This window comes from Saccoglossus kowalevskii, chromosome 17 (assembly GCF_978046115.1).
Source record: "Saccoglossus kowalevskii chromosome 17, keSacKowa6.1, whole genome shotgun sequence".
NCBI lineage: Eukaryota > Metazoa > Hemichordata > Enteropneusta > Harrimaniidae > Saccoglossus > Saccoglossus kowalevskii.
In genome coordinates this window covers 16,087,070-16,190,358 of record NC_140657.1, presented here as the reverse complement: position 1 = coordinate 16,190,358, position 103,289 = coordinate 16,087,070, and the positions used below count along the sequence as shown (strand labels likewise).

The window sequence follows — 103,289 nt, the reverse complement described above, 5'->3', positions numbered from 1 at the left end:
TGTATACAGAATATTGGTGTGGTATTTTGGTTGGCATTCTGTATACAGAATATTGGTGTGGTATTTTGGTTTGCATTCTGTATACAGAATATTGGTGTGGTATTTTGGTTTGCATTCTGTATACAGAATATTGGTGTGGTATTTTGGTTGGCATTCTGTATACAGAATATTGGTGTGGTATTTTGGTTGGCATTCTGTATACAGAATATTGGTGTGGTATTTTGGTTGGCATTCTGTATACAGAATATTGGTGTGTTATTTTGGTTGGCATTCTGTATACAGAATATTGGTGTGGTATTTTGGTTGGCATTCTGTATACAGAATATTGGTGTGGTATTTTGGTTGGCATTCTGTATACAGAATATTGGTGTGGTATTTTGGTTGACATTCTGTATACAGAATATTGGTGTGGTATTTTGGTTTGCATTCTGTATACAGAATATTGGTGTGGTATTTTGGTTGGCATTCTGTATACAGAATATTGGTGTGGTATTTTGGTTGGCATTCTGTATACAGAATATTGGTGTGGTATTTTGGTTGGCATTCTGTATACAGAATATTGGTGCGGTATGTTGGTTTGCATTCTGTATACAGAATATTGGTGTGGTATTTTGGTTGGCATTCTGTATACAGAATATTGGTGTGGTATTTTGGTTTGCATTCTGTATACAGAATATTGGTGTGGTATTTTGGTTGGCATTCTGTATACAGAATATTGGTGTGGTATTTTGGTTGGCATTCTGTATACAGAATATTGGTGTGGTATTTTGGTTTGCATTCTGCATACAGAATATTGGTGTGGTATTTTGGTTGGCATTCTGTATACAGAATATTGGTGTGGTATTTTGGTTGGCATTCTGTATACAGAATATTGGTGTAGTATTTTGGGTGGCATTCTGTATACAGAATATTGGTGTGGTATTTTGGTTGGCATTCTGTATACAGAATATTGGTGTGGTATTTTGGTTGGCATTCTGTATACAGAATATTGGTGTGGTATTTTGGTTGGCATTCTGTATACAGAATATTGGTGTGGTATTTTGGTTTGCATTCTGTATACAGAATATTGGTGCGGTATTTTGGTTTGCATTCTGTGTACAGAATATTGGTGCGGTATTTTGGTTTACATTCTGTATACAGAATATTGGTGTGGTATTTTGGTTGGCATTCTGTATACAGAATATTGGTGTGGTATTTTGGTTGGCATTCTTTATACAGAATATTGGTGTGGTATTTTGGTTGGCATTCTGTATACAGAATATTGGTGTGGTATTTTGGTTGGCATTCTGTATACAGAATATTAGTGTGGTATTTTGGTTTGCATTCTGTATACAGAATATTGGTGCGGTATTTTGGTTTGCATTCTGTATACAGAATATTGGTGTGGTATTTTGGTTGGCATTCTGTATACAGAATATTGGTGTGGTATTTTGGTTGGCATTCTGTATACAGAATATTGGTGTGGTATTTTGGTTGGCATTCTGTATACAGAATATTGGTGTGGTATTTTGGTTGGCATTCTGTATACAGAATATTAGTGTGGTATTTTGGTTGGCATTCTGTATACAGAATATTGGTGTGGTATTTTGGTTGGCATTCTGTATACAGAATATTGGTGTGGTATTTTGGTTGGCATTCTGTATACAGAATATTGGTGTGGTATTTTGGTTGGCATTCTTTATACAGAATATTGGTGTGGTATTTTGGTTGGCATTCTGTATACAGAATATTAGTGTGGTATTTTGGTTGGCATTCTGTATACAGAATATTGGTGTGGTATTTTGGTTGGCATTCTGTATACAGAATATTGGTGTGTTATTTTGGTTTGCATTCTGTATACAGAATATTAGTGTGGTATTTTGGTTGGCATTCTGTATACAGAATATTGGTGTGGTATTTTGGTTGGCATTCTGTGTACAGAATATTGGTGTGGTGTTTTGGTTTGACTCCAATTTGAAGACTGACAAGGTTTCTCTTGCTAATTTTAGTTCAACGTCCTCCAGCCAGTGTGATTTCGATCTCTTGCACTGCTGAATCCAATCTTAGCAGTAGTAAGATTGCCCTCTAGGGTCTGTAGGCAAAAATACTTTTGTTTTTGTGATTCAGTTTTTACTCTATGCATCTCCCAATTGAGGACAAACATAGCACTTGTTTTTTTTTGACTACATTCAATATTTGTTTATAATTGGACTGATGAATTTTTTTATAATTAATTGATTTGTATTTGATTGTCCATACCATAAGAACTTGAAAACTTGCACTCAGTTTTAAATAATTAATTTCAAAAAATGTTCAAGTTTTCAAAATACAAAAATACAGTTGAATTTTCAGGGTAAAAAAATATGTGATAATACAATGTTGGGGGAAATAAATGGTAAATTACTTGTTATTAAACAAACAAAATTTTCATCAAAACACTAATACATCCCCCTCCCTTTGAAAATACAAATTAAGAAGAAACATGATTAATTGTGTGAGTAGGTGAAATACATTATCATCATCATGAAAACCGCTAAATACTCATTTATTTTCAATACTCAATTTTCCAGTTCAAAAATGCTATTGGCTTTTCGTAGTTTAACTGAGACTTCCATACTGATTTCACTTTAACAATGCATATGTTAATATTTGGAACATGTCGGAAATTGATGGCAGTACCACTTCATAATCTTGACCTATCATGTCTAAGAATACAGTTGTATTGTCAATTCATACCAAAGAAAACATGGCGGATCTAAGCCTGATACAGAATCGATGGAGTGTTCAAAAAACCTTCATCTATGATATAAATTTGACTTTTATATATATTTAATAGCAATCCAATGAAATTATATTTTTTGACTGGAACCATAACCATAACTGAATAATAAATATTGCTGGTAGAACTTTCCAAAGAAAATTATTGTGTGTACGTCTTGGTCCAGATGATGATTGATGAGTTACGTTTTAATTCTTCCACCAACGCATAGCATCCCTCAAAGATGTTTGTTCTCATTAGTTGAAGCCTGAATTAGTGTTGAAACAAAGGTTCACAAACGAAAATCTAAGATGTCCAATATTTGGAGAAAACCAAGAAATGCACAATTCTGTGATTGGTTAAAATTTGACATGACAACAAATTACGGAAATTCCTCATACAGAGGTTGATTTTTACAGAGGGAGCAAAACTTTGGAGTTATTATGTTAAACCAGCAATATTGGGTCAACGGTTATATCTAATCATCATCTCCATCTTTATCTTCATCAATGTCGTTAGTATCATCTCCCAGTGCATTGTTGCCTACAGAGCCTGCCGTCTGTTGTTGTTGTTGTTGTGCTGCCTGAGCAGCCTGTAATTGGAGCCATTCCTGTTGTTCTATTTCTGCTTGTTCCTGTCTTGCCTTAAAAACAATCAAAATATACAATAATATCAAGTGTTTATAAGAAGAGTACAAACAAGATCTTGGGAGAATCTTGTTGAAAGATGATCATTAAAACGCAGAAAAAACCTATATTTGTTTAAACGCAAATTTGTGAGTCAGTGAAATTATTGATTTGTGATTTTTGATCGTTTTATTCGCAAAGCGTGATATTTGTGAGTTTTTGAATCCAGCAATAAACTCCATTTTTTCTGTTATGCAATCAAACCTTTTCAAGTGTTCACTGAATTCTGTGCGACTAAATACGTTCAATTGACACGTACAAAATAGGATCGCTGTCAAACGCAATAGTTCACTTCCCATGAGATCTTAATTGCATATCACTGCCCAGGTTATTGAATTTGCATACCATTATTTTATACAACTCATAATATTGAGATAAGTAAAAAGAAACACACTGTTTGAAAATTAGTGAAATAATGAATGGTCAATCAATATACAACTTATGTTATGCAACGTGCTGTCTTATGTAATAATAAAATTGGCCACCGTATGGTAAGTTGCCACCCTCAATAAGTCACCGTTTTTGCTTGGATCCCGACACCCATGACTTAGCGAGACGCCACTGTACTTTATTTGAAATCCTGCAAAAATTACATATATTTGTTCATTTGTTGATATGCATGAGACAGTGGCTGTGTGTGTCACAATCTTTGAATAAGTCTTAAATTTGCTGATGTACACAAGACACCCACATATGGTAAGTTCTCTACACGATAAGCTTGGCAAAATGTCTCCTCAATGATTGAAAACGAATGTTTTTGAAAGATGAATAGCTATTCATGTTAATTATTACCAGTGTCATCTTATTTTCGGACAGTGGAATCTTTTTTAAACTAGACCAAATCAACAATAAACGGTGTTTTTCTGTCAACTCTAACTCATCTCAGAGAATAGAGTTGTTAGCTTTAGAGATTATATTATGTATAACTGTAGACTTTATAATGAGAATAAGGTATAACTAATTCCAGGGGCAGAAATAAGATGCAGAACTTGAGACAAGACAAATAGAAAATGTGGGAGAAGTCAAAACAACAATGTTGATAGATGTAAGATGCAGAATGAGTGAGAGAGTAAACCCGAGATGGATAGCAGGTAGTGTGTTGTGATGACACTGTTGAAAACAATGGAAAATAATGCTGTGAGTCAAAACATAGTATGAAAATAAGCATTCAGAAACAAACTTATGTCTGGTTCACGGAGAAAGGTGTCTGATTCACTGGGAAAGGTGTTTTGTTCACTGGGAAAGGTGTTTGATTCAGTGAGTAAGGTGTTTGGTTCACTAGGAAAGGTGTTTGATTCACAGAGAAAGGTGTTTGATTCACAGAGAAAGGTGTTTGATTCACTGAGTAAGGTGTTTTGTTCACTGGGAAAGATGTTTGGTTCACTGGGAAAGGTGTTTGATTCACTGGGAAAGGTGTTTGTTTCACTGGGAAAGGTGTTTGGTTCACTGGGAAAGGTGTTTTGTTCACTGGGAAAGGTGTTTGGTTTGCTGGGAAAGGTGTCTGGTTCACTGGAAAGGTGTTTGATTCACTGGGAAAGATGTTTGTTTCATTTGGAAAGGTGTTTGATTCACTGGGAAAAGTGTTTGGTTCACTGGGAAAGATGTTTGGTTCACTGGGAAAGATGTTTTGTTCACTGGGAAAGGTGTTTGGTTTGCTGGGAAAGGTGTCTGGTTCACTGAAAAGGTGTTTGATTCACTGGGAAAGGTGTTTGTTTCATTTGGAAAGGTGTTTGATTCACTGGGAAAAGTGTTTGATTCACTGAGTAAGGTGTTTGGTTCACTGGGAAAGGTGTTTGATTCACTGAGAAAGGTGTTTGATTCACTGAGAAAGGTGTTTGGTTCACTGGAAAGGTGTTTGGGTCACTGGGAAAGATGTTTTGCTCACTGGAAAGGTGTTTGATTCACTGAGTAAGGTGTTTTGTTCACTGGGAAAAGTGTTTTGTTCACTAGGAAAGGTGTTTTGCTCACTGGGAAAGGTGTTTTGCTCACTGGGAAAGGTGTTTTGTTCACCGGGAAAGGTGTTTTGTTCACTGGAAAAGGTGTCTGGTTCACTGGGAAATTTGTTTGGTTCACTGGGAAAGATGTTTGGTTCACTGGGAAAGATGTTTTGTTCACTGGGAAAGGTGTTTGGTTTGCTGGGAAAGGTGTCTGGTTTACTGGAAAGGTGTTTTGTTCACTGGAAAAGGTGTCTGGTTCACTGGAAAAGGTGTCTGGTTCACTGGGAAAGGTGTTTGTTTCATTTGGAAAGGTGTTTGATTCACTGGGAAAAGTGTTTGTTTCACTGGGAAAGGTGTTTGGTTCACTGGGAAAGGTGTTTGGTTTGCTGGGAAAGGTGTCTGGTTCACTGGAAAGGTGTTTTGTTCACTGGAAAAGGTGTCTGGTTCACTGGAAAAGGTGTCTGGTTCACTGGGAAAGGTGTTTGTTTCATTTGGAAAGGTGTTTTGCTCACTGGGAAAGGTGTTTTGCTCACTGGGAAAGGTGTTTTGTTCACCGGGAAAGGTGTTTTGTTCACTGGGAAAGGTGTTTGATTCACTGAGAAAGGTGTTTGATTCACTGAGAAAGGTGTTTGGTTCACTGGAAAGGTGTTTGGGTCACTGGGAAAGATGTTTTGCTCACTGGAAAGGTGTTTGATTCACTGAGTAAGGTGTTTTGTTCACTGGGAAAAGTGTTTTGTTCACTAGGAAAGGTGTTTTGCTCACTGGGAAAGGTGTTTTGCTCACTGGGAAAGGTGTTTTGTTCACCGGGAAAGGTGTTTTGTTCACTGGAAAAGGTGTCTGGTTCACTGGGAAATTTGTTTGGTTCACTGGGAAAGATGTTTGGTTCACTGGGAAAGATGTTTTGTTCACTGGGAAAGGTGTTTGGTTTGTTGGGAAAGGTGTCTGGTTCACTGGAAAGGTGTTTTGTTCACTGGAAAAGGTGTCTGGTTCACTGGAAAAGGTGTCTGGTTCACTGGGAAAGGTGTTTGTTTCATTTGGAAAGGTGTTTGATTCACTGGGAAAAGTGTTTGTTTCACTGGGAAAGGTGTTTGGTTCACTGGGAAAGGTGTTTGGTTCACTGGGAAAGGTGTTTGGTTTGCTAGGAAAGGTGTCTGGTTCACTGGAAAGGTGTTTTATTCACTGGGAAAGATGTTTGTTTCATTTGGAAATGTGTTTGATTCACTGGAAAAAGTGTTTGGTTCACTGGGAAAGATGTTTGGTTCACTGGGAAAGATGTTTTGTTCACTGGGAAAGGTGTTTGGTTTGCTGGGAAAGGTGTCTGGTTCACTGGAAAGGTGTTTGATTCACTGGGAAAGGTGTTTGTTTCATTTGGAAAGGTGTTTGATTCACTGGGAAAAGTGTTTGATTCACTGAGTAAGGTGTTTGGTTCACTGGGAAAGGTGTTTGATTCACTGAGAAAGGTGTTTGATTCACTGAGAAAGGTGTTTGATTCACTGAGAAAGGTGTTTGGTTCACTGGAAAGGTGTTTGGTTCACTGGAAAGGTGTTTGGGTCACTGGGAAAGATGTTTTGCTCACTGGAAAGGTGTTTGATTCACTGAGTAAGGTGTTTTGTTCACTGGAAAAGTGTTTTGTTCACTAGGAAAGGTGTTTTGCTCACTGGGAAAGGTGTTTTGCTCACTGGGAAAGGTGTTTTGTTCACTGGGAAAGGTGTTTTGTTCACTGGAAAAGGTGTCTGGTTCACTGCGAAATTTGTTTGGTTCACTGGGAAAGGTGTTTGGTTTGCTGGGAAAGGTGTCTGGTTCACTGGAAAGGTGTTTTGTTCACTGGAAAAGGTGTCTGGTTCACTGGAAAAGGTGTCTGGTTCACTGGAAAAGGTGTCTGGTTCACTGGGAAAGGTGTCTGGTTCACTGGGAAAGGTGTTTGTTTCATTTGGAAAGGTGTTTGATTCACTGGGAAAAGTGTTTGTTTCCCTGGGAAAGGTGTTTGGTTCACTGGGAAAGGTGTTTGGTTTGCTGGGAAAGGTGTCTGGTTCACTGGAAATGTGTTTGATTCACTGGGAAAGATGTTTGTTTCATTTGGAAACGTGTTTGATTCACTGGGAAAAGTGTTTGGTTCACTAGGAAAGATGTTTGGTTCACTGGGAAAGGTGTTTGGTTTGCTGGGAAAGGTGTCTGGTTCACTGAAAAGGTGTTTGATTCACTGGGAAAGGTGTTTGTTTCATTTGGAAAGGTGTTTGATTCACTGGGAAAAGTGTTTGTTTCACTGGGAAAGGTGTTTGGTTCACTGGGAAAGGTGTTTGGTTCACTGGGAAAGGTGTTTGGTTTGCTAGGAAAGGTGTCTGGTTCACTGGAAAGGTGTTTTATTCACTGGGAAAGATGTTTGTTTCATTTGGAAATGTGTTTGATTCACTGGGAAAAGTGTTTGGTTCACTGGGAAAGATGTTTGGTTCACTGGGAAAGATGTTTTGTTCACTGAGAAAGGTGTTTGGTTTGCTGGGAAAGGTGTCTGGTTCACTGAAAAGGTGTTTGATTCACTGGGAAAGGTGTTTGTTTCATTTGGAAAGGTGTTTGATTCACTGGGAAAAGTGTTTGATTCACTGAGTAAGGTGTTTGGTTCACTGGGAAAGGTGTTTGGTTCACTGGGAAAGATGTTTTGTTCACTTGGAAAATTGTTTTGTTCACTAAGAAAGGTGTTTTGCTCACTGGGAAAGGTGTTTTGTTCACTGGGAAAGATATTTGGTTCACTGGGAAAGATGTTTGGTTCACTGGGAAAGATGTTTTGTTCACTGGGAAAGGTGTTTGGTTTGCTGGGACAGGTGTCTGGTTCACTGGAAAGGTGTTTGATTCACTGGGAAAGGTGTTTGTTTCATTTGGAAAGGTGTTTGGTTCACTAAGAAAAGTTTTTGTTTCACTGGGAATGCAAGTTTTACTTTTTACCTTTGCAAACAATTCTTGTTGTTGTCTAAGTAGTTCTTCTTCAGGAATTCCTAAATTTTCTAATCTGGTGCTTCCTTTTCTTTTCTTTGCAGCAACTGTTTTACACTCTTCAAGTACTGACTTCACTTCATCCAGATATGAGCCATACCCAAGACTTTCTAAAGCTGCAAATGTTGGAATAAATGACAATTATTTCAGTGTTTGAGCACCGACTTCTCTTCATCTAGATACGAGCCATACCCAAGACTAAAAAGTCTGCAATTTTTGGAATAAATGACAATGATTACAATAAAGACCACAAACCCATATATTATATTATTATTATTATTATTAATTATTAATAAACCATCCAAGGCCGTCCCCATGTACCCATGCGTAATTGTGCCAGGAAAAGCTGTATTTTACCTCAGTTAAGGTGGCACTGCATTATGATTTATAGGAATTGTAAACAATGAATTACACTACTAACAAATGTTAATTTTGTCATGTTATATATCATATGAAAGCTTATTTTGCCAGCTTTTCAACATTATGATGCATTTTTTTGTGGTTGCTAACGGTATGGAAAATGGGTTGAAATGTCTGTTTTTGGTTAAATTGTGTTTAAAACTACTGTATTTAACTTTCGAACGCATAAGTTTATCGAATGTCAGTTTTCACTCAAGAACAAGGGCGTTTTCTGAAATTCCACTCTAAATGCATTTTTCCTTGCAACGCCACCTTAAATTGACTGATTAGATTGGGTGGAGCGCCAAGAAACTTGATCCATCAATCAAAATTACTGTAACAACAACTCAAATCTATTTTAAATTTAAACCAATAGATTCTGTTGTCTTATATACCATAACATCATAGCTTAAATGATAAAAACATTTTGTTTCATATACTATGAAAACGCATCACTGTTTTGTTTTGTTTTGTTTTGTTTTGTTTTGTTTTGACATTGAATACTGGTTTATTCTAGGAAATCTGCCAAGGTATAATGTTGAGGTGTCAACTGAGTAAATAAACCCTGGTTGGCGAAGACGATAAAAAAGGATAGTCACTAACCCTCTGAATGCCACATATTTTTCCCTTCAAAAATTTAGTACAAATATTCTCACATTTCGTAATATTTTTACTAAATTTCATTATTATTTTGGCCCAAATAAGGCAAGTTCAGACATTGCTTTTAGATTTTCATCAAATATTTTTATCAACAGTCCACGTGGAGAAGCAGACTATATAAAATATTTTTTTAGATGTTGCCAAAAACTTGACAATTGTGCTCAACGTGCTAATATTGTAATGCCCTCAGTGAACATAAGAAAAAACATTCAGGCCAAGCATATGTGTTTAGGGGTATATATTGCATTGTTACAATACTGTAGAATACTTTATTTTCGCTATTTTCGCTGAAGGGATGATTCCATGAAAATAAAATCCAGCAAATATACTTTTTTTTTACTATATTTCACATTCAACTCATCAAAAATCAGTGAAAATAAATTCCATGAAGAACGCCCAAAAAGCCTTTTCAGCGAAATTTAATTCCAGCGAAAATTAAGTGTTCCACAGTAACTGTTGCAGTTATGTCAGTCATAATTTTGTGCTCTATACTATCTCATCCCATCCAGCAAATCAAATGATCCACATGTTCTAGTATGTGTTTACGATTCAGGGGTTTTCCTAGAAAAAAAAATGCAAGAGGGAGCACTGCAATTCAGCGACGCCACCAAGTTGTGGAAATAGGGTTTTCCCTACCTGAGTGTGAAGTTTTTTAATTAAGTCCGACAGGTCACAGTTGAAGACTGTTGCCACATGTGATCCCTGGTCAATCAGAATTTTATGGTTGCCAGAGGATCTGCTCCCCAGGCTAAGGGGGTGCATGGCCATGGCATGAGGGCGCTGTGCCTCTTTTCCCTTGTTTGAATTTTCGGTTTATCTCGGTTTATTTTTATTTATTTCAAGGTGTGAAAAGTAGGCTGGGATGGTTTCATGTCAAAATGTATGAATGCATCAAGGTGTCATCTTACCAAGACCTTATAGAAATAGACCTTAGAAATACACAAATTAAAAATATAGTACTGTGGAATACTTTATTTTCGCTGGAATTAATTTTCGCTGAAAAGGCTTTTTGGGCGTTTTGTATGGAACTTATTTTCACTAATTTTTGATGAATTTAATGTGAAATATAGGAAAAAAAGTATATTCCCTGGATTTTATTTTCACGGAATCATCCATTCAGCAAAAATAGCGAAAATAAATTCCAAGCGAAAATAAAGTATTCTACAGTATTTCTAATTCTATAAGCATGAGAGTGTTTTGACCCTTTTCCTGTTACAATGTTTGAATAAACCTTGACTTATGGACTGATAATGTTTGCAATTTGGGGTTTGTTTTTTTACACATACATTTGTAAAGTACTGTACGTATACAGCTCAGACTACTATAGACAGACTAGCAATGCTTGATGTTGTAGGTGTGAATAGGGGTCTGTGCCCGTAGGATGTGTGCCTCGAAAGACCTTGCTGGTAGTTTATTGACACACGTTAACCCGATAATTCTTGAACGCACTTGCATTCACCTGCTTCATGTGTTTTCGTAATGTCATTCTAGTGCCAAACGCACAGGTACATACTTTTTGATCTAACCGGAAATGATATCTGTGTGTTTTAACCTTTCGATCGACGTTAGTCTGTTCAAATCGGCCATTTTTGGGTAGAGTTACAGCATTTTTTTAATATCGCATACTTTCGTCTACGACATTTATGAATATATAATGAGCAACTTTATAGTAGTATTTCTCATTATTTTGAATTTTCCCAGAATATGTGAACAATTTTCTATGAAGGTCAAATGATGGTGTTGGTGTCGGTAGTGTTCCTTTGTGTGGACGCTTTGTAATTTTTGTGGATAATGCACTTGAAAATTGACGCAACTAAGTGTTTGAAGTCATTGAAAATTCAGTAGGAAGCTGCCATTTTATGGAGCATCTATTTTAGTTATCTCTATTTTTGTTTGATTCATAATTACAGAAATATGGAGAATAAACACAGATATAACTTGCATATATTTTTGTCACATTTGTGGAGATTATTTAACCAAGAAAAAAGAAAAAGAACTACGACCCAACTAATACTACTTCCTGTGTACATCTCGCACTATCTCAAGTTATTTGATAAAATAATAAAGGACATCTTGTTACTACATTATAGTCGCTTTAGATCCAAATCAAAACGTGGCACGCATCTGACAAAAGGAAAAGTCACCTTGCTAGTCTGTCTAGTCTGAGTACTGCAACATACTTTATTTTGTATGGAATTTATTTTCACTGATTTTTGACAAGTTGAATGTTAAATATATAAAAAAAAAAGGTATATTCCCTGGATTTTTATTTTATTTTCGCTGAATCATTCCTTCAATAAAAATAGCGAAAATTAATTCTAAGCGAAAATTTTACAGTTTACACATATCTCTTGTCATAGAAATACTGAGAGGTCATTGACCTTTGAACGGACTATTCCAATGACAACAAATCATGCCATTTGAAGCGTCTATATTACCTGCTAAGATGTGTTCGGGTGATATGGTTTTCTTCATCTGATTGTTACATATCTCATTTGCTTCTGATGATATCAGATGGATAAACTCGGTGCAGCAGTTCAATACCAGTTCCCTGGCATCGTTCGCAACACGGGTATTTGGCAACAATTCCTTGATCAGCTTATTCACAGCGGCCCGGGGAATGGTTGGTTCGTCGTCTGCGTCGGCCATGATCCCGTGTCACAATTGTCTACTTTTGAGCAGGGAATCGACGGAAAACAATGATTTGCTGGCGCTATCAGCTATCGACTTTGATAATTCTTAGCTCACAACAACAGAACCGGAAGTTGTTAGTTGATCTAGAGGAACAAGTCTGCAGCTTCCTCTGTGTCTGGCCCCGGATTTGGATAATTCTGGAAGTATCTTCAACAGCAGCAGAAGACAAAAAACAAGAATATGGCTTGTAATTTCTTTGAAAAAAAAACGTACAGGCAAAAAACAGAGGCACGCTCAGCTTCAAACGTAAAGGCACGCATGCGCAATGACATAAGCAATTCTGACCTTTTGACTCGCATACAGCTGTTGGGGAGGGGGGGGGGTGGTAACATTATTTTGGCACTTTTAATCGGCTTGCAAATTTCTGATTCTAATAATTATCACTATAAAAGCACTTTTACATGTAAATCGTTCCCTAGCATGATGGTTATTCATTATTGACGGCCCATAAAGCATCACTGAAGAGAAAATTAAATTTTAAATTAATTCCAACTGAGAGAAATCTATCTACAATATTTGATTTGTCAGCACTTTCCACTATTATATTTGTCAGAGCTGAAAAAAATTCAAGTGGTTAGTTGATTTGCAAAGTGATAAATATCTACCTTTCCATCATTACTAAATTTTCATACCCCGTCACCCTTATAGTTTTCCTATCCTGTTTAATATCTTTTTGACTTAAAGAGTAGGAAGATGTCATTATGACCATGGGATCTTTCTATAAGTAGAGATTCGGCAAGGGGTATTTTCGTAAGCTGTGATCAATTGTTTTTATTTTCGGAATAATGTAATTTAAATAAATAAAAAACGTAAATTCGTAGACATGGGCAAGGTGTAAAATGTAATCAGCTATTTTATTTGTCCGTAAGTTCAGGTGTACAAAGATATTGTAAGCGTATCTTCGGGGGGGGGGCGGACATCCGGGCATTTTCTACCGCCTGGCAACCCTCGCGGTGAAAACAAAGACCAAAAACTCTCAGAAAACGGTACTTTGCGAAGGTTGTTGAGTGTCCCCTGAACAGTGTAACAAGATTAGCCCTACGTGTGTAACATATATGAATTTGGTTGTTCAGGATTACTTCAAAGTTGAGTTTGTGTTGTTTTCTCGAATTTTCACCGGCTCCACCGGCGTTCCACAGCAGCGCGCACAAAGCCCATAGAAATACGTGGTACAGTGATGCGCGTCTTAGCAACGTAGAACGTCTGTGACGTAGCTCCGCCCCCGAGAATAAAACATTTTATCAAATTATCAAAAGTATTATTAAAATGTAATTAGGAATTTGCCTCATCTGTAAAGTGTAAAAACCTATTTTTTTTTACTGTAAATGGAACTAAATTTTATTTCCTGTAAAAACGTAAAATGCCGTTTTAGTTCCTGTAATCCGTAACATCTACACCCTTGCTCCCCCTCCTAAGTAGTGCCGGCTCTCTAGACTCGGAAAAGAAGCACTTCTATGACGAACGTATATCTTGTAAAACCTGTGACACGGAAGGCCATGTGCGTCTACGAGAATTGGTACAATTATTACCAAACGCTTCAGCGTGGTATTAAGAGTTTGTTTTCAGGGGTGGGTGATACCAAGGTAGGAAATGGGTGCACATAAGGGGTTAATTCCTTGAATTGCAATATAGAGGGTTCAGGCCGAAATACAATATATAGTGTTTTCATGTTTCGTCTGATATTTCTGTGGTATTCTGCTGCTGTAAGTAATGCACGATTTGTTCCGAAATTCAGTATTTTGTGTGCATTCCAGGGTTATTCGTTTTTTGCTGAAAACACCCCTATTTTTTAATGGCAGAGTCGAATAGTTTCACTCCCACTGGGAAATCTGCATTGTTGCTTGAATGAGAGCTAATTAAACACATTTCCCAGACCGGCGAAAGAGTATGCAACAGCCAATTTTAACAGCCTGTCACATGATTTTAGTCTGAATGTCAACATGAAAAGAGGCTCACCATTTTACGCAGGAGTAATTGGGAGTAGAACATGTGAGGGATAGTATTAACAGAGATGTGTATACTGGAAAGTAATAACTATCATACTTTTGCACTCTGAGCATTCCTGTTTTAGTATATTGGTTTGAAAATGTTGAACTTGCATGATTTGCAATGTGTTTTTTTATACTGAAACTCCCCTATTGATCGAATTCCGGGTTTGAACGAGAACGACACACCACGTGATTCATTTGAATACAATGCTGAAGGCAAGCATGCCGTGCTACTGTGGTACTCCACTGACGGGATGACTTACTAGTACTGCATGCTACAACTTCGCTTCTGATGTTGCTTGCTAGCCGTGGATTGAATGAATCTTGATTACCGGTTAAAATGTTGCTCATTTGGCGTTGGTAATCTTTATTTGGAACTGGGTAACGCCGCAACGTCGCCAGCAGAAACCTCCTGGTACTTCGTACTATGATAAAACTCAGTCAACATACACCAAGTTCTGTCAATCGTAGTATTCCATGTGATGTACACCTAATATGCAAAAAATGTTGCGAAACTGGATAAAAATAGCAGACGAACATTTATTTACAAAATAAAAATACTTCGGTTGCCAATGAAAACAAGCCGGTAAAAAACAAGCAATATGTTTTCGGCTGTTACCATGGTAGGACATGAACGTGAAGCTAACGTCGGTTTATAACTAAAACCAGGCACCTTTATACGAGGTTCGCAAAATAACATTCAGTCTTTAGAAGTCCCTTTATTTTATTGCTAGGACGTCTTCAGCCGTTAAATGTATTATTTCTAACCGTTTTGCGATAGTATTTTCTAGATTGGAGGCAGCATTTAGATTTTATTCAAAGTTCAATTGGGATTACGTTGACAGTGTAACAATGTCGGCGCCAGTGATCTCTTACCAGTGCGCAACGTAACCAGAATAAAAGGCATGATCATTTGGCCACTGCTATTACAAGACTGGTAGGAGGTAATAAATTCGGGGCGAAAGTATTCAAAAAACAGATTTTGGCTGTTGCCATGGTAGCGGTGGGTCAGGATTGTTTTTCCAATTAGTGATGGTACGATCTGCCTATCAAGTTTGAACAAAATCAGCCAAGCCCAAAAAAATCACAGAAGAGTTAAAAAGCCATTCCTGGTGAACAGTTACTCTAACTTTGGGGTCAAATTTCTCATTAATGAAAAAAGATATAAAAAATTCAAATAGTAACTTTGTACCCACACTCAAACCGAGTACAATGAGCTATGTCTGAGGTGTTGTATCACAGGGAATTGGACAAACTTATGTATTTTAATAAATTATTGAATAATAAAATGTTATATAACTTTTCTTTTACCCCCTCCCCTTCCTGGTATCTATTTTTAAAATCAAGTAATCACTATTTTTATTTTGTAAACACATTTCCGTCTGCTATTTTTGTCAGGTTCAAATCGTTCACCAATCGTTCATTTTTGGCATGTTAGATGTACATCACATAGAATACTAGGATTGGGAAAACTTAATGTATGTTGACCACCTGGAAACTGAGTTTTATCAATCTTGAAGGGCTCTCTGAACATCCACCCGCAGCCTGGACCCGCAGTAAAATCAGCCTTTTCACTTTGGCGCGTAGATGTTTTGACTTGACAAGTTGTTTGACAGCTAGCAAAAAGATTGTGCGACGCGCATCGTCGGCGGCGTCTTTTTTATGACGTTTTGAACACTTAGTCAATTTGAGCAGTATTTATTCGGACAATGACTCAAGTTTAGACGTCTGATTATTTTATTTTCACACGTACAGTGACACGCGTTCTACACTGACACGCGTTGCTAGGTCGCAGCACTGTCTTGGAGCATATTAATGGGCAATTGGGTTCCCCGACCTAAATTTCTATCCCGATTTGTTGCACGTTCTTTCTTTAATATGAAATAATCAAATATGGGACATATGTAATAATAACAGAACCCCATACCCTCCCAGTGGTTTCGCTCGTGAAAGTACGGCAGCAGGATACACCGCATCACTCGTGAAAATAACTTCCATACGCAATGAAAGCCACGGGGAGGGTATGGGGTTCTGTCATAATACTTCATTATCACTGAAAACATTTTCCCCCTGAAATAAATTCCAGTGAAAATGCCATTTCCCTCACACTCTATTGAGACACAGCACAGTGAAAATTGGATTCACATGTAATGCTTGAAAACATGTCAGCAAAAATAAATTAAGTGAAATTCTACGTTTACTTCATAAGAGTTGGAAATGAACAAATTACACCCGATCCTACCACTCCATACACAATGTAAACTACACCCCAAAACATCCTTTCGCCCATGGGTACTATCGTGTTTCACCAGTGTATTGAAATAAACAAATTAATTATAATTTCAGCCTCTAGTTGAGCACTACCTCGTCTTTATGTCAACTTTAAGTTATTCATTGCCTACATCAGTGACTTCAAAATATATGTTTCAATCCCAAGAATTTAACTCGCTGTTAATTGCATGGGAGTGCCAGTCTTTCATGAATTACTGGGATTACTGGGAACATGAAGCTGTAACTAAATCCTGGTATAAGCACCGGTTAGGCAGGCTTGAACTATGCATGTGAAGCCACCTGAGAGGTATATTCAATCCAATAGATTTCTCATTGTTTGGTAACTATTTGCTGCAAATGCAGCAAAAATCAATATAAAAATATTACCCACACAGCATTCTACAGGTTACTTGTCATACTAGTATTTGTTATATTGGCATCATACATCGGGGAGATTTCATTCTGTAAGTAGGGGAAGAAGGTTACCAACAACTTAAAATGTACATTATTCGGAGGGGCTGAAGTAATTGTTTAACTGATACGCGCACATATTTACAACGGTTCTGGGAAATATTCGGATAGTCAGAAGGTGTCTGGCAAACTCCACTCTAGACTTTACAGCGCCGTTTGACTAACAGCATGATATATGTGATTCACTATTTCATTGGAGCGGTCAAACATGATGACTTGAAAATCTATATATTTGTCTATGACACATTACAGGGTAAGCTATTTACATATTGTTTATGATAACTATGAAAGTACACTAGAAGTCTGAGTGTAATCTACCACGGGTCCAAAGTAATAAACAAAGTGTATACAATTACTATTCATAAGATTATTACTAGAGTAAATAAAAAATACTCTTACGCCGTCGTATCAAAAATAAAACACTAGAAATGATTATGGATTATGGAACCCAAATGGATATAAATACATGTATTCAAGTTGACAGCTTTAAATTTAGAGAATCGTAAATCCATAATTTATTCCACACAAGCAGTATATTGTCAATAAATTACGAAAGGTGCAGAGCATTCGCTTGAGAATGGTTGAAGAGATTTCTCCTGCTTGTAAATTGCAAGATAGTTGACTCACTGCAGACATGTGTGAATTTATCACACACTGGATAGATCTTATCAAAATCAGTTTGAACTTGTAGATAAAAGTAGGCGGGTATTAATTCTGCTGCAGCCAAAAAAAGAAGCGTCGTATAACTTTCGCGTCGCTAAATATTGGAACGCCCTCCGGTCTTGAATATATTAATGGAGACGGCCACAGTGGCGGATCTAGAGGGGGGTTCTTGGGGTCTGAACCCCCCCCCCCCCGTTGAAAAAATTATTCAACTTGTTTTTGTATAATGTCATGAATTTGTTTTCGCGTATCTGTTGACCGACTTTATTAGCTGATTATTAGCGAATTGCTGTGTTATGTCTGTCATCGTTTAGGTCTATTTGAAGTTTTGGACGGAACTTGGCTCAGTGATTTGGAACTAATTACCAGATAACCGCTGCTTTTTAGACTATCGATTCTGACAGTTTACATCTATAGTTATTAATGTAGTGAACGATTAATCAAAAGATATGACGTATTCAGTACTTAGTGTGATTGGCTTTATGATTGAAGGTTACGCCCTAGAGTCTTTTTACTGCTTTGTAATTGGTTAGAGTTGTGAAAATGAATAAAGAGAGTTTGAGTTGGTCTTGGCGAATACTCCACGACAGACGCAGTCGAGAGTCCAGTCTTGGGCGAGTCTTGGTTCAGCCTTGCGAGAGTCTTGGGGATTTTTTCCCCAGGGCGCTGTGTCTTATAGAGTGCTCGATTGACCGACTAAGACGAGAGCTGAAACGTATTTCGTTGTGTGTGTCTTATTTGACTGTGAAGTTAAAGTGACTTTCCCGATCCCGTACCTCAAGGGGACGAGATATAGAGACGAGACGAGATCCCCCTGACACGTGTGGAGAACCCCAGAGAGAGAAGATTTTCCCCCTGATAATAATATAAAAAAATCATTAACTTTGTCTGGCGATTTTAAAGTTTGGACAAAACTCATGTATCCGCCCCTGGACCAACACCTGGCCGAAATACGGAGTTCTAATACCGATTCCCACAAATGAAAATTTTGCTTCCGTTTACGCGTTTGTCGGTGTACTTTACAGGGTGAGAAACGCTGTTTTGTTTTTACCATGGATATCACCGTTTTACGGTAACAAAAATAAAAAGCCTGCGCGTCTTGATTATAAAATTGGGCCTACATTATGTTGCAATTTTCTGGCGTGAATCGCACATCCACATGACGATGACCGACAGGTACGTTGTTGGAATATATCCAATGTATATGGACAACTTACTATGCTAGACTTTTTCTTGGAATTGGTGCAATGGGTTACCGTGATATTTCATCGCACTTAGACCAACATATGATACGATCACCATCCCGAATTTGTCCAGCCATGTAGAAAGACAGACAGAAACTGCTCGAATAAAAAAAAATACATGAGTTGATTATAACTGACAATATTGCAAAACGGAGAAATCGCAAGCGGAGTCATCAGGGTAAAAAAGAAAGTTATGTATATTGTTAACACATCGCCTGCTGGCGCTGTTTTCCCCATTTCATTTCGGATATCCCAGGGATTTTCAGTATATGATGTGTTATAATTTATTATTTGCCGGAAACTAGTGGCAGACATCATCATCCTCTGTCATTAGCGATTGCTATTCTCTCCGAATGTTACTGACTTTAATTTGGTTTTAGTTCAAAACTAATTCATTTAAGGTAGGAGCCTACACATAATTTTTTGAGAAAATTGGTCCACACTGGCATGACAAAATGGCCATTATCAACTAAAATACAACAATCATTTTCTCGAAAATTTGGCTGGCGACCCCCGAATTTTTATGTCAATATTGCTTGGAAGTAAAATTGATTGGAAATGAATAAATTCTGAATATTTGGATTCATAAGTAGAGTAATATGCTAAGGGGTTCGTTTTCAAAACAGAAATTATTTTTTTAGTAGTGAAATTTATCATCAAAATCAATGAACTGTATACGTCATCTAGTTTGTTAGAAACAAATCCTTCAGTTGTAAACTCCTAAATAGTAAACCCCCCTATATTTATAATGAACTACTAGTATTCTGTAAATTGTATTGGACTCCATGGATAGTAATACTCGTCACCCAATCAGAGCTGACTACTGGTATACATTATTTTCTGTGTTATTTCAACATTTCTTGGAAATAAATGCAGACAATGCTCGCTCAGTCTCCCGGGTACTCGGCCGAATATAGACGTATAAATTTAACATAAAATAAGACACGGATAGTATTTCTCGGCCGAATAAACTGGGAATGAATATTTTCTAGCATTTTTAATATGTGATTTTCCCATGAAAACCTTAGTGCAGAATCAGTATCAGTTTGTGTCCTCCTTTAAAATGTACAAGTTTTACAATAAACAACTTGAACCGATTCTTTGGATATACTAATGATATAAAATGAATAATAAAAGAATATTAATGTTATCATTTTAACACGCATGCTTTCAATTTCTTATATGTTTGTTTGTTTATTGGTGAATCACATTCTTTTGAATAAATTAGATGACGTATTTTTCCGATATTGAAAATCTACAGTGATTGGCCGTGTGATATGGGATTTATTTCATGTGTATGTCAAAGTCTCGGAACAGATGACACTTGCTACACTCTTTCAATAAAACGAGTTGAAATCCGAGACGGTCAGATGGTCATGAATTGGAGATTATTTATTTCTTGTAATCCTTTTTTCATCCCTTTGTCGTTAACTAAAATCATAGACTCTGTGTTCCATATCTCATTCCATTCCCGTACAGGAATGCCATTTCTTGAATACAGTTAGCGATAATTACCTATCGCCAAACGATTTCGAGGAAAATATATACACGTTTCAGGGACATATTTGTAAAATCTTCACTAACTTTGGACATAATTCTAATAATACCAATTTATCGCATATTTTATGTGAATTTGGCGATCGATACATCGGAGGAACAAATCCCTTGCGCTACCGACTCGGTTAGGGTTAGGGTCGAAAACGTTTTAAATTACTGATATACAGGGATACATTTAATGGTTACTATGTTCAGTTAAAAACATTATAAGTCGCCAAAAATGAGTCATGTTTTGGCATCTTACAAGTTGGAGATGACGCAGAGGCGGCGGCACGAATTTTGATGAGGGGCGAGCTCTTGAATTTTGAAATCTAGACCCTCTGAAATGCTATTTCCTGCATTTTGAGGGGCAAATTTTGCTGATACGACGTCACCCCGTAGTAACCTTTTTTCGATGGGACACCCACCCCTCTGCCCCACTGTGGCGTTTTACTTTCGATTTGCGTGCATCGACTAATGAGATCACCGATAGCCCATTTTGGGTATCGGGGTATCAAACATATCCGTCGTATGGAAGGTACATGTTACACGAGATAAATTCGTGATATTTTTTACTAAAACAGGCTCTGACTCCAAAATTAACATATTTGTGTTTGCGTTTCTTTGATATACAAGTATGTTCATATAGTACGTGCGTTTATGAACAGTTTGCCGCCAAAATTATAAACAAAAACAAAACTTATTTGAATAAATTAGTTTTAAACCACTAAAAAACGAACTATTTAGCTCCAAAAATCTACTGTAAAAGTTTGTTTTGGCAAACTAATTCTAAATCAGTGTTTTCGTGTTATTGATTTATGTATTCTGGTGGACATTTTCTTTCAAATTTTATTTAAATAGACCTATATTTCGGAGAGTTGTGTCTTTTTTGAAATAGTATTCGCTACCTTCACCAGTCAACGATAAAACTAGCTAATTAAGTTGACGTTGGCTATTTCACTGTAGCTGCGAGTCCAAAGCTATTCCTGTGTCGGTCCTCTAGTTTTTGCAATTGAGGGACTGTGGTCTTTGTGATGGTAAAATTTAGTAATTTATGATATATTTGGTGTCTTTAAATTTTTCAAAATTTCCGCGAGACGATGTCACCAGCAAACCGCAATCGATGACCCTTGACCCCGTCATTATCCGTCATAATGTATGAAAACATTAGAAAAAAAATACTACCCTCATGGTCATATACTTATCCAACATTAGAAAAAAATTATTCCATTATGTCAAATAAATCTGACCAAATAATTACAAAACTAGCAATGTTTGTACATAAAGCACAAATTCCTTAGACTTGCGTAACACAAACATGCAAATGAAAGTTGACAAAAGTAGAATAGTTTCTCGCATCAAACCATCGAAACTATCGCAAACCGATAATATATTTATTAAACTTTTACCAAAGCGAAAAACGCGACAAAAACGATTAGGTAGATGTTTGTTCCCCGGGATTTGGGGGCAGCCACTTTCTTCAATATAGAATGTAGGGAAAATATATAACAACAGTAAAGACCAAGAGATCCATACCAAACTACTGACAGCAGCAGACAACCATTCCCTGACGTTTTAGCGGTTCCACTTTGCCTGGGAAGTTCTACTCCAGTGATGTCATTTAGCCCTGAGTAATTTTGTCATCGTTCGACCTCAAAAAAATTGTTGTCTCCAGAGTTACATACGGTTTCGTGATCTGAATCCCTGGAAAACAGAAAATTTTATCATGATTTTCGCGCTGACGAGTGTTTTAATTAATAAACATGCTATCGATTGGTGATAGTTTAAATTGCGTGATATTAAGAAATGGTGTACTTTTATCGACTTGTATTTGCAATAACATTTGGTGTCGCACGTCTGTGTTACACAAGTCTATGGGGGGAACCATAGCTCTTCAGTGACGTTCAGTATAAAAACTAACAACTTTAAGGGCACCAAATGTACCAGAAAGACCGACAAAGAAAAAAGTTGTGACCCCACGGCTAGTTTCACTCAAGTCACCCAGGGTTGCTTCATCAATGCGTCATATTTACGTTTGCTCGATGTATTTAATAATGACGTTGATTTGATTTTCTCTTGATTTCTCTGTTTTCTCAGTTTCACATTTTTTGCAATTCAAGTCGCGCTTTTTTATAATTAGCCAAATACACAAACGCAAATACACGCTGCAAAATAGGTTGCAAAAGATTATTCAAGCGTTGAAATATCTCGTTCTACACGCAGAGTAAATCAGATATCGAACTGGTTTGGCTTTGCAAGCTTCTTTTGTGACGCAGATATTACGAAACTCGTTCATTATCTATTACGTAACAACACGCCCACATATCCAGTTCTACAATCAAAGGACAATTTACAAACCCAAGAACACAAAACAAATGACTGGCGGCAATCAACAAGAATATCGGTAAGTAGAAAATATATGGACGACGTAGTATACTGTAAAACATGTCTTTTTAGCTAGCACGTTATTTTAGCCAATTTAGCTAATCCGCAATTTCGCTAAATTAGAATGTCGCTAATTAGAATAGAGTATATTCTTACAGTAAGATTATTGGCAATTTAGCTAAATTAAGATTCAGTTAATTCATGCATTGAATCAAATTCGCTAAAATGATATGTAGCTATTTCAATGTGTTTTTTTGAAAACAGCGAGTATTCTATCTTCTATTACAAAAGTATCTACGTACATTTCACTGTTTTGTTACCATGGTAATGAATCGGTTTTACAATATAAACAACATTGTGTTAATTATTGTGTGTCACGTGATTTGACTGGACAGTCATTTATAGGAAAATACCTAGTCGATGCCATTCTGTAATGGATGTGGCAGGTGGCTTTAATGTGCGCAGTTTGAATATCAATTGGCAAGAAAATTATACATTAATATTCAAAGCTGTTATTATTATTATTTTAATTAGTCAATTGTCGGTTGTTGTTTTGTCGTTTACAAAAAGTATCACGTTTCATGGTATTTCACTTTTTTTTTACATTTAATCCATGTGTGATAATGACGCCGGGGAGAATGGGCGAAATTTCATGCAATAGCATAAATGTACTGTCAATAACTCATTGTGCCAGAAAGACACTAAATAAAAAATGAAATGAATGGGAAGGGGAAATTAATGAGATATACGACAGCCTGTAGTGGCCGTTGTTATCATTGAATTGCCATGGGACTAGCAACTCTGTATAAAAACATTATATTAATCAGTAAAACTAGTATATTCAAATTGACAAGATACAGCACATTACATCCAATTAATTGTCGCTTCACGTAAAATAAACTTCAGTGTCGTCGAGCATGGTCCGCTTATCGTCAGTGTCTAATTACTAAGTATTTCGGCGGTCGTATCAGAGGCGGGCACACCCAGTGAAAGTTACACGCGTAAGGGACCGTGGCGTGAGAAAAAAAGGTGTCCAAGACGCATTGTAAAGACAACGTTCCTACAATTTATGGTTCATCATTAATTTAATTGTTTATTGTGCATCGTCGGTTTATTTAGAGGCGATCTCCAGCTCACGCCCTATCAACATCGGCTATGGTAGATGTGACAGCGAATCCACTGTGGACCTCTTCGTGAAATTGTATAATTCAATTTAATGTAACGCGTACAAGGGGAACTATACACTGGGTGTGTTTGTTTTCGAGAGCGTAACCCGCGTTTTATGGGTTTTCGGTGTTGGGATTTCGATGTCATATATGCAAATAAGTGCCCTCGTCTAGGCTGCTGACTGGCCGCCCACCAATCAATTGTAATCTACAGGTACGTGGTCTTTATATTTAGTTACCATACTGTTATTCAAATGAGGTAGTTTGTGCGTGTTTTATGTTTGAGTGTGTGTGTGCTAACACCAGAAAGGAACTCCAGTTATGTCTACTTTCATTTATACGGGTCTGCATTCACCCATGTAGTTTACTGACATCCAAGTTATCACCACACCCCGGCTCTTGCTTAACACACGATGGGTAAGTAGGATTTTGTTTTACTTGTTGTCGTGACTTGTTCTCCCCGAATACCTGTAAAACAGTGACCGTAGATGTCATCGACAGTGACCGCAGCTATACAAACGAACTTGATCATATATGGAGTACGGTCGATTCACAGAAAATGTCCGTTCGACCGGGTGTCGGTCGTTCTCGCTTCTAGGGGCCAGTACCAGCATATCTCCTCTCGTCATAAGTTCTCGTGAACTAACTAGGTAGTAGCGATTGTCACATACCATGTTTGTTTGATAAATACAATTCAGTACAGCTATAGTAGCTATACAGAGAGACAATGAATAACATAAAACTGAAGTTACCACTCATTCGATGTGCTTTTTTTCCCGCGGGGCGAGACACGGTCACTGGCACGACGACACAAATAGCAGTGATGAAACGTACAGCGGAAGTATTTCCAACACCCCTATGCACCATTTCACAGTATTCTATTTTAATAGCCCATGTCCGTCAGTGCATGGCTTGTAGTTCCGTTCCATGGTCAGTGCGAAAATAACAATGCAAACGGTGTTCGGACAACTGCGTTGTTATGGAGCTCAGATTAAAAAAAAGCAAATAAAAAAAAAATTATGAAATATAGCGACTAGTTTGACGTCACTTCTGTCCCTGTGACATCACGATCGTGGTCGCTCAAGTTGTGAATGCCGACGGTATGAGTATCAATTGTTGAGACCGTCAACAAGAGGTATTGTATTCGTGCATTTGTAAACAACGTGGCCTTTCCCATGCAGCCGATGTCGTGGTAGCCTCAATAGCACGATGGTTTCCAGTGTTTTATAACAGCTGTTGCACAACCGTTTCACTAATTTTGGCCATGACAGTGTTACGTAATACCTATGTTATCTCTCTTTCAGTATGCGATAGTGTACACTTACCCACATGCCTAGAAAATTTACAAAGTAAATTAAGGAAATTTTCTATTGTTTGCTGCATGGTTATTACAAAAGTTCGTCATGTGGGATGGCGGCCTATATTCCAATTTAAAACGTGATAATGACCCCGGTAAACCACCGATATTACGTAATTGTGACGTCATTTGTAGAGATTACATTAGAAGAATGTCGATTGTTTCTGTGATCAGAATTGGCCCTTGCTACTTAGCCTGGCACTTACATCATCATTGACAAACATATATCACGTCATCATACGTATACGTTTCATATGATTTTTAAGTTGTACATGACTGACCTTTTTGTGCTCAATATTTTCTATAATATTACATTGACCATTATACACGTATAACTCAGATATGTCGTTTCTCAATTAGCATATCATAATTAACATAATTCCGATAACTGACCAATCATCGAGAGGTTATATTTGAAAAGACAACTGACGAGTCAAACGTTCTTACAGCCCATGTGTAACAAAGTTCAGCATAGTCCATTCAGTATAGTTATATTCTTACGATGGAAGCGTCATTCTGCTACCAGTATACTGCCTCGGTGACCTGTTTGCCTACATACAGTATGCCGCGTGCTGATCCCGTGGTTTTAGGTCATTGTTGACCCCAATAGGCATTATGCGTGACTCAAAAAGGCCACACATCTTGGTACTTTGTGGGCGTAAACATCACTATGAATTGAAAAATTCTTAAAGAAATGAAGCATTTGTTAATTGAAGTAAAACAGTTTAACAAAGCAAAAATTGAAAATAATAGAAATGTTTGTTGTTGGTATATAATATAAGTACATACCCAGAATGTATGATTTTCCGAAGTCATGTATAACTTGAAGATAGTTTGCTATCATTGAAAAAAAAAATATATTAAGAAATCCCTGAAATCCAGCAAAAGGGTTGGGGTACTGTATTGTTCACAATCCTGAAATAAAAATATAACCGAACTAAGTTTTCCATAAAACGACCTCGGAAATTGATCAAAAATGCGTTTTTTTGAACAGTTTACAATTGGTTCCTACGGTAGAAACATTCCATCATATTTCAAAATATTGTTAAGTGACATATGTTAAAAAAACGATATACGAAAATTTTTTGAATATTAGTATAAGTTATCCCTGGAAAATGTGTTTGCGTATGTTGTCTTGGAAACGCATCATTCTTTCTTTGTAAAAACGTTAAATATGAATGACTTGCATGTATGTGAATCATCATACAACAGTTTTTGAATGATTTACTGTGATCAATTTTGTTTATGTGTTAATGGTAGCGATTTGCCTTAATGATTAGACATACTGTGGAGTGGAAGATATTAAGCGGGTGTAATTTGCTGCTTACAGGGACATTTAATAGGTTTTAAAATCACTAATTTGTGAAGAAAACAATACATTATCATGTTACATTTAAATATTAACTGGGTTTTAATTTAACACAATAAGCCATCAGTGAAATAAGCTAAAATAAAACCCAGTCATTTATTTAGTTATATACACTACTCAACCTCAGACCATGTATGCATCAAACAGTAATAATGTTGGCGAGTTCAGTTTGCATAGTGGTTATAATCCCTATTATATGACGTTTACATCAGAATTATTACAATGTAAATATTATGCAAGTATTTATGTAAATACTATTGGGCGCTGGGCGTTCATCAATAAACATAGAATTGGTGGTTATATATGTACAAGTATACAGCAATCACCGGCACGGGATAATTTCCGGATTAGCCGACGTAGATTATAAGTGTTTACCATGCAATTATAATATCGTAAATGTTAACGTAAATTTGCGAATTGCTGCATTAATTATGATATTTATCCTACATACCCGGTTATTTACATAAATAAATGTATGTCCATCAACGTTTTTAAGTGTACATTAATAGCTATGCGGGAAAATATATACAGGTTGTTTTTGCATGTGCAGAACATTGCGCAGATCACGCGATAATACTCCCCATTAATTTACGCTAAATGTAGGTATATTATATTTTGTGTGTATTTTTTGCTGATATGGGATGTTGATGAGCCTCGTAATTAATAAAAAACCGTTTCCCGTCTTCGCCGTTATCACGTGTATTCCTGAAACACATTAAACTTGATGTTGATATTGACAGAAAAGAGGCAGATATAAATGAGTCTCAATTTTTCCGGGTTTGGTCATAATTGTTTTCATACCTGTCGACCGCGATGACATAATCATCTCATATTTACGTCACTCGCGTTAAGCGTAATAATAAGCGCATGGAGATAAAGTGAGTGTGGTTTTATCTGGTAGATACCAAAATTAATTAATTTAATGGGATTGGAGGAGTAAATTAATCACGTGTGGATTACGTAGTAGCTGTTGAAAGCCACTAATATGCACACGTTAGGGACCGTGTATTACGCGTACTTCCTTTTCATTTAGAATTGATATGAACACGTAACAGTGTATCTGTCACGTGACTCATGTAACCCGGTTCACTCCAGGTTTCAAGAGCGTGAGGGTACTTATTTACGATGACGTCATCAACTTTCGGACTTCGCGTGTCATTACCAGACCAATGTCTTCTCTGCCAGTGGGTGGACATCTGGTCATTTTCACCTTCTGGCAACCAGTGGAAACAGAGGCCGACAACTCTCAGAAAACGATACTTTGGGAACAGTGTAACAAGATTGCCCCCCCCCCCCCAGGCCTGCGTGTGAAACCTAAACATAATATACATATGGTTTCTCGGGATTACTTTCAAAGTTGCGTTTGTGCCGTTTCCTCGACTTTAGCTGTTTTCTCTGGCCCTTCGTCTGGCCTCAGACTAGTAATAAAAGTTGCTCATTATATATTCAAAAACTATTTGAGGTAAACACTAACACATTCAGTTACTTGTAACTCCCCTGATTCTTGGTCGATTCTTAAAATTCTTACACAGCTGCAAAGGTCAAAATGTCAAGAACGCATCTCCCGTTTTTTAAAAAATATCCGGATCCGTTTTACAAAGAAATACGCAATTTCCGAAGAAGCGCGAAGTGTGCAGAATATCCAGTGTTCGGTAAACTTCGATGGTGTCTATGCCAATGCTACAGAGCGTGGCACGCATAGCATATACAATTAAGCCGATTAACACCTTAAACAATAGCCGTTGCGAGTCTGTTGTATTACTAGTCTGAGGTCTGGCTTTCCACAGCACCCCGCACAGTACCCATAGAAGTACATAGAACGTTCTGTGACGTAGTTCCGCCCCGTAGCCGCCGCCCTTGTTTACGTTTTTGCGCGCGTACTTGTGCGCAGTGACTTGTTGGCAGGGACCGGTCGTTCTCAACCGGGGATAAAATAACTGCGCCGTGCATTGCTGTTGTTATTAAATATACATGTTCGCGTTGCTGTTAATAAAACAACTTATGGGTAATGTTGTCGCAGCAGGTCGTGTGCTAGGACATATCAGTGAGAGACATTTATCATCAGACATTCACATACTGGTTGCCAAAATTGGAAACATGTGACGTCACACAGTATAACAAATAAGCGTGCCGACTATAATTTTTCGCGTTTGAAGATATTGCAGTCTAAATCGAACATTTGATTTCACGAATTTGGTGTTTTAAACTTATTAGATTTAATATTCAAATTGATTTGTCATTTCGTCATTTTGTTTTTCGTCAGGTGTAAAAAGAATCTTATCTTATCTTTTGTCATTGTATTACCTGCTAACTTGCTACAAGATTTGATGACGTCACTACGTCATATATCACAGAAAGCTTAATCAATGCACTCCCGATAAGTACGTATATATGGAATATATTAGTATAGTGCCTCCCATTACCCACACACTTAGTCAATCCACGTTTAAAACTGTTGTAAATTGTATACCAGTTTTGTCTAAAAATATTCTGTGAAGGTCCACAGGGAATCGAAAAAATGAACAACAAAAATAACTCTATTCATAATTTTACGTTTTTCATCAAAGAAAAGAAGACCGAATCGGTCGAGGATCGCCAAAAAGTCATAAATGTTAGCGTACCAAAGAATGACTATAACTTCAGAAACAGCTGGATATCTAACCGGTAGTTTTACCTCGTGTCCGCCTCGTTAGAATTTAAAGCAAACGCGACTGACGTCATGACAACAGATGGAGCCTACCACTCAATGACACATGTCGACACGCTCAAACTTGTTAATTTGCAAATAGTATTATTGTCCAGTTTTGTAAAACAGTGTTTAACCATGAAGCTAAAAAAAACAAATGAAGTGGAAATTGTTTTACCGGATATATCGATATATTTCACAGGATCCGATTAGGTATAATCGTCAATACTGCCGATATTTTCGACATAACGGAAAATGAGGTCCAAAACATGCACATATATACGACGCGGCAGAAAGTGTTAAAACCATTAAATCATTTAAAACATTTCGATTTAAGTCCAAGTGCATTAACAACCCGTCGTCGATTTAAATAATCAATATCGACGATTTAAATTCATGGCTTATTACGTAGTTTTAAAAATACCAGAATATATCCGACTTTCAGAAACATACTCGAAAGTCGAATATTAATTCCACGGTAATGATGTTTACATCAGTATTCATTATCTCAATATATCAAATGTTATTCACGGAGCAACAAGAAATTAACATTCACATTGTCAGTTTCTACTGAATTAACAGCACTTGTTATAACGGATGAGACTAATGCACATTCATGTAAAGCATCGCTATGAAATTACTATTCATTTCTCGATTTTGGGAACGTGCTCCGTGAAACACATTCGAGAGTGTGAGAGACTTTGAGGAAAACCCGATACTCGGTCTACACGAACAACCAGTCAAAACCATTCGATACGTCAGATATTTCACGGAAAATGAATACTTAATTAGTACATGAAGCATTATATTGAAATTAATATTTAATTCAATATTTCTTATCCAAATAAGTGGGGGCTGTTGATTATTATTTACTTAAAATAACTATTATTACTTAAATATTTAATACAATTAATACATTGTGCATTATATTACTGTGCACTATATAGACACATCGTTATGTTGATGCACGATATTCAGGAAAGTCTGGAATCTGAATTTTAATTCCACGAAGGCAGTGATTGCATGAATAATTATTAGCGCCAATATATCGAGTAAAAACGATATGTCGAGTGTTTTACCGAGGAGATGCTGAATTGTTCGAGTTACAGACATCGAGTTACAAAAATGACCACGCCTATATTTAGAAACCACGCCCACTTTTTCAAAACCACGCTCAAAATATATAACTCGAAGTTCAATTAACAGTTAATCAAACTTTGAGTTATGGACAACATAAATTGCTAATGTTGTTTAACGTCCACATTTAGTACTTAGTAACTCGAACTTACGGGCAACATAAATTTATTGTTTTGTTTAACGTTTTATGTTTTCCGTATCTCGAAGTTCTGTTAACAGTTAATTAACATTCGGGATATTGAATTTGAACGTCAAACAGAACAACAAACCTAAGTTGCCTGTAACTCGAAGTTCGGTTAACTGTTAATTAAAGTTCTTGTTACTAAAGGTGGACGTTCAACAAAAATAAAAAAACATATTGCTCTTAACTCGAAGTTCAGCTAACTGTTAATTGAATATCGAGTTATAATTTGAGCGTGGGCCGGTTTTAAAAATATGGGCGTGATCGCTTGGGTAACTCGATGTTTTCGTAACTCGATGTATCGTAACTCGATGTCTGTATTAAGAACAATTCAGCATCTCTTTACCGAGTTTAGACCGGAAGGATAGTCCGGTCGTGGGATGTTCGTAACGGTTGCGCAATCCGGAAAAGAATATCCATGGAGGTAAAAAGAGAAGGAGTCACAGCCAAGCTTAGATCAAAGGTACCAGGATGGCCGCCGCTGTTTGTACTTAGATCAGGGAGTTTATTTGCCGAACGGATCAAGGAGGACAGTTTCCTCTTAGCGCAGTGAGGATTACCATGTATTAGCATACTACAGACGCCTTCGGCAGCATTCGGCGATTTTCGTGACAATTCTAGTCAAATTCTTATAAACACAGTCCCTATGATAGAGGGACTGTGTTATAAAAAATAAATATGGCGACGATCAATAACGCGCACGAGTTTGACTACGATGCTGAAACTGTTATGTCCTTAAATTCAGAAGACGTAAACGAAATCGAAGAGCATATTACAGACGAAGAATTGTTTTGCATATGCTGTGATTGAAACGATTGCACGAAAACAAAAAATGCAGCGAATTTCTTGTACATGGAGTATAAAGAAAATTGACGCACTGCCATAGGAAGTAGAACATACACGGGATATAAACTTTAAAAAGTGTTTTTTGGACTAAAAAACAGTACTAGCAAGGTTTCGAAACATTACAATATTACCGATTCAAAAATACAACGGAAAATGTGCTGAAAAACGAAAAATTACATAAACTTAACAAGAAATTACAAAAGACAAAGGGAATTATGGGATTAAACTTGATTAAAACAAAAGAAGTTTAGGAGGATTATTTTGGCTGTGACTCCTTCTCTTTTCACCTCCATGGAATACCAAAGCATCGCGACTAATATACATGATAACAAAGGCGCTTGTAACTGTGACAATGGAGCTAGCTCCATGCTGTGATATAGTTGTATTTTCACCTCCGATGTTAGTCTACGGTCAAACGTAGCTCTTTCAGATGTTGGCGCGTATAGCTGTCACGTGGTTGCATTTCACCTCGTACATCAAAGGCCCTTGTAACTGTGACCGTGGAGCGAGCCCCATGCTGTGATACAGTTGTATTTCACTTCCGATGTTAAAGGCGCTTGTACTACATGGGTGCATTTCACCTCTGAATTGAAAGGCGTGTGTCTTGTGACCAGGTCACACATTAATGCATATTTTCTGTACAGTGTGCATATATGATTTGTGTTTCCGTTGATTTGTTGACTATATTCCATTGGAATGGGCCTTTAAAGTTATCATAATGTTTGTTTATTTATCATAACCGACGAGCAATCACCCGACTTACCGAGGGAGGGACGGGGGAGGGGGGGGAGAGATATGTTCATAACCAAAATTGAACTATATGTAGTTCCTGTGTTCAGATAGCGATATAATAGTTTTTAAAGTAAGCAAATAACACCGAATAAACGGCAAGGTAAATACTACGTCAAATTATAGTAAAGACGTACTGCGTGCGTGACTCGAACCGGCGCTCGCGTACGACACCAAATCGCCTAGCTTCACGCCACTACACGTCTTCCCCTCGCCCACCGGGCATCCCCCAAAAAGGATGCTTATTACGTGCAGAGAACATGAAACCCGTCCACGCGATCCGCGCCACACAGCGTGGCCAGAATGCGGCAAAGGCCTTCAGATCTGGCTGTAGTAGGATGGTGAAAGTAATGGTACAGCATTATAACAGTGAATAAGTACTGAGAAATAATTTTAAACTCATAGTTGCTGTTGACATAGGGAGTAAAGTAAGCAAATAACACCGAATAAACGGCAAGGTAAAGACTATGTCTAATTATAGTAAATACGGTTACATGAGCTCAACATAAGCATACAGTACTCATTGTAACCATGCTGTCACATACAGTACTCATTGTAACCGTGCTGTCACATACAGTACTCATTGTAACCATGCTGTCACATACAGTACTCATTGTAACCGTGCTGTCACATACAGTACTCATTGTAACCGTGCTGTCACATACAGTACTCATTGTAACCGTGCTGTCACATACAGTACTCATTGTAACCGTGCTGTCACATACAGTACTCATTGTAACCATGCTGTCACATACAGTACTCATTGTAACCGTGCTGTCACATACAGTACTCACTGTAACCGTGCTGTCACATACAGTACTCATTGTAACCGTGCTGTCACATACAGTACTCATTGTAACCATGCTGTCACATACAGTACTCATTGTAACCGTGCTGTCACATACAGTACTCATTGTAACCATGCTGTCACATACAGTACTCATTGTAACCATGCTGTCACATACAGTACTCATTGTAACGGTGCTGTCACATACAGTACTCATTGTAACCATGCTGTCACATGCAGTACTCATTGTAACGGTGCTGTCACATACACTACTCATTGTAACCACGCTGTCACATACAGTACTCATTGTGACCGTGCTGTCACATACAGTACTCATTGTAACCGTGCTGTCACATACATTACTCATTGTAACGGTACTGTCACATACAGTACTCATTGTAACCATGCTGTCACATACTGTACTCATTGTAACCATGCTGTCACATTCAGTGTTCTCACATACAGTACTCATTGTAACCATGCTGTCACATGTAGTACTCATTGTAACCGCGCTGTCACATACATTACTCATTGTAACGGTACTGTCACATACAGTACTCATTGTAACCATGCTGTCACATGTAGTACTCATTGTAACCGTGCTGTCACATACATTACTCATTGTAACGGTACTGTCACATACAGTACTCATTGTAACCATGCTGTCACATGTAGTACTCATTGTAACCGTGCTGTCACATACAGTACTCATTGTATCGGTACTGTCACATACAGTACTCATTGTAACGGTACTGTCACATACAGTACTCATTGTAACCATGCTGTCACATGTAGTACTCATTGTAACCATGCTGTCACATGTAGTACTCACTGTAACCATGCTGTCACATACAGTACTCATTGTTACCATGCTGTCACATACAGTACTCATTGTAACCATGCTGTCACATACACTACTCATTGTAACCATGCTGTCACATACAGTACTCATTGTAACCATGCTGTCACATACATTACTCATTGTAACGGTACTGTCACATACAGTACTCATTGTAACCATGCTGTCACATGTAGTACTCATTGTAACCGTGCTGTCACATACATTACTCATTGTAACGGTACTGTCACATACAGTACTCATTGTAACCATGCTGTCACATGTAGTACTCATTGTAACCGTGCTGTCACATACAGTACTCATTGTATCGGTACTGCCACATACAGTACTCATTGTAACGGTACTGTCACATACAGTACTCATTGTAACCATGCTGTCACATGTAGTACTCATTGTAACCATGCTGTCACATGTAGTACTCACTGTAACCATGCTGTCACATACAGTACTCATTGTTACCATGCTGTCACATACATTACTCATTGTAACGGTACTGTCACATACAGTACTCATTGTAACCATGCTGTCACATACAGTACTCATTGTAACCATGCTGTCACATTCAGTGTTCTCACATACAGTACTCATTGTAACCATGCTGACACATACATTACTCATAGTAACCATGCTGTCCCATACAGTACTCATTGTAACGGTACTGCCACATACAGTACTCATTGTAACCATGCTGTCACATACAGTACTCATTGTAACCGTGCTGTCACATACAGTACTCATTGTAACCATGCTGACACATACAGTACTCATTGTAACCGTGCTGTCACATACAGTACTCATTGTAACCATGCTGTCACATACAGTACTCATTGTAACCGTGCTGTCACATACAGTACTCATTGTAACCGTGCTGTCACATACAGTACTCATTGTGACCATGCTGTCACATACAGTACTCATTGTAACCGTGCTGTCACATGTAGTACTCACTGTAACCATGCTGTCGCATACAGTACTCACTGTAACCGTGCTGTCACATACAGTACTCATTGTAACCGTGCTGTCACATACAGTACTCATTGTAACCATGCTGTCACATACAGTACTCACTGTAACCGTGCTGTCACATACAGTACTCATTGTAACCGTGCTGTCACATACAGTACTCATTGTAACCATGCTGTCACATACAGTACTCATTGTGACCGTGCTGTCACATGTAGTACTCACTGTAACCATGCTGTCACATACAATACTCATTGTAACCATGCTGTCACATACATTACTCATTGTAACCATGCTGTCACATACAGTACTCACTGTAACCGTGCTGTCACAAACAGTACTCATTGTAACCGTGCTGTCAAATACAGTACTCATTGTAACCATGCTGTCACATACAGTACTCATTGTGACCGTGCTGCCACATACAGTACTCATTGTAACCATGCTGTCACATACAGTACTCATTGTAACGGTACTGTCACATACAATACTCATTGTAACCATGCTGTCACATACAGTACTCATTGTAACCGTGCTGTCCCATACAGTACTCATTGTAACGGTACTGTCACATACAATACTCATTGTAACCATGCTGTCACATACAGTACTCATTGTAACCATGCTGTCACATACAGTACTCATTGTAACGGTATTGTCACATACAGTACTCATTGTAACCATGCTGTCACATACAGTACTCATTGTAACCATGCTGTCACATACACTACTCATTGTAACCGTGCTGTCACATACATTACTCATTGTAACCGTGCTGTCACATACAGTACTCATTGTAACCATGCTGTCACATACAGTACTCATTGTAACCGTGCTGTCACATACAGTACTCATTGTAACCGTGCTGTCACATACAGTACTCATTGTAACCATGCTGTCACATACAGTACTCATTGTAACGGTACTGTCACATACAGTACTCATTGTAACCATGCTGTCACATACTGTACTCATTGTAACCATGCTGTCACATTCAGTGTTCTCACATACAGTACTCATTGTAACCATGCTGTCACATGTAGTACTCATTGTAACCGCGCTGTCACATACATTACTCATTGTAACGGTACTGTCACATACAGTACTCATTGTAACCATGCTGTCACATGTAGTACTCATTGTAACCGTGCTGTCACATACATTACTCATTGTAACGGTACTGTCACATACAGTACTCATTGTAACCATGCTGTCACATGTAGTACTCATTGTAACCGTGCTGTCACATACAGTACTCATTGTATCGGTACTGTCACATACAGTACTCATTGTAACGGTACTGTCACATACAGTACTCATTGTAACCATGCTGTCACATGTAGTACTCATTGTAACCATGCTGTCACATGTAGTACTCACTGTAACCATGCTGTCACATACAGTACTCATTGTTACCATGCTGTCACATACAGTACTCATTGTAACCATGCTGTCACATACACTACTCATTGTAACCATGCTGTCACATACAGTACTCATTGTAACCATGCTGTCACATACATTACTCATTGTAACGGTACTGTCACATACAGTACTCATTGTAACCATGCTGTCACATGTAGTACTCATTGTAACCGTGCTGTCACATACATTACTCATTGTAACGGTACTGTCACATACAGTACTCATTGTAACCATGCTGTCACATGTAGTACTCATTGTAACCGTGCTGTCACATACAGTACTCATTGTATCGGTACTGTCACATACAGTACTCATTGTAACGGTACTGTCACATACAGTACTCATTGTAACCATGCTGTCACATGTAGTACTCATTGTAACCATGCTGTCACATGTAGTACTCACTGTAACCATGCTGTCACATACAGTACTCATTGTTACCATGCTGTCACATACATTACTCATTGTAACGGTACTGTCACATACAGTACTCATTGTAACCATGCTGTCACATACAGTACTCATTGTAACCATGCTGTCACATTCAGTGTTCTCACATACAGTACTCATTGTAACCATGCTGACACATACATTACTCATAGTAACCATGCTGTCCCATACAGTACTCATTGTAACGGTACTGCCACATACAGTACTCATTGTAACCATGCTGTCACATACAGTACTCATTGTAACCGTGCTGTCACATACAGTACTCATTGTAACCATGCTGACACATACAGTACTCATTGTAACCGTGCTGTCACATACAGTACTCATTGTAACCATGCTGTCACATACAGTACTCATTGTAACCGTGCTGTCACATACAGTACTCATTGTAACCGTGCTGTCACATACAGTACTCATTGTGACCATGCTGTCACATACAGTACTCATTGTAACCGTGCTGTCACATGTAGTACTCACTGTAACCATGCTGTCGCATACAGTACTCACTGTAACCGTGCTGTCACATACAGTACTCATTGTAACCGTGCTGTCACATACAGTACTCATTGTAACCATGCTGTCACATAAAGTACTCACTGTAACCGTGCTGTCACATACAGTACTCATTGTAACCGTGCTGTCACATACAGTACTCATTGTAACCATGCTGTCACATACAGTACTCATTGTGACCGTGCTGTCACATGTAGTACTCACTGTAACCATGCTGTCACATACAATACTCATTGTAACCATGCTGTCACATACATTACTCATTGTAACCATGCTGTCACATACAGTACTCACTGTAACCGTGCTGTCACAAACAGTACTCATTGTAACCGTGCTGTCAAATACAGTACTCATTGTAACCATGCTGTCACATACAGTACTCATTGTGACCGTGCTGCCACATACAGTACTCATTGTAACCATGCTGTCACATACAGTACTCATTGTAACGGTACTGTCACATACAATACTCATTGTAACCATGCTGTCACATACAGTACTCATTGTAACCGTGCTGTCCCATACAGTACTCATTGTAACGGTACTGTCACATACAATACTCATTGTAACCATGCTGTCACATACAGTACTCATTGTAACCATGCTGTCACATACAGTACTCATTGTAACGGTATTGTCACATACAGTACTCATTGTAACCATGCTGTCACATACAGTACTCATTGTAACCATGCTGTCACATACACTACTCATTGTAACCGTGCTGTCACATACATTACTCATTGTAACCGTGCTGTCACATACAGTACTCATTGTAACCATGCTGTCACATACAGTACTCATTGTAACCGTGCTGTCACATACAGTACTCATTGTAACGGTACTGTCACATACAGTACTCATTGTAACCATGCTGTCACATACAGTACTCATTGTAACCATGCTGTCACATACACTACTCATTGTAACCGTGCTGTCACATACATTACTCATTGTAACCGTGCTGTCACATACAGTACTCATTGTAACCATGCTGTCACATACAGTACTGATTGTAACCGTGCTGTCACATACAGTACTCATTGTAACCGTGCTGTCACATACAGTACTCATTGTAACCATGCTGTCACATACAGTACTCATTGTAACTATGCTGTCACATACATTACTCATTGTAACCATGCTGTCACATACATTACTCATTGTAACCGTGCTGTCACATACAGTACTCATTGTGACCGTGCTGCCACATACAGTACTCATTGTAACCATGCTGTCACATACAGTACTCACTGTAACCGTGCTGTCACATACAGTACTCATTGTAACCGTGCTGTCACATACAGTACTCATTGTAACCATGCTGTCACGTACAGTACTCATTGTAACCATGCTGTCAGATACAGTACTCATTGTAACCATGCTGTCACATACAGTACTCACTGTAACCGTGCTGTCACATACAGTACTCTTTGTAACCGTGCTGTCACATACAGTGCTCATTGTAACCATGCTGTCACATACAGTACTCATTGTAACCGTGCTGTCACATACAGTACTCATTGTAACCATGCTGTCACATACAGTACTCATTGTAACCATGCTGTCACATACAGTACTCATTGTAACGGTGCTGTCACATACAGTACTCATTGTAACCATGCTGTCACATGCAGTACTCATTGTAACGGTGCTGTCACACACAGTACTCATTGTAACCATACTGTCACATACAGTACTCATTGTAACCATGCTGTCACATTCAGTGCTCTCACATACAGTGCTCATTGTAACGGTACTGTCACATGCAGTACTCATTGTAACCGTGCTGTCACATACAGTACTCATTGTAACCATGCTGTCACATACAGTACTCATTGTGACCGTGCTGTCACATGTAGTACTCACTGTAACCATGCTGTCACATACAATACTCATTGTAACCATGCTGTCACATACATTACTCATTGTAACCATGCTGTCACATACAGTACTCATTGTAACCATGCTGTCACATACAGTACTCACTGTAACCGTGCTGTCACAAACAGTACTCATTGTAACCGTGCTGTCACATACAGTACTCATTGTAACCATGCTGTCACATACAGTACTCATTGTGACCGTGCTGCCACATACAGTACTCATTGTAACCATGCTGTCACATACAGTACTCATTGTAACGGTACTGTCACATACAATACTCATTGTAACCATGCTGTCACATACAGTACTCATTGTAACCGTGCTGTCCCATACAGTACTCATTGTAACCATGCTGTCACATACAGTACTCATTGTAACCATGCTGTCACATACAGTACTCATTGTAACCATGCTGTCACATACAGTACTCATTGTAACGGTACTGTCACATACAGTACTCATTGTAACCATGCTGTCACATGCAGTACTCATTGTAACCATGCTGTCACATGTAGTACTCACTGTAACCATGCTGTCACATACAATACTCATTGTAACCATGCTGTCACATACATTACTCATTGTAACCATGCTGTCACATACAGTACTCACTGTAACCGTGCTGTCACATACAGTACTCATTGTAACCGTGCTGTCACATACAGTACTCATTGTAACCGTGCTGTCACATACAGTACTCATTGTGACCGTGCTGCCACATACAGTACTCATTGTAACCATGCTGTCACATACAGTACTCATTGTAACGGTACTGTCACATACAATACTCATTGTAACCATGCTGTCACATACAGTACTCATTGTAACCGTGCTGTCCCATACAGTTCTCATTGTAACGGTACTGTCACATACAGTACTCATTGTAACCATGCTGTCACATACAGTACTCATTGTAACCATGCTGTCACATACAGTACTCATTGTAACGGTATTGTCACATACAGTACTCATTGTAACCATGCTGTCACATACAGTACTCATTGTAACCATGCTGTCACATACACTACTCATTGTAACCGTGCTGTCACATACATTACTCATTGTAACCATGCTGTCACATACAGTACTCATTGTAACCATGCTGTCACATATAGTACTCATTGTAACGGTGCTGTCACATACAGTACTCATTGTAACCATGCTGTCACATGCAGTACTCATTGTAACGGTGCTGTCACACACAGTACTCATTGTAACCATACTGTCACATACAGTACTCATTGTAACCATGCTGTCACATTCAGTGCTCTCACATACAGTGCTCATTGTAACGGTACTGTCACATGCAGTACTCATTGTAACCGTGCTGTCACATACAGTACTCATTGTAACCATGCTGTCACATACAGTACTCATTGTGACCGTGCTGTCACATGTAGTACTCACTGTAACCATGCTGTCACATACAATACTCATTGTAACCATGCTGTCACATACATTACTCATTGTAACCATGCTGTCACATACAGTACTCATTGTAACCATGCTGTCACATACAGTACTCACTGTAACCGTGCTGTCACAAACAGTACTCATTGTAACCGTGCTGTCACATACAGTACTCATTGTAACCATGCTGTCACATACAGTACTCATTGTGACCGTGCTGCCACATACAGTACTCATTGTAACCATGCTGTCACATACAGTACTCATTGTAACGGTACTGTCACATACAATACTCATTGTAACCATGCTGTCACATACAGTACTCATTGTAACCGTGCTGTCCCATACAGTACTCATTGTAACCATGCTGTCACATACAGTACTCATTGTAACCATGCTGTCACATACAGTACTCATTGTAACGGTACTGTCACATACAGTACTCATTGTAACCATGCTGTCACATACAGTACTCATTGTAACCATGCTGTCACATGTAGTACTCACTGTAACCATGCTGTCACATACAATACTCATTGTAACCATGCTGTCACATACATTACTCATTGTAACCATGCTGTCACATACAGTACTCACTGTAACCGTGCTGTCACATACAGTACTCATTGTAACCGTGCTGTCACATACAGTACTCATTGTAACCGTGCTGTCACATACAGTACTCATTGTGACCGTGCTGCCACATACAGTACTCATTGTAACCATGCTGTCACATACAGTACTCATTGTAACGGTACTGTCACATACAATACTCATTGTAACCATGCTGTCACATACAGTACTCATTGTAACCGTGCTGTCCCATACAGTTCTCATTGTAACGGTACTGTCACATACAGTACTCATTGTAACCATGCTGTCACATACAGTACTCATTGTAACCATGCTGTCACATACAGTACTCATTGTAACGGTATTGTCACATACAGTACTCATTGTAACCATGCTGTCACATACAGTACTCATTGTAACCATGCTGTCACATACACTACTCATTGTAACCGTGCTGTCACATACATTACTCATTGTAACCGTGCTGTCACATACAGTACTCATTGTAACCATGCTGTCACATACAGTACTCATTGTAACCGTGCTGTCACATACAGTACTCATTGTAACCGTGCTGTCACATACAGTACTCATTGTAACCATGCTGTCACATACAGTACTCATTGTAACGGTACTGTCACATACAGTACTCATTGTAACCATGCTGTCACATACAGTACTCATTGTAACCATGCTGTCACATACACTACTCATTGTAACCGTGCTGTCACATACATTACTCATTGTAACCGTGCTGTCACATACAGTACTCATTGTAACCATGCTGTCACATACAGTACTGATTGTAACCGTGCTGTCACATACAGTACTCATTTAACCGTGCTGTCACATACAGTACTCATTGTAACCATGCTGTCACATACAGTACTCATTGTAACTATGCTGTCACATACATTACTCATTGTAACCATGCTGTCACATACATTACTCATTGTAACCGTGCTGTCACATACAGTACTCATTGTGACCGTGCTGCCACATACAGTACTCATTGTAACCATGCTGTCACATACAGTACTCATTGTAACCATGCTGTCACATACAGTACTCATTGTAACCATGCTGTCACATACAGTACTCATTGTAACGGTGCTGTCACATACAGTACTCATTGTAACCATGCTGTCACATGCAGTACTCATTGTAACGGTGCTGTCACACACAGTACTCATTGTAACCATACTGTCACATACAGTACTCATTGTAACCATGCTGTCACATACAGTACTCATAGTAACCATGCTGTCACATTCAGTGCTCTCACATACAGTGCTCATTGTAACGGTACTGTCACATGCAGTACTCATTGTAACCATGCTGTCACATACAGTACTCATTGTAACCGTGCTGTCACATACAGTACTCATTGTAACCGTGCTGTCACATACAGTACTCATTGTGACCATGCTGTCACATACAGTACTCATTGTAACCGTGCTGTCACATGTAGTACTCACTGTAACCATGCTGTCGCATACAGTACTCACTGTAACCGTGCTGTCACATACAGTACTCATTGTAACCGTGCTGTCACATACAGTACTCATTGTAACCATGCTGTCACATAAAGTACTCACTGTAACCGTGCTGTCACATACAGTACTCATTGTAACCGTGCTGTCACATACAGTACTCATTGTAACCATGCTGTCACATACAGTACTCATTGTGACCGTGCTGTCACATGTAGTACTCACTGTAACCATGCTGTCACATACAATACTCATTGTAACCATGCTGTCACATACATTACTCATTGTAACCATGCTGTCACATACAGTACTCACTGTAACCGTGCTGTCACAAACAGTACTCATTGTAACCGTGCTGTCAAATACAGTACTCATTGTAACCATGCTGTCACATACAGTACTCATTGTGACCGTGCTGCCACATACAGTACTCATTGTAACCATGCTGTCACATACAGTACTCATTGTAACGGTACTGTCACATACAATACTCATTGTAACCATGCTGTCACATACAGTACTCATTGTAACCGTGCTGTCCCATACAGTACTCATTGTAACGGTACTGTCACATACAATACTCATTGTAACCATGCTGTCACATACAGTACTCATTGTAACCATGCTGTCACATACAGTACTCATTGTAACGGTATTGTCACATACAGTACTCATTGTAACCATGCTGTCACATACAGTACTCATTGTAACCATGCTGTCACATACACTACTCATTGTAACCGTGCTGTCACATACATTACTCATTGTAACCGTGCTGTCACATACAGTACTCATTGTAACCATGCTGTCACATACAGTACTCATTGTAACCGTGCTGTCACATACAGTACTCATTGTAACGGTACTGTCACATACAGTACTCATTGTAACCATGCTGTCACATACAGTACTCATTGTAACCATGCTGTCACATACACTACTCATTGTAACCGTGCTGTCACATACATTACTCATTGTAACCGTGCTGTCACATACAGTACTCATTGTAACCATGCTGTCACATACAGTACTGATTGTAACCGTGCTGTCACATACAGTACTCATTGTAACCGTGCTGTCACATACAGTACTCATTGTAACCATGCTGTCACATACAGTACTCATTGTAACTATGCTGTCACATACATTACTCATTGTAACCATGCTGTCACATACATTACTCATTGTAACCGTGCTGTCACATACAGTACTCATTGTGACCGTGCTGCCACATACAGTACTCATTGTAACCATGCTGTCACATACAGTACTCACTGTAACCGTGCTGTCACATACAGTACTCATTGTAACCGTGCTGTCACATACAGTACTCATTGTAACCATGCTGTCACGTACAGTACTCATTGTAACCATGCTGTCAGATACAGTACTCATTGTAACCATGCTGTCACATACAGTACTCACTGTAACCGTGCTGTCACATACAGTACTCTTTGTAACCGTGCTGTCACATACAGTGCTCATTGTAACCATGCTGTCACATACAGTACTCATTGTAACCGTGCTGTCACATACAGTACTCATTGTAACCATGCTGTCACATACAGTACTCATTGTAACCATGCTGTCACATACAGTACTCATTGTAACGGTGCTGTCACATACAGTACTCATTGTAACCATGCTGTCACATGCAGTACTCATTGTAACGGTGCTGTCACACACAGTACTCATTGTAACCATACTGTCACATACAGTACTCATTGTAACCATGCTGTCACATTCAGTGCTCTCACATACAGTGCTCATTGTAACGGTACTGTCACATGCAGTACTCATTGTAACCGTGCTGTCACATACAGTACTCATTGTAACCATGCTGTCACATACAGTACTCATTGTGACCGTGCTGTCACATGTAGTACTCACTGTAACCATGCTGTCACATACAATACTCATTGTAACCATGCTGTCACATACATTACTCATTGTAACCATGCTGTCACATACAGTACTCATTGTAACCATGCTGTCACATACAGTACTCACTGTAACCGTGCTGTCACAAACAGTACTCATTGTAACCGTGCTGTCACATACAGTACTCATTGTAACCATGCTGTCACATACAGTACTCATTGTGACCGTGCTGCCACATACAGTACTCATTGTAACCATGCTGTCACATACAGTACTCATTGTAACGGTACTGTCACATACAATACTCATTGTAACCATGCTGTCACATACAGTACTCATTGTAACCGTGCTGTCCCATACAGTACTCATTGTAACCATGCTGTCACATACAGTACTCATTGTAACCATGCTGTCACATACAGTACTCATTGTAACCATGCTGTCACATACAGTACTCATTGTAACGGTACTGTCACATACAGTACTCATTGTAACCATGCTGTCACATGCAGTACTCATTGTAACCATGCTGTCACATGTAGTACTCACTGTAACCATGCTGTCACATACAATACTCATTGTAACCATGCTGTCACATACATTACTCATTGTAACCATGCTGTCACATACAGTACTCACTGTAACCGTGCTGTCACATACAGTACTCATTGTAACCGTGCTGTCACATACAGTACTCATTGTAACCGTGCTGTCACATACAGTACTCATTGTGACCGTGCTGCCACATACAGTACTCATTGTAACCATGCTGTCACATACAGTACTCATTGTAACGGTACTGTCACATACAATACTCATTGTAACCATGCTGTCACATACAGTACTCATTGTAACCGTGCTGTCCCATACAGTTCTCATTGTAACGGTACTGTCACATACAGTACTCATTGTAACCATGCTGTCACATACAGTACTCATTGTAACCATGCTGTCACATACAGTACTCATTGTAACGGTATTGTCACATACAGTACTCATTGTAACCATGCTGTCACATACAGTACTCATTGTAACCATGCTGTCACATACACTACTCATTGTAACCGTGCTGTCACATACATTACTCATTGTAACCATGCTGTCACATACAGTACTCATTGTAACCATGCTGTCACATATAGTACTCATTGTAACGGTGCTGTCACATACAGTACTCATTGTAACCATGCTGTCACATGCAGTACTCATTGTAACGGTGCTGTCACACACAGTACTCATTGTAACCATACTGTCACATACAGTACTCATTGTAACCATGCTGTCACATTCAGTGCTCTCACATACAGTGCTCATTGTAACGGTACTGTCACATGCAGTACTCATTGTAACCGTGCTGTCACATACAGTACTCATTGTAACCATGCTGTCACATACAGTACTCATTGTGACCGTGCTGTCACATGTAGTACTCACTGTAACCATGCTGTCACATACAATACTCATTGTAACCATGCTGTCACATACATTACTCATTGTAACCATGCTGTCACATACAGTACTCATTGTAACCATGCTGTCACATACAGTACTCACTGTAACCGTGCTGTCACAAACAGTACTCATTGTAACCGTGCTGTCACATACAGTACTCATTGTAACCATGCTGTCACATACAGTACTCATTGTGACCGTGCTGCCACATACAGTACTCATTGTAACCATGCTGTCACATACAGTACTCATTGTAACGGTACTGTCACATACAATACTCATTGTAACCATGCTGTCACATACAGTACTCATTGTAACCGTGCTGTCCCATACAGTACTCATTGTAACCATGCTGTCACATACAGTACTCATTGTAACCATGCTGTCACATACAGTACTCATTGTAACGGTACTGTCACATACAGTACTCATTGTAACCATGCTGTCACATACAGTACTCATTGTAACCATGCTGTCACATGTAGTACTCACTGTAACCATGCTGTCACATACAATACTCATTGTAACCATGCTGTCACATACATTACTCATTGTAACCATGCTGTCACATACAGTACTCACTGTAACCGTGCTGTCACATACAGTACTCATTGTAACCGTGCTGTCACATACAGTACTCATTGTAACCGTGCTGTCACATACAGTACTCATTGTGACCGTGCTGCCACATACAGTACTCATTGTAACCATGCTGTCACATACAGTACTCATTGTAACGGTACTGTCACATACAATACTCATTGTAACCATGCTGTCACATACAGTACTCATTGTAACCGTGCTGTCCCATACAGTTCTCATTGTAACGGTACTGTCACATACAGTACTCATTGTAACCATGCTGTCACATACAGTACTCATTGTAACCATGCTGTCACATACAGTACTCATTGTAACGGTATTGTCACATACAGTACTCATTGTAACCATGCTGTCACATACAGTACTCATTGTAACCATGCTGTCACATACACTACTCATTGTAACCGTGCTGTCACATACATTACTCATTGTAACCGTGCTGTCACATACAGTACTCATTGTAACCATGCTGTCACATACAGTACTCATTGTAACCGTGCTGTCACATACAGTACTCATTGTAACCGTGCTGTCACATACAGTACTCATTGTAACCATGCTGTCACATACAGTACTCATTGTAACGGTACTGTCACATACAGTACTCATTGTAACCATGCTGTCACATACAGTACTCATTGTAACCATGCTGTCACATACACTACTCATTGTAACCGTGCTGTCACATACATTACTCATTGTAACCGTGCTGTCACATACAGTACTCATTGTAACCATGCTGTCACATACAGTACTGATTGTAACCGTGCTGTCACATACAGTACTCATTTAACCGTGCTGTCACATACAGTACTCATTGTAACCATGCTGTCACATACAGTACTCATTGTAACTATGCTGTCACATACATTACTCATTGTAACCATGCTGTCACATACATTACTCATTGTAACCGTGCTGTCACATACAGTACTCATTGTGACCGTGCTGCCACATACAGTACTCATTGTAACCATGCTGTCACATACAGTACTCATTGTAACCATGCTGTCACATACAGTACTCATTGTAACCATGCTGTCACATACAGTACTCATTGTAACGGTGCTGTCACATACAGTACTCATTGTAACCATGCTGTCACATGCAGTACTCATTGTAACGGTGCTGTCACACACAGTACTCATTGTAACCATACTGTCACATACAGTACTCATTGTAACCATGCTGTCACATACAGTACTCATAGTAACCATGCTGTCACATTCAGTGCTCTCACATACAGTGCTCATTGTAACGGTACTGTCACATGCAGTACTCATTGTAACCATGCTGTCACATACAGTGCTCATTGTAACGGTACTGTCACACACACTACTCATTGTAACCATGCTGTCACATACAGTACTCATTGTAACCATGCTGTCACATACAGTACTCATTGTAACCATGCTCTCACATACAGTACTCATTGTAACCGTGCTGTCACATACAGTACTCATTGTAACCATGCTGTCACATACAGTGCTCATTGTTACCATACTGTCACATACAGTACTCATTGTAACCATGCTGGCACATACAGTGCTCATTGTAACCATGCTGTCACATACATTACTCATTGTAACCATGCTGTCACATACATTACTCATTGTAACCATGCTGTCACATACAGTACTCATTGTTACCGTGCTGTCACATACAGTACTCATTGTAACCATACTGTCACATACAGTACTCATTGTGACCGTGCTGCCACATACAGTACTCATTGTAACCGTGCTGTCACATACAGTACTCATTGTAACCATACTGTCACATACAGTACTCATTGTGACCGTGCTGCCACATACAGTACTCATTGTAACCGTGCTGCCACATACAGTACTCATTGTAACCGTGCTGTCACATACATTACTCATTGTAACCGTGCTGTCACATACAGTACTCATTGTAACCATGCTGTCACATACAGTACTCATTGTTACCGTGCTGTCACATACAGTACTCATTGTAACCATACTGTCACATACAGTACTCATTGTGACCGTGCTGTCACATACAGTACTCATTGTAACCATGCTGTCACGTACAGTACTCATTGTAACGGTACTGTCACATACAGTACTCATTGTAACCATACTGTCACATTCAGTACTCATTGTAATAATGCTGCTACTTACAGTACTCATGTTTTCATGGTTTGTGACCATTGTCTGTCATGACAAAAAATTGTTTCCCTCCTAATTTTGACTGTGGCGGTAAAAATAATAGACCCCATGAAGTGGCAACACGTGACTCTGCCATGTTGTCACGTGTTTTGGAGTAAATGGTACAATGAATCTGACTGTATGTAAGACATGATGTTTTGGAACCATTGCATTGAACGTTGCGCCAACTACATTTCAGTCCATGAACCCCTCCCTCCAGTGTGCCCTCTAACATAACTGATTTTGTAGCAATTCTGAGTCGAAATGGAAACCCCAAAAATCATGACGCGTGAGCTTGTTGACGGGAAGGCGGGTCTCATGAAAATAATAAATTATGTGATTATAGGGGACTTGTTGAACAAACAATAATTTTGTGGCCCAATGACGCGCCAATTAGCATAGTTGTGTTACAGCAAATTCGCTTGCGTCCGCGTCATATCGTAGAAGAGGTCACGCTGCCCCCCCCCCGACTTCAAACTTTACACCAACTGTAACGTAGTGAAGGCTTTTTATAATTTTTTAGTATGTGACCCCAATTCTCCAAAGATTCCAACAGTAATGTGATCGTATAAGAAAACCATACCACCATATTCCATACAACCTTTGACCCCAATTTAAAATTGATACTTTTTAATCTAAATCCGAGCTTTGTTTTATTGCGCTCAATTCAGACATCTGTGACGTCACTGTGCACAGCTTGCACGCGCCATTATCCACAGCACATATATTCAATACGGTACGTGAATTATTTGAATAAAATATAGGATATTATTTTCGATTCAGCAGCCGTTTGCATATATCATTTTAACTACCCGTATTTTTTTATGTTCCTTGAATACGTGCACGACAGTTCCCTATTTAAATGAGTACTTGATACTTGATACTATTACATATACATTAGTGTATACTTCAACGAGGGCGTTTTTTAATTTTTAATTTTAATTCATGTACAGTGACAGGTGGGCGTGGTCACATTGTCAGCCAGGGACCAACAATTCCCTTAACAGCTCCATAATGATAGTACGCATGCGCGTTAAGCTGGTAATGTATTACAAGTACATGGGTGTATATCACTTACTTTTGAGGTTGAGCATTCGCGTGCAGAACAGTTTTATTCCATGGTTTAGTCACATGTCCGTATTATTGAATATAGTGATATCATCATCCGTAATCGGTATTACATAACCATGTGTTCTGCCAGGCCCCGTGTCTGCTGTAATGTAAGAAGAGGTTATGCGAGTTCTACATCATAATCATTATTGTTATCGTATTCTCTATAAAGTTATAGCAATGAGAAAATTAAATTAAGAGTATAAAACAATATTAATAATAAAATACATATAACTTGTTTTTTTTGGCATCATTCGTCTTCCTCATAAGTAGCGCCCTCTGTCGACGAAGCGCGTATATGACGCAAAAATAACGCAGATTCCGTTCGTCGTTTAGAATATAGCTAATCTCTTGAAAAACAACAACAAAAACCCAAACAATACAAAACATGTTTCATTGACTGTCGAATACAATCCCACACATATATGTAACCCATTTACGTGACAGATTCGCTTGTAACCATTGTTGCCTACAGAGAGCGCAACTTTTATGAAGATTGATCTATGTTGTCCAGGTCAAACTCTTACAAAAATGCATGGAAACCAAAATCAGATAGTTGCAAGCATTTTAAGAAGTGTCAAATGGGCAGTATTCCTAGATCTACATATCATCGAGTTTATATCAATAAATCTGTACCTGTGTGATTAGTTCTTTGTCGAGTTTGTGTATAATGTTTTACAAAACAACCCTTAAAGTTCACACATCCTGGCACCTCATTGGAGGGGGGGGGGGGTGCTGTCCCATACCCGCAATAATTCATATTATTATTAATATTCCTTAATATTTGTCACGTTAAACTATTTGTACCTTCAGTAAATTAAGTGCGACCTTTTAATGCCATGTAAACCCACATTAAAGGAATTTTCAATGAAAGTCGGATGAAGCGCTTTCTGGTTTTTCGACCCATGACACCGCAAAACTTAAAGCGCAGTAGTCGTCGCGCTGCGCATGTTCGACATTTGTGTTGATAAACATTGATTTACCAACAATCCAATGCGCTCTTCAAATGGAAATCACAAATATGAGGTTTGACCTGGGCGCGACTTGCACTGATTACTGCCAGTGACTCCTTCGATATCTTCTAATCACATGAATATTGCTTAATTAAAGCTTGGAAACGTGTCAATTCGTACACGTTGATCTGCGCAACAGTCAAAGTCGCCATCTTTGTTTATATAAGACACATACATCTCGCACATGCGCAGCGCGACGACTACCGCGCTTTAAGTTGACCATTGTTTTGTATTGTCTTGCCGAGACGCCCTCTCCCGGTAACTTGCAGAGCATAGGGATAGTATCAGCATGGAACTTGTTTCATGGTAGCAGTGTGCCACTGAAGAAGATAATTATTTTCAATTCAACACTACTCGCGATGTGGACTACATACAACTATTGCAACATTTGTATTCCTTTTGTGAATAATTAGATGGCTAAATAAATAATTAAATCAATGTTGCTAACCACGCCCCCTAGCGACGAAATTGTTTACACAACACACTACTTATTTTTTATTTTCGTGCATTTTCACAATAGGCCTCAACTAAAAATTCGGAAATCTTACAACACTACAAATTCTGCCATTGAAAGGTTACATCTAATAGATGAAAATGAACAAATGAAAAATACGTCTTTAAGATATTCCCACAGCGTTAAACCCAATTACTGTGCTTAAATCTGAAATTGGCGCCAAAACGTGAAGGTCCAAAACAGACAATATTCCATCGGACTTTCAAATATCACGCTTCCGGTATTGATGCCCCCCCCCCCGACAAGGAGCGGATAAATAACATGTTGAAAAAAAACATTAAATATCCGGACAACAAAGTGAAAATGCCCACCAAATTGAGGTCACTTTCACGAATTGGGTTGTATTTGAGACAGAAATATTACACACACACGCGCAATACGTGTTGTTTAAGTACAAAAGCGTCATGCTGCGGTAACAATAACCGGTATAATTTTGAATAAATTCAAAATATGTTCGCCACCATGTTGTGTTTTCGATTGAAATGGTTGCTAACCAGGAAAAAAAATTGTGAGATTAAAACAGGAAGCTTGGAACGATTCACAAATCTCATTCTTATTTTGCGTTAATCGCGAACCCACTTGTTGCAGACTATATTATGTCCTAATTGGAGGTAACAAAACACGCGCATTCAGTGGTTTCTGTATCGTATACACGGCACGGTATATACTTCATTCGGTATTGTGACCGTTCAGTATTCCACAATAGCGACAAAACCATACGCGAGCTGTCACTCATAGAGTGCGTCAGCAGTGCACGCATGATCGAGTCAACGGGAAAGCGAGCGAAGAGTTCGTTCGTCGTTTTTATGTCGGTGGCCATATTGGCTACAAAATGCGACCAACGGTGTACTTGCTATGCAGAGTTTTAGTTACCGGAATTTACTTTACGATGGAGGAGACTCCAACAGTTGATTTTTATGTTAAAAACCCCCAGCGACAGAGACCAGTGCGTTCTACCAGATACAAGCAGAAGGGTGAGTAGACAACACTGGCAAGACAATATTTTTCCAACCTTGCGAGAGTAACACATTTTAACCGCGATTTGGTATTTTAACGCAATTTTTTCATTGCGTAAAAATTTGTTAATATGTAATATTGTAATATAAATACTTATTACAAATATTTCGTGATGTTAATGGGACATGATCCGAATCGCCTCCAGCCATCATTTAAATACATTCATTTATCGATTCAACACAGTGGTATTGGCAATCCGATAAACTCCAGTATCCAAAATGTTTGTGTTTCAGTCAAAACTACGTCGGTAGAATAACACCACCACTGCTGCACTAGCTTATTTAAAAAAAACCAAAAAAAAAAACCTGAATGTACTCAAATTCCAGCTGGATTACCAGTTCTTGAACAAACGAGTTATATGTGACCGATGCAAAGGTGAAATATTCCAATGTACCGTTCGCGAGTTTGAACACCCCCCCCCCTCCGCGCGTCTATACTTACAAAGAAAAGTAACACAACAGCCGCCATATTGCTCGCAAAATACGGCTAATAATACTATTTTTGTTATTATTAATAATATTTGTTAAATGCGCAAATTTATGAAGACTGTATATAGTACATGTGTAATTGAAATATTAATAATTATATTACAGAAAGCAATGTCCCATATTGTTGTGTAATCAGTGATCAATTAATGTCATACTTTGGGGGAAATGATATTCGTGTCAACTATGTACACGCCAGGGCAGTTTTAATGAGTCGTTGGGCTGCCGTGGTAGTGAATAAATCACAGACAAAGGGTTCTACTTTATAAGATAAATTAAATTGGTAAAAATGTCACGAGGAGAAAAATTAACCACTGTACTAGGTATTCAAACCGACAAACACACTCACTCGCTCACAATATTTAAAAAAACGAAACAAGATTTTAATAAAAAAAAAAAAGAAAAAAAAAGATAACATTCTTTGAGTGATTTATATATCACATACCTTCCGCTATAACGAAATTAAAGATCAATATCGTGAAAGTTGTCATGATCGGAATATCGTGTGTACGTACGTAGCTTCGTGGAAATATTCGACTCCTAGGCATTACACTCGATAATGAAAATATGAGTTCTATCAATGACTGATCGCAAAACAAAAACAAATGCCCATTTTCGCACAAATCCTCTGTGCCTGCTATTATTCAGGTACAAGTATTTTAAGTAGTTCTACACAAAAGAGGCTGGTTTCGCTGCATGCCCTTGACGTGTACCAATTATTGAGATTGACGAGTGTTTTTAACGAAATGACTGATTCATAGAATTGAGCGCAATTCCGGAAAGAGTTTATTGTTCACGCCCTTGCTGCCAATGCCGATATTGTGCCCGTGTGCGGAGCTTGTAAGGGACTGGCCATTTGAAATCATGTGGCGGCTCAGTGAAAATGAGAATTGCGCTATTTTACGACAGTCTTCGTTCAATTTGTGGCGTTATGTCTGCCTAGCGTAGACTTGTGATTTTTGTAACGCGTGCAATGAAATACATTAGTCTCCCTTGTTCTAAGGATGCAGTATGACAGAGAACATATAATTTTTCAGTATTTCTTATTGCTCATGTATAATGATAGATACACTGTACTATGATTTGATCAGAAACTTAAAGCGGGAGGGTCGTCACCTGCGCACGCGCGGGAATTGAGTCCCAAGCAACGATATCAACACTCATTAAAACGCAAAGGCTCATGGGTAGACGCTTGTTTGTAAACAATGACACGCTATGGCCATTTGACGCGTGCGCAGGTGACGACTCCCTCGCTTTAACGCAAGGTCAATAAAAATGAACCTTATACAAACAACCAAAATGCTCTTTCAGCGAACATTAATTCCAACTCAAAACAAAGTATTTTACAGCATCTATTCGCTGGAATGTTCCAATACGCATGCGCATTGGTTAATCTGGTACGTACAATGACACTGCTGGGCGTGCTGCAAAAAAATTGTCAATAAATCATATTTTAATTCGGTCATCAACATCAGTATCAGTAATATTAAACAAATATATTACAAAATATATTTTCGTCCACCACAGAACTCCAATGTGAAAAAAAACTATTTAGCTAAATGAATATATAATGTATACATAACTATGTAAATTACGTCCATGCACAGCTGCACCATTTTAGAACTGCTGTTCAGAATAATTTCAATTTTTGTTAGTTATTATTGTTACTGTATTTCACATGCGAGTTTCTATGGAAACGGAGTTATGTTCGTAAACACTCACAGTGCGATCAAATCACGTGACAATTCTGAACCACAGCCCAGCGCTGTAGTGACGTCACGGCTACACCAAGACCAGTGAAGTAATGCCAACATTTGCGAACCATGTAAGCAAACTCGTTCCATGTACAGCCTGTCATGGCAGTAGAATACTGCGTCGTTTGAACACGCTGGCGTAGTGCCCGTGCTGATTTCTATGCCGCCATGGAATCTGAAACCACGCGGAAAATGTGTATACTACGACTAGTCCTGTTATAGTATCCACTCAATCATTTTACCCCCGATTGTTGAATGTCGTGTTTCAATTTCAAGAACAGAAATTGCACACACAAAAACGATGAAAACGTGACAGTTATACAATGGTGAACACCTCCCAATGAGAATGTTGCATTTATCTGCCGACAATAAATCACGTGGTTTCAATCTATTTTTCGATGTTAACTATTATATTATTTTTTTCTAATAAACCACAGCTCTATCTAAGTATTCCACAAGAACGAGTCGGTGTGTGCGAAATCGGAGCGAAATCTACAGTCTGTTTGAAGACAGTGAACATTTCCGAGCCTGCGGACAATTTATTTCCAATATTGTGGCGGAAAGGATTCACTCTAAATAAGAGGGAGAACAAAACAAATAAAAGTATGCGTAGATTTCACGTGAATATTACAAAAAATAATGTCACGCGCGCTGAATATGTCTATTTTGTATTGAATAGTTTTTTGTAAGAACATGTTACTGTGCTAATGACATACCTGCTTGCGTGCATATCGTTTTTTTTAAAAAAAACAACATAGAAATACTTTTTGAATTTATAAAAAACAGCTGCCACGCCCATTTGACTAATTTGTATAGAGATTGGTATATTTTATTGTTGTTGAATATTGTTGTGTACGCTCTTCAACAAAGAAGCTGTGTAACACATTTTGTACGTCGTAATTTGTATGAACTTAATACTTCATGATGGCCAACTGACTTAATCGTATGGGTTTGTTACTTCTTAACAAGCTGATCCCATCTTATGAACTTAATACTTCATGGCCAACTGAATTAATCGTATGCATTTAAAACTCCATGGCCAACTGACTTAATTGTATGGATTATTTACTCTATGACCAACTGCTTAATCGTATGGATATTACTCTAGTTACTCCACGATCAACTGACCCAATCGTATGAATTTAACACTCTATAGCTAACTGACTTGATGGTATTGATTAGTTACTCCGGGATCAACATAATTAATCATACGGATTAGTTACTCCACGATCAAATGACTTAATCGTACACATTTGTTAAACCATGGCTACCATGACGTATTGATTTGTTACTCCTCTAGACTTGCATACAGTCTCTTGTTCATGCGTTGGTGTTTTATTTTTTCAATAAATTAAAATATAGGAGTGGATAGATGGCAAAAGCCGGGTTTATTTTGCGGTAACCCGACTTTCGCCATTTATACACTGCCATAATATATTATATTATTTTATAAGAAAAAAAAAACACACCACAAAATAAACAAGAGACTGTATGCTAGTCTATTACTCCATGACGATTGACCTCACCCAACAATCTGAATTAGTTTAATGGGGCGACTGGTATTCACTGACTTGGCAACGTTATGCGTGCGACGACAGAAACGTACCTCATTAGAATATATTCAACAAATATAATACGTGTAAGTCACACTTGTACTTAGCTGGTGTTATTGGAGTATGGAAGAGTCTTTTTATGACAAATCTTTCTATGAATTGTGAAAGGTTGAAATTAACTGTTATTTCCGTGGAGCGTATCACAACGTTGCATATCATTGTGTTTTATATTACATTAAAGCCGGTGGGTCGTCACCTGCGCACGCGCGAGAATTGAGTCCCAAGCGATGATAACGCGCTAAGAACGCAAGGGCTCATGGGTAGACGCTTGTTTGTAAACAATGACACGCTATGGCCGCCTGACGCATGCGTAGGTGACGACTACCCCGCTTTACTCCAGAAACTGTGCGAACTGTGATAACAAATTCTATATTGTCTTTTTTTTTAAATTAAGATTCGAACAACCTAAACAATTGCAATTTTCTTTAAAGCGGGGAGTCGTCGCCTGCGCATGCGGCAGATAACCATAGCGTGACGCTGTTTGCTTGGGCCGTAATTCCCATACGTACACTGCGCAGGTGACGACACCTCCACTTCAAAGTTGCATACCTACATATCGCGATCACCGTGAAGTATGTTCAAATCGGTTTGTTTGTTTGTTTGTTTGGTCTCGAGACCTAAAAGGTTTGACAACTGAAACTCGCATGAACTGAAGGAGGTGTCTAATAACCGAATCAAACACTAGTTTCGTTGTTGTAATCACCCAAGGCCACGGTCCTTTATTTTATGTGAATCGTGGATTTCAGGATGCTGTTAGATAATACAGTTCAGGAACTGTACTGAACCCAAAGCTTGCATGAAGCTGAGAAGTCTGCTACAGTTCATGCAAAAGGGAAGGCAACTTTATACCGCCCGGCTTTTCATGGCATGTCGCATCACACGATACGAGTTGTCTGTGATGCAACGGCCTTTCGCAAAGAAGGCTGAGTCTTGAACCATGTTAATTTCCATCCACATCCGATGCCACGACAGTATAAGCGCGCCCTCTGCAGTTGATAATAGTTTACGGAAATAAATTTGCATATTAAATGATTCAATATTTGTTGGGACAGTGACCATATGGTCCCATAAATTATTAATATTTACAGAAATTAACATAGCTATACATTTAAATATATTTGTGCATAAAAAATACATTGGTAGGACGGAACAGTTAAAGTTCGCAACAATATAAAGAACACATTGTCGTTATGTACAGAAAAAAATCAATTTAATAGTTGATAACAGTCATTTTGTTATGGCTGTCACTGCCGCGCCCATCTCAGGATAGGAGGTTGCTTCGTCGCAATCATGATGCTTTAGTGCGCAAACTGGGAGTTATTGGTTAAGTGGATGTCATGTTATTTTCACTGGTAAATGTGGCATAAATTTGTTTATTTTTACACAAAAGGAACATTACAATTCCGTCATATCCTCGGGGCGTACATCCGGGCATTTTCTACCGCCTGGCAACCCTCGCGGTGAAAAGAAAGGCCCAAAACTCGCAGAAAACGGTACTTTGGGATAACTGTTGAGACTCCTCTGAACAGTGTAACAAGATTAGCCCTACGTGTGTAACATATATAAGTTTGGTTGTTTGGGATTACTTCAAAGTTGAGTTTGTGTTGTTTTTTCGAATTTTCACCGGCTCGACTGGCGTTCCACAGCAGCGCGCACAAAGCCCATAGAAATGCATGTACAGTGGTGCGCGTCGTAGCAACGTGGAACGTCTGTGACGTAGCTCCGCCCCCGAGGATAGATAATTATCTTATTATCATTTTCCGACAACAATTTAACGAATGTGTTTCTCTATCTGCAGTCGAGAAATGGCTTACATCTGACATTGCTCGCAGTCTCTTGTTACTTTGATCACCATTTTTCTGTTTTGTAATATAGCACATCTTGTTCATTTATGCTTTGCTCATGTTTGTCATTGCGACTGCGCTCCGCAGCAACCCAACTACCTGTTGATCTCGACTTGAAACGTTTTAAGTATAGCGCCCCCTGTAGTTAGGATAATAATGAATTGCCGCTCTGAATACCAAGCCGGAGCATGACTGATCGCACAGTTGCATGACGGGGGAATTATCACAATCATGCTGCTTACAGGCGATTCCATTTTATCATGGGTGAAATGGGTCGTGATTAGATTACTGTATCACTACTTTTTGTCATAATGAGGTAATTTATCCACTTTCGTCCTGCTTTCGTCAGACATATAACCTAGCTAGGGAAATGACATGCGTTCAAAACAGCAAATGTCTAAAGTAATGTTATACTGCGTGCCCCCTCTCTTAAATTCAACCCAAACCACCCTTGTCGTCCCAGTATGTTTGCGGAGATCACCGGTTTGCTACGTTTATCGATCAACCGCACCAAAATGTTACACTTATCACGTGATCTGACTTCACACTGTTGACTTTGAAATAATGAACACTGAATTAAGTTACCCGGCGCTCCTATCTACGTCTGCTGGATTCAATGAGGCCTCGTAACATGAGCATTCTAGAACAGGCCTAACCTTTGTATATCCAACATTACCATGTTGATTGTGGAGAGCATCACAATCAACTCACTTATAGGGCTTAAGGACAATTACTGTAACAGCCAGACAACTGACCATAGGGTGTTCCGTTCGATGGACGAATATTATTTCAAGTCTTGTACTTACCAAAGGCTCATTGGACAATGATTTAAGGGACATGAAAATTACAAGAAAGAGGCGCCAGTATTGTCAAATAATGTTATTTTGACAAACTATTACATTTTTGATGTGATTGTTATATGACTACAAATAAATTATGCATTTAACTGAATGACAATAGCTTAATATCGGGTTTAATATACAACATCAGGTGAACATACGTTAGAGCGAGGTATTTATTGTGACACTGTTATTATTCAATGTAATATATAACCCCAGGTGGGCATACGTTAGGGTGAGGTATTTATAGAGGTACTGTTATTATTCATTGTAATATATAACCCCAGGTGGACATACGTTAGGTAGAGGTATTTATAGAGACACTGTTATTGTTCATTGTAATATATAACCCCAGGTGGGCATACGTTAGGTAGAAGTATTTATAGAGACACTGTTATTATTCATTGCAATATATAACACCAGGTGGACATACGTTAGGGTGAGGTATTTATATAGGCACTGTTATTATTCATTGTAATATATAACATCAGATGGGCATACGTTAGGGTGGGGTATTTTTAGAGACACTGTTATTATTCATTGTAATATATAACATCAGATGGGCATACGTTAGAATGGGGTATTTATAGAGGCACTGTTATTATTCATTGTAATATATAACACCAGGTGGACATACGTTAGGGTGAGGTATTTATGGAGACACTGTTATTGTTCATTGTAATATATAACACCGGGTGGGCATAAATTAGGGTGAGGTATTCATAGAGGCACTGTTATTATTCATTGTAATATATAACACCAGGCGGACATAAGTTAGGGTGGGGTATTTATAGGGGCACTGTTATTATTCATTGCAATATATAACACCAGGTGGACATACGTTAGGGTGGGGTATTTATAGAGGCACTGTAATTATTCATTGTAATATATAACATCAGATGGGCATACGTTAGGGTGGGGTATTTTTAGAGACACTGTTATTATTCATTGTAATATATAACACTAGGTGGGCATAAATTAGAGTGAGGTATTTATAGAGGCACTGTTATTATTCATTGTAATATATAATACCAGGTGGACATACGTTAGGGTGGGGTATTTTTAGAGGCACTGGTATTATTCATTGTAATATATAACATCAGATGGGCATACGTTAGGATGGGGTATTTATAGAGGCACTGTTATTATTCATTGTAATATATAACACCAGGTGGACATACGTTAGGGTGAGGTATTTATGGAGGCACTGTTATTATTCATTGTAATATATAACACCGGGTGGACATACGTTAGGGTGGGGTATTTATAGAGGCACTGTTATTATTCATTGTAATATACAACACCAGATGGGCATACGTTAGGGTGGGGGTATTTATAGAGGCACTGTTATTATTCATTGTAATATATAACACCAGGTGGACATACGTTAGGATGGGGTATTTATAGAGGCACTGTTATTATTCATTGTAATATATAACATCAGGTGGACATACGTTAGGGTGGGGTATTTATAGAGGCACTGTTATTATTCATTGTAATATATAACACCAGGTGGGCATAAATTAGGGTGAGGTATTTATAGAGGTGCCGTTATTTATTCACTGTAAAACAACCGTACAGATGTTCAACGCAGACAAGATGTTTCTTAATTTGAATCACGTAACAGACGATTATTAACATGCAAAATAGTTTTAAAATATAGACACTGTGATAGGTCCAGTTCCCTGCTTAGTGTAGTTGAACAGTTGGGAACGCCTGATATCCAGGAATGAACTCTGTCATCCAGTAGGTCTGATTAGCTAAGCGTCTTCGTTGTCATGCAAACAGTGTTCGTACCAGTGAGACTTTATAAATGGCTACATCATTTGACCTTTCGAGGAGACCGGATATATGTTGCCTTATAAACATCAGCCTTCGCTGATCAACTCAGTCATGTACATTTCATTGCAAATTACCTCAATTTTGTTTCGTTAATTGACCTATCATCGTGACGCTGTTCATATTATTCATCCACAGGCCGCTGTTTAGTTCACCACCCAGACTGCGCATAATTTATTATGCAAATTCTTATTTTGTTTCGAATTATGTGCTCCTTGTACATTTCCCCCAAACTCCACGAACAAGACTTGTTATTAAACATGGTCGATCGAGAAGCTTTCTTTATCGATTCTTTCCTTTCATTACTGTAACGTTATATAACGTAAGTTTTAATAACGCGCATGCTCAGAACTTAAACGTGAGCTGATTATATAAAATGTTATCTGTCACATCATCCTAGTCTGCACTTGTGTATAAGACGTATAACCTATCATGGACATTAGCTTAGGGCTCAAGCTGCAATGTCATGTTATGCAGCATCGCTCGTCAGTTGTCGTACGCTGATATATGAATGTGGTATTTGTTTCTCGCGTGATTTATTAGGGGTCATCATGACATTAAATGGGAACATTGCAGGTTACAACAATGAGAAAATAGGTACATTACGGGTTACCGGGCTGTAAAAATAGATACCTTACGGTTTACCAGATTGGGAAAATACGTAAATTACGAATTACCCGAGTGGAAAAATATGTATAGTATGGTTTACCAGGATATGAAAATGGGTACATTACGGGTTACTAAAATGGGAAATTGGGTACATTACGGGTTACTAAAATGGGAAAATATTTACATTACTGGTTACTGGGACAGAGAAATTGGTACATACGGGTTACTAGAATGGGAAATTGGGTACATTACGGGTGACTAGCTATAGAATGGGAAAATATAGACATTACTGGTTACCAGGATATAAAAATTTGTACATTACGAGTTACTAGAATGGGAAAATATGGACATTACTGGTTACTAGAATGGGAAAATATAGACATTACTGGTTACCAGGATAGGAAAATATGTACATTACGGGTTACTAGAATGGGAAAAAAGATACACTACAGGCTACTAGAATGGAAAAATATGGACATTACTGTTTACCAGGATAGGAAAATATGTACATTACGGGTTACTAGAATGAGAAAAAGATACATTACAGGCTACTAAAATTGAAAAATATAGACATTACTGGTTACCAGGATAGGAAAATGGGTACATTGTGAGTTACTAGAATGGGAAAAAAGATACATTACAGGCTACTAGAATTGAAAAATATAGACATTACTGGTTACCAGGATAGGAAAATGGGTACATTACGGGTTACTAGAATGGGAAAAAATACATAACAGGCTACTAAAACAGGAAAATATACATTACTGGTTACCAGGATAAGAAAATGGGTACATTGCGGGTTACTAGAATGGGAAAAAGATACATTACGGGTTACTATAATGGGAAAATATGTACATTACTGGTTACCAGGATAGAAAATGGGTACATTACGGGTTACTGGAATGGGAAAATACAGATATTACTGGTTACCAGGATAGAAAAATGGGTACAATACGGGTTACTAGAATGGGAAAATATAGACATTACTCGTTACCCGGGTAGGAAAATGGGTACAATACGGGTTACTAGAATGGGGAAAAAAATACACTACAGGCTACTAAAATAGGAAAATATAGACATTACTGGTTACCAGGATAGGAAAATGAGTACAGTACGGGTTACTAGAATGGGAAAATATGGACATTACTGGTTACTAGAATGGGAAAATATAGACATTACTGGTTACCAGAATAGGAAAATATGTTCATTACGGGTTACTAGAATGGGAAAAAAGATACACTACAGGCTACTAGAATGGAAAAATATGGACATTACTGGTTACCAGGATAGGAAAATGGGTACATTGCTAGTTACTAGAATGGGAAAAAAGATACAATACAGGCTACTAGAATGGGGAAATATGGACATTACTGGTTACCAGGATAGACAAAATGGTACATTACGGGTTACTAGAATGGAAAAAAGATACATTACAGGCTACTAGAATTGAAAAATATAGACATTACTGGTTACCAGGATAGGAAAATGGGTACATTACGGGTTACTAGAATGGGGAAAAAATACAAAGCAGGCTACTAAAACAGGAAAATAGACATTACTGGTTACCAGGATAAGAAAATGGGTACATTGCGGGTTACTATAATGGGAAAAAGATACATTACGGGTTACTATAATGGGAAAATATGTACATCACTGGTTACCAGGATAGAAAAATGGGTACATTACGAGTTACTGGAATGGGAAAATACAGATATTACTGGTTACCAGGATAGAAAAATGGGTACAATACGGGTTACTAGAATGGGAAAATATAGACATTACTCGTTACCAGGGTAGGAAAATGGGTACAATACGGGTTACTAGAATGGGGAAAAAATACACTACAGGCTACTAAAATAGGAAAATATAGACATTACTGGTTACCAGGATAGGAAAATGAGTACAGTACGGGTTACTAGAATGGGGGAAAAATACACTACAGGCTACTAAAATAGGAAAATATAGACATTACTGGTTACCAGGATAGGAAAATGAGTACAGTACGGGTTACTAGAAAATAGGTGCGCCACGATTTATCAGAATGGAATATAGATACATTATGGGTTATCATAATACGGAAATATGTACATCACCGGTTAAAAGAATGGGAAAATGGGTATATTATGAATTACCAGATTGGGAAAGAGGTACATTGCGTGTTACCAGAGTAAGAGAATAGATACATAATGAGTCACCAGATTGGAAAATATGCACATTATGGGTTACCAGAATAGGAAAATATGTACAATTAGGGGTTACCAGAACGGGAAATGCCAACATTACGGTTTACCAGAATGGGAAATGTGTACATCACGGGTTAAAAAAATGGGAAAATGGGTATATTATGAATTACCAGATTGGGAAAGAGGTACATTACGTGTTACCAGAGTAAGAAAATAGATACATAATGAGTCACCAGATTGGAAAATATGCACATTATGGGTTACCAGAATAGGAAAATATGTACAATTAGGGGTTACCAGAACGGGAAATGCCAACATTACGGTTTACCAGAATGGGAAATGTGTACATCACGGGTTACAAGAATGGGAAAATGGGTATATTATGGGTTACCAAGTTGGGGAAAAAGGCACATTATGGGTTACCAGATTGAGAAAATATTAATATGCATATTACGAGTTACCAGGTTTTTTGGAGAATATGTATATTATGGATTACCAGATTGGGTAATAGATACATTACGGGTTACCAGAATAAGAAAATAAATATATAATGAGTTACCCGATTAGAAAATAGGTACATTACGGGTTACCAGAATTGAAGAATATGCATTTTTCGGGTTACCAGAATGGGAAAATAAGTACATTTTTCAAATTTGTGTTTACGTATTTCGAGGTATGTATTATTTTAGCCATTACACAATTCATACATAACAGTGCCGTTCATTTTAATGATTGTATTTTATATATATATATATATATATATATATATATATATATATATATATATATATATATATATATATATATATATATATATATATATATGGAAATTAATGAGCTGCTTGTCATTCATATAAATTCAAAACGTAGTTAGTTGTATCTGATATTTTTCAAAAGATAAAAAGAAAAAAAATTACGATCGCTGTATAGCAAACGATTTGATTTTAAGTAAAAGTAATTCAATACTGGCGTATCCAATCCTGCCCACGTTTTGCTGTGCACTTATGCAGTGCTATAACAGCTTAAACGTGTTTGATGTTTATTGATGTAGACGTTGATGTAAATAATAATAACAATTTTCTCAGAAGTCATATTTGTCCATAAATACATAGAATTAATTTATATTTATAAAAACATTGCCCCTGACACACTATCGCACCAAATGTGTGTTGTCTCATTGCATTTGTGACACTCATCATTGTCAAATATTCGATTTAAAAATGCATTTGTTGCGAGAATTTGTACAGAATCTTGTATCGTATATTATGCAACTTTTGATGCACTAGCTACTTCTTTTGATTCAAACCATAGTTGCTTCCAGTCAATATCCTTAAATGCTTTTCGATCAATTTCTTTACTATGGCTTTCTAGTCAATATCTTTGCTATTTCCCTCTAGACGTTTTCCTTGCTATTGTTTTCCAGTCAATATCTTTGCTATTTCTCTCTGGACTTTTTCCTTACTATTGTTTTCCAGTCAATATCTGTAACTGTTAACTATTCAAAATAGCTAGAAGGTTTGACCAAAAGACGCTTAAAAAATGTGTGCTTCTGAAGAAGGGTCTGAAGAAGGCTGGCTATCTTTGGATGCCTTGTGCCCGACGAAGGAAATGCGTGTCGTGACGTGAAACTAAATGATTAGGTGCGCATGCAGTACATGGTTTGATACAGTATGTGACTAGTTATTTAGGACATTAATTACCAAATATTGCCTACTCACGATAACAATCATTTGAGATGTATCAAAACACTCTACCTGGAGTGCTTTGTCCTAAGATGTCAAGCCTCTAGATTTCAAAATTTCAATTTAATTGTTATATTTCTTAATTTAAAGCGCGGTGGTCGTCGCGCAGCGCGTGTTCGAATTTCATGTAAATAAACAATGTATTTTACATGCGTTGTATACGTCGCTATGAGTCCCATATCAAACAGGACGCGACACGACGACTGCCGCCCTTTAAGTTTCGTTCCTGTTCCTGAATATGTGGACACTATGAAGCCTATTTGGATTAATGCAAGGCAAGCATACCCATGGAAACTCCCAAACCACATCATTTTTACAACTATCAACGGCGCTGTTTTTATCAATATTGAGACTTAAACCGTGTTCCTATCTGTTTATTGCGTTTCTTTACGCCGGCGTAAAAGAAAAAACAGATGTGACCTGTATACATTGTTAAACTCCATTGATCCCAACACAGAGCTAACAAGAAATTAGTACTATGTTCCGTAAAGTTTATATACATGTATCTTATTATGACATTTTACATGGCCCATAATTATCAACTATTATTACTGAATTGAAAAACGTACTCAAAATACAGAAATATGTGGTCAAACGAAAAATTCTTTCTCGTGTATGGTGTGCGTATTATCTCAGACAACTAAAAATGTATTAACTAGTGCCCAGCATACTGACGCCCCTTTTACACATACGTAACGCTCTTGAAAAAAAAATATTAAAAATTTGCATAACAATACAGTGGCCCCTCGCTAAGTCGCGGGTGTTGGGATCCAAGCAAAAACCGCGACTTATCGAGGGCCGCGACTTACCGAGGGACGTCGTGAAAGAGGGAGGTCGTGCATTGAAAAACATATAAAAAGCACATATAAACCCTCGGTTTAGTTAATTGATGTATCATCACATGTGTCAGGCAGTATTCGAATAAAATCATGATTATGTTTGCTGTAAACATTGCGTTGATTATTTTGTTATTTTCGGTCACTACTCGACACCCCTGTTGACACCTTGAGTAAGGCCACTGTTGCTCATTGCGTCTCAGCAATTGACGGACAGTGGGTGTTAAGTTGTCTCTTTAACGGTTAGTTAAAAACACTATGCCACGAAACATTAGTCTTTGTACTTCAAAATTGCTGTCAAAACACAATAGAAATTTTGGGAGCCATCCAAGTACCCGCGACTTAGCCGAATCGCGACTTACCGAGGCGCGACTTAGCGAGGGGCCACTGTATTAAGAAACTAGTTGTTCTAATTATGCTTTAATTGTCATATCATCTACAAAAGCAGAGTATTTTGCGTTTGTCCCAAAGGCAAATGAATCAATTCTAATTAGGATTACTAATAATTCGATTCAAATGATAAAAAGAGATGTATACAGCCTTGCCTAACAACTATGTGTAGCTTAAAGGGACTAATACTGTTACCCCCGGTAATGAAACAACTTAATATTTGTATAAAACGTTTCAACTCGCCCAATGAAAGTTTCGCCGAAATTGAATATTATCAAAACATTATAAAAAAAATACACTTGAAATTACCAATACCTTTTGTAAAATCTAAATAAGCCATTAGTCCATGACCCCCATATTCTTCAGTTCGACTCGATGTAAATTTTGAGACAATATATTCTTCTTTTAATTGGATCGCTTTGATCCCCGTGGACAGTGCAATATATGTAGTGCGTGTTGTAGTTAGCTGGTATGCCGTCCAGGGACGGCGGCACGAAATTTGGCTTGAGGGGGCTAGATCTGAAATCTAGATCATTTGAAACTCTATTTCCTGCAGTTTGAGGGGAAAATTGATCTGACACAAAGGTTTCAGCTTGATTTTGGAGGGGCGACAACCCCACTGACGCCCGTCCCCCGGTGTCGCCGCCACTGCCATATGTCTATTCGCTAACTTATAACCTGTGTTTTAACAAAGATACTTGCCTCCTGTCTTTATCTGGGTTTGGTATTAAAGTAGTTATGGTCTAACGCTGCGTAACAGAAAGCTAGGTTGCATGCAACATCAAAAAAGATGGATTTAGTGTGACTGATTCAACTTCAGTGCAATGTTGCCAACATTAGTGTGACTGATTCAGGTTCAGTTCAATGTTGCCAACATTAGTGTGGCTGATTCAACTTCAGTTCACTGTTGCCAACATTAGTGTGACTAATTCAGGTTCAGTTCAATGTTGCCAACATTAGTGTGGCTGATTCAACTTCAGTGCAATGTTGCCAACATTAGTGTGACTAATTCAGGTTCAGTTCAATGTTGCCAACATTAGTGTGGCTGATTCAACTTCAGTTCACTGTTGCCAACATTAGTGTGACTAATTCAGGTTCAGTTCAATGTTGCCAACATTAGTGTGGCTGATTCAACTTCAGTGCAATGTTGCCAACATTAGTGTGACTAATTCAGGTTCAGTTCAATGTTGCCAACATTAGTGTGGCTGATTCAACTTCAGTTCAATGTTGCCAACATTAGTGTGACTAATTCAGGTTCAGTTCAATGTTGCCAACATTAGTGTGACTAATTCAGGTTCAGTTCAATGTTGCCAACATTAGTGTGACTAATTCAGGTTCAGTGCAATGTTGCCAACATTAGTGTGGCTGATTCAGCTTCAGTGCAATGTTGCCAACATTAGTGTGACTAATTCAGGTTCAGTTCAATGTTGCCAACATTAGTGTGACTAATTCAGGTTCAGTTCAATGTTGCCAACATTAGTGTGAGTAATTCAGGTTCAGTTCAATGTTGCCAACATTAGTGTGACTAATTCAGGTTCAGTTCAATGTTGCCAACATTAGTGTGACTAATTCAGGTTCAGTTCAATGTTGCCAACATTAGTGTGAGTAATTCAGGTTCAGTTCAATGTTGCCAACATTAGTGTGACTAATTCAGCTTCAGTCCAATGTTGCCAACATTAGTGTGACTGATTCAGGTTCAGTTCAATGTTGCCAATATTAGTGTGACTAATTCAGGTTCAGTTCACTGTTGCCAATATTAGTGTGACTAATTCAGGTTCAGTTCAATGTTGCCAACATTAGTGTGAGTAATTCAGGTTCAGTTCAATGTTGCCAACATTAGTGTGACTAATTCAGGTTCAGTTCAATGTTGCCAACATTAGTGTGACTAATTCAGGTTCAGTTCAATGTTGCCAACATTAGTGTGACTAATTCAGGTTCAGTTCAATGTTGCCAACATTAGTGTGAGTAATTCAGGTTCAGTTCAATGTTGCCAACATTAGTGTGACTAATTCAGGTTCAGTCCAATGTTGCCAACATTAGTGTGACTGATTCAGGTTCAGTTCAATGTTGCCAATATTAGTGTGACTAATTCAGGTTCAGTTCAATGTTGCCAACATTAGTGTGACTAATTCAGGTTCAGTTCAATGTTGCCAACATTAGTGTGACTAATTCAGGTTCAGTTCACTGTTGCCAATATTAGTGTGACTAATTCAGGTTCAGTTCAATGTTGCCAACATTAGTGTGACTAATTCAGGTTCAGTTCAATGTTGCCAACATTAGTGTGACTAATTCAGGTTCAGTTCAATGTTGCCAACATTAGTGTGACTAATTCAGGTTCAGTTCAATGTTGCCAACATTAGTGTGACTAATTCAGCTTCAGTTCAATGTTGCCAACATTAGTGTGAGTAATTCAGGTTCAGTTCAATGTTGCCAACATTAGTGTGACTAATTCAGGTTCAGTTCAATGTTGCCAACATTAGTGTGAGTAATTCAGGTTCAGTTCAATGTTGCCAACAATAGTGTGACTGATTCAGGTTCAGTTCAATGTTGCCAACATTAGTGTGAGTAATTCAGGTTCAGTTCAATGTTGCCAACATTAGTGTGACTGATTCAGGTTCAGTTTAATGTTGCCAACAATAGTGTGACTGATTCAGGTTCAGTCCAATGTTGCCAACATTAGTGTGACTAATTCAGGTTCAGTTCAATGTTGCCAACATTAGTGTGACTAATTCAGGTTCAGTCCAATTTTGCTAACATTAGTGTGACTAATTCAGGTTCAGTCCAATGTTGCCAACATCAGTGTTGAAATAATATTGTACATGTCTCTGTTTTTCTGAGCTATAGCTACTTGAGACACATTGTATGCAAGTCTATGCTGGACATGTTTGTGTTGCAATCGTGTATAGAGATATTAAAATGTGTTGCGAGACCTTGAACCAACTCATGCATGTAATCGGTGCAAATCACGGTACAACAGGGATCAAATTAGATTCCCGAAAGGACGAGCGTTATCATTTAAGGATGTAGTAGAGGTTCTGTCGTTGAAAATATCAAATTTACTTTTTTCCACCATTCTCTTATAAGAATATATAAAACATGCATTTAACTAAAAACAACAACAACTGTAGCGATGGTTTAAGAGGGTAATACATTTTGAGTAAATCTGAGATACATTGTGTTTTATGTTTTATGTTTTAGTTATTTTTCACGCATAAGAAAACATCGGTATTTGGGGTTAGTCTTAGAGAGTTGATCTCGACTCTCAGCTGCTCCACGATGGTGATTTTTGGCATAGGTATTCTCTAATAGCTGTTTATGAAATCTGGCAAAGATGGTTTGTCTACCACTTTGACTTTAGAAAATACGACACAACTCTCCCCTTTATGAACTCTGACACGGGGTATCATATTTCAAAACAACATTGACGATGTTTTTAAAAAGTGTTATGAGATAAACATCTAGGTCACGCAACATTAGATGAATTGGGAAATTGAATTCAAACCTTTTATAGTATCTCTAAGTACTGCAAACATCATTTCTGTGGCCTTATTCCGGTTTCTTCAAAAATAACACCTCTCTATTTGCACAGTGATTACGTGATTACACGGTACCATTTTTTGTTGGAATATTTATTTTATATTATTTGAAAAATAAGCTTTCTAAAAATATATAACTTGATGGGATTCAAAGATTATGTTACTTCAGAAATGTGCTATAGCAATTACCTCTACTACATCCTTAAACACACTAAGATCACCAGATTGAGGACGCCCAAAGTGGTCCGTTCAAATAATCACGAATGATTGCTAGGCAACAAACAAGTCATGTGTGTTTTGAAAAAGCATTGTGTAATTTATTTATAATGAATTTACAATTCATTGGTAATATTAAGTGGAACACACGTTAATGCTGTTATTATTCAAATGAAGTTGTTGTTCCCCGGACATCCATAGCACCACGTGACCACGACCAACCTCATTGTCGGGTCATTTTGCTACGCGCACAAAGTCATTGTTTTCCACCGACCCGCGTTAGTTTGGAACATTGTCGGTGTAAAACGGCGGTGGAATCATTGCTATTCGCGATTATGATCCACATTATGCATTGTTTACTGTTTATATTCTCATTTAAGCGGTTTGTTGTGATTAACAATAATGTGTTTACAGCGCTTTGCACTCATAATAATAGTCACTCATGTTCGATAGATGAGTCTCCGCACACTTCGAGATCTCACACAATGCGTGAAATGCGCGGATCGGACGTCAAAAAAAATCGAATGATTAGATCTTTAGCTTGAATTTCTGTTTTCATAGTCCATTGCCTAAATGCCGAGTTTAAAGAAGGAATATGGCTTTGAGATAAACTTACTTCAGCTACATTGGCCGTCACCAAATGGAGATAACACAACTATTAAGCGAGGAAGGAAATGCCCCCGAAAATAGTTTAGCGTTTGTCTAACTACGCGCGGCGTCACTACAACATTATGTTCTTTGTATGTCCTGTTTTTATATTCGATTTCACGCATACATAATGCGGGGTCTCGCAATGAACGAAAAATTGTCTATTTGACAGTTTTATAAGAAGAAATAAGGGAGATGCGATGGATTTTATTATTTTTGTGTATTTGCACGACTGAATAAACGTCGGGTTTCCATGGCAGGTGGCAAGATAATGTCTAACTGTTGCGCTAATTGCAATTTTTAATTTGTCGTATAGAATCAAATTTCTTCTCTGATCTTTCCCCCGAGTACTGAGAATTACATCAAGGTTGAGTCACCGCGTTCACTTAAAATCCGTAAAAATTATATGTTAGCGCATGCGCTGTTTCTCCGTCCATCTCGGTCTTGGAGCTAATCCGGGTTGAACCCCCCTGTAAATCATGCCTAAAGTACAGAATTAATGGCGATATTATACTTTTTATTAAAACACAAGAAATTGCATTAAATGTGAATGAAATGAAGATAGATTGGTTAGGAACAGGGGAGCAACCTGGGGTGTCATCTTGTGGGTAACAAAAACGTGTTTTATGCAAAGCCGAGACGACAAAGTCGACAAATTATTTAAATTACATTCCCCCTCGCGTTTCACTCAATCTTCGATTGTGACGAAGCCATCACGGGGGTGCAAACCCTATACTCGTAGGCGCCGTCTCGGGCAGCTTCTCACTCTGATTCGACGTCTTAAGATGTTGCAAATGAGGGTAAAGTTCGCGAGTTCATACTTGTGAGGGTCAAATCAGTGGAAGTCATTTATGCAGTTTCGCATCAGCGACGTAGGATGAGGCAGGGCCGTTAGTGAGCTACTCGGCTATACCCATTACACATTTCCTGCATATACAATACGAGAATGGGTCTACATCCTCTTTGATCAAAGATATCTAACTCGGAGCCACGATGCGGGCAAGATGGACACGGCCGCTTATATCGAGGGCCCGTCAACATCGGGAGACGGCAGCAAAAGCGGCAGCGGCAGCCAAGCGAGACGTGGAAAAAGATCGGAAGGATCGAAAGGACCGGAGAGAGGAAAGAGAGCGACAGCGGGAACTCCGGGAACACCACCTCGATGGAGAATGTACGTCTGATTCACGTTACGATTCCAAGATCCTTTCAAGCCACATGGCTGTTGTCTCCATCACCGTTGTCATATGTGTCATGATTTTAGGAATTATCTCTGCTGTAGGAAATGGAAATTGTTTTTCTCGTCGTTTTAGGGGAAAACCTGGAACTTTACACGTTTATTTGGGACACCTTGTGTGTTTTCTTTTAATCGTCTTGAAATGGCTGTCAGAATCTTTTTTTTTCTTCTTCCTCTACTGCATCTTATTTGCATAATCAGTTACCATGGGGCCACCATCTTTCAATTCCAACAGGTAGGCATTATTTCCTGAAATTATATTATTAATGGTGTGTATTTGTTTCTTTTTGGTTTATTGTAGCCGCCGTCGGAGCACCTGGCGCGAGAGCCGCCGCTATGCTTGCCGTCAACCGTCAGTACGACTCTCCCCGTCTCTCGCCAGAGGAATCGCGCAGGCGCGGAAGCCTCACTGGGGTATCACCACATTCAAGCCAACATAGCTTGGATAGGGATTACGAACCTGGTCTGAGCCCCAGGGAACGATCACCGGGAACTTCGCCTAGTGACCTAAGATTTTACCGAAGAAATGCAGATGTGTCCTACAAAGATGCAGCACTTGCCGCTGAAAAATGGAAACAGCGATCCTCTGATAAACTGAATCATATACAAAGAGAGAATGAGTGAGTATGGTCACATTGACACAGTATTATTATCATTATCATCATCATTGTTATTATTAAAAATAACCCCACCAAAATATTACAAATAAACGGAGAGCCCTTCTCCACGACCACACGCCCCGAGACATTGTTATATCGACGATCCCACGCGCCATCGTCGTCACGTGCATATCTAGGTTACATCTAAATATTATGTGGCCGACATGAATACTTAGTATTAAGAACAGAATCCTCGATGACACCTTCATTTTACCTTTATCAAATACACAAGATCTCATCTTCACGCGACGTACATTTTTTATTACATCATATATCCTGACAATAATTTAATATACACATAGACGTTAATTGGTCTGTTTTTAGAACCAAGTCAATAATAGTTTCTGTTCGCGTGTTTATTTAAAAAAAAAAAAAAACGACTGCCGAGTATGATGAGCGCGATCGCGAGTTCCGCATAATGTAGGTAACTCACCTTCGCTGGCCCCCATTCATAACACACTTTACTCCGCCGTATTATGATAATACAGCGAGGCAAGGATATTTTCAGATACGTCATTCGATTCCGTGTATCTTTTTAAACAGGAATAGCTCGCGGCTAAGAGAAAAAAAAGTAAAAAAAAAAATCAGATGGAAATTGTCGAATTTAATCAGAAATAAGTCGACTATTATTGTTTCAATTTGCGTTCAAGGACATGCTATTGAAATGGTGCGTGGACCGTGTTATTTACCGTGATAAATATGAACGTTTTAATATTACGCAGAGTCAGTCTAGCTTACAGCCAAATTAAAACGTAAAATGTACTGGTTCCGCACATTGTGATGATTATATATTAAAAATAGCACGTGATCGAAAAATTCATCATGAAAAGATAACAATAATAATTTTTGTCCAATTAATTACTTCGTGGGGACGATTTAAATGAGCGTACCCACGAGAACGTCTATTTTATTTTAATCGCGACCAAGTCTCGCCTTGTGGGGACAGGTTGCATTTAATTAATTCATTGTGAATTGAAACATTAAAATGTCACCCGAGGTGATGATGCCGCTCCAGCTGGCGGACAACGTCGGTCATCAAATTAAGAAAGAATACATGTTTTCACGACAAAATTATTGTTACTTAAGTGTTATATTATGCTGCCGGTTTAATAGTATTACGTGACGCTAGCTGTGAAAAATTATCTAAGAGATCAATATCGAACTCGGGCATTCGTATCATGCTCCAAAGCCGTGCATTGTTATGCAAATTGAGTGTCATCGCACGTGTACCGTGACTGTATTTTCAGTTTGTGTTCACGGAACCATCATTACACAGGAAGACCAAATAATGCACTGATAGCTGTACAGTGATATTTTGAAAGAAATTCAGTAAATTCTTTTCTGGGAATGTTAAAAAAAGTAAATTAACTTCAAATATAGTTGTATTCTAAGAGGAATGTGTATTCATCTGAGACGAGCAGAATTTGAATAACACGATATAGTAGGAGAGTTCTAAACATAATAGGCACACAAGGCCAATATAATTTCATCTTTTAAACAGAAAGTCTTCTTTACCGTTTTTTTTATCAGATGCAAATACTTTTTTCCACCCTTTCTCCGAACAGTAAAAGATAAGGATTTGTCATCATTCATCAACAATTTACGAACCCGAGAGTGACGTCGTCTGCTCACACCGAACATCTAGGGGGGGGGGGGAGGGAAGTGCCGTGAATGATAAACGAGATACTGTAGCTTATAGAAAAAACGTGACATCATCGCCATGAATTATATCCTTAATGCAAAAATAAATTATTCGATGCTTCTCAATAGTTTGTTTAATCATATTGTTTGCTTTTCGTGCGTTTTTTCAGCCGCCATTTTCAGTAACCCGTGATAAATCAATTTAGTAGAATATTATAAATAACACACACTATGCTTTCTATAAAGATGTAACTCTATTTTATAAACAGTTTATAAATATTTATAAACGAGTTTCATTCTATTTATAATTAAGGAGCCGTGATTCGCCAAAAGAATGGCCGCTGGTACTGGTTTATTCCGCGAAGCGCTTGCCTTATCCAATGACGGTCGGCGTATATCGCAGTCACGGCGGTCAAATGTTTTCAAATCGTTTTTTACAGTTTATAAAAAAAAATCATCGTAAACGTGGATTCTGGGTTTGTGGAAATTATATTCCCACGCAGTCAAGAATAATGTGATATTTTGAATGCTTAATATCTTTCACTTATCCACGAGACCCCCACCTTCAAGCTAGTTCTTGTTACTTAAAAATAAAGACCTCGTACTCCTGTCTCTATTCTCTTAGTTCTCGGCGATGTTGATTGATTTCTGTAAAAACTACATTCATGTTAGTTGTTACGTTGCCGAAACATTCATTGAATCGGTAACGACTATGACGTCACAGTTATTCGCGTTGTATGCTGCCTATTATTGACCATATTCATATGCTAGATGTATCTTCGTATTTATGATAATTTGAATTAAGCATGATAAGCACAAAGATGGCGTCAGTCGAACATGTACATCTGAACTCACTAATCAACGAACATGTATATTACTAAACAGCTCAACATTAATGAATGCAAGCAACATCGTTTTATGACTGGGAATGTCCTTCATTCCTGTCAAAAGAACGTTTTTATTATATTATATTACTATATTTAAGATTTATATACGTTGGGCTCAGTGTTAATCATTTCACATAATATATAACACAATGTAAATTTGAATAAATTGAACAATTTCTTATTTTATCATAATACATGCAGGTAGTTGTATACCGTTAATATTTTTTTATAAATTTTAGAAAATGGTTTAATTTGATGTTTTTTTTTCAAATTAAAAGCACATAAAAATGTTTGGTTACTGAATTAAATTCTCGCAAAAAAATAAACATAGTTGAAAATAGCAGGTCGACTGGTGCGATGTTTTTTTTTTTGTAACACGGCTTCCTCTCGGAGCGACGACTGGGAGCGGCGTATATAGTCTTGAAGTATAATACACGATGTTTAATATTGTACATGTACGTTGCCACTATCTGTGATAACTGCCGATATTAAGAAATAATAATATTACGGTACATCTATGATCTGGTCGCTAGAAATGTAACACTACTTTCTGAAAGAGTGTGTTATTCGGACTGACCTGTGCACATCAGTAATTGGTTAAGACCCCCGACTGTTGGGCGGGGGGGGGGGTATACGAGACACCCAGGAGTTCAATACATTATGTGTAATATGTGGCAATGATATTTTCATTTTACTATGATTTTGAACTATCGGTACCGGGGTGTGTTTTTTTACTGACTGTTTCAAGGGGTGTTTTTTTTTTTTTAGAATTCTGGTTCCTCGTTGGTGCCTTTCATAGCCGTATATAAATAATACAATTGATCCCCGGGGTTGACCACGTGTTAGATGTTATGCAAATTACACAAATTCTCTTTGCCCGCTCGAGTAGTAATTTATCGCGACTCTTGTTGGGCACTTCAGTGCATTGATGTCGACATACACACAGAAAATCGCTAATAGATTAAAAAAAACAGAATTTGATAAAGTAATGCATCCGAATAGCGGTGTCAAGTTGAATTTGAACATACTTATGTTAGTCGTGCGATTAGATCCAAGTTTAGGCGCTTTTCATTGCATTGCCTTGGAGAAAGAACCTCATGACTATGATAAAACTCCGCGTACCGCCACGCAATACGTTTATTTTATTTTATTTATTTTACCCACACCGTGAATTTTCAGTTAAAACACACGATTTGGACACACCCTTTCATAAATATTCAAGGTCACTTACGTCACAGGAGGAGTAGTACATCACCTGTGCTACGTCACTTCTTTTCTCGATCGTCTCTAGACTTGTCCTTTGAATTATTTATCCCATACATAACAAGCCTTTTAAGACTCCCGCTGAAAATTGATTTCCATCATAACCTGTGAAACTTCCACTCATTCACTTTACATTTCGACAAAGTTTAATAGTTTTTTTTTTCAATGCACAGTATGTGACGGTTTTTTGAATCAAGATAAAAACAATTCCGTATTTAGTACTAACATGGCATCCCATTTGAGCCTTTAGAATGGGTTATCCTCCCTCGGGAATATGCATCAATGGATTAAATAAATATATATGTATGTACCTCGAGTGTGATGAACGCGTCTTATTTCAAATTTTATATGAGCATGCAGAAAAAAAAGAATTATAATGTTCCATTGTCTATCAGTTGCCATAAAATAACACACATGTAGACAGAAGTACATGAAAAGTGTAAATAATCCGTCGATTACGTGGTGTACTCAGTGCCAATAGCATGTAAATTCAAAATGGCCGATCTTTAGAGACCGTGACTACGACATCATACCATGTCGTCTGTGACATTAATATTCAACTGAGGTAGCTTACTGCTTTTTACGACATAACGTGCGTTGAATTTACTTGCCGATCTTTATCCGTCATAGACATATTAATCCGCGCAATGTCCACCCTAAACCGCGGCTATACATTTCATTTTCCTGTCTTTCACTGTGTCATGTTAAATTGGGCATTCACAAATTTCTCATTTTTTACTGTCAGAATTCATAATCCTTTGAAGATTAAATTTTACGATACGAAGCGGTATGTGACCGTCGTTATTTTTTCCCACGTATTTTATTGTGCTCCGGGATAATTTTCTCTGGACAACAATAATTTAAACATATTTTATAATATGCGTACAATATTAACTATTTGCTTGGACACATTCGACTTGTAACGAACATCCCATTTCGGTCCCGTCCCTGACGACTTTATTCAATAAGCGAGATTTGAATTTAAAAATTGTCTGCGCGGGAAAAATCGCGCGGGAAACTGTTGCAGACGACATTCGAGAAAAGCGTTATTTACAAACACCTGCAGCGTTTACATAAGTCATAGAAGTACTTATTAAATTGCATTGTTTTGTTTTGACTGGCCTAGAACGTTGAATTAAAACAGAATTACTGAATTACTTATTTCGTCGAACTGATTGTTTTCATTCCTGTATAATCCGTACAACGACCCCTAATAAGTAAATTATCGGCAGTTCAATTACCGCCACCTCGAATACTGCAACGAATTTAACTCCCTTATCGACAGGATTACTCATTCACTAACACGATTATCGTGTACAGCTTACAATTTATTTCGTCCAGGATATGGCAAGGTGGACATTCTTCGTCCTATCCAATTTCGCCGGACATCCGGGTGTATTTTCAAAAGGAGGGACTCCATATATAGCTAGTTAATGGATCCCTGGAGGCGGAAATTTCAGGTTTTTATCGACAAAATTTCGCAGCAGACGACTTAATTATGACCAGTAAAACACGTGTCCGTCAACAAGTCGTGTTTATTATTTCTTTAACATAAGTCTAAACCTAATTTAAATTCCATGCAAAATATTGCTTTACCACAGTCACCCGAGTGAAACTGACCCTATTCCAATTCTGAATTATACCACTGGTGGCGATCTTGACTGCGCATCATCGACATGGGACCCACAACACGCTTAGTAACGCATACCCTGTAGGTCAAATAGGTTGTTTATTCACAGAAAATTCAAACTATATGGTATTTCCGCTGTAAATTCGTTGAGAGTATTATTAGGTACTGTCTGTCTCACAAAACTGCTCACGTACTTGATGAGCCCTGCAGTAGACATAATGCGAATCATTAAAAACACTGTTAACACAGTGTAATTAATCTTCTTAGCAGTTACCTTCGAATTCAACCCTGTGGCTCTATTCGCCCACCTACTTCTCAGTTATAATTAGAAAGCAGAAAATCTTCCCAATTTGAGAGTTTATTTTATATTTTCGTCATTCACGCACCGTAGTGGGTTTGACGTAGCACAGGAATAACTAAACTGCGGTTCAGGTATTCATTCATTTTCAAATTCAAAATGGCCGCCAGGGTAAGATACAATGTACAATGGGCGCACTATTTTAATTCAAAATGGTGGCCAAAAGCGAAGACTGTGATAGGGAAACAAGCACTTCGATTTCAATTCAAACTGGCTGTCAGGCTGAAATGGGATGTGATAATAACAGCAAAATTAAAATGGCTGCCAGAGTGAGATGGACTGTGAAAGAAACAGACACTACGATTTCAATTCAAAATGGCGGCCAGAATGAGAAGGGTTGTGACCGAAAATTCTGTGATAGAAAAACAGTGAAATTCAAATGTATGTCAGAGTGGATATGATAAAAACTGGCTCGCGATTTCAATCCAAAATGGCTGTATAAATGTGGGCTATGCTAAAAAAATGCATAGCGATTCCAATTCAAAATGGCCGCCGTAATGAGGTTGATCGAAACAAGCACTACGTTTCTGTTCGTATATATGCATGTTATGACTTACATGCCACTTCTCTATGCTAGTATCACAAAGTGCATTATATTTTCTTTGGAAACCCGACTAGCGGCTTGGATTTGGTTCATTCGAACCATTACACTTTATTCATTTTCTTTATTATTTATGAAGTGAACACATAATTTCTCAATGCACTTTGTTTATACTTGTAAGCTTCTATTCTATTAAAAGGACAGCTAAAAATGTGTAATATCGAATTTCTTGGAGGAAACATTTTTTACACTAAAAATAACGTCTGCCACCTGCCAGTGATCGAAATACCCCGTTGCCATCGTTACCTGAAATCCACCATAGCTTCATCCACATTCTCATAACGATTTCACTTAATTTTGTAGTAATGGGTTTGGTAGATAGATTTATGGCGGGTGTCGGATATATTTAATACACCAGAATGCAATTATGTCGTGACACATCATTCTACGACCGAGCGTCTTCGAATATGCAAATTAGGAATGAAGTAAATATTATTTATCTCGCGATACTCGCTAGCTCACATCAAGTTACGCGGCGGCTAGATCGAAGTCACAATAGAGGGCACATCTCACCGCGCAACGCACTGTAGTGGAACAGCGCGTTCTAATAGAATGGCCAGAGCCAACTCTATTTGAATTACGCCTGCTTCGTTAATTCATTTGATAATGATGAACGGTTGTCAATATGCTCGGATATTAACCGGCGAATACGATATGAATATTACTGGACGTGCGTTTTTGCCGATTTGGAAGACGTTTTGACTTTTGAGCCTCAATGCTTTTTGTAGTGTCAAATTAATATGCACGGGGTAACATATTCAGATGTGTGTGGTATATACGTCTGAACAGCGCCTATACAGCTGTAAAGATAAATTTGATTTGAACAACAGTTGATAGCTATCTGCATGTTATTAGAAAAATAAAGGGCTATACAGTAACATCAAATATTTATATAACAAAATTTGCGAAATACGCAGTTAAATAAAATTATACCAGAAAACGTAATTAAACACCGATCGTAGGAGCCACATATACAACTAGCTTGGCGTGGGATATCTAGTTTAGCTGTCGTTTCCATAGACACGAGATCTACTTGAAGCAACGGATTAGTAGGAGCTGTGATGAAATAGATTCTTAAATTGTCACGATGACGATGTTTCGTGCATAGAACAAGTGGATTATAGTTGTGGGATTAACTGGGCTGATTGGAAAATGTCAAATTTGTCATTATTAAGTTTAAATTCTAGAAAAATGTTTCAATCCAGTCTATAAGACTCGTATTTGTTGAAATTGATGTCATTTTAGCAAAACGATTTGTTTCTGCATATAGTGCTATTAACCTTCGTGAATTATTGTACATCATTTTGAACATTTGGCGTTTTCAAGAAGTGCGTGCCCACTGACAACACCACATCACTCAAGTGCCTGATTCTTTCCCCATATATGATTGGAAAATAAGTTGCAAATTTTGATCTGTTGTACTGGCGTAAGTGGGCCAGGTTTTCAAATCTTAACTGGAAAATGGCTCGACTGAAGGCTCGTCGGAGCGCATTCTCACATCACCACTCTATAACCCTTCTCTACGAAATACACACATGCGTGGAACGATAATGTTCTGGCTTGAATGGTTCAACGCTTACAGGTGTTCCGACAATATGAATACAGAGTACAGTATGCTTTGCAATAACGTCCTTAAACAGGAAGATATTTGAAAAAGAGAAAAGTGACCCAATAACTGAGTAAGAAAACGAACGAAATGACAGGATACATTAAACAGCGACACATACATATTGATTTCTCGTGTATTTTTTCCTCTCTTTAGAACTAAGTTATAGTTTTCCGGTTTTTTCAAATGTGTACGTCAAACAACAGGTATTTCATAAATGACATAGTTTCATGACAATCTATTGTGTCGGGGCGTGTTACAGTAAATATTAGTAAAATACCACAATCAGCTACATGGTGTCTTGTTACAACGTCTAGGGGTTGGCCCATTGGGAATCCTCTGAGGGGGGGGGGCATTTCAAGCTATAGTATGCAGATATGACAGGTTGAAAACTTTGCGTATTTGTGCATATTTACAAAAGTAATATTGTGTCCTCATAAAATCAGTAGGATACATAGTATTCGTTCGAAAAAATAATGAACTCTCCAGCGTGCATATACGTATAGCTAAATCCGGGACGCATGCGTACTAGCGTTCTTATAGTGTTTTACCTACACTCCATCTTTGAAGCCGGGGTTTAAAATTACCCACCCAGCACGTGTTATTAGTTGGGTCCCGCAATTTATTTGTTCCAATTTGGGTTTCCATGACATTGACCCATACTAAGGATTCACACATGTTTACACATGTTCGTATCTTCGATTAAAACACCGATTTCAACAACTTATTTAAAATGATTCCGTCCTTTCATTGAATATTATTAAATGCGATTCATCGTTATTTTAATTGAATATAAATATGTAAGAATTACATACATTCCAATTTATGTCGTTCGTTATTAGTGTTCCACTGCCTGCGCGTGATAGTGTTTGTTTATACATAATACTATATAACGACTCAACTCATTTTTCATCCTGAATAAGCATTCAAAAAAAAGGACAAAAAAAAACTTTCAAAAAGAACCGTTAAAATGACATATGAAACCGTTGAAGCGAGTCATGTTAAAGGTGTTCTTACGCCGGTCTCGTGCATATCGGCATGTTAATAGAACACTATTCAGTTCTCTGAATGCATGGTTATACATTGACGTTCATTTGCATAAATTTCCCATCATTCTAAAAATGTAATGTATATGGAAACACTGTTACGTGTGCAGTAAACCGATACCAAATATGCGTTACGAGTATCGGGTATATATCGTTGTCCTATAAAACAAATATGTCCAATATTAAAAATCAAATACTTCCATGTTTAACTGTTGTTTTTAAATTTCATTGGCAACTGCATGCATTTGTTCAGGTGAAATAATTGAGAAAGAATTACTGACAGTGAATTTATTTTTTTAAGAAAATAGCTGAGTGTGCAAATCACCTTTAACTTCTCCAGTAATATAAACCTCGATGCTGACTGCAGGGTTTTTACTACTTAATGGGCAAATGAAGATGCACAAACTGCACACATTTCGAAATCCGTGAACCGCATCTTCTCGGAGTGATACATCACTAAATTGTGAAGTGAACAGGCCACCAGGTAACTCTTCAATTACTCATGCTTTCAGAAACCGGGAGCTTGTACATATCAGCAGATACATGACGTCATCTTCAGTAATACCAGTTTATTTACGATATTTTGGTGACGACAGTGCGGCAAATTAAATCGGTAAAACCAGAGACAGTAGTACGCTTGTGCTTATAACCAGGCTCGACCTATTTATGCTGGGTGGGATGTGCGATATCTAGTCTGGGAATTCTGTCGCATTAAGTCGCGTAGAGCAAAGAACACTTGTTAAGGGAACAAAGAACACTTAAGGGATCGGCCATCAGAAAAAAAATTCATAAATTTCTATATTTAACACAGGCATGTATGATCGAGGGACGTAAATACAAATTGCACCATGACATCATCCTGAAAGATACCGAAACACTAATTTAAAAAAAAAACAACAATAATGTAAGATGTTTCCACCAACCCCCTCCAAATGTTTCAATGGTCAACCCCCCAAGGGCTTCTAATTATGTTTTCAATGACGATAACATCAGAAATCTCGTTAGTATCCCAGCCATGTTTCTCATTTGCATATTGCCATGCCAACCTCAAAGGAGAATCAGTCTCTTGGGATGCGAGCCTGTCATACTGTTATAGTCTGACTTGCTTTGCTGGGAAGATTAACGTCTGTGTAGTAGCATGGTCAACAACCGTCGCTGCAAACATGTCACAAGACACATCAATAGCTCATCCCTTCATCTTTACATGACTGTCACAATTTTCCACATTTGCGCCATCGCAAGTCGGATATTTTTTAGACAAGGTGTGCTGTGGTTGAATATGAAGATATACACATTGTATAAAAAAAATAAGTAAATTGATATCGTAAATTTCCTGAAATCGTTAAAAACAAACACTTAAACATGTATTGTGGAATGACACAGTGTCGCCATTTTCAGAAGATCCCTCTCTGTCGGTGGCGGTTCACATGGAGACGAGACAGTTTAAGCAGAAAAGAAAAAAAACACGAAGATTTTATTATGAATGTTAATTTGGGACGTTGATTAGAAGGTGAAAACAGGCCCGTGAGGTTGTTAATACATTTGTAGTTTCAGTTTACGATGACATATAAAGACACAACAAAACGCAAAAGACAACGCAGAAAACACCAAGCATAATTGGTATAGCGCACACCAGGCAAAGTCAATACACCTTCTCTCTTAGAACTCGCAATATACAATCAACATAGTCATTTACCTGAACGCCATTAAAACGACTACTTTGAAGTTAAAATGCAATATTCGCGCAATAATACAAACCATTTTCATTTGTTCTCGCCCAGAGAGTTAAACCGCGCGAACATATTAATTTTTTAGTCATGTACTTCATGAATACACAAGTATGTTGAGACATGATAAATATACGTACATATACATATACATATACACATCACCTAATCATGACTTGCACGGAGATATTCGTATCAAGAAATATTCGTCGCAACCGCGGCTATAAATAGTATATTTTGAAAATTTTCATTAGTTATCATCAATTTATTAATTAAATGGCTTGTTTTGCTTCATCCCAAATGAATTATTTAGGTGTTTGGTTTATATGGGCAATTTGTATGGGCAGCTCTATCGAAAATGGACTGAGAATGTCCTTTCTGTTTACAGAGGTGTTTGTTTTATAGGGGTAATTTGTATGGGCAGTTCTATAGAGAATCAACTGAGAATGTCTTTTCTGTTTACATAGTTGTCTGGTTTATAGGGGTAATTTGTATGGGCAGTTCTATAGAGAATCAACTGAGAATGTCCTTCCTGTTTACATAGTTGTCTGGTTTATAGGGGTAATTTGTATGGGCAGTTCTATAGAGAATCAACTGAGAATGTCCTTCCTGTTTACATAGTTGTCTGGTTTATAGGGGTAATTTGTATAGGCAGTTCTATAGAAAAAGGACTGAGAATGTCCTTCCTGTTTACAGAGGTGTTTGGTTTATAGGGGTAATTTGTATGGGCAGTTCTATAGAGAATGGAATTGAGAATGTCTTTTCTGTTTACATAGTTGTTTGGTTTATAGAGGTAATTTGTATGGACAGATCTATAGAGAATCAACTGAGAATGTCTTTCCTGTTTACATAGTTGTTTGGTTTATAGGTGTAATTTGTATGGACAGTTCTATAGAGAAACAACTGCGAATGTCCTTCCTGTTTACATAGGTGTTTGGTTTATAGGGGTAATTTGTATGAACTGTTCTATCGACAATAGACTGAGAATGTCGTCCCTGTTTACATAGGTGTTTGGTTTATAGGGGTAATTTGTATGAACTGTTCTATCGAGAATGGAATTGAGAATGTCCTTCCTGTTTATAAAGGCGTTTGGTTTATAGGGGTAATTTGTATGGGCAGTACTATAGAGAAAGGACTGAGAATGTCCTTACTGTTACATAAGTCTTTTGTTTATAGGTGTAATTTGTATGGGCAGTTCTATAGAGAATGGACCGTGAATGTCCTTCCTGTTTACAAAGGCGTTTGGTTTATAGGGGTAATTTGTATGGGCAGTTCTATAGAGAATGGAATTGAGAATGTCCTTCCTGTTCACATAAGTCTTTTGTTTATAGGTGTAATTTGTATGGGCAGTTCTATAGAGAATGGAATTGAGAATGTCCTTCCTGTTCACATAAGTCTTTTGTTTATAGGTGTAATTTGTATGGGCAGTTCTATAGAGAATGGAATTGAGAATGTCCTTCCCATTTACATAGGCGTTTCAACTGAGAATGTCCTTCCTGTTTACATAGGTGTCTGGTTTATAGGGGTATTTTGTATGGGCAGTTCTATAGAGAATCAACTGAGAATGTCCTTACTGTTACATAGGTCTTTTGTTTATACGGATAATTTGTATGTGCAGTCATATAGAGAATGGAATTAAGAATGTCCTTCCTGTTTACATAGGTGTTTCAACTGAGAATGTCGTTCCTGTTTACATAGGTGTCTGGTTTATAGGGGTAATTTGTATGGGCAGTTCTATAGAGAATGGAATTGAGAATGTCATTCTTGTTTACATAAGTCTTTTGTTTATAAGTGTAATTTGTATGGGCAGTTCTATAGAGAATGGAATTGAGAATGTCCTTCCTATTTACATAGGCGTTTCAACTGAGAATGTCGTTCCTGTTTACATAGGTGTCTGGTTTATACGGGTAATTTGTATGGGAAGTTCTATAGAGAATGGACTGAGAATGTCCTTACTGTTACATAAGTCTTTTGTTTATACGGGTAATTTGTATCTGCAGTTCTATAGAGAATGGAATTGAGAATGTCCTTCCTGTTTACATAGGCGTTTCAACTGAGAATGTCCTTCCTGTTTACATAGTTGTCTGGTTTATAGGGGTAATTTGTATGGGCAGTTCTATTGAGAATCAACTGAGAATGTCTTTCCTGTTTACAGAGGTGTTTGGTTTATAGGGATAATTTGTATGGGCAGTTCTATAGAGAAAGGACTGAGAATGTCCTTACTGTTACATAAGTCTTTTGTTTATACGGGTAATTTGTATCTGCAGTTCTATAGAGAATGGAATTGAGAATGTCCTTCCTGTTTACATAGGCGTTTCAACTGAGAATGTCCTTCCTGTTTACATAGTTGTCTGGTTTATAGGGGTAATTTGTATGGGCAGTTCTATCGAGAATCAACTGAGAATGTCTTTCCTGTTTACAGAGGTGTTTGGTTTATAGGGATAATTTGTATGGGCAGTTCTATAGAGAAAGGACTGAGAATGTCCTTACTGTTACATAAGTCTTTTGTTTATACGGGTAATTTGTATCTGCAGTTCTATAGAGAATGGAATTGAGAATGTCCTTCCTGTTTACATAGGCGTTTCAACTGAGAATGTCCTTCCTGTTTACATAGTTATCTGGTTTATAGGGGCAATTTGTATGGGCAGTTCTATCGAGAATCAACTGAGAATGTCTTTCCTGTTTACAGAGGTGTTTGGTTTATAGGGGTAATTTGTATGGGCAGTTCTATAGAGAATGGAATTTATAATGTCCTTCCTGTTTACATAGGTGTTTCAACTGAGAATGTCTTTGCTGTTTACATAGGTGTCTGGTTTATAGGGGTAATTTGTATGGACAGTTCTATAGAGAATGGACTGAGAATGTCCTTACTGTTACATAAGTCTTTTGTTTATACGGGTAATTTGTATCTGCAGTTCTATAGAGAATGGAATTGAGAATGTCCTTCCTGTTTACATAGGCGTTTCAACTGAGAATGTCCTTCCTGTTTACATAGTTGTCTGGTTTATAGGGGTAATTTGTATGGGCAGTTCTATTGAGAATCAACTGAGAATGTCTTTCCTGTTTACAGAGGTGTTTGGTTTATAGGGATAATTTGTATGGGCAGTTCTATAGAGAAAGGACTGAGAATGTCCTTACTGTTACATAAGTCTTTTGTTTATACGGGTAATTTGTATCTGCAGTTCTATAGAGAATGGAATTGAGAATGTCCTTCCTGTTTACATAGGCGTTTCAACTGAGAATGTCCTTCCTGTTTACATAGTTGTCTGGTTTATAGGGGTAATTTGTATGGGCAGTTCTATCGAGAATCAACTGAGAATGTCTTTCCTGTTTACAGAGGTGTTTGGTTTATAGGGATAATTTGTATGGGCAGTTCTATAGAGAAAGGACTGAGAATGTCCTTACTGTTACATAAGTCTTTTGTTTATACGGGTAATTTGTATCTGCAGTTCTATAGAGAATGGAATTGAGAATGTCCTTCCTGTTTACATAGGCGTTTCAACTGAGAATGTCCTTCCTGTTTACATAGTTATCTGGTTTATAGGGGCAATTTGTATGGGCAGTTCTATCGAGAATCAACTGAGAATGTCTTTCCTGTTTACAGAGGTGTTTGGTTTATAGGGGTAATTTGTATGGGCAGTTCTATAGAGAATGGAATTTATAATGTCCTTCCTGTTTACATAGGTGTTTCAACTGAGAATGTCTTTGCTGTTTACATAGGTGTCTGGTTTATAGGGGTAATTTGTATGGACAGTTCTATAGAGAATCAACTGTGAATGTCCTTTTTGTTACATAGGTCTTTTGTTTATACGGATAATTTGTATGGGCAGTTCTATAGAGAATGGAATTGAGAATGTCCTTCCTCTTTACATAGGTGTTTCAACTGAGAATGTCTTTCCTGTTTACATAGTTGTCTGGTTTATAGGGGTAATTTGTATGGGCAGTTCTATCGAGAATCAACTGAGAATGTCTTTCCTGTTTACATAGGTGTTTGGTTTGTAGGGATAATTTGTATGGGCAGTTCTATAGAGAATGGAATTGAGAATGTTCTGTTTACATATGTGTTTCAACTGAGAATGTCTTTGCTGTTTACATAGTTGTCTGGTGTATAGGGGTATTTTGTATGGGCAGTTCTATAGAGAATCAACTGTGAATGTCCTTACTGTTACATAGGTCTTTTGTTTATACGGATAATTTGTATGGGCAGTTCTATAGAGAATGGAATTGAAATGTCCTTCCTGTTTACATAGGTGTTTCAACTGGGAATGTCTTTCCTGTTTACACAGGTATTTGGTTTATAGGGGTAATTTGTATGGGCAGTTCTATCGAGAAGGGATTGCGAATGTCCTTCCTGTTTATAGAGGTGTTTGTTTTATAGAAGTAATTTATATAGGCAGTTCTATCGAGAATGAACTGAGAATGTCGTCTTTGTTTACGTAGGTGTTTCGTTCATGGAAGTTTTTTTGTATGAGTAGTTCTATTTTTGGTTTGCATAGGTATTTTAAATATGCCCCAAAATGTTGACAAAGGTACAAACAATTCGCATTACATTACAATCACATATTCGATGTTATCACGATTAAGTAGATATCTGATATGTATTAAAGCTTCAATTCATCCTCTATTTGTTCGGGATCATTTTTCTTCATGAGATGGAGTGTATAGTAAATGTTAATACGATTAATACATGCGATATTAACAAGTGGGCCTGTAGTAACATGGCCCAGCAATCTGGTAATTATATGCCATGAATATTCACATATGGAGCTGTAGTAACATGGACCGGAAATCTTGTTATTATATGCGATGAATATTCACATATGGATTTGTAGTAACATGGCCCGGCAATCTGGTTATTATATGCCATGAATATTCACATATGGAGCTGTAGTAACATGGACCGGAAATTATGTTATTATATGCGATGAATATTCACATATGGATTTGTAGTAACATGGCCCGGCAATCTGGTTATTATATGCCATGAATATTCACATATGGAGCTGTAGTAACATGGACCGGAAATCTGGTTATTATATGCGATGAATATTCACATATAAACCTGTAGTAACATAGTCTGATTATTACATATGCGCTGAATACGTCTGGGGCTGTGTTTGCTTTTAGGAAAAAAACTCCTTGAAGATGTAAATGTAAAACTTGACTCAATTATCTCTCTCTGTATACGTACACTGAAATCAACAAAGCCATGTAAGTTACACGTTAATTCCTAGTTTTCTGCAAAATTATGGTGGCAAGATTGAATTCAAGAATGGATACAATTAAAATGCATTATTTACGCACATTAAAAATGGCGGCTAGTGAGCCATTAAGTATAGGTGAAAAGCGTAATTAAGGTTACATCCACCTCGAAAAAAACCCTGTAAAACTATATGTTTATTAACTCGATCCGTTACACATTGTATGGCGTCCGGATTCTAATTCATATGTGAGCATTTCGCGAAATGTAGTTTGTGCCGACTGAGCCCAATCGAATGTTTATCGTGATACGATGTAGGGCACAAAACTTGGGCTTTGCTTATAGACGTATTTATACAAACAACTGAAGTTACCAATCATCATATTCAAATATTTAGTAGCGATAGGTCCAAGAGCTGAATATTGTTTACTGCCATATCGCGCGCATGCCTTCACGTGTCGTAGCAACTCCTACCGCCCCCTTATTCAAAATGAAGCGGCGCTCACTGATGCAATGATGTTGAACTAACTCATTAATATTAATTAACAATATCACAATATCTTTGGTTGGTCTATTTGAATTCTAACATTCATTTTGATTTATAAAAATGTATAATTATAAAACTTTTATAACTCTTTTTCTTTCTTAGAAACTTGTTAAAACTTTCACTGAACACGAATACCCATGGTTTCCCGTGAGCCCGGCCCCATCGTCATGAAACTACGTCCTCGCAAGAACGTGTAGTTATACGTTGTATGTCATCTGTTATGGGGCTTATGAAATGTACCTCGGAATAAGTACACAAACCGGAATAACTGCAGTAGCGGTTTTTCTTTTATGAAAATTACGAAAATCAATGGAGTGTCTATTTCCTGATCTTTGCTTTCGGCACTGTGACCACAGAGGTCACGCACGTCATCAGGTGGTTATTCTCTGTCGAATGAAACTGCTGTATCAAATTAACCCCAGGGTCACGCAATGTCGTCACGATGACAACGAGATAACTTCAATATGTCGTTGTTAATTAGTTAGATTGACGGCCATGAACAGGTGTAAAACGTCATGGAATACCGAAAACATTTATTTCAAACTTCATATACCATGTGTTGCTCTGGCAACCAGAGCTCATTTTTACCTAATTTAACAAAAAAAAAGTCGTTACGTATATGATTGAAACTATTTTTAGAATGAGTGACTCTGCCACCCACTCAGAATAAGGGGGTGAATGTGACCAGCATACTTTTGACACACGAATACTTCTAAATTGTGCCAAATTATTCCCTGTTTCTGTCAATTTGAAAATACGATAAAAAGACTTAGGGTACCGGACTGGTTTTTGAACCTTAATTGTACGACTTTTCAATTTTCAATTCAAAATGTATTTGTATTTATTTATTTATTTGTTTTTTTTATTTATTTGATAGAAGATTATAAAGAATGTAAATGCTTTTAAATTATCCGTAGGTGTGCGAGTTCAACGCGTCCGTTTTTAATTTCTAGAAACCGAAAATAGAACACATGGGTCGTAACAATCACGCGAGATTTGAATGTGCTCAGGGAAAATGTTACTAGCACAAAACAATGATCATCAAGGTCGTCGTTTCATTGGTCACACCCTCCGACGCATCGTTCATACAAGTCGCGCCCTCTAGTGAGGAAGAGCTTCAGTGACATCACTTCCGTTGAAGGGACGCCGTTCGGCGTATATAGTGTTTTTTTTCAATATTTGCCATATTTTAAATGACGAATGACAACATAACGAAACAGAGCCGTCTCGTTTAATTGGACGACATTGATTTAATACATCCATCGACGTTATTGTGACGTCACGAGAGAATTTAGTCGCTTGGGGCGTGCCTTGTTTCTTGGAGGTTGGTGTTCTTGAGTACTTTTGTTTTGAACGATGTAGAAATGTCAGCATACACTCACTCTGCCCCATACCATGAATAATTAATACTTATTGCTATATATATATTCAAACTTAAAGTCTATTCGGGCCCCAAGATATATTGTAATATATTTAATGAAAGCTTCTGATGTTTTATATTAATTTTTGTCCAACTGAGTTCAACCAGTATGCTTTACATCAACCCGTTCATTTCAAACTCTATCTATATTTAATTTTCTTTTTTATTTCTTGCCTAAATGTAACGTTCCAACAAGATATAAATAGTACCTACAGCGTACACGCAACAAAACACGGCATTGCCGTACCCCCTAAGGTAATATAAAATGGTATGTATGAATTAGCAAACCGTGACTGAATGTATGTTTCAGTTTTGTCTTCAAGTTTTATGTCTAGCTTTTATACATGACCCCTCAACACACTCAAATGTGGCATAAATTTACATATAATATTGGGAAGAGACAATACTACCACCTGAAAATACCAGGATGTATGATATATTTGGGTTATGTTTGCAAAAAATATCATTGTGCCCGTGATCCTCCATTGAATAGATGACGTGTCCTGTGACGTGTCCGACCAATCTGTCCACGTGACATTTAGGTGTATTAATTTGAATCACATTATCACAGAAGCAAGTACAAATCGCGTGCCGACTTCGCCCCTATGGGACTCGGACCTATCTTGTGTTTGAACGCCATCAATAATTTAATATTTAATGAAAACGTCAAACTTTCACATTTTTGTTGAGCAATGAAAATGGTCGTAGAATTGAATAAGAAAAAATGTGTTTCCCGAGGCGAATCAACTTAATGCTACGTCATGATTCAATAGTTAATGATTTAATTTCTTTTGTACTCTTGTTAATTAAAGGCACACTGCCAGAGTGGGTGTGAATACTAGGACAATTTCTCGTGTTTTAGAATTGGCGGCATTTTCTTAAGGGTCGACTAGTCACTTCTTGTGGGCGACAATGTGAAGAGTTGCGCTTTGAAAACTGACCAGTTAGTTATACCATTTTACTCATCATTAATTACCATTGATTCGAGAGAGGCAAGTTTCTTTTGACTCGTATGGTTCATTAAATCGGCAGCGCATTGCATTGTGGGCAATATAAAGTTTACTGGTATCTTAAAAACTTTGACATCGAAATATTTTATTTTCTACCTTCACCATAAGTGACTGCCAATTGTTTTCTTACAAATTCCTCCAGCACTCCAAGTTTTTTGAAACGGGAACCCTGAAAAAAAATGGTTCGTGGATTTTATGATAGCTGGTATGGTCATCCATATTGCCATAGGGTTTGTGGTTTGTGGTGCAAAAAATGTTATATCGCATATACCACTAGCCTAGTAACATTACATTGACATGATAATTGCAAAATTATTGAGAATAATAACGAATGATATATTCTTGTAATAATGCAGCAATATATTGTAATGCATCGTGGTATTGTGAATAATAAGTTGATAATTTCAGTAAAAATTAATAAATATTAATATCATGCTTGATAATCGGAAACATGATAAATTGTGACTGGACAAGTATATCAGATATGCACATCTAACACGTGACCATTATCTCCACCTAAAATGATAATAAATTATTAATATATATCGCCCGAGTACCTGGGTACCATTTCAACGAAGTAATCAACGATATTCCAGCTCACGGACGCGCTTACATGTGAGTGGTATTGGTCACTCTCGGTAAAACCAAAATGATTTAGTACTCTCCGCCTCAAGTTTCACATGTTTGTGACATCAACATTGATGGCCCTCAACGGCGAAGGTCATACATCCTGGTAACTTTATGTGTCGCTGTTGACAATCTGACAATCTTAATTAATAAAATTGATCATTTACGTTTATAATTTTTTTTTTAGAGAATAACATTAACGCGAGTTGTCAAATGTGTACCCTAAACATGCCTTATGCTTTTTCTTACGTTACGCGTTTCACTCGTATATATTTAGATCATTTTAACTGTGAAAGTTAAAGCGGGAGAGTCGTCACCCGCGCATGCGTCAGATTGCCATGACGTGCCGTTGTTTACAAACAATCGTCTACCCATGAGCCTTTGCATTTTTAGCATGCGTTGTTATCGTCGGTTGGGACTCAATTCCCGCGCATGCACAAGTGACGACCCTTCTGCTTTAAGTTTCTTAAAAGTATTTTTATGGCAATTCAAACAATGTCAGGTTTGGGGATACCGCGTTAAAGACGCATCTGTGGGCATAGTATAATCTCAGAGAAAAAAAAACAGCATGGGAAACACGGAATAATAGTATAATTAGCTATGACATTTGTGCGGTTCCAGCAATTCTATATTCTTATTTAATAACACTTTTGTGTATTAATAAGAGATTGAAATCACATATTTGACCTCTATAATTGAGGGGGAGGGGGTAATTGTGAAAAAAACTGATGCGTGAACTTTCTAATGACGACGGCGGTATCAGTGAGTTCACATTTATAAATGTAACTGTCACCTTATTATCACCGAGGTAATATGAATAACCAGCATTTTCGATAATGTAATTTGTTGTGAGTGATAGAGTATGATTATCAGACAAAAAAACTCTTAGGTTTTAAAATATTTCATGTGTTAAATATTTACATATTAAATCATACTTGTCATGGCAAAATCAACATTAAACGGCCAGTTCTTTCCGCTTGGCTATCCGTTCAAAAAAACTAGGTCCCATGATGCCTAACTGTCAAATGTGAAGTTAATGAGAAACTATAACGGCAGAACATCCGATGTGAACAGAATAAACTTGTTAACAACATGGCGGACATGAGTGAATTGCAGCAGGTACCATTATTAGCACTGGGGTGGGTATAATTTCGTATCAAAAACAATGATTGTCACAATCTTGCAGAACACTGAGAAAAATGTTCTAAATCGTTTGGAGAAACGACGATTCGTCTCTTGGCTGAAACAATATATTCAAATGTTCTTAGATACACTGCTTGATATGTCAATCGTGTGCCATGTTGGACAGCGCCCCCCAGTCCGGAATCTATTAGAATCACGTGTCTACAATATTTGTTTTTGAAACTGACCAATCCTGTTCGCAAACTTCTTGCACGCAACTTGGTCGTGTTCCGGGATATGACTACATTATAGTTCAAATAAAAGCGAAACTAAAATATGCTACAGGCTTGTTTCACAGAAACTCGATTATATCTAAACACAAACTATTTGACAATTCCCAGATCTCAGTATTCCTTGGCTGCTTGCTTGCGTCCACCATGCAAAATGAGAACAGACTCTGTATCATATAGTAAGGAGTCAACCATTGAAATTCTGTGAGGGGGTAAATTTGCACAGATACATAACTGAAATTTGAGGAGAGCAAAACAAGTACAGCAACAGTGACCTTCCTGAAAAGTGAAGAAAAATATATATTTATATAATATATATATGTTTTATAATCCCCCCCCTAAATTTCTAATGGCGAATCCCCTGACGTATATAATAACGTATATAATACCCCCTGTGTATGTGAACAAAGATGAGATGAACTAAGTACATTGAGTAGATTGGTAAGTCATTTTCAATTGACAGTAAAATATCAGTATAGCAGTAGGTCATTTGAAATCATGGGGCGGATGGCTGAACGATTTTGCTGAAAAAAATGGCAGGCTAGACACGGGCAAAAAAATTGCATTGGTCACACTGGTCTTCCCGCCTGTTTTCAAATTGTTAACTCCTTACCCCCTTCCCCATGTCAAAAGGAAATAGATGAAAGTAAGTAATGTTGTTCTAATATACAACTGTGTTCGACCGTGAAGTCGTTCGACCAACGATCAAAACAAAGTACACGCTGTGAAGCGCGTCCATATTCGCGTCACTTAGATATTTGCCGCAAGAGGGCGCGGCCATGGGGGACGGTGTATGTAACGCGCTGTTGTGATTTCACGGCTCAGTTCATGCCATCAGGATACCGAAATATAAACAGAAAAAATATCAATTTATCGGACAATTTTTCGAGATACAAGTGTCCGAAGTGTCATGAGAAATAAACAAAACTGTTATTTTTACAGAGGTTTCTGTAGTGAAATTATTTCTTCATCTCAAAAAAAATGTGCTTGGTGACGTTCGCACACGTTCAAGTTTAGGCACTTCTATAAAGTTGACAAACAGCTACATTTGACGAACGTAAAAATAACCTAACTCCAAATAAGAGCTCTTCACGGCTACCATGACATGTTTTATTCTTCGTGAGAATTGCATTTGGCACGGGTTTAGTCTACTTAAAGCTTATCACGTGGTCTATTCATATGGTCACATGATGCATTTGATATCTTAAAATAGAACCAAGGCGTGTTCGTTAGTACTCATTTGCGCGATGTAATTGGTCCAAATTGAGCTCAACAAATTTCACGACCATTACTCCGACGTTCGTCCAACTATTACCCGCGTCAATTCGCCTGTTGTTTTCAGAAAACGCGGCAAAGCAGAAAAATATCGGTCATCTCTTTATCTGTTTACATTTACCACATTTGAAATAGAACAAATTGTTCGCCCATATTTTGGCTCAAAATAAAATGACACCCTAGTGTGAATGATATGACCTTACAACGCTGTCATGGTGGGACTATAATATTAACACAAACACTATTGACCTTATCGAAGATAAATCTGCCAACATCACACGGCTCGTCTCGACGTCATGATCCGGTGTCACTTGAAAGGCGCACTCAAAGATTACTATACTGTGACATTTAGATTCGTTTGGGTATTCTGTCAAATACTTTGATCTTGGCAATAAATCACCGAGAATTGTAATCGGTATTATATTAACAAAAACAGAGCACAGATATATGAAGGAGAATTAATTAAATCTATCATTTCTGCAAGACTTAACGTCAAGCGATGTATGAATGCCGGCCGGGCGGCTTTGGCGCACTCCCGAGTGAGTGACACGGAGCGTGCACGGAGATCGCTACAACTACTAGGTACCGTGGGACGGTAAACTCTGTTACACTTGAAGCACTATATATTATGCTGATTATAATTAAAACACTATTAGAGAAGTTCAGTCAGAAACACGCATGGGATTTGCTGTATCTGCGGAGCACACATCCCGCTAAACACGTTTCTCGGATCATTTGCATATTTCTCAACGTCCCAACGGACTCCCTATTCGATCACCATCTCAAGCCGATATCCTAATTTGCATACATAGATAGAGAATTGGCAAATGATTGATATCTTTGTTATTTTACTCGCATTCCCAGAAAGAATGACTGTATTGTGCAATGAAGTAACGATACATTCAGGGAATCATATTTAAAGGGCGGTGGTTGTGGCGTAGCGCTTGTTCGAATTTTACGCGCGTTGTGTACGTCGCGATGAGTCCCATCGAACAGGACGCGGCGCGACGACCACCGCCCTTTAAACACAGCTGCACGGAATATATGCGCAGATCTAGAGTACATTTACCCAGAAATATAATTTGTACATTTCACACAGAATAGAATTGTTTTAAAATATACAATTTGAAATTACGTTTTTTTTTTTGACTAGGAGAACGGTCAATGTACTTGTACTATTATTAGATTTTCGTCCTAGCCCCCTCTAACGATTAGTGTCATGTTCTAAACAGAGGATGGTGACACATTCACCTGGAATGATGGGGTATTTAATCCTACATAAAATTGTGTAAAGATCACGTGACACCTTATTAGCATTAACACAAATATAAACAGTGTTTAGCAAAGAAATCCAACAACTCAGAAAACGAAAAGAAAATTCTTGTTTCCTGCAGTCTACGCGTGATTAAATACAAATAATACATAATGTAAGTTTATTCTACGAATGACAAACTTCGGTTAAATTTATATCCAAGTGACAGTCGCATGCTAAAAAGTGATGAATTTCAATTCGAAGCACGACGTGACAAGTTTGACAATAGTCTTGAAACGTGACAGCACAAGGTGATATTCTGAGCGCCGTCACCTTTGTAGCCAAACCCTAACACCTAACAGCCTGACCAATCAGAAAGCAGCTTGTTCGTTGACAGTTTTTTAGCGAATTAAATTCTGCGTTTTATAAATAAGCTTGACTGAACTGCGCCGCCACACTCGTGCTGCCTTCCCGGCTATTCTATGTAATGGATGCACCATAGAAGGTTATATCTTGAGCGCCTTCGCACTTGTACTGCTATCCCGGCCATTCTATATAACGGATGCACCCATGCAAGGTGATATCTTGAGCGCCACCACACTTATACAGCCTTTGCGACTACTCTATGCAATGAATGCATCGTACATAATGTCGATGTTACTGATGACAATATTTTAATACACAGGCATTCATTCATTCATTCATTCATTCATTCATTCATTCATTCATTCATTCATTCATTCGGCTTCGAACACACATAGTGTGTAAGAGCGCATCTTCCATTGTTTCCTATGACAGAGACGACTAACATATTCTCAAAATACGGTATTGTTCAACAGCAGAATGCAGTTACATGTTACCATAGAATTATTCGTTCATAGTTGTACATACAAAACAAATGAAAATTGTCGTACAATCTACAAAAACATTATTAGGCTTCTACTTTAAAGTAAGACAACGCTAGCAATGTTGCGTTGGCTTTATTGTCTTTTTGCTCATCTTCATTGATGCATTGTTTATCTTCTTTGACATATTGTTTTTTTCACATTGATACATTGTTTGTTTGTTTTTTCTGATACATTGTTTGTTTTCATTAATACATTGTTTGTTTTTCTGATATACTATCCGCATTGATAAATTCTGTGTTCATTGATACATTGTTTGTCCTTATTGATATATTATTTCATAAAAACATTATTTGTTTTTTTTCTGATCCGCATAGATAAGTTCTCTGTGCTCTATTGACACATTGCCTATTTTCATTGACACATAACATTTACTTATTTTTATTGATACATTGTTTTTCATCAACACATTGCTTGATTTCATTGATGCGTTTGTTTTTCGTTTAAACATTGTTTGCCCTCAGTTTACTTCCACTGTTACATTGTTTACATGTATTGTACTTATCTTTATCGACACATTACTTGTTTTCTTCAGACCCATTGTTTGTCCTTAATGATGCATTCTTTGTTCTCAGGAAAACATTTTTTTCCTTTACTGGTCCATTTTTCAATTGTATATTGTTTGTCTTTATTGATACGTTGTTTGTCCTCATTGATACGTTGTTTGTCCTCATTGATATATTGTTTGTCTTTATTGATACGTTGTTTGTCCTCATTGATATATTGTTCGAAACTCGCACAGTTGGACGACTTCTGTATACATTATAACTAAGTACATGCCCGGGCGGAAATATATATAACAGTGCTTTGAGTGATTTGTCTTGAAGCTAGCTTATTACAGAAACTCGAAACTGGTCTTAAAAAGGGCATTCCTTCATGTACTGATATACCCGAACAGCTCACCTCGTTAATTAGATATTTATGTTTAGCACAGCACATGCATTAGGATGCAAATGCATTGAATTATAGCGGGTGAAGATCCGTTCTATACCAGAAACACTGGTTGCCAAACCTCGCAGTAATTTGTATCCATCATAAAAACATTGCCCTCTTAATAATGCGTCCATGTTTCGATTATAACAATCTCTTTTCAGTGTAATTTAAAAAAACATCTCAACTCTGAGTTGCATAACTGCACACAGTCTGGGCTATTTCAATTGTCTTTAGTTTGATCCCCACGTTTTACCCGTGAAATAAGAGACACGTTACCATGGCGACGGCAACACTTGCATATTATACTTCGAAAGTGGCAGGAAATTCGTCCATTTAAAATATGCCGTACCGTTGTTAACCGAACACGTGTCTGTTTTAAATATGATTTGAGATCTTTGAAAACAAAACAATAATGGACATCCGTTGATGCCAAATTTATTAATATGCCTTGAATAATGCATTGACTACGCGCGTTAACCATTTGTTGAAATCGACAACTCCATAACGCAACCAACTGTAACCAGAAACTAGCACAATGTATTCAAACTGCAACCTGACACAGTTGTGTTGTAGTTTCCATAGTTACCGCTGAAAATTGATAGTAGTATTGCCTACTTAATTTTGAATCAATGGTCTTTTCAATCATAAAATTACCGGTAAATGTTAGTTTAGAGAGGACTGGAATGATCCTCGTACTCACTGTTCGCGGCACGTCCGCGGAAAGCTCCAAGGGCGCCCTCCTGTGAAATACCCCCAATTTCTCGCATATGCACTTTTTGTAAAGGAACTGTGTATAAAATTAATTATTGCCATAAATATGAGAATAGATATTGAAATTATTAATCCCACCGCAACATCCAGTTAGTCTCGTATATATTCTACCACTGCATACATTATCATGTCTGTATTATCGACATAAGCCATCAAATGTGATGTGAATGCATTAATTTTCACTGAGCTTCAATTTGCCATTTTTTTCTGAAAAGTATAACTTGCTAAATTAAAACCACATGAACATAACAATATAACTGTTATAATTGTTTTCATGGCAAAGTCGTGAACTTAAAGTAGTAAAATTAAACGCCAGCTAAAAATACTGATTTTCACAGTATAGACTTGATATGAAACTCACGGCATATAAAATTCAAATGTGTACGGGTAATATCCACTTACTCGACATACACACATGTATTTTACTTGGTTGGGGCTGGGTAATATTTACACATTGTCTAACATAAAACCGAAACAAAAATGCCTTACAATATTATTCTGTGCGTTCTGTTGACATTTGCGCCCGAGTATCGCAATCGATATTGTCGATAAAAAATGGCTGACGATTTAATAGGTCGTTTGGAAGTGATACGTTCCCGGGTATATTGAAATCCCCCGTTACTGTGTATAACAATATTAATTATCGATCAAATCGAAGGTTGTGTCAATTCAACGTTCCAAAAAAACACTCCAAAATATTGCATTGTTGTATTTAGAAACCTTGTCACATACGACCCAGTCTAAACGTCGGTTATGAATTATAATATCATGATGACCCTGAAAACGACATCAGCAGAACAACAATGTATGACGTTTGACAAAGTCATAAAATGCACACCAAAGCGTTCGCGTTCGTTATAATGTTTCATTGATGTGTGTATTGTAAATCGCCGACGGAAATGGACGATGGCTCGAGTCCTGGTAGGTTCTCTCGGGTCAATACAGCAATCATCCTTTGGCACTGCCCACTGACTATTCAGTGCGTCGGCCATATTTAATAACCGCGTGTAGCAGTGTTTATAGGGCAGGTAATGAACCATTGTATTAATGTTCCTTAAAGCTCGCACTCAGTGTCGCTTCGGTTGTAACAATACGGAGCCTGACACCACATCCACAGTTGTGTTTCAATGTGTGAAGATGGAATTGAGGGGGGGGGGGGGGGGTGCGCGCGCTAATTTTATGCGGCAGCCCGCATATAATTCCAGCCTCCTAATTAGCATAATCATTGTCATTGGCCGACAATCGCTTGAAATAACCTGTCGCGATCATTTGCATAAACATCAAATGTTAATACGCCGTATAGGGCATATTGTGCGTATATGTGGATAGTATGATCACTGGGAGCCGAATCTCATTTAATCACATATTGAACACCTGAGATGCACAATAATGTGTTACCATATTCTCCAATGTAGCTCCCATTCATGTCGTCCTTGTGCCATTACAATCGTGAGCTGATGCGTTCTTTTTCTCACCCGCCAGGATGGCAACATTTTCGTACGGCGGTCAGGGAGAGGCTATGGATGGTGTTGGACAGGGACAGGACGTTACCACCGGTTCACGTTCATCTATTACACGCAAACAATTCTATGCCACGGACAAAAAGGAACCAAGGACCAGGTCCTTATTTATATTCAGCGAAGACAACTTCATACGAAAGTATGCGAAGAAAATTACAGACTGGCCATATCCTTTTATTTTGGGAATGTGTGAAATGACAACCACCGACAGTGCCGCTATCGTCGTTTTCGTGAAAGTTCGTTTAATGTGGTAATGACGTGTCGACAGGTATTAATATAAGTCGGCATGTGTGTCGATTTCACTGTCAGGACTGGAAGGTATTTAAAGTAATAATTTTATTTTACACTTTATCTATTATTATTGTACGCAGCGTGCAATGTAAACCTCATTTGCATATTACAAAATGGAGGCATTTTAGCACATTCTCCGGTGGCGACATCTGGCCCATGGCAAGCATCAGCGTATATCATACGTTAATCTAACAATTGTTGTAGATATATCGTCGTGATCACAACTATATTTACTTGGAGGTATTATGTATTCAAGGCGACATTGTGTTTGCTTTTACGTTAATGTACGTGGTGGCGCGGTATTGGGTTTTACACAACCCAGATATTTAATCACTCCATCTATAATTCATTAACAGAAAAATTAGAATAGAAAATATAATGAATCAGCATATAGGAAAAAAAACCCATCAGTCTATAAAATAAAAAATGTATTTATACAAATAAATGTCACACTCAGATCGTTGGCATTAAAATCCGGTTAATTATGTTAAACTGTGAGACTACTAGTATAATGTAATGGACCCCCGCTATCATTGTAATGGAGAGGGGGGGGGATTACTTATTATTGTTCCAATTTAAGCATGACCCGGACAATTTTACGCAACAATTTAAAAAAATAAAATGAAAGCAACACAACAATTTACAGATAATACAATAATATTTAGATTGAATTTTAAATATTAATAAAGTGAAAAGATGTCTGTATATCATCACCTTGGGAGGGGCGCTATTGTGGGTAATTTTGCTAACACCCGCCATTATATAGATACCACAAGACATTGATAGTTAATATAATTTAAATTCGCCCGCTTCCTCTTGAACTTCAGACAAAGCATTTCAAATTAATTAAAGTCTGAAGAACGTCCGATTTGTCATAATTGCCACGATGTGGCAAACAATGGCCCCTTTTAATTAAAATATTTTGTGGTGCGTCTAACGATTGATTCATCTTCTTCTACGCAATTAAATTATTAAGTATTTACTCAGCTCATACTGGTTCACTGAAATGGCACGCAGTGTACGCTACTTTGTGGTTGAAAGAGCGGTCACGGTTGCTAGACCCCTCCCTACAATTAATAAGATTGTCAATTGTTGGGGGGGGGGATTGGCAATTATTTGTAATTCTGGTAGCACAATATAATTTATGTTCCATTACGTTCTACCACCCTCATGCATTATTTATGTATTTCAATTCCCGCACCACAGTGGTGACTGCAATCCATTTCAAGTAAAAAATAACCTACCCACACATTCAGCGTTTTGTTTTCCCCTGAATCTATGTGTTTGTACCACGAACTCTGTGATGTTTTCTAAATTTACCTCCAGGGGATCGTACATACCATATATATATATATATATATATATTTATATATATTTATATGTATTTTTATCTGTTATGTACGTCATTATCGAGATGGTTTCCATGACGGCAAAATATGACAATATTTCGTCAAGTTAACTCTGTTAAAAGTCATTGTAACGGAAAGTGGGGTAGTGTTTACTAATTTTGTGTATATCGTTCTCGAATCTTTTTAAATCTAAACACACGCCTTTGTCGATAGTTTTTGGAAGTAGGGTTAGGGTTCTTCACAACGATGCGTGCATTGTTGGTATTGTATGCGCTAGACCTATGAAACAATCATTCAGGTTATTATAAGTCAAAATGAATGCACATGACCGTTTTAAAATAAAAAATAAAAAAATGCGCGCCCGCGACGATTTTGGAAAACTAGTTGACTAAAATTTGGGATTCACCCTTAGCTGCGTTTTTTAACTAAATGCTCTTTAACCGTTATCCTGCCAGGGTCAATCAGACATCCACAAAATAAGTTGTTCTAAAATATTATTGTAAACACAACTATTGTAGTATGTATACCAATTCACTTCAACCCCTACAGAAATATCAGCATCATTTTCGGTGTCATTAGAAACATGTTAAAACAACTCTGCCACATGCCATGTAAATAAACTGAACTACTCTATAATATATTGATACCATTCTTATTCTTTTCACCACCAGTTCCCTCTTTTCATTACAAATCCATAAAATAATCCTGTTTATAGTCTGCACTTTCCTTCAGAAGATTGGGACAAAAATAGCCTAATTTTTTGACTCAAATGTTGTCTGTCGGCTCCAAAATTGGGGTTAATTTTCAGAAATATTCGGAATATGAGAAAAAAAGTACAGAATATTTGGGCATTGAAGTCTTGTTGTGAAAAGGTTATAACACAAAACATTACCCTGTTTACGCAATACAATCTGTACGCGAGAGGAAAAACAAGAAATAGACTGAAGGTTAATCTCACGATTCCGTCTGCAGAAACCTAAAAAAACGCCCATAGTGCAATTTCTATTTAGACCTTGCTTTTAAGGACATTTGAGCATGTACTAATTTCCACCGCATGCATATCCAAAAAGTAATTAGAAAATTTGATATATAAGCACATCCGATAGAGACCAGAACAATCAACGAATCGAAAACGAATGAACCGTACAGACAGTCTGTAATTAGTTGGGTTTCTATATTATTACGTATAGCATTATCAAATCATACCTTGCCAAACCATTGTAGAACAAATGATTGCTGGGCAATATGAGTTAACAAAAGCTGTTCATGTCAAAACAATG

The 103,289-nt window shown here is 37.9% G+C and overlaps 2 protein-coding genes across 3 annotated transcripts; one reads left to right on the top strand and one right to left on the bottom strand.

The window, feature by feature from the left end:
• Positions 1–2,786: 2,786 nt before the first annotated feature.
• Positions 2,787–12,322, bottom strand: LOC100372077 (protein Dr1-like). Its single transcript, XM_002736860.4, has 3 exons — positions 11,843–12,322; positions 8,298–8,461; positions 2,787–3,380 (listed from the first exon to the last, which is right to left on the bottom strand). The coding sequence occupies exons 1-3, from the start codon at positions 12,051–12,053 to the stop codon at positions 3,216–3,218; spliced, it is 540 nt and encodes a 179-aa protein (XP_002736906.1). The 5' UTR covers positions 12,054–12,322; the 3' UTR covers positions 2,787–3,215.
• Positions 12,323–24,088: 11,766 nt separating this feature from the next.
• Positions 24,089–101,152, top strand: LOC146732688 (uncharacterized). 2 transcript variants are annotated; one of them, XM_085492201.1, is made up of 3 exons: positions 24,089–24,239; positions 72,381–72,699; positions 100,332–101,152. In XM_085492201.1, exons 1-3 carry the CDS (start codon positions 24,236–24,238, stop codon positions 100,621–100,623), a joined length of 615 nt encoding a protein of 204 aa, XP_085348327.1. In that variant the 5' UTR covers positions 24,089–24,235; the 3' UTR covers positions 100,624–101,152. The 2 variants fall into 2 exon arrangements, with proteins under 2 accessions (XP_085348327.1, XP_085348326.1); XM_085492200.1 differs by lacking the exon at positions 24,089–24,239 and adding an exon at positions 71,657–72,016.
• Positions 101,153–103,289: the final 2,137 nt, after the last annotated feature.

What these genes read in the sequence shown, in the direction of transcription:
- LOC146732688 (XM_085492200.1), top strand. Translation starts at nt 71,839, where the DNA reads ATGCGGGCAAGATGGACACGGCCGCTTATATCGAGGGCCCGTCAACAT. An exon ending in ACACCACCTCGATGGAGAAT is followed by an intron (nt 72,017 to 72,380) that starts GTACGTCTGATT and finishes GGTTTATTGTAG; the next exon opens with CCGCCGTCGGAGCACCTGGC. An exon ending in CATATACAAAGAGAGAATGA is followed by an intron (nt 72,700 to 100,331) that starts GTGAGTATGGTC and finishes CTCACCCGCCAG; the next exon opens with GATGGCAACATTTTCGTACG.
- LOC100372077 (XM_002736860.4), bottom strand. Translation starts at nt 12,053, where the DNA reads ATGGCCGACGCAGACGACGAACCAACCATTCCCCGGGCCGCTGTGAAT. An exon ending in ACCCGAACACATCTTAGCAG is followed by an intron (nt 8,462 to 11,842) that starts GTAATATAGACG and finishes CAACATTTGCAG; the next exon opens with CTTTAGAAAGTCTTGGGTAT. An exon ending in AACAAGAATTGTTTGCAAAG is followed by an intron (nt 3,381 to 8,297) that starts GTAAAAAGTAAA and finishes ATTGTTTTTAAG; the next exon opens with GCAAGACAGGAACAAGCAGA.